At 44.5% G+C, this 144179-nt stretch overlaps 3 protein-coding genes across 6 annotated transcripts; all 3 read right to left on the bottom strand.

Annotated features, from left to right (window-relative positions):
- Nucleotides 1–1219: 1219 nt before the first annotated feature.
- IQCC (IQ motif containing C) lies at nt 1220–11557 on the bottom strand. The gene is made up of 5 exons (XM_040337064.1): nt 11451–11557; nt 11226–11369; nt 7692–8226; nt 4737–4834; nt 1220–1477 (listed from the first exon to the last, which is right to left on the bottom strand). Exons 1-5 carry the CDS (start codon nt 11487–11489, stop codon nt 1439–1441), a joined length of 855 nt encoding a protein of 284 aa, XP_040192998.1. The 5' UTR covers nt 11490–11557; the 3' UTR covers nt 1220–1438.
- A 15149-nt stretch (nt 11558–26706) lies between these two features.
- Nucleotides 26707–85754, bottom strand: CCDC28B (coiled-coil domain containing 28B). 2 transcript variants are annotated; one of them, XM_040337062.1, is made up of 7 exons: nt 85562–85754; nt 84515–84635; nt 55350–55520; nt 53816–53979; nt 46785–46930; nt 43347–43369; nt 26707–27033 (listed from the first exon to the last, which is right to left on the bottom strand). In XM_040337062.1, the coding sequence occupies exons 3-7, from the start codon at nt 55508–55510 to the stop codon at nt 26958–26960; spliced, it is 570 nt and encodes a 189-aa protein (XP_040192996.1). In that variant the 5' UTR covers nt 55511–55520; nt 84515–84635; nt 85562–85754; the 3' UTR covers nt 26707–26957. The 2 variants fall into 2 exon arrangements, with proteins under 2 accessions (XP_040192996.1, XP_040192997.1); XM_040337063.1 differs by having other exon boundaries at nt 85581–85754.
- Nucleotides 85755–115140: 29386 nt separating this feature from the next.
- TXLNA (taxilin alpha) lies at nt 115141–143797 on the bottom strand. Of its 3 annotated transcripts, none has more exons than XM_040337060.1 (11): nt 143692–143797; nt 143143–143301; nt 133883–134176; nt 133129–133220; nt 132855–133025; nt 131179–131373; nt 122121–122240; nt 118868–118942; nt 118572–118664; nt 118392–118487; nt 115141–116099 (listed from the first exon to the last, which is right to left on the bottom strand). In XM_040337060.1, the coding sequence occupies exons 2-11, from the start codon at nt 143282–143284 to the stop codon at nt 115818–115820; spliced, it is 1560 nt and encodes a 519-aa protein (XP_040192994.1). In that variant the 5' UTR covers nt 143285–143301; nt 143692–143797; the 3' UTR covers nt 115141–115817. The 3 variants fall into 3 exon arrangements, with proteins under 3 accessions (XP_040192994.1, XP_040192993.1, XP_040192995.1); XM_040337059.1 differs by lacking the exon at nt 143692–143797 and adding an exon at nt 143583–143685; XM_040337061.1 differs by lacking the exon at nt 143692–143797 and adding an exon at nt 143521–143539.
- Between the last annotated feature and the right edge of the window lie 382 nt (nt 143798–144179).

Genomic DNA, 144179 nt, shown 5'->3' with positions numbered 1-144179 from the left:
TCAGCTATCTTATTGTTATCTTATTATGAGCGTATACTCACTTGTTGGCTAGTGGTATAGTGCTCTTGTAGTGTTATGCAATCCTAGCGTATGATGCTATTTTAAGTGCAGATTGGGATATGTGATTGACAGCTCTTGGCTTGATCCACATGTAACAATTTTAACATGTATATGGTGGATTACTTTGCATTTTATATATATATTTTTTATATGTATTTATTTTTATTTTTATGTGTATTTGTATATGGTTATACACTATCAATATATATATATATATTTTTGGCTTATGTGGTAGTAATACTACATGAAAACCATGGGGTATTGTCTGTATGTGCTCATAATAGATGAGTCTGAGCTGCACGGATTTGCCCATATAAGAACCTGAGATAAAACTATTTTTTGTTTGTTACTGTTAAGACAGCGGTTTTAAAAGTTATTTTGTCTCATTTTGTATCACATTAAAATTTGTTAAATAGATACAATTTTATAAACCACAACGGCTGAAATGTGGTGGTGTATCTGCAATGATGTAGTCATTGGTGCCTCCCCATTGGTCCGTTCGCGCCGCTGCGAGTGTGTGACAGGCTATTTATAGCCTAGCAAGCCCCATTCACACATTGACCCATGATTAAGTCACGTGTCTAGTGACGATACGCGTGGGGGAGGAGCTTGAGTGACGGGACGCACGGAGGTGCCGGATGAAGAGCCTGACAAGCTGAGCAGCCTACATGCACACACGCTAAAGCCTATCTATTACCGGGGATTCGTGAGTGATGTTCTGAGTGTTGTGAGACGTTAGTGTTTCATTTAACGGTATCACACTATCGGTCTTTTCTCTGTCTCCCTTTCTTTGCATATCTGAAACTTGTGAATACCTGGTGGAAAGCACTTTTTTGACCTGACAGGCTGATCATCACACCATCAAGCTGGTTATATCTCACACACTGTGTGTGTGCGGTCGGGCAAAGTGTTATTGAGTTGCCTTCAGGATTACAGCAACAAGGGACGATATATATTTAGAATTTGGAACTTTATTCTTTGTATCAATTTGTCTTATTTCTCCAGTATTTTGATGTGTTGACACCTTTATTTAATCAGTTGATTTAGCGCATTATCCTTTTTTCACATATTTTGCTTGGTTTAGTTCACCGTTATAATTGCTGCTTTTTCATTTATTTATTGATTAATTGATATAATTAATTTTTTCACTATAGTAGCGCTGTAGACCTTTCACATATACTAGTGAAAACAAGCATTGCAATGTAGTGGCAATAATAAATTAATCTCTTGCAGATTAAAACATGAGCGTAAATGTCTAATGCATAGCCCAACATAAATTCATTGTAGTCCAACTTGTATGACAGGGAATAAATAAAATAACTCTGATGGGGAAAATGCAGTGCCATGTCTTGCTTTCAAGGTGCGACGTATATCCCGATCAGCTCTCGATTCCCATTCTCTGCCTTACCATTAGATACTGTGAAAAAAAAAAAAATAGGTTAGACAAACATAAGTTCAGTGTTCATTTTGGCAGCAGATTTAGTTTTAGTCTCAAGACTTAACCACTTCCATACCGGGCACTTACGCACCTTCCCGCCCAAGCCAATTTTCAGCTTTCAGTACTGTCGCACTTTGAATGGCAATTGCGCGGTCATGCAATTGCGCGGTCATGCTACACTGTACCCAAACAAAATTGGCGTCTTTTCCCCCCACAAATAGAGCTTTCTTTTGGTGGTATTTGATCACCTCTGCGATTTTTATTTTTTGCGCAACAACTAAAAAAATTATGTTTTTATTTTTTTCTGTTAATTTTTTTGTAAATAAAGTAAGTTTTCTCTTTCAATTACGGGCACTGATGGGCACCGATGAGATGGCACGGATGGACATCGATGAGGTAGTACTGACGGGCACAGATTAGGTGGCACTGATATGCGGCACTGATGGGCACACATAGGCAGCACTGATGGGCACTGATAGGTGGGCACTGGGCATGGATGGGCACTGATGGACACTGTGGGGTGGCACTGATGGACACTGTGGGGTGGCACCGATTTACCTATGTTTCCAGTCAGTGCCCATTTGTGGGCACTGATTGGCATCTTTTTATTTTTTAATGCTTTATTCTTTTTTTTCCCCCCCAGACTTTTTGCCCCCCCCCTTTTTTTTGCCCTTCCCTGGTGGTCCAGTGTGGTGATCTGAGGGGGGGGCTGCGCTGATAAACAATCAGCGCGAACCCCCCCTGTCAGGAGAGCCGTCGAACGGCTCTCCTCTACTCGCGTCAGACGCGAGTGAGGAAGAGCCATCAACGGCTCTTCCTATTTACATCGTGATCAGCCGTGGTTGGGCACGGCTGATCACGTGGTAAAGAGCCTCCGTGAGAGACTCTTTACCAAGATCGGTGTTGCGGGGTGTCAGACTGACACCCTGCAACAACGATCGCCGCGATGCGCGCCCCCGGGGGCGCGCAGCGGCTCAGAATCCTGAGGACGTCATATGACGTCCAGTCAGGATTCTACAACCACTTTCCCGACATTCGATATGTCATTGGCGGGCGGGAAGTGGTTAAATAGCATTTTAGTCTTCTGCAATTGTTTTAGTCGTCTAAAATCTAATGGGTATAATTAAATTGTAATGCATTAGTGAACATTTCTCTACAATTTCCAAACTCATACTGCTGGAGTGAAAAATCTCATACTATTTATGGTATTGAGGTATGAACACGCACTACAGACCAGTGTTAATTTAAAAGTCACATTTCAAATTAGTCCTAGTCTTGACTAAAACGGCATTTTAGTCCCAATTTTAGTCATCTCAATTGTTTTAGTTGTATTTTAGTCGACTAAAGTGTTTAAAGTCGTTTTAGTCGACAAAATTAAGTCGTTTTAGTCGACAAAATTAACACTGCATAACTCAAAGTACTGAAACCTCTGGATCATATCAATTATGCAATTTACATTTTTAGAAAGAAAGGTCAACATAATGTTTCCTTTAAAACCTCAGAGCTAATAAAAGCAATATTTTAAAAGATCACTAAAGGAAATTATTTGTTTAGCTAAATAGCTTCCTTTACCTTACTGCAGTACTGGTTTCATGTCCTTATTGCTCGTTTTTGCTCTGATGTTGCTGTAAAACTGCGCTGATATCCACACTTCCTGGTTGCCTGTTTCCTTATAACCATGGTACTGGGAGCTTTTCACGGTGGTCTAAGCTGTCATTATTGTGTGTCTAAAACTCCTCAGAACCAATCAGATTCATTTTAAAAACACTGCCCTGGATTTGTTTGTTTTTGTTCTGTGGGTCTCTTTACTTCACAGAAACATGAAACCAGTTTAAAACCAAAAGTGAAACTAGAGGCACATTATATGATAGATTAAATTCAATTTGTAATCATTTTTAAAAGGAATCAGTTAACTTGTATGTCTCTATACCCTGTAAACAGTCATTTCAGCAAAAAAATGTTTTTCCTTTAGTGACCCTTTAACATTATTAAGGAAATATCTATGGATTAACAGCCCTGCCACTGCAAGAACGTAGATAAAAAAAAAAAAGTATAAAATGTATATTGATTATACTGGTTATATTTAGCTATTTCTGCTTCCCATGAAATACACATTTTGGATTAGACTCGATCAACCAAAACCTGTAAACAGCAGAAAAGTGGGTCTTCTGTTTTTATAGACAGTGCTGTTCTGTGTGGTAGAGGTGTAAATTTAAAGTCTGGATAGATTTAAATGCAAATCCTTAGGCAGGTTAAATAGCATCTCCTATAAGTATTTTATCTGTGTATTTAACAGTTTTCCTAGCCTTCAGCTTTAAAAGAGAAGTATGAGATTTTATAACTTTTTTTTACAAATCATACCTACCTAGTTAGTTGCATCGGTCACCTGCCATCTCTAAGGCTGAGAACTGATCAAAGACCTGATCGCTCAGTTCTCCCCCCATCGCTCTGAGCAGAGAACTATGAATGTCAGTCTCCAGCTCTTTGCTCTGCCCCTCCAGCACTCACTGGAGCACTGGGCTGTGAAGAGGACGGGAGCGGCTGTCTAAAGCCTCGTACACACGATCGGATTTTCCGCAGACAAAAGCGTAGGACTTTTAACCCGAACGGCGTTGGCCAGGAATTTGTCTTGCATACAAAACGGCACACAATTGTTTGCCAACAAACATGAAACAACGTGTTTTTTCAGCTCTTTAGTACCCCGCTTTGGGCACCTTCTGCTAATGTTGTGTTTGGCGAGCATTGCTTCTAAGCATGCATGTTTGCTCTTTGGACTTTTGTACACACGATCGGAAAATCTGACAACAGACAATCGTTCACGTCAAATTTGTCCGCGGATAATCTGACAAAAATTGTCCGAAGCATACAAACGGTCGGATTTTCCACCAACAGCCTTTCATCACACAAATCCCATCGGAAAATCCGATCGTGTGTACGAGGCTTTAGGCTCTCAGTGGCTTGCTGAGAAGCTGAGCCAGGTGCCAGTTCAGGGTCCTGGGTGGATCTCAACCATATGGTCACAATCTTTCCCCAGCCTGGACCAGCTTTGTGAGATCATATGACAGCAGGCTTTGGCTTACTTTTGGCTGAAAACAGAACACAGGAGTAAAGAACGAACTGCACCCCTGTGAACCACATGAGAAGTACAGTCAAATGAGCTTTGGCTGTACTTCTCCTTTAATCATTTATAACTAGTATAGCGAAGACAAAAGGCAATATGTTGGGAAACAGGACTTACATTTTTTCTACTGGCTATTGCTTGCTGTACCCACAGTATCTCCATGGCCAAGTGGCTTCTAAGCATTTGCAGCTCATTCGGATTCTTCAAAGAGAGATCTAAATTAGAGAAACATCAGTCATTTAAGGAGAAACAATGTAAAACACTGTCCAATGCAGAAACTAAAAAGAAAACTCGAGAATATTCAAATACAGATCAAAAATTAACTTGACACCAGATTACACATTAAATATGGGTGTAAAAAGTAACATGGCAATAAAATATATATTGTATGTGTGATTGACAAGTTAAATAAACAGACATGTTTTATTATACACACACACTTCTGTTGATATATAAACAAGTATAAAACATTTGTATGAAATATTTTATGGTGTACCCAAACTAGGGAGATGAGGGGGGAAGGAAGGAGGATATTATAAAGCCTCTTCTAATGCAAAAATATAGACTGCCATTACAGAAATCTCCTTCTGAAAATAGTAGTTGCATGTATACCATGCTAATCTAATGGCTTTGATACATTATATGACTGACTTCACCTGTTGGTGTTTTGAGCTAGGGAGGGTCTCCTAAAGCATATATTATTATGGGTTAACACACACAATATTATATATATATATATATATATATATATATATATATATATATATATATATATATATATATATATATATATATCTCTCTGTTACTGATTAAAATGTTTGTGTTCGATTAATCAATTTTTTTAATCGACTAATTATAACGCACATACAGATCCAACTACTTTTAGCTGATCTCCCTGCATTGCAACTCTGCATTAGTCAGTGGTAAATGTGGTATACACTATATACAATCACCCGACACAAGTTAGTTTCCACAATCCATGACTTAACAGTTCACACAAATACTTTTTTAATTCAAATTGTAGCACCGAAGTAAGTAACTTTTTCTTATTAAACTTTAAGAAAAACGTAGAAAATTAGTTTAACTTTAATTCTAAAACGTATCTAGCATATTGACTGTCAGTCACTTTATAGTAGGCAAGTAGGCATCACTTTAGTCAGTCACACAGACATACCAGAGTGTTTACATTTTCTGGAAGCAGACATGATCGCATTTTGACAATATACCCTGAAGAACTGAACAGTCTTTTGCACGGAACAGATGTTGCCGATACACAAAGAATTGTCTGCACAAAACTGCTTAGGACAGGAAAACGATGGTTATTTTTGCCCCCTTCCCCTGATGGAGCCCGATGTATCCTCCTGCTCCACGGATGCAAAGTTACCTCAATCCAATGGGTGCAGTTTGCTCGCATCCAGCAGGGTAAGTCTCACTGTCCAGTGACGTCAAGAATTTTGATCGATCAAAAAAATTAAAGATTAATCAAGGAATTAATCTTTAATTTCCCCAGCTCTCTCATACATACATACATATACACACACACACACACACACACACACACATACACACATACACATTATATATATATATATATATATATATATATATATATATATATATATATATATATATATATATATATATATATATATATATATATATATATATACACATATATACATATATACACACACACACACACACACACACTAGCCCCTCTATTCGAGGCTGGTAATAACACTGTTTTACAAAATGAGCAAGCGCTGTAAATACCCAATATCAGCTGTTTTCAGGCTAGTGACATGACTCACAGCCGCTTTCCAGGTCTGATGAATGGCTTCTGAGGGAGGGGCCATGATCTTCCTCTGACGTCAGCCGGGGGGGTTTACGTGACCGCTCGTCTCCTCCAAGTAGGGCGAGTTTTGCACTGTTGATGGGCGACTTTGTGCCCTCCGGCCCTTACATGAAATAATTGTAATATACACGACCCCTTGCAGAGTGGAGCGAGCATCAGCAGCGTGCGGCAACGACTGTCCCTATGCCCTGTTCATTGCGCAGGCTACAGCTCATGCCCAGCTCTTAATGTTTGGTAATTTTCAGAGCTAAAGCGCTGCACCTGCGCAGTCCAGGGCGGGCATAATCTGCCAGGGGGACACATCTCGGCAGAACACCCTGTCTCGGAGCTGTAAAGCAGCCGTGAGTCATGTGACTGGCCTGATGACAGCCGATATTAGATATTTACAGCGCTCCTTTTGCAAAACCAATGATCTAGTAAGCTATGCAAGCCTCTAATAGAGAGGCTGGCAGTGAAAAATGTTATGAGGGGACAGCGTATGATGGAGGAACGCACATAGACCACGGTCATCAGAACAGAGCTACCCTTGTTATCGTGGTCCATTTAGAGGGGGCATACAGGAAGTGCAATATTCAGGTTGTTTTTTTTTTACAGTTTAGAGGGGGGCAGATTACACAGCACAAACGCTGTGCTGTGTAATCTGCTTTAAGGGACCAGAATCTGTTTTTTTTTGGGGGGGTTAACAAACACTTAACACCAAACATAGCCAGGCAACCAGAATTTTCCTAAAGAGGTCAGCATTGGCAACCAACCCATTTCTTTCAGGGCAGGTTTAATTTAAAGACTGGAGAATGAAATGCAAGTCAGGAAAGCACAAAAACACCCTAGGTCATGAAACCATTGGTGTACAGAACATCCCCAGAATAGTTTCCTGCTTTGCGATTGGCTCATCGGTTTTCTCAGAAGTCTCCACTAAGACGTAAAAGTAAAATGATTAGAAGCAATATTTAAGGCATCCCCTGTAATAGGAATGCAATAATCCCTAATGCTTTTCTATTAAAGGGATGCCAAGACCACAGCTTTCCTCATCATAAAACTGAGATTGGCTCAGGTAGGTATAATTGAGGCCGACCCTCCCATTCAGTAATCAGTAAGGAAAGGAGATGGTAAAACCAACAGCTATTTCTTCAAAAACAAAAAAAGATAGAAAGCTGTAACAAATGTTAAAATTCCTCATACACACACGATTTCCCATAGTTGACGGAGTTGCTCCTCACCTGCATCCATGGATTTGTCACTCCACACAGAGCTGCTTCTTGTCCATTCTAAGCTCTCATACCTTTGATTTGTGTTACTTATGTTGGAATGATAGGGGAAGGTTTGTCCTTGTGTTACGGGCAAAGTGTCTGTCTCTCCTGAAACCCTTTTCCCTTGATGGAGACAATCCCTGTCTGGGCTCTCAGGCCGTAAGGCATGCATCTCTAACAGAGGGCTCTCCATCTTCCTGTCAGTAGTCTCTGACACTTGGTACTCTCTTGTGGGGACATCCTGAAGCCGACTTGGTTTTCCTGACAGGTGCTCACTTTCTGAGGCAGCTCCAGGCAGTTGGCACTCTGCTGGCACTTCTTCAGTCTCTGATGGTTGGTAATGGTTGTACTCTTTCTCTAGGGTACACGGTTCATGTTCTGGTTCTTGTCCAGCTTCCTTTCTATCACTGCATAATAGGATGGGGTCTGTGTTTCTGGTATGCCTGCCTCCACCATGACTATTCCCTTTACAAGCTCCGAGTCCAGTTGTACCTCTATGCTGAACCTGGATGGGGAGAGACACTTTGGGGTTGATTTACTTAAAAGGCAATAGTCGGTTCACCTTGCAAGGACATTTTCCCCAGAGCTTAGGGAATGAGGTGACACGCCATCACCCAATCACGTGCATACAAAAATTAAGAATTTTTTGTTTCCTTGCACATCACTTTGCAAGGAATACACAGTTAAGTTGCACCGCATTCACTAAGATCTGAGGAAGATTCCCTTGCAACGTTAAAGAGGTGGTAAAGCCATTTTTTTATAAAATAAAAAAACATAAAAAAATAAAATACTTACCTGCTCTGTGTAATGGTTTTGCACATAGCAGCCCAAAAGTCCTCTTCTGGGTTCCTCTGCCGTCACTCTCGGCTGCGAGTGCCCCCATAGCGGATCACTTGCTATGGGGGCACTTATACAGGTGCACATGGGGCTGGGCTGTGTGCATCCATAGAAATACACAGTGCTGCTTGGTCCCACTCCTGCTCTCTCCTCTCTGGTTTTAACTGACAGCAGCGGGAGACAATGGCTCCTGCTGCCATCAGCAAAGCTAGAGAGAAGAGAAAGGCGAGCAGAGCTGCAGTGCACAAGGCACAGCACTGGACTGATACAGAAGACGGGTAAGTGTTTAAAGTGCAAGTTCACCTTTACAGTAAGGAGATCTTACACTGGACCCCCTCCCCCCGGTCTCGCAGTACCAGTGTCCCACGATCCCCCACTGTCAAGCACCAGGATGAAATCATCCTGGCTTTCTCTCCTCGCATTGATGACAGAATAGGCCACACGGATTCTGAATAGGTCAATGCTGTCCATTTCTGTACACACTGAAAGGTATGGATAGGAGATTATTAAAGGGGTTGTAAAGGTTTGTCTTTTATTTTCTAAATAGGTTCCTTTAAGCTAGTGCATTGTTGGTTCACTTACCTTTTCCTACGATTTCCCTTCTAAATGTTTTTTTTCTTTGTTTGAATTTCCCACTTCCTGTTTCTCCTCAGTAAGCTTTTCCCCCCCATCATCTGAGAGGTGAAAAGTCATTAAGAAAAGCTTACTGAGGAGAAACAGGAAGTGAGAAATTCAGACAAAGAAAAAAAACATTTAGTAGAGGAATAGAAGGAAAAGGTAAGTGAACCAACAATGCACAAGCTTAAAAGGAACCAATTTAGAAAATAAAAAAACTAACCTTTACAACCCCTTTAGGACAGCAGGGATTTCAAATCCCAGGACTGGTGAAGTGATATCCTGATGCCTGGCAGCTGTAGATCACGGGACACTGGTACAGCAAGGGGGCTGCTTCTACTGAAACTTTGTTTTTTCCTTAAAAGTAGTTGTAAAGTACATTAAAGCGGTAGTTCACCCTCACTTACATCATTTTTCCATCGAGACAGGCATTGTAGCGCGAGCTACAGTATGCCTGTCCCGATTTTTTTACCCCCGTACTCACTGTGTACTCGTACATTAAAGATTCCGGCTCCCGCGGGGAATGGGCGTGCCTATGGAGAGGGAGGATGATTGACGGCCGGCCCTGGCACGTCACTCTCCCCGAAGACAGCCGGAGTAGGTCTCGGCTCTTCACGGCGCCTGCGCACAGGCTATGCGCAGGCGCCGTGAAGAGCCAAGCCTATTTCGGCTATTTCCGGAGAAGCGTGACGCGCCAGAGCCGGCCGTCAATCACTTTCCATCTGGATTGGAACGCCCATTCCCCGTGGGCAGACGGAATCGTCTAGGTAGGATTAAACAGTGAGTACGGGGATAAAAAATGTAAGACCAGCATACTGTAGCTCGCGCTACGATGCCGAATTTTATGATAGAATAAAAAAAAAAATTTTTTTTTTATTCTAGGGTGAACCCCCGCTTTAAATATCAGAAACATTTTTGAAAAGAAAATGATGTTTCATTAAAGCGGGGGTTCACCCGGAAAAAAAAAATGTAACATTAGATTGAGGCTAATTGTGGGAAGCAGAATCGGGTGTTTTTTTTTTTTAAATCAATGAAGTACTTACCATTTTAGAGATTGATGTTCTCCGCGGCTTCCGGGTATGGTCTTTGGGACTGGGCGTCCCTAATTGATTGACAGCCTTCCGACGGTCGCATACATCGCGTCACCAGTTGCCGAAAGAAGCCGAACGTCGGTGCGGCTCTATACGGCGCCTGCGCACCGACGTTCGGCAACTCGTGACGCGCTGTATGCGACCGTCGGAAGGCTGTCAATCAATTAGGAACGCCCAGTCCCACAGACCATACCCGGAAGCCTCTGAGAACATCTATCTCTAAAACGGTATGTACTGCATTGATTTCTTTTTAAAAAAAACACCCGATTGAGGCTAATTGTGGGAAGCACAATCTAATGTTAAAAAATAGTTTTTCAGGTGAACCCCCGCTTTAATGCTTCCTTATAAAAAAAAAAAAAAAAAATAGCCCTTTCTGCCTGTGTAATTTACCTGCAGGTTGGCATGTACAAAGCAGGGCAACATTTCTTCAAAGGAAGTGTTTACCACTGAGCATAGGTAATGAAACGCACTCATACCCAGCGGCTTTTTGCCTCTTCAGTGACGCACTGACCTGCTGTCAATCAGTAAAGATTTGGGAAGGGGCATGGCTTTAACCCTCTTCCTTCAGGGATGTGCTACCTCACTCTGTACTGCTGTCAATCAATGGAATGCAATCCAACCTGGCGGCATGTCGCTTCCTCCTCCCCAGCCGACTGAAGTGGCCAGGGAGGGGGGGCTTACTATAACCTGACCATTAAAGATACAGGCACACTGTGCAGGATGACGGAGGATGTAAACTGACAAGCTACCATGGATCAGTTTACATGCTTAGCATGGTCAGTTTATTCCCTGGAAGATGGGAACTGGCAGGATCAACCAGGTAATCCAGGTGCACTGCCTCCACAAAAACGAGTGACAAAAAATATATATCCCTACCTTGAACAGACAGAAGAATGTTTATTTTTTATTACGTTTACAAACACTTGAATGCAGAGAACGCTTTGCCCCTCAGCAGACTCACCATAGCATTGAAGAGTGGGGGGGATAGGAGCCGTGCCCCCCATTGTACAGCGATGTCCTCTCCTTCTATGTCTCTCACCACAGCCTCATAGTCCTGCAGCACTCTCCTGAGTCTCCGGCGGGCCAGCACACCGCGGGCGTGAGCCTACAACACACAGAGAACACTGAATATACCATGCTGACTGACTGACCGCTCGCACCGCTCTCTGTATTCTGCATCCCTCACCTGTAACACTATGGCAGCAGCTTCCTCCTCCTCCATCATTCAACTGTAACCGCTAGAGGGACCGGAAGGGATGTCAGGGGAGTGGGCGGGCCATACACAGCATGCACTCAGCCAGAATGTGTAACGGAAGTGACGTTTCGTCGCCGCCATCTTGCTACACCCCGCACAGTAAGTATACACTGAGAAGGGGGCAAGCGGACATATGGTTACACCCACCGAAGTTTTGCATTTTACACTTCAGTAAACTGATGCTAGTGTCACTGTCACCACCAGGGAGCAGGAGAAGGGGTCTAGTGGCAGCATTATAGGGTGACAGAGAGGTCAGTCTTGTGAGGTAAGGGTTATTGTTAGAGGGTGAGTGGAGTTAGCTGACAGGGATGCTCTGTTAGAGCTCATTCACACCAGATGCAATGGGAATGGGATACCTTTCTGACTGCACTCCAACTGCATAGACAGTCCAAAATCCAGGCTATCCTATTGGCTTAGTTAACACCATTACATCGAGAAAAGGGCAGCAAGATGCACACAACTGCTCTGCAATGCACATACATAAAAGCACAAAGAATGAAGGAGTAAGTAGCTTCGTAGGACAAAAACACAGCTCAGCTGCATGTAAACATGTATAAAAATGCACATCAAATGCATGCAAATCTGCATGAAAAAGAACGTAGAAGCAGTTTGTGGTGTGAATGGACCCTTAGGGGAGACCAGGAAGATGTCGGTGCTACAAGATGACAGGAGGGGGGCTGGGTGGCATTCTGTTGCGGTAACAGTGTTAGGCCCCTTTCACACAGGCTGTCCGATCAGATTTGGCTGCTAGTTTTTCAGCCAGACCTGATTGGACCTTGAAGTCACCTCTAGATCTGCTGATATCCGATCTGATCCTGCAACCAAAATCCAGACGGATAGTGGTCTTATTTTCCATGCGTCTAGCAGATCGGATGAAAAGGGACACGCGGTTCATTTCCCACCCAAACTCCCCATATAAGAGCGGGACTGTCCACTCTGGACACGGAGCAGACAGGACCTGTCACCTGCCTGCTCAGCAGGAATCAGCGGAGTGATCCCCCACTGAGCAAGCAAATTCCATTAGGCAGAGGTGCCCATGTGAAAGGGGAATAATAAGCCAATATTCAGGAACCGGTTGAATAATAGGATAGTGACCCCCCCCCCCCCCCCCCCCCAGGCCAGATTCCATGGAAGTACAAGGTGAGTGGATCTGGGTGATAGGACATGCAGTGGCAGTGCTGCAGGGAGATATGCGGTTACTGGATGAGGTTGCAATGTGGGGGAACCTGGGTGATAGGTGGGTGCAGTGACGAGGATGCTTGGTAAGGAGACACAATGGAGCATCAACATTGCAGGGTGATGGCAGATGAGTATCATAAAGATGGCCAGTGCTACAGGGTGACCAGGGGTGGGATACCGGGAGACAGAAGAAAGTGGTTGTGATACATTGTCAATGTTAGAGATTAATATGAAGGTGTTGGGAGATAAAGAAGCAGAATCAATGCTACAGGGTTACTTGGGGGAGGGGGCTCAACTGGCAAAGTTAAAACATCTTCATACGGAAGCTGTAAATAGTGCATGCTGTTAAATAACACTATGGTGGTGCTTCACTAAACTTTATTCATTGACTGTGCCCTTGCAGAACAGGTACATATGTGGTGCAGGGCTGATTGTCGGAGCAGGGTACAATGGGGGAGGGGGTTTGAGGGAGAAAACGGGAACTGAGGAGCACTATTGGTGGTGTGAGCTGAAAGTTCATATTGGAGGGGTATAATGTGACGGGGGGGGGGGTCATGTTGGGTGCAGGGAATAAGCTGTGCCTGGAAAGGATGTTCTGCAAGCAGGAACTAAGTTGGCTGGGCTGTCAATCAGCTCGAGACCCCTGTCACCTTTTTTTCTCTTGGTGTCAGGAAGACTTGTCAGAAGTGATTTATACTATTGAATATACTAATTATACTAACTGATTCTACTGATAGCAGAGGAATGAGGCAGCAGACAGAAATTACACTTAGTGCTCTGGATTGAGACAAGTACACACTATAGACACTTTCTTCATATTTTATGTCAGAGGTTTATAACCATTTTAAGGTAAAAACCTTCATATGTCTGTGCATGCCTCCTCACCCTTAAACACATAGCCCGGGCTAAGGAGCGAACCAGCATGCCTGCCCTCATAGCAAGTGGCTTGCTATAGGGGCAGACACAGAAGAGAAGGAACCATGATAGCCAACTGGGGACCCCAGAAAAGGAGGTTCGGGGGCCACTCTGTGCAATACCATTACACAAAGCGGGTATCACATGTTTGTTACAGTATTTTAATCGTAAAGCTTGTATTTTTTAATCACTTTACCCAAACAAGCTGAAGTGAGAAGCTGACTGGTTACTATGTATAGCTGCTCCAGATTTTGTCTGCTTCAGTTTTAGTAAATTCCCCCCCCAGGGTGTCATCCACCTATAGTACAACTGGTCCCCCACTGTCAGGCGCTCTTTCAAATGACCTTACTGTCCTCACATCCACAGGTAAGTAGCAGGGCCTATCTCTTAATCTTTCAGTGGTGGCAAAAAACAGGGTCCAGCAGTGTATCTTGTGATGGTCAGACATCACTTGTCAATGGGAGAAGGAGGAGCAACTCTTCAAAGCAGTTGGGCCACAGCAAGCAGTGGATTAGCTTTCATAAGTGAGCAACTGGCAGGTGAAAGCTGAGAGTGCAGGCGGAGGTTCTGGAGATGACTGTATTGTAGAGTAGCCAGGGATGGATGGATCTGAGCAGGGACTGAGGTAAGAGGGGTGAATAGAAACTGGAAACAGAAGAACAGAGTTAGGCTGGGTTGACACTAAGGATGAGCTCTGGCATGTTCGCATAGTACACGTGCAGAGCCCACCAGGAAGTGAGCACTGCGCTGCGCTAATCACAGCCAGGGAGACATTGTCCCGATGCTCAGAGATCGGGAAATGTCTCCCTGGCTGTGATTAGCGCAGCGCCGTGCAGATTTCCTGGCGGGCTCTGCACGTGTATTATGCGAACACGGCAGAGCTCATCCTTAGTTCACACTAGCTGCAACCACGGCTCATAGCAGGGGGTCCAGTGCGAATCGGGTCCACGTTTTTGCCTGAATTTGGACCTGATACAGCGCCAAAGATGCACAGGACCCTTTTCCAGTGTGGACTGCAGCTGCCCCAGAGGTTTGTGATTCGGCTCCATTGAGAGGCGGTCACAGTCTACTGTCATGCAAATTTGATGCAAGGAAACCTGCACCCAATTTGCATAAGTATGAACCCAACTTTACATGTGCTTTCAGCGTGTTTCAGGTTCTGTTTGAAGTCTTCTTTACGAGCCCCTCAATGCACTTCATACAATACAGCATCATAAAAATGATATAACAGCTAATAATGCCAATTTTATTTATTCCTGAGTCAATCATATATAAGTTTACTAGCCTATGCAATACAGAGATTATGTACATACCCAAACTAGATATACATTATTATACCTTTCCATGTTATTACAGACAATCTATACAGGCTATATTGAGGACTTATTCGTTCATTCGCAATCTACCACTAGAGGGCAATATTCCACTAAGAATGCCAGGACAACTGAATACAGTAAAACCTTGGTATGAGATTAACTTGGTTTGAGAGCGTTTTGCAAGACAATCACATTTTTTCAATAAATTTACAAGCAATGTCTTGATATAAGCGTCAAGTCACAACTGCATACAAAAGAGAAGAGGCACCTCTAAGTGTAGCAATATGGTTACATTTATTGAAGGTACAACATTTAGCAACATATTGCTACACTTAGGCCCCTTTCACACTGAAACCTAAACCCTCTCTCCCACAATTCTGTTCAAGAGAAAATAAATCTCTATGCATTGTAAGTGTCTGGCGCCCATGAATCTACCTTGCACTACACCCAGCATGCCTTGTAACCCACTCTACATAGAAGGATGTCAGCTGTCGCTAACTCTGGAGGTCACCATTAGGCCTCTGGGGACCCGGGACCTTGCTACACTTATAAAGTTGTAGCTGCTTACAAAATATTCGCTGGAGTTTGGCTTCAATTTGTTAGTATATTTAAATCTGCTAGTACATCTAACACTCCCCTCCCACCAGATTGACAATACTGCTGTCCAAAGGTATCTCTGGTGCTTCTTCATACAGAGTGGGGGCACTCGAATACAGGAGGTGTGTTACTGGCCAGATCACCAGGTGGAAACAGACAGAAAAAAGGAAATTAATGCAGCCACCACATCTAATGATTGGTAAGTTGTGGGTGAGGCTCTTTATCTTCTCAGATGGTAAAGCTGCCCATTCCTCTTGGCAAAAAGCCTCCAGTTCCTGTAAATTCTTGGGCTGTCTTGCATGATCTGCACGTTTTGAGATCTCCCCAGAGTGACTCAATGATATTGAGGTCAGGAGACTGAGATGGCCACTCCAGAACTTTCACTTTATTCTGCAGTAGCCAATGACAGGTCGACTTGGCCTTGTATTGTCATGTGTGAATGGTCAAGTATGTCCCATGAGCAGCTTCCTGGCTGATGAATGCAAATGTTCCTCGAGTATTCATTGATAACATACTGCATTCATGTTGCCAACAATTTTGACCAAATTCCCAGTGCCTTTTGTAGCTCACACATCCCCAAAACATCAGTGATCCACCTCCGTGTTTCACAGTAGGAATAGTGTACCTTTCATCATAGGCCTTGTTGACTTCTCTCCAAATGTAGCATTTATGGTTGTGGCCAAAAAGCTAAATTTTGGTCTCATCACTCCAAATGACTTTGTGGCAGAAGGTTTGAGGCTTGTATCTGTGCTGGTTGGTGTATTGTAAGCAGGATACTTTGTGGCAATTGTGTAGTAATGGCTTGCTTCTCAAGACTCGACCATGCAGCCCATCTTTCTTCATATGCCTCCTTACTGTGCATCTTGAAACAGTCACACCACATGTTTTCAGAGAGTCCTGTATTTCACCTGAAATTATTTGTGGGTTTTTCTTTGCATCTCGAACAATTTTCCTGGCAGTTGTGGCTGGAATTTTAGTTGGTCTACCTGACCGTGGTTTGGTTTCAACAGAACCCCTCATTTTCCACTTCTTAAATAGAGTTTGAACACTGCTGATTGGCATTCTCAATTCCTTCGATATCTTTTTATGTTCCTTTCCCATTTTATACAGTTCAACTACCTTTTCCCACAGATCCTTTGACAATTCTTTTGCTTTCCCCGTAATGCTCACAATGGCAAACACTCATTGGTTAGTGCAACCACATGACTGTGCTGACCAATGACAAGTGTTTCTGGGACACCCTACCAAAAGAAGCCTGATGCCTCGTACACACAACCGTTTTTCTCGGCAGGAAAAAAAACTAATTTTTTCCCGACGGGATTCCTCTCAAGCCTGCCTTGCATACACACGTTCAGGCCAAATAACACCCGTCCAAAGCATGGTGACGTACACCACGTATGACGGGACTATAAAGGGGAAGTTCCATTCAAAGGACACCACCCTTTGGGCTGCTTTTGCTGATCCTCGTGTTAGTAAAAGTTTGGTGAGAGACGATTCGCGCTTTTCAGCCTCATGCTTTTTAGTCTGTTACAGCATGACGAATGTACCATCTCCATTACGTACGCTAGTTTTACCAGAACGAGCACTCCCGTCTCATACTTGATTCTGAGCATGCGCATTTTTTTCCCCTTGGAAAAGCATACACACGCATGTTCTTTTTTTCCCCCGCACTTTTCCTGTCAGGAAAACTGCGATGGAGCATACACACGGCTGGGATTCCAGGCCAAAAGCTCTCATGGCAGTTTTCCTGCCAGGAAAACCGGTCATGTGAACGAGGCATCAGAAGTATTTTTTTCTTATTTTAATCCTAATGTGTCATTTTGCTCAATGGCATATTTTTACATGGGGTGGTGAGGATACAAAGAATAAAATGTTTTTTGTATATTGGCTTTTATGAAAGCAAGCTGAGGAGTGTGACAGATACTCAAACCTAGTAGCCATAATGCAGTATTTATTTTTAAATTCCTCAACCAGGAAAAAAAATGAATTTTGGCCACTAGATGGCAATCGTATGAAATAGTTACCGTATTTATCGCAGTATAACGCGCTCCCGCGTATACCGCGCACCCCTAAAGTTGCCCCGAATCCTGTGGGAAAAAACGTTTTTTTTGTACTTACAGTTTTGGTGTCTTGCGCGGCGTCCATCGGCGGCCTCGTCGGGTCCGGCGTTCGTCTGCGGCTTCGGGTGTCCTCTTCGTCGGGTCCGGCGTCCTTCTGCGGCTTCGGGTGTCCTCTTCGTCGGGTCCGGCGTCCGTCTGCGGCTTCGGGTGGCCTCTTCGTCGGGTCCGGCGTCCTTCTGCGGCGTCCTCCCCGCTCGTTTCCCGCGCCGAGTTTGAATACTGCGCCGACATATACAGAGCGCAGTACACTCGTGTATTGTCGGCAATGCTCGGCAACTCTCGCGCTGACGTCCTGTACGTCCAGGACGTGAGTGCGGAAGGAGCCGAGACTGCCCGACTATACCCGAGTGTACTGCGCTCGGTATATGTCGGCGCAGTATTCAAAACTCGGCGCGGGAAAGCGGGTATCGGCGTATACCGCGCACCCACGATTTTGCCCCCATTTTGCACCCACTCCCCCATGTTGAGGGCATGCGGCCTGGTACGGCTCAGGAGGGTGGGCGCTCACTCGTCCCCACCCCCTTTTCTCACCGGCCGGGCTGGTGCTCGGATAAGGGTCTGGTATGGATTTGGGGACGTTTTTTCGGTGTGTGGTTTCCTCTTAAAATCCATACCAGACCGAAGGTCCCGTATGCTCATGAAGGGGGAACCCATGCCGTTTTTTTTTTTTTTTTTAATTGGCGTGGTGTTCCCCTTCATGCAGAAGTCGTGTACAAGTCGCATGCCAAAGTCGGATCTGTTAATACGGAATCCGACTTCAGAAAAAAAGTAATGCAGGAACTACTTTGAAGTCGGCACGACTTAAATTAGTGCCAGTATGAATGGTAGTCATTGAAAATCATGAAGAAATTACTTGTCATACGATTTTGCTGTCCAAAATCGTGGTACAAGTCGTATAAGTATGAAAGGGGACTAAGTGTTGTCTGGGAGGTAGATTTAGGTGGCCTAGTCCCAAGGATGAGGCTTGTGGGAATCTTTTAGGCTGTTGTCCCTGAAGGTTATTTGCTATAATCTTACACCCAGATCTGCCTATATATCATCCTCTGAAAGGAGGTTACAGATTATGACAATTACAGAGAAATCCACTTGAGTGGACCTTTGATAATGTATGTACCCATTTAGGGATAGGACAGTAATTGTCAGAAATCCAATCTATTGGGCTAGCAACCTTTTTCTTCTGGTGGCTTGCTCTGTGTAGTACCCCACCAAGGAGGGTTTTAACTTTTGATCTGTGGTACTCACTATATATGTGGCTTTGGTATACATTATATTACCTCAGGCTTCCTGAAGAAGTTGTACGTGAAAACACATTTAAGTTGGCCATCTCTACTTCACTTAACCTCCCTGGTGGTATGATTCTTTCTGGTTTTAGGTGCTGAAAGCGGTACAATTATTTTGCATGAAAATTTGGCGTTTTACATTGTAGGCCTGCAATTCTTAGGAATAACTCACTTAAATCTGTCCAAACAAGAGTCTAGTAGCCATCTTGGGTATAATAAAGTTTGAAAAACAAAATCATAAATTATAATATAATAAAGAACTATAAATAATTATAACAAATAATAATGTAATTATAATAAAAATTATTCAATAATGTAATTAAAAACACTGACATTTGCTCAGTTGCAGAATTGTCGCTGTCATTACTTTTATTTTTTTATGACAAATTTCCCCACAAATCGCTATCGCTCAATTCTGCAAGTGATTCTAATTTATTATCGCTGTTTTCTAGCTGCTCTAAAACCATTTTTGACATAAAGGGACACTTTTGGTTGCTATGGACAATCTACAGTTTTCAGGCAGAAAGAACCGTTTTTATTATATAAAAGAACATGTAGGACACTGGGCAGACCACTAGGGACAAGGGGGGGGGGGGGGTGTATTTTTTACATACAGTACTGTAATCAGTAAGATTACAGTATACTGTATGTATTGTGTTTATTTACTTTTTTAAATTTGGCACCGTTCTCCGCCCCTGTGCGTCGTAACGTCGCAGGGAACGGAGATCGGTGGCACACAGGCACTGTGTGAATCGAGCGAGGACGGTGCTCGCTCACACCGGGGAGGCATCGCAGGATCCAGGGACAAGGTAAGTAACTTGTGCCTGTGGATGCTGCGAGGCAATCCCGAGTCTGGCTCGGGGTTACCGCTAATGGTACTGAAATCTTACCCCGAGCCAGACTCGGGAATACCGCCAGGGGGGTTAAAGTGGTTGTCTACCTATAGATAAGCCTAGAATAAGGCTTACCTATAGGTAGTGGAAAAATCTTCTAAACGTACGCCGTTTAGGAGAGATTTCACTTGTAGTCCGCCGTAAATGTAAACGGCGCATGCGCAGAAAAGAAACAAAACTAAGTGCCGTTTCTTCCCTAGCCTGTGCTGTTAATGGTGGCTCCCGTGCGCATGCGCGGGAGTGACGTTGCGCGGCTCCGGCGAATAACAGAGCCGGAGTCTGTGGCCCAGAAGGAAGAGGGGGTCAGAAGATGGATGCTGCCTACACAGGGGACATCGCTGGATTCATTTGCAGGTAAGTGTCACATAATGGGCTAGTATGCGATGCATACTAGCCCATTATGCTTTTCATTTGCAGGGAGCAAAAGAGGAAGTAAAACCCACCAGGGTTTACTTCCTCTTTAAAGTAGTACTATGGGGAAAACTTTTTTTTATTTTGGATAGATTAATAGAGGGTTATAATCCTTGTATGATTTTTTTTCACCATCTGTGCCCCTTTGCGGCGATTTCCCTTTACTTCCTGTCCCATAGCCAAACAGGAAGTGACCCCAGGTAACTCAGAACTAGTGTCCCCTTTGGAAGATTTCCCCTCTATTCATTTTCTGGGGACAACCCAAAATGTGGGATTTGCTTTTACTTTCACTGATAATGGTAAACAGGATAAATAGGATGAATCTCCCTAATGGGGGCCCAGACAGCAATAAACACTGACAGGTGTTCTAATCCCTCTCCACTCCAAAACGAAAAAAAAAAAATTTGACTTTACTTATACTTTACCAGTCTACAATGAGATACAGCATACTGAACCAAGAATATTCCCCGCATAACCTGTATTCATGAAATCTTACATATGTAAATGTTGCACAGGTTACAAATGAAGTAATGTTCAGGCATTAGGGCAATTAAAAAGCAATCCAAACTTGGAGGTTTACCGCAATTGAAGAAATCTTAATTCATATGAACGCCTTCTTGTTTTAAAATATATATATATATACAGTAAGAGCCCATTCACACAGGGGTGACTCAGCCGCCTGACAAGTCGCGTCCCTCTCTGTTCAATAGAACCGTTCTAATAGGAGCGACGCAAGTCGCTACGACTTAGAAAAAGGTTCTTGTAAGATTTTGGGGGCGACTCGGGGCGACTTCCATTGACTTCTAAACAGAAGTCATTTTGCATGTCGCTTCTGAAGTCGTCTTTAGGTCGCCTTGCCGAGTTGCCCCCAAAGTCGTGCCACCCCTGTGTGAATGGGCTCTAAAGTACCATTATTTTAATCACATAAAATGCTCTTCAGTTTCTAGGCACTGATAAAGCCACATATACAATAACCATTTGATTCTCTATTAAAATAAGGGATGTGGTGCCCTGAGTACACATAAGTCAATTTATAAACATTGATCTAAGAATAAGCTGACCTTTTACTAGTCTCAGCACAGCTTCTTAATGCCAGAAGGGAAAGGCTATAACATACAAAAAAAGTTTTTTTTTAATTAAATTTAAATTACACTGTGGTTTTAGAGACAATTATATACTGCAAAGAAAAAGGTTAAGGTAGATGTGCACTACCTCTTTTGTAATTAGGCAAAAATGTCCCGCACAGCCTACTCCATCTCCCAAATACCACCTTGTGTTCCCAGGCTTGCCTGGTTGCACTGGAAGCCCAGGGCTGTAGGATGAAACAGGTGGTCAGTGAACCTTAGGCCCCTTTCACACTGGGGCGGGAGGTGCAGTGGCGCTATACCCTCGGAAATGTGGCGGTATTCGGCCGCTAGCGTCCGAAAAAGGGTTAATACTGCCGGCAATGCGCCTCTGCAGAGGCGCATTGTTGTCGGTATTACCACGGTTTCCCATTGCTTTCAATGGGGAGGAGCTTTAAACATACTCAAGGTAAGGGGGTGTAATGGCGCTTACTGGAATTAAAATACTATCTAGATAATGATATTAACAATATTGCCAATATAAAGGTGTTCAAAGAAATAATGAAAACATATATAAAACAATTTCTGTTAGGAAAATCCACCAATTTCTGTATGTCTAGATATGTTCCACTCCAAATGAAACCCGCACAGCATCAATCAATTAATGTGGAGGGTGATGTGAGTGAAATAATAATAAAAGAAAAACTGTTCAGATAAACAAACGTGTCACCATGAGCACAGTGCTTAATGGAATGAATACTATAAATAGTCATACACAGATAAATATTTTGTAGCATTAACCATAGGATAAATAGTTATAAAATTGTGAATAAACAATATTATATAGTGCTACATCAATTAAAGTGCAATGTGCAAAAAAATATTTATATAATAAGTGAATTAATAATAAAAATCCAGTGTGCACAGTCTTTTGCAAAAGATAAAAAATCCGATTCAAATTATCCAAAATCATGCATCAGTGAAAAAAATCCAATCCATAAAAGATTCTGCAGTGAAAAAAGTGTCCCATAAGATAAATCCCCCAAGGGATCAAAACACAATGAGGTGACAAAAATTAAAACATGCCAAAGTGACAGGTGCACAGTTGTGCAAATTATAGCAAGTCCAAAGTTCAAAATTATATATAAATAAAACTTCAATCGCTGATTTCCAAAGTGTATTCTGTGCTCCACCAATAGTCCACAAATTGATGATTCAGTGCATCATAATGCACATGCACGCGTGCTTGTAAATAAAATAAGAAATGCCAATGAGCTATCCTATGATTAAGTGACGTGTGGTGTCACGATACGCGTGAGGAACCCGGAGAGCTGTTGGTGACGTCATCCGCTCGCGGCCGCAGAGCGGAGACATTCTTGTACTACACATGCTGATGACTCAGCTTCGTTTGTGAGTGTAATCTTTGGCCCAGATTCAGCATAGCTTGCGCTTTATTTGCGCGGGCACAGGGCAACGATTTTGCCCTGCGCCCACGCAAATATTTTGCGCTGCCCTCGATTCACGGAGCAGTAGCTCCGTGAACTGCGAGGGCGCGCCAGCAAATTTGCCCGGCGTAAGCGCACGCAAGTTAAATGATCCCGCCGGGGGCAGGAATCATTTAAATTAGGCGCGCTCCCACGCCGAGCATACAGCGCATGTTCCGTCGGGAAACTTTCCCGACGTGCATTGCGGCAAATGACGTCGCAAGGACGTCATTTGCTTCAAAGTGAACGTGAATGGCGTCCAGCGCCATTCACGAATCACTTACGCAAACGCCGTGAAATTCAAATTTCATGGCGCGGGAGCGGCGGCTATACTTTAGCATTGGCTGCCCCTACTATTAGAAGGGGCAGCCTTGCGCTAAAGTAGCCGTACGGAAACTCCGTACCTGGCTTGCGCGGGGCCCGCGCAAGCTTGTGAATCAGTGGTAGTATGCAATTTGCATACTACACGCTGATACACAATGGGAGCGGCCCCCGCAAGAATGCAGCCTAAAATCTGCGAGGCATTATGCCGCGCAGATTTTAGGCTGCAGCCGGTGTAACGAGGTTCCTGAATCAGGAGCACTCGTTACACCGGAGCAAGTCAGCAATTGCGCCGTGTAACCTATGGTTACACGGGCGCAATTGCTTTCTGAATCTGGGCCTTTGTCTTTTTATGAATAAATTGTTAAATGGTTTTATGCTATGGAAGCCTCCCTATTCTTTATTTGAGTGTCAGCGTTGGGATCTGTGAGCCTTCAGGTGCAGGATTGGAGCAGCAGGCTGGCTGGGTGAGTTGTATCCCAGCCTAAACAGCACTACATTAGGCTCTTACTAAGCCTCATTAAGGTAAGGGGCTTGTGGAAACGCTTATATACACATTTGCACTGTGAGACCATTGGCATTTCTTCTTTTATTTACAAGCATGCGTGCATGTTCATTATGATGCACTGAATCATCAATTTGTGGACTATTGGTGGAGCACAGAATACACTTTGAACTTTGGACTTGCTATAATTTGCACAACTGTGCACCTGTCACTTTGGCATGTTTTAATTTTTGTCACCTCATTGTGTTTTGATCCCTTGGGGGATTTATCTTATGGGACACTTTTTTCACTGCAGAATCTTTTATGGATTGGATTTTTTTCACTGATGCATGATTTTGGATAATTTGAATCAGATTTTTTATCTTTTGCAAAAGACTGTGCACACTGGATTTTTATTATTAATTCACTTATTATATAAATTATATATTTTTTTGCACATTGCACTTTAATTGATGTAGCACTATATAATATTGTTTGAAAGAGTAGTACTTTTGCGCTATCTGTACTGGACACCGGGGGGCACTGCTGCAATCACCTTAAAATCTGCCTTACACAGAAAAAAATGCAAATATGGAAAGTGATGGTGAAGCGCTGTGTGCTTCACCATCACTTTCCATATATAATATTGTTTATTCACAATTTTATAACTATCTATCCTATGGTTAATGCTACAAAATATTTTTGCTGTAATGGTCATATCCGTGTATGACTATTTATAGTATTCATTCCATTAAGCACTGTGCTCATGGTGACACGTTTGTTTATCTGAACAGTTTTTCTTTTATTATTATTTCACTCACATCACCCTCCACATTAATTGATTGATGCTGTGCGGGTTTCATTTGGAGTGGAACATATCTAGACATACAGCAATTGGTGGATTTTCCTAACAGAAATTGTTTTATATATGTTTTCATTATTTCTTTGAACACCTTTATATTGGCAATATTGTTAATATCATTATCTAGATAGTATTTTAATCCCAGTAAGTGCCATTACACCCCCTTACCTTGAATTACTACCAGTGTGTGAACACTACTAGTCGTGGCTGCTGCTTAGTAGATTTATTTAATCTTATTGATTTAGTTCTCTATGCTCTGGTTAGGTTGATTTGCACATTAGTTCCCCCCATTTTTATACTTTAAACATACTGCTTCTCTCACGGCTCCAAAGATGCTGCTAGCAGGACTTTTGGAGCGGTCCTGCTAGAGCACTGCTCCAGTGTGAAAGCCCTCGGGTTTTCACACTGGAGAAACAGCAGCTGCTGTTTAGGGTCGGTTTGCATGCGCTATTTTTAGCGCAATAGCACCTGCAAACCGCCTCAGTGTGAAAGGGGCCTTACCGATTTACTCTAGGCTGAATAAACCTTAACATGCTCAGCTGAGAGTGCTTTCAGGTTCAGAGGTGTCAAATCCGAGTGATAGCAGTCTGGTAAGCAGCAGTTGGGGAGTGTTGTGTTGATTATGCTGGGTTCCCATGTGTTAAGTTATAGTGCACTAAATAAAATGAGGCAGGTATGTTTTCTGGCCCAAAAGCACGTGTTGGAGGCCCACAGAAAATCCATGCAATGTGCATATGTGTAAATAAGTCCTAACTCCAAAATGATGCTCTCTACATACTGGGGCAGATTCATCAAAGAGATACGACGGCGGATCTCCTGATCCGCCGTCGTACCTCTGAGACCAGCCGGTCGGATCTATGAGGCTGATTCATAGAATCAGATTCCACATAGATCCGACTGGTGTAAGTGACTTACACCAGTCGAATATTAGGCTGCAATCTCCCGCCGGCCGCTAGGTGTCGTCGCTTTTTTTTACGCGTCGGATATGCAAATGAGGAGAACCGCTGATTCAAGTCCGTACGCCCGCCCGTCGCTTTTTTTTACGTCGTTTGCGTTCGGCTTTTTCCGGCGGATAGCTACCCCTGCTATATGAGGGGTAGCTAATGTTAAGTATGGCCGTCGTTCCCGCGCCGAGATTCAAATTTTTACGTCGTTTGCGTAAGTCGATCGGGAATATGGATGGCCGCAATTGACGTAGCCGCCGCAAACAATGACGTCCTAGCGACATCATTTGGTGCATGCGCACTGGGAAATTTCGCCGGCGGCGCATGCGCAGTTAAATCGGCGCGGGAACGCGCCTGATTTAAATTGTACACTCCCCCTAGCCGCGGAATTTGCATTCCGCCGGTGGAGTTTTACGATCCGACGGTGCAATTTTCGAGGTAAGTGCTTGATGAATACTGCACTAGCCTCGCGAAATTGCACCGGCGAATCGTAAAACACGTAGATCTAAAGATCCGCTAATCTACATGAATCTGGCCCACTGTAAATATATGCTCAATTGCAAAAGGGCAAAAAATATGATCGTGAAATTGTAATTTCACTATCATATTTTTTTCCCTTCTGTCTGGGGGTTAGTCAGTGTGCTCGCCCCCTCCCTTGGGACTACATCCCTGCGGGGAGATGCTGTGTTCACAAGGGTCCCAAGGGAGGGGACGAGCACACTGACTAACCCCCAGCCACAACAGCTCGGATGATGGGGGCAAGCTTACTGAGGAGGAACAGGAAGTGAGAAATTCAGACAAAGAAAACAAAGAAAAAAAACATTTAGAAGGGAAATGGAAGGAAAAGGTAAGTGAACCAACAATGCACTAGCTTAAAGGAACCTATTTAGAAAATAAAAACGAACCTTTACAACCCCTTTAAGGTTGCTAACTGTTTATGGGATGTGTTATGGAATTGAGATCTCTGATCCTTGTACCATTACAGGATTAAAGCAACTGGATGAACATGATAGTCAGTAAGTTAGTATTTTCAGAAGGAGAGATGAGCATTGGCAGCCTTCATACTTCGCTCAGTATAGATTGTTTCATAGTTGGTTGAATAAAGACACTAGTCCATCCAGTCCAACCTGTGTGATTGGTGTTTGTGTGTTGATGTCGATAATCATTTCCCAGATGTACTTTAAATAATAATTATAACACTCTGGGCTTTTATACAGTAAATTGTTTTATTATAAACTAATAAATACATGCATTTTTAAATCTGCTTTGCAACATTCCATATTTTGAGTTTCTTGCTTTCCTGAGTTCACATTCTTATTTTTTTTATAAAATTGTAGGGATTTTCAATGCATACCAAACAACTCTTAAGAAGATTACCCATACAGTTACTGTTTGTGCTTAGAGTACACACTGTCACTATCTATCCATTTTGTCCAGTTCAGTTTCATCCATTGCCGCTTTCTTGTATCACTAAGCCTACACTAGATGTTCCAACTTTCAACTTTTCCATATTCGTGAGTTTCATTTCTCCGACGTGCGCCTTGGCGTAGGCTTTATTCTGCCAGCTCCTATTGTAAACTGTCTGTCCCCTCTTCAGCAGGAGAAGGAGGTGTATCCTGGTTTTCTGCCAAATGTAGCTTTTGTCTTAGCCAGTTGTTAAGGAAACTGTTGCATAATTAAAAACATAACACAGGTCCATTTCCACTCAAGCGTTTAAGGGGAAAAAAATGCATTTTACATGTGTTTTCTTGTCTTTTTCAAGTGTTTTGCTTTACCAAGCTATTTGCATGCACATTATAAAAATCAGTTCCTTGTGCCATGACCAGAGCTATAGAATGAAAATGTAGTGGTATCATGTCAGTTTACTTTTTTCATTGCATAACTGAAACACGCCAAAGACATGTAGAAGGACACTGTACCGTTGAAAATAATGTTAGAAAAATTGCCTAGCATTCTCTGTAAAGTTTGGGTTGCTGTGAATAGTATTTGAAACACTATGGCCCGGATTCAGATAGCAGTTACGATGGCGTATCTCCGGATACACCGTTGTTGCGGGGTCGTATCTATGCGACTGTTTCATAGAATCAGTTACGCATAGATTTCCCTAAGATCCGACCGGCGTAATCGTCTTACAACGTCGTATCTTAGGCTGCATATTTACGCTGGCCGCTAGGTGGCGCTTCCGTCGATTTACGCAAGGAATATGCAAATTAGGTAGATACGCCGATTCAGAAACGTACGTCCGCCCGGCGAATTTTTTTACGTCGTTTACGTTAGGCTTTTTCCAGCGTAAAGTTACCCCTGCTATATGAGGCGTATCCTATGTTAAGTATGGACGTCGGGCCAGCGTCAAATTTTCCGTCGTTTGCGTAAGTCGTTCGCGAATAGGGCTGTGCGTAATTTACGTTCACGTCGAAAGCATTGGCTTTTTGCGGGTTAATTTGGAGCATGCGCACTGGAATTCTTTCACGGACGGCGCGTGCGCCGTTCGTAAAAAACGTCAAATACGTGGGGTCACAATTAATTTGAATAAAACACGCCCACATCATCCACATTTGAATTCCGCGGGCTTACGCCGGACCACATACGTTACGCCGCCTTAACTTAGAGCGCAAGTTCTTTCTGAATACGGAACTTGCGCCCTAATTTACGGCGGCGTAACGAATCTGAGATACGTTACGCCCGACGATAGATACACTATTGTATCCGAATCCGGGCATAAAAGTGGAAATACGGCCTAAAGTGATGTTTAACCACTTCCATACAGGGCATTTTTACCCCCTTTCTGCCCAGACCAATTTTGAGTTTTCAGTGCTGTCGCACTTTGAATGACAATTGCGCTGTACCCAAATGAAATCTTTATGTTTTATTTCCCCACAAATAGAACTTTCTTTTGGTGGTATTTGATCACCTCTGCGGTTTTTATTTTTTGCGCTATAAACAAAAAAAGAGCGACAATTTTGAAATTTTTAGGCCGATAATTATTATTCTACATATTTTTGGTTAAAAAAAAAAACGCAATAAGCATGTATTGATTGGTTTGCGCAAAAGTTATAGCATCTACAAAATAGGGGATAGATTTATGGCATTTTTAATTTACTAGTAATGGTGGTGATCTGCGATTTTTATTGTGACCGTGACATTGCGACGGACATAGTGGACACTTTTGACACATTTTTGGGACCATTCACATTTATACAGCGATTAGTGCTATAAAACTGCACTGATTACTGTGTAAATGTGACTGGCAGGGAAGGGGTTAACATTAGGGGGCGATCAAGGGGTTAATATGTTCCCTAGGGAGTGATTTCTAACTGCAGAGGGCATTTTACGATCCCTGCAGCCGAGCATCGGGACAATGTCTCCCTGGCTGTGATTAGCACAGCGCCATGTTCACCTCCTGGCGGGCTCTGCACGTGTTTTATGCGAACACGCCAGAGCTCATCCTTAGTCTCGAGCAATGCGGCGGGCGCGCGCCCCATAGACAGCCGGGAAACCCAGGATGTCATATGACATCCACCCGGAGGGAGGGAAGGTTCCTGCCAACGTCATTTTACCATGACTCGGTGAGGAATCGGTTAATGGTACAAAGACACGTTGAAGGGTCAGTGATGACTAGGATTGCCACCTCATCCCTTTAAACCCAAACACATATGAATTACACAGGTTCTGAGGCTAATTTAATGCAGATAAGACACCAAGTGAGTTTAATTACTACCTTAATCAGCCACAGAACCCATGTAATTCATATGTGTTCGGGTTTAAAGGGATGGGGTGGCAACTCTAGTGATGACTGATACTGACTTTTTGAGACTTCATCAGGAAAACCCTCTGCGCTTGAGTTCTCAGGTCTGCACATTAGCATTGGCCTCTACAAGGGAAAACAATTTTCCCTGTCTGAATTATTTGCTTTATTTTATGAAAAAATCAAAAGGAGGAGTGGGAATTCCAAAGTGGGCAGAACAGGAATTAAGGCAAGGAGAACCCACTGCTTGCAGTCCCCAAGATATATAAGAAGCCAGTTGATGACTCATTGCACCTCATCCATAAAATATAATATTTGGTTTGGCTGGACCTTTAGGCTGCATTCACACTGTAACGCAGCGTATTTTGCCGCGATTTGTTAACTTTTTTATTTTTTATTTTTACAAATCATTTACATTGATGTCTATGCCGAACGCCGAAAGCCGCCTGAAAAAAAGGGTCCGGGACTTGTTTTCAGGCGGCAGGCGTTCGGCGTGAGATGTGAACCATCTCATAGACATCAATGTAAATTCGCCCCTCCAGCGGCACGAGCGTCGCGCTTCAGGCGTATATACGTCTAGGTATGAATGCAGCCTTAAAGGCTAGTTTCAGTCAACCAAAGGCACTAAATCGGCATCAGGCAGCCAAAGGCTGCTTTGTAAACAGAAAATAAGTGCTTGTCTCCTATGGAATGGTGCTTTTTTTCTCTACACCCTGTGTACATTGTTGACAACCTCCCTCACGATTGCTGCCATAGGACCTCAATGTGTCTGCAAACACCAGACAAGTGGGTATAACCTCGGGGTAGGCAATGTTTTCTATGAGACAGACCCCGCCTACTTTTCTGCAGTTTGCACACACAGCTGGCCATTATAATACAAGGTAGGAGAAGAAGCGTAGGAGGCAATCAACACTGTGATGAGGCTGATGCTGGATGAACACAGCAATTATTTTCTGTTTGCAAGGCAGCCACTGCGGTTTGATGTTAATTAAGGTTTTTTAATTGTATGGCTTTACTTTAAAATACTAACAGTGACAGAGTATATGCTGCAAAAGTACTATTGTGGCCACAAGCTAGCAGAAATACAACTATTATTAAAAATAGGGGTATTAAGCAGGAGAGCTTAACTTACGTTTAAAAAGTGTTTAGCATTGTCCTCATTTATTTGCATACATTATATTACCAAAAGTATTGGGACACCTGCCTTTACATGCACTTTAATCACATGCCAGCCTTAGTCCATAAGGTCCAATAGTGAGTTGGCCCACCCTTTGCAGCTATAACAGCTCCAACTCTTCTGGGAAGGCAGTCCACAAGGTTTAGGAGTGTGTCTATGGGAATGTTTGACCATTCTTCCAGAAGTGCATTTGTGAGGTCAGGCACTGATGTGGACAAGAAAGCCTGGCTCGCAGTCTCCGCTCTAATTCATCCCAGAGGTGTTCTATTGGGTTTGAGGTCAGGACTCTGAACAGGCCAGTCAAGTTCATCCACCCCAAACTCACTCATCCATGTCTTTATGGACATTGCTTTGTGCACTTGTCCAAATTTGGTGGAGAGGGGATTATGGCGTGGGGTTGTTTTTCATGGGTTGGGCTTGGCCCCTTAGTCCCAGTGACGGGAACCCTTAAGGCGTCAGCATACCAAGACATTTTGGACAATTTCATGCTTCTAACTTTGTGTGAGCAGTTTGGGGATGGCCCTTTCCTAATCCAACATGACTGTGCACAAAGCAAGGTCCATAAAGCAATGGATGAGTGAGTTAGGGGTGGAGGAACTTGATTGGCCTGCACAGAGTCCTGACCTCAACCCGATAGAACAGCTTTGGGATGAATTAGAGCAAAGACTGCAAGCCTCGTCCACATCAGTGCCTGACATCACAAATGCGCTTCTGGAAGAATGGTCAAACATTCCCATAGACACACTCCTAAACCTTGTGGACGGCCTTCCCAGAAGAGTTGAAGCTGTTATAGCTGAAAAAGATGGGCCAAATCAATATTGAACCCTACAGACTAAGACTGGGATGCCATTAACGTTCATGTGCGTGTAAAGGCAGGCGTTCCAATACTTCTGGTAATACAGTGTACATCAGTATTAGACAAACAGGTAGCTGATCTGCCAATAAATACAATTAGGGGATCTAAATTAAAGTGCATATAGACATGGAGGTCTTCTCCAACTGTATCATGTCTGTATGTATACTGCTGGGGTCTTCAAACTTTCCAAACAAAGGCCAGTTCACAGTCCTTCAAACTTTGAGGGGGCCGGACTGTGCCCAGTGTGAGTAGCATATGCCTTGGGATTAAACAATGCCCCATCATTGGTATCAGTGGGAGGAATAGTGCCCAATTGTTGTTATCAGGGTAAGGAATAATGCTCTACAACTGGCATCTGTGAGAGGAATGGTGCAACATTGCCCTAGTCAGCGGGAGGAATAGTGCCAGTGCGGCATGTCCATTAGGTGTGCCGCCCCCTTTATCACGCCACCCCCTATATGCTTGATGGATAGATTCATGCATAGCATGGACACCTAGCAGGAGGAAAAGCATGGAGGACACAGGAGCCATTGCCTGACCCGCTGCCTGTCCCAAAGCTCTTCGCCATCACCTGCTGCCTGAGCCACCACTAGGATTGGGTAAGTGCCGGTCAGACAGCGAGCAAGCAGGAGGGGGAGGGGTGTGTGCTGTGGTCACAGTGGCTGCATTTGATGGGCACAGTGGGTGCATTTGATGGGCACAGTGGGTGCATTTGACGGGCACATTGGCTGCATTTGAAGGGCACAGTGGCTGCATTTGACGGGCACAGTGGGGTTGCAATTGATGGGGGGGGGTTTCAGAATTTTTCAGTTTGTTTGTACCCCCCAAAAAAATTTGGAGCACCAGCCGCCACTGAATAGTAACCCATTGTTGGTGTCAGCGGTAGAAATAGTGCCCCATTGTTGTCAGTGGCAGGAATAGTGCCTCGAGGACCGGATAAACACAAGCAAAGTGCCACATCTGGGCCACAGTTTGGAGACCACTGGTTTACTCTATGGATTCTGTACTTTTTACCCTTTTAGAACTTAGTTTACATGACAGTGTACTAGACTACCACATAAAAAAAAAAAAAACAGTAAGGGCTCTTTCACACGGGCGGACCATTTTTTAGGATGCTCGCTGACATCCGACCCGCTCAGATCCGCCAAAGTGTGACGGAGGAAAAACCTACTTTTTCATCCGATCCCCCATAGGGGAGAGCGCCTCAGAGCGGAGAAAAGACAGGGCGGTCCCTGCACAGTGTGTGGGGAACGCCCTGTCATCCGCCGGCTCAGCGGGGATCAACAGAGCGATCCCGGCTGAGCAAGCGGAGGTTCATGGGGCGGATCATTACTGATCCGCCCCGTGTAAAAGGGGCCTAACAGTTACGAAGGGTGGAAATGGACATTCAATTGTTATTAAAAAAAACAAAACCATTCTGACCGTTTTTTACTCATTTATAAAACTGAGTATTTTCCGCTCTCGTTTTATAATATTTCAGTAAAAGTTAAGATAATCCAGCAACATTTTGTATATACTACTAGATATTACAAAAGTAATTAGGCAAATCTAAGATTCTGGATTATAATAATAATGGCCTGGCCAATGAAGATGGCTGAAGATCCTGAACCCTCAAGGAGCTGGTGAGATGTTGGCACTGGCAAAGCAGCCTGGGGATGTCACATCATTGGGGTGGAGTTAAATGTAGTTCTCATTATCATTAAAGTGTATGTAAATTCCTACGATGAACTTCTCCTATTTGCTCCATTTTGGTCTGTTAAATATACCACGGGAAGCATTTTATTCTATCTTTTGATAGATGGGGAATTTTTTTTTTTATTGTCCTGTGTTATTTTAAAGAGCTCTCATAGTTCTTATCTCAGACTACAGAAAGATTAGTCTTTATGTTGTAGAAATCTGAGCATGGGAGTGGCTCAGTAGTTTAGTAAAAGAAACTGGGAAGGAATCCTACCACTCAGTCCACAAAGATGCTGCGTGTTGCTAGCCCACAACAGGACTTGGCCGCTGAGCATTTATGGCAGGTCAAAATGTACTAGTTAATTTTAATTATATATCAGACAGGAGGCTCATATCTTATGCATTATCTTTCTTTATTAATGCCCATAGCAGAAATACAACTTTTTCAGTAATTTCAAGTAGAAAAACGTTTAACTGAAAGAAAAAGAAAAAACTACAACACCCAGCAGCCCTCAGGCTGGGTCTGCCAATCATGAGGCAGGACAGCCGGCATATAAGGGGCTGCCTCCTTAGACCCTCCCTCTTTCTTTCTGCTCATGGCAGAGCATACAAGATAAGTACTTCATATATCTTTATTCTGTGATTGTATATATATATATATATTGTCCCTGATACCGAATGTGGTGTCAGGTAACTTTGTTGAATAATGTTTAATATATTGTGGAATATTGGGGGTTTTCCCTTGTATTCCCCCGATTTTACGTTTTTACTTCTGTCTCCCTGATACCGGATGTCCCGATGTCAGGTAGTTTTGTTGGAAATTTCGGTTGTTTTATTTGGAAAGTTGTGGAATATGGGGGGTTCCCCCTGTTATTCCCCAATTTTTGCACTTTTATGTCTATTTTCCCTGACACCGCACGGTGTCAGGTAGTTATGTTTGAGCCTTATTTGAAATCTTTGATTTCTTTTACTTTTTAGTCATCCTGAAATCTTTCACTTGATTTCTTTTACTTTAGTCATCCTGACTTGGGCTTCCCCCTTCCCTGGCGCCGGAGCGCTGCGGCGTCCTCCGTGCGGGGTCCGTGCTGTTCCCTCAGCGAGCGCCATCTCTGGGCATCTGTCCCCCCCCCCTCTCCTTCCTCCCCACGCTCGCCTTCGCGCGCTCGGTCGGTGGGCGGAGTCTCCGCCGCGGCCGCTCCTCCCCCCTCTCGCCGTCTACGGTGCCTCTCTCGATCCGGGTGACACCTCGGCGTTCCCCCCCCCCCCTATCTCCGAGCAGGACGGGAAAGAGCGGGTCTCATCGACCGCTCTGTCCCTCACATCCACGGCTCAGTAGAGACTCCAGAGGCCGTAGTCTCGCGAGACTTCGCCTCTGGAGTTAGAATCTCGTCTGGCTCTCCTCACCAGACTCTCCTCCCACCGCAAGCTGTCAGCGGTGTTGGAGGCAGGAACCAGCGATCGTTCCTTACATGTTTCCATTAATTAAAGGCATTTAAACAAAACCATCTCTAATCTATATTTGAATATAAATTAAATAAATAAATTAAATATATAAATTAAAACACGGTCCCGGACCCGGTGGTCTGGGCCCGACGGGGGATCCTCACCCTCCGGCATGTGATGCCGGATGGTGTGGTGATGCCCTTTCAGGACTTGTGTCGGACCTATAAAGTCCCTTCCTCATTTGGCTTTAGATACACTCAGCTGCGGCATGCATTGACGGCCCAATTTCCGGACTCGGTGACGCTCGAGTCAGATTCGATAGAGCGTCTTCTGATCTCGGGGGTCATGGGGAAGCCCCTCTCATCCCTCTATTTGAGATTTACGGTGGCATACGACACGAACACGACGGGGACACTGACCAAATGGACTGCCGACATCCCGGATCTGGACGAAGAGATCTGGGAGGAATGTGTCTCCTCCTTTCTCCCGTCTATGATTGCCTCTAGAGACAGGTTCATTCAACTTAAATTTCTCCACAGGACATACTACACCCCGCAGAAGTTGGCTAGGATTTACCCCTCAAGGTCCCCGGAGTGCACCAGGTGCCTGGGAGACACGGGCTCCTTCATCCATATGGTCTGGTCCTGCCCTAAGCTGGATCAGTACTGGAGAGAAGTGGCAGGGGTCCTCTCGGATCGTTGTGGGATAGAACTAGTCATGGACCCAAAACTGTTCCTCCTAAGCTACTTGGGTGAGATTGAGGGAGACAGGTATACCAAACTGAGCATCACCTTTGCTCTGTTTTATGCTAGAAGGGAGATCCTACTTCGATGGCGGGGCTCTGATCTTCCCACTGTGTCCTCCTGGCTGGCCACGATCAACAGAGTGCTCCCACTATATAGGCTGACGTACGAGAGCAGAAACTGCCCAGCTAAATTTGACAAGATCTGGTCGAATTGGATTGAGTCCCCTGGCGACTTGGTTGATTCCCCCCCTGCTGTGTCCTGAATGCTGAGGGGCTGTGGGTGGCCGGGGTTCCCCGTCCCCTGCCCCCCCTCCCCGCCCGCCTCGGCGTGCGGTGCCTCCCCCTCCCCTTCCCCCCCTCGTCCCCCCCCCCCTCCGGGGGGGGGGCGGGGGGGTGACGGGGCGGCGGCCGGGGGACGCCGGCTGGCGATTCCCCCCGGGTGACGGGTTTTTGTCTGTGTTGTCTGTCCCATTGTAGATGCTGCTGAACTGATTCCCCACCAATGTAGTCCTTTGTTTATGACATCTATGTATGAACTTATGCATTCTGAGTAAGCCTTGTGATCTTTGTACTGTCATTTTCATGTGTGTGTTATTGTCTGTTACCAAAATAAAAAACTTTGACTGTTAAAAAAAAAATATATAAATTAAATAAATAAATTAAATAAATAAATAAATAAATAAAATAAATAAATTAAATAAATAAATTAAATATAAATTAAATTAAATAAATACATTAAATAAATTAAATAAATAAATTAAATAAATAAATTAAATTAAATAAATTAAGTAAATCTAAATCTAATTAAATAAATAGATATTTACTCATTAATTCTTGTTTCTGGGGAATTTATTCCCTAGAATAGATACCTCATTTATCAGGAAAATAATTAATAAAAATACAGATAAACACATCTAAATAAATAAATATTTATATGAATGTACAAACAAATAAATAAATTTATAGCATGTTCCTGTACATGCCTGCCATATGTTACTGTGCTGTTTTACGGTGCTGTCCGCAGACAGCAGATTCTTCTCCTGTGGCTGACGATTGGACCTTACCCCTGCTAGCGCCCCTGTCGGGGTGGACACAGTCCTGGCAGGCCAAGCCTACCTCAGTGCGGCACAGTTTCAAGAACTGATCGGTAGGTCCATCCAGGCTACCATGGCGTCGGTTCCAACCCGCCTGCGCCCCTATGTCCGGTCCAACCAACAATGGTATACCGCCCCTAAATAGGGCAAGGTGTCCCAATGACACCGCCTCCGACTCCCCGGCAGGGGAAGTAAATAACATGTCCCAGGCAGTACCCTCCCAGGACTGCCGACCCACTGCCCTCCCAGACTCCAACCGACCCCCGAGCCTCGGGGAGATGCACATGCAGAGGCAGCAGTCCACTAGACGGACTAAGCCAGACTCATTCGTGGATTCTTCTAGAACAGTCCACGGAGTCCGAGGCGGCTAACACCTTGAGTCTGAGGATGATGACAATGATTATGAGAGCAGTGGGCACATGGCGCTTCATGACGACGCCAACCCTGTGTCCCAGGGTGAAACATTATTGGACTCTCGTGGAGAGCCATTTTTCGATCAGGGGGCGATTATCCACCCACACTCCGGTGACTGGGCACCCCAATATATCGAATACTGGATCCAGACATCGGTCGGTAGAGCTAACCGAAACATGTTGTGGGCGGAATGCCCGCCTTTCCAGTACCAAATAAGGTTGTGCACACTCCTGAGGTGGACCCATACTCTTGAGGTATCTCACCAAACACGGGAAGTATTCCTAGGGGAATAGAGAGGACCTTTTAAGACCACACAGGACAGGGTCTTAGATCTTTGGACCTATCACCAAACCCTACGCCTTAGTGAGCAGGCTACCGCCTCTGTACAGCCGGTTGACCTAGCCCAACTTAGGGGCTGGGCCCAACGGGCAGTTTTGCCTCCTGGAATGCGCGTACACTTCGTGTTCGACAGAACGCCGCCGCTCAATCCTAAGGAAACTTGACCCCAACGGTCCCACCTAACCGAATCAGAACACGGATCGGCCGCCGTAGACATGTTAGGCGGGTTCACCAGACATGGACCTGGTCCACCATCCCATTCGGGTTTTCAAACCTGTACACCGTCCTAATAGACAACGAGTTGCAAGACCTTGGACCAAACAAGCGTTCATTTTCCTGGTCAGGGAGAGTGGGACGGTTATCGCCCAGTGTTAACTTGTGAAATCTCACCAAATTACGGCACCCTGCGGAACAGGGGCGAGGTGGATCATCTACTTGTACAACCTACTCTTAATGGCTCGTTCTCCTCGCCCAGGATAGTCTGCGATGTCACGGACCAGGGCTCAGCGTGGCCCCATCTCCACTGTTAGATCAGTATCGTGCTGGGAAAGCAACGGGTGTCCTTACGCGGACTGGCTCGCTTAGTCGGCCTGTTATCGGCGTCAATCCAGGCCATTTTCCAGCCCCTCTTCACTATCGAGCCCCCCAGAGACTCGAGGCTCTACACCTTCGCTAGGGGTTTTCGCTATCCAGATAAAGTCACTTTGGACGCAGTAGCCATAGTGGAACTACGGTGGTGTTTACGTCATGCCGTCGAACGGAACGACGAGTCCGTCTTCAATTCTACACCGGATTTCATCATAGGGTCGGATGCCAGCCGCATCGGCTGGGGTACTCGGTGCAGCCCCTCGTCCACAGGAGGGACGCGGTCCGCAGAGGAATCTCTGCACATCATCACTAGAATCCCGGCGGCTTTCTTGCCACCAGGAGTCTACTGCCACACACATCAACCTGCTGTGTGTTCTTGCAGTTAGACAATGTAACCACAGTCCAGTACGTTGATCGCTTTGGGGGCCCCAGATCCAGTCCTAGCGGTTCTGGCAAAAGACTTCGGACCTTTCTGCCTGGAACGCAGCATCGTTCCGGTTGCGGAATATAGCCCAGACTATTCCAATATGGTGGCAGATTGGAATTCTCGTTACCTGGCCGATTCCAGCGATTGCCGACTGCACCGACCAGTGTTCCTGGCCCTCGCTCACCTAAGGGATCCTTCTCTATGGACCCGTTCACCTCTCGCCTCATCCATCAGCTCCCGCACTTTTACAACCGGGAGCCGGATCCGGAGGCGCACACTGTGGATGCCCTCGGCCAACCTGGTCACTGGGGACACACTACGCGTTTCTCCCCGTTCCCGATGACCCTCTGGGTCCTTCTCGTAGCAAACCTGAGAGCATCAGTCGTGCGGCTCACTCCGCGGTGGCCGACACAACCATGGTTTTCCCCTCCTTCTGGAGATGACTGTGGATCTCCCCAGGTTGCTTCCTCACTCCCCTCATCTCCTTGCCGGTCCGAAGGGGGATCTGCACCCGCTCCTCACGAAACACATCCTACCTCTCTTCGCAGGGTTGGTTTCGGGGTGCCGGTCGCGGACAGCGACTTTTCAAGAGCGACTAGGGATCCCTTTTTCCTTGGCCTGGACCCGGGAATAGATCGGCATCTCGATCAGCCGGGGGTCTCTGGGTTTACCGGTGTGATCAACGACAGGTTGATCCCGTTCAGGCGCCTGGGTCTGTAGTGGCCAACTGTTGGGCGGACTTTTGATTCCGGGAGGCCCTTTAGCTCCCTTAATGTCTATCGCTCTGCGATCTCAGCCTACCGCTCCCTTGTAGACTTGCCCGGTGGGTAAACATCCGTCGGTGTGCCGACTTGGTAGGCGTTAGGTTTGAAACGCCCATCTCGCCCAAGTATCAACACTCTTGGATGTGACCAAGGCCCTGACCATGTCCTCGGACTGGGGGGACAATGGCACTCTATCTTTGAGGTTACTGCCTTTCAAACTTACTGTCCTCTCGTATCTGATTCCGCCTAACGTGTGTCAGGCGTCCGGAAGTTGGACGTTTCCAGGCGTCAGTTCTCGCCTCAAAATCAGGTTTTCTGGAGTTCTTAGGACAAAGACGGGACTTCAAACGGTTTTCTACCCGCTCTTCTCCGCGCATCCACGCCTGTGTGTGTCCCGCTGCCTACAGACTTGCGAGTCCTTGTCGGCCGTTGCGATCTTCGCAATTCTCCCTACTCCTCGTTTTCCTACGTTAAACCTCATTTTCCGGTTTCCTCGACTACGCTAGCCAGAGGGGTACGGTCGGCCATGGGAATGACAGGGTTTGACATAACCCTGGTTGGTGCCCACTCCTCCTGAGGGGCGGTGGCTATTAAGGTCGTCACCTCGGTAGGCTCCCTCTAGGACCTACTGCTAGCGGCGGACTGGTCGTCCTGACCACCTTCCACCAATTCTGCTTTAGACCGGAGGAACACATATCTATGTCAGTTTTGTAGTTTATTTCGACTGTTATCTTTAATATATACAGTGAGGAAAATAAGTATTTGAACACCCTGCTATTTTGCAAGTTCTCCCACTTGGAAATCATGGAGGGGTCTGAAATTGTCATCGTAGGTGCATGTCCACTGTGAGAGACATAATCAAAAAAAAAATCCAGAAATCACAATGTATGATTTTTTTAACTATTTATTTGTATGATACAGCTGCAAATAAGTATTTGAACACCTGAGAAAATCAATGTTAATATTTGGTACAGTAGCCTTTGTTTGCAATTACAGAGGTCAAACGTTTCTTGTAGTTTTTCACCAGGTTTGCACAAACTGGAGGAGGGATTTTGGCCCACTCCTCCACACAGATCTTCTCTAGATCAGTCAGGTTTCTGGGCTGTCGCTGAGAAACACGGAGTTTGAGCTCCCTCCAAAGATTCTCTATTGGGTTTAGGTCTGGAGACTGGCTAGGCCACGCCAGAACCTTGATATGCTTCTTACAGAGCCACTCCTTGGTTATCCTGGCTGTGTGCTTCGGGTCATTGTCATGTTGGAAGACCCAGCCTCGACCCATCTTCAAAGCTCTAACTGAGGGAAGGAGGTTGTTGCCCAAAATCTCGCAATACATGGCCCCGGTCATCCTCTCCTTAATACAGTGCAGTCGCCCTGTCCCATGTGCAGAAAAACACCCCCAAAGCATGATGCTACCACCCCCATGCTTCACAGTAGGGATGGTGTTCTTGGGATGGTACTCATCATTCTTCTTCCTCCAAACACGGTTAGTGGAATTATGACCAAAAAGTTCTATTTTGGTCTCATCTGACCACATGACTTTCTCCCATGACTCCTCTGGATCATCCAAATGGTCATTGGCAAACTTAAGACGGGCCTTGACATGTGCTGGTTTAAGCAGGGGAACCTTCCGTGCCATGCATGATTTCAAACTATGACGTCTTAGTGTATTACCAACAGTAACCTTGGAAACGGTGGTCCCAGCTCTTTTCAGGTCATTGACCAGCTCCTCCCGTGTAGTCCTGGGCTGATTTCTCACCTTTCTTAGGATCATTGAGACCCCACGAGGTGAGATTTTGCATGGAGCCCCAGTCCGAGGGAGATTGACAGTCATGTTTAGCTTCTTCCATTTTCTAATGATTGCTCCAACAGTGGACCTTTTTTCACCAAGCTGCTTGTCAATTTCCCCGTAGCCCTTTCCAGCCTTGTGGAGGTGTACAATTTTGTCTCTAGTGTCTTTGGACAGCTCTTTGATCTTGGCCATGTTAGTAGTTGGATTCTTACTGATTGTATGGGGTGGACAGGTGTCTTTATGCAGCTAATGACCTCAAACAGGTGCATCTAATTTAGGATAATAAATGGAGTGGAGGTGGACATTTTAAAGGCAGACTAACAGGTCTTTGAGGGTCAGAATTCTAGCTGATAGACAGGTGTTCAAATACTTATTTGCAGCTGTATCATACAAATAAATAGTTAAAAAATCATAAATTGTGATTTCTGGATTTTTTTTTTTGATTATGTCTCTCACAGTGGACATGCACCTACGATGACAATTTCAGACCCCTCCATGATTTCCAAGTGGGAGAACTTGCAAAATAGCAGGGTGTTCAAATACTTATTTTCCTCACTGTACATTGTTGTCGTTTTGAACTTGCATAAGATATGAGCCTCCTGTCTGATATATAATTTGAGATTTTCCTAGCTTGTGACGGAAAATATTAATTATATGAAGACAGGAGGCGAGTATCTTCCCTCCCAACCCAACCCTATCACGATGTTGTCTCTCTTGTTCTAGGCCATTGCATCACGCATCCTACAGGTCGGAGGCTGATACGCCCGGGACTTCGTTTTTCAATATCACCGTCGAGATTGCGGTTCCCATTTCGATCCATGGGTTTTTGTGCACCACAGACCGGAAGTGGAGGTTCCTACTGCGTTCCGGATCCGGAGCATGGATGCCGTCGACTGAATCCTGTCCGGAAGTTCCAGTTTGCCAGGCTCCCGGTGTTTCGAACTGTTTTTCTATTCCAGGTTTCCTGCCAATTCGCCTCAAGAAAGAGGAAGGGTCTAAGGAGGCAGCCCCTTATATGCCGGCTGTCCTGCCTCATGATTGGCAGACCCAGCCTGAGGGCTGCTGGGTGTTGTAGTTTTTTCTTTTTCTTTCAGTTAAACGTTTTTCTACTTGAAATTACTGAAAAAGTTGTATTTCTGCTATGGGCATTAATAAAGAAAGATAATGCATAAGATACTCGCCTCCTGTCTTCATATAATTAATATTTTCCGTCACAAGCTAGGAAAATCTCAAATTACCGGTAGTAAAAAAGCTTAGAACAGTATTTCGTTTACGCAAAGTTGACACCAGATGGCGCTGTGTTACTTTACAAATCTGTCACATTTGAAGCAACACCACCATGTACAATATTAGGACAAATTCAGACCCATTGAAATATCTGTTACTTCTTAAATTCATTCAGCCATGGCTGAGCTGCCAGATGTGAAAACTCAGTAGTGCCATTACCTATCCAACATTTCTGAAGAGAGTTGATAGAGTGAAAGTGCACAACACAGCTCACTGCCTGAACACTGAAGCATAGCGTCACCCATAAGCAAACTATAAGGGCCCATTCCCACCTATGTGTTTGCATTACCATGTGACGCCTACATAGGTGTGAATGGGCCCCAGACGTGTCTTAGGTTACCTGAGATGCATATATGTGATAATGTAACCTCTTCTGTAAATTATTAGGATTTATGGATTTACTTTCAGATGCATTCTGTTTGCATTTGGTGTCTGTCTGAGATCTTTCACAATCCATTGACAGGTACATTTCACCTGCAGTTGGCCTACTCATTGATCCGCAGTGGAAATCCTTTTAAAATGTATGTAAAACCCAATCTTTTGATTTGGATAAAGTGGGAAATGCACACGGCAGGAAGTGAGACGAGATCTAAATAAAGCAGGGGGATGTCCCATCTTAGTTGTCACCACAATAGGTTTTCCGATTTGAAGATTTCTCCTCAGCTGTTCAGTGACAACTTAAAAAATGTGGACTTTCCATCACTTTCTGTACTGGATACAAAGGTCAACAACGGTCCAATAGTGGGATGAACCTTACCAGTGTGAACAAAACACCTTTGCATTCCCTTTTTACATGTATAAACACGCACTATATTGTCAAAAGTATTGGAACGCCTGCCTTCACTCGCACATGAACTTTAATGGCGTCCCAGCCTTAGCCTGTAGGGTTTAATATTGAGTTGACCCACCCTTTGCAGCTATAACAGCTTCAACTCTTCTGGGAAGGCTGTGCACAAGGTTTAGGAGTGTGTCTAATTCATCCCAAAGTTGTTCTATTGGGTCGAGGTCAGGAATCTGTGCATGCCAGTCAGGTTCCTCCTCCCCAAACTCACTCATCCATGTCTTTATGGACCTTGCTTTGTGCACTTTTGACAATAAAGTGGGTAGATGGGTCACAGAAGTGCAATTTGTTTTGCACTCCTGTGACTTTATTTTCAGCAGAGAGCGGACTCCAGTCCGCTTTCTGCTGACGTCACAGGAATCTGTCCAGACCCCACATCATCCCGACAATGGGAGTCTGGATCCGCCAGGTGCCTGGACTGATGGCCATCTTGGCCTCTCAGCTACCAATGAGACGGCTGCTCCCCACCACTCCACAGTTCATTGCTCCAATGAGCGAGGAGGGAGCAGAGCGGAGAGCTGTGCATTGACAGTCGGCAGCTATCTGCTCAGGGTGCTGTGACAACGGAGCCATTGGTGGCGTTTGATCGCTCGGTTCTTAGTGTAGAGGCAGCAGGGGACAGATTCCGCATAGGACCGATGCCGTGTCCACCTAGGTAAGTATGATGGGGGAAAAAACACCAAACCCATACTTCTCTTTTAACACAAGCTTGTCAACACATGTGTTTCTGGTTCTTTCAAGAACTGGGCACTTAACACGTTAAAAGGATACATTGAATTACTCAATTCTTCCAGCTGAAAGACACAAAATGGAGAAAAAATATTAGCTGAGTAAGTCCTACATATCATTTCAAAGCTGTGGTTAACAAAGCACTGAAAAGTGGCTGTGCAGGATTCACTGGAGAGGAACTTCGCTGTATTAATGCATCCAGATTGAACACTGGCATAAGAGCAATACTGAGTCATAGATGTTGGCGGCATAGCATATGCGAGGGCTACTGCCAGCCTCTGAGTGCGTTTTTGTTGTGCAGTACTTTGATATAAAAGCAAGCTTCAAGAATATTTTGCAGTTGTGATATTTGTGGTCATTACCTGATCACTTGCCTATGTTTTATGCTGGTCATACACGGCTTAAATTATGGCCAATTTCTGTTAAATTAGCTGAAATTTCAGGTGTGGGTGACACTGTCAGCACCACCTGCTTCTTCAAACTGAAAATTGAAGGACCTAGGTGGAAAATTGAACCAAAATTGCCTATAAGCTGCAGTCACCATTTAGGTGTTCTGACAGCCACTGATCCAACAGTATTCCTCCATCCACACTGTTTAGCATGGATGGGGGAATCTACTGAATCTTATTTAGTGTGTAACTAGCCATATTTCCCTCTTCTTCCTTTGCCGGTGTTACTAGGCATCCTGCTGATTCCTGTATTATTCACCAGTCACTGCTGCTCCTGTTGTCCCCTTCTGACTAAGGATGAGCTCCAGCGTGTTCGCATGGTACACATGCAGAGCCCACCAGGAAGTCTGCACGGCGCTGCGCTAATCACAGACAGGGAGACATTGTCCCGATGCTCGGCTGCAGAGAACAGGAAATGTCTCCCTGGCTGTGATTAGCGCAGCGCCGTGCAGACTTCCTGGCGGGCTCTGCACGTGTACCATGCGAACACGCTGGAGCTCATCCTTACTTCTGACAGCCAATGTCTCCAATGTTATTTGTCGCCACCATCATTTAGCTCAACTGATTTCTAGTACCTGGTTGCTCTTCATCTGCCTTGATCTAACTACCCTTATACCCCAGACCTCCGTATGGTTGTCTGCTCTTAATCTACAACTTATTAAACTTCCGTGGATCTGGGCACTAGCTTGCATCCTGGCATGATTGACTCTGCTTCTGCGGCTGTACACGACTCATCAGGCTTTGCCCTTCCCTTTGTCTAAGACCTTATCCTGTCTAATCCTTTTTGTACTGTTTAATCCCCTTTGCCTTTGCACAGGATGACGGGGGCAATTTTTAAATTATTATTATTATTATTTTTTCAGACTGTTGCTTTATTTTTATTTTTTGGCACTTTTATTTCTGCCACAAGGAATGTAAACTTCCTTGCGACAGCAATAGGCATGTGACAGGTCGTCTTTACTACCTGTCAGAGTGCGCTCCTGCACAAAGCACCAATCTAAAAAGCATACATATATTTCTTTCAGGCGGAGTGATCTCCATCTGACAGAAGATTTCTAGTCTCGGCCTCTGCCCTGCTGTCATTCAGAGGCCAGGAAGCAGGAGCGGAACAGCGAGTAGCGCCAGCAGCACAAGTGAGCATCAAATGAATGCAAGTAAATAATGACAAAGGCAGCAGGCACTGGCTGGCAGATTTACTTTTGACATTGTAATCTTGTGTTACAGTGGCAGTCTGGGGCAGTTGTAAGGAGGGGGGGGGGGGTTTGGGTGGGGTGGTGAAGGGGTTAATTAAAAATGGCATTAGCAATGTGCAGCTTGAAAGGGTTAATATGCTGCCACTGGTAACTGGTGCATTAGTGACCAGTGGCAGTTAAAGCGGAGTTCCGGCCACAATTTCACTTTTTAAATATAAATACCCCTGTAATACACAAGCTTAATGTATTCTAGTAAAGTTAGTCTGTAAACTAAGGTCCGTTTTGTTAGGTTGTTACAGCATTTAGACACTTTATAAAATAGAAATTGACTGGGGCCATCTTAAGTGTGGGCATCATGAAGCCAGACTGTATGACTTCCTGGATTTCAGCCTTGCAGATCTCGCACATGCTCAGTGCTGCACAAGCAGTGTAATAGGTTTCAGATCAGGTTTCAGCACCTGTACTGTCCAAGTCACATGATTCTTCGAGACTGGGGAGTGCACAGACTCCTGAAAAGTTACACCCACTACATTCCCAGGAGTCTGTGCGGTGTAGGTTAAGCACCTAGGTGCAGGAAGAGGGAAGATTAACTATTCTGCCTAGCAACAACACTTTGAAGGCATCTAAAAAAAAAAAAAATTCTTAAAGGACTAATGACATTTTTTTAAAACTACTGATGTAATGTTATATTTATGGGTGGAACTCCACTTTAAATAATGAACTTTCATAGGTTCACAATTAACAGCAACAAAACAAATATACTGGCTGTGCATTTCTGTAGAAGATACCACAGCATACATGATCTAAAAACTATGATACTGATGGGGAACTAAATCATGAAAAGAGAAGCTGGAGTGGGAATGTAAATGTATACACAAATCAAACTCTGCACTGGGGTGTAGATTAAGACTGCAATTTTATGTCACACGATGATTTCATTAAATGTTAGACCTCTGAAATCATAAGCTTGTTTTTCTCATGCTTTTGACCAAAAGAATGAAAAGTTCAAAAGGAACTAATGAGGTGACAATAGCTGTATTTGCATCTATAGACATTTGTGGTGCAAATTGTCCCTAAAATACTTTTCTGTAGGTTAATTGCCCAATAACACCTCTAAACTCTGACCTCTTAAAAAGTGTGGCAATAAATTATTTATTTTTTTAATGTATTTGTCATTGCTCCTCTTTGTATATTTGTGTATAACTATGCAGGTTTCCAAACCATTTGATTTTGAAATTGAAATGTTAACTTAAAGTGGTTGTAAAGGCTGAACATTTTTTACCTTAATGCATTCTCTGTATTAAGGTAAAAAAAAACTTTTAGGTGCAGCTCCCCCAGTCCCCCCTAAATACTTACCTGAGCCTGATCCAGGTCCAGCGCTGCTCTCTCTCCCTCCTCCTGGACTCAGTGAGAGCAATGAGCTCCATCTGCTGTCAATCAAATAAAGTGACGTGGGCAGGGGGTGCGGCACTGTCTGTGTCAATAGATGCACTTAGGAGTGAGCCTGAACGAGTACCTCCCCTAGCAAGCAGATTGCTAGGGGAGATACTCAATCGTGGAAGGAGCCAGGAACGCTGATGGGGGACTCCAGAATAGGAGGATCTGGGCTGCTCTGTGCAATGGATTTGCAATCAAATTTACTATGTTTGTTATTTAAAAAAAAAAACAAGACTTTAATATCACTTTAAGTTAGCCAGTAAAAGGAGCACTTGCTATAGAACCACTGCAAAAAGTTCAAGGCAATGTTTATCTTTTACTGGTACATGTAAGCTGTGTTTGCAGTGTGCTGCTTTAGAGAATATAATGCTCAAGAGCTGTAAGAATATATGATCTCTTACATTATTTAGTAGCTGCTCCAAGTTCCTCTCCGCATGGGTCTCTTCTCTTAGTTCTTCTCCACACACATCTAGACTGAAGTGAAGACGAGCTAACTGTTCTTGCATTTCCCTTACGCGTTCCAGTTGATCAAATGTGCATACCCGTCCTGTGGCAAAAATGGAAGAGTATGGAAAATATGTTCACAGAGTAATGGTAACACAGTGTGGCAGGTCTGAGCCAAGAAATTAAAATGCATGATGTAATCTGCTATAAGGCCATGCAGCCTGGGGTCTAGGGCAGCACAAGTTAGTTAGAGAACAGGCTACCCTCATTTTATAAGCTTTTTTTTTTTATGAAAAAGTCTTCAGGGGAAAAATAGGACATTAATATAACATTGCATGCCAAAATGCAGCTATTTATTATGGAAGATGTATAGAACCATGCAATCACAGACATTTGTGGTCATAGATGGCAGCACAATAAAACGCACTGGGTGTACATAACTGAATTCTATTTTTTTTTTTTTTTCATATTTAAATCTTTTATTTTATTTTTCTTTTATGGTAAGGTTCACAGAAGGTTAACATATCTTATACAATGGATACATAATCATATAGTTCTTATCACTACACACTTATGATGGGCTAGCAAATAAACAGGTGGGGATTCAGAAACTTAAGAAGAATAAACCAAAAGCAGTACCTCCCCGGTCCTCTTGCTCTGTTCCCATGCCCGCCTGCCTTTTATCAGTAACTTCTTTTCCCGTTTCCTAATACCACTGTATTGACCACACACTTCTTCCTCCCCTCTGTTCCCTTGTCCATTCCTATACCCCACCTAACCCCCCCCTTAAACCTAGAATCAACATAATCCTCTACAAAACAAAACAACAACAAAAAAAAAAAAATGAGAAAACCCCGCCAACCCCCTCCCCTCCTCTCCCTCCCCTACCTCGCCGGAGACGGACGGATCCTCCCTTACTTCAACCCTTCGGCCTCTCCCATTTCACTTCTACCCAAAAAGGATTCTTCTCTCCCCTATCTATTCCTCCAGTAATCTCTTCCCCTCTTCCGTACTCATAAACTGATTCCAACCTGTCCAAGTTTCTACATACTGTTCCCTTTTGTTCCGGGCTGAGAGGATCAGATCTTCTATAGCTCCAGTCTCTCTCACTCTATTGAGCCATCTCGCAATAGAGGGTGATCTACTGTCTCTCCATTGTAATGTTATTCCATTTCTGGCAGTATTTATCATGTGACATATCACCATCTTTTTGTACTCTCGCACTGGGATTTGTGAGCAATGGAGCAGAAAAAAAGCTGGATCCTCCTGAATCTGGTACTCCGTAAATTTTTGAACAATTCTCTGGACTTCCTTCCAGTAATCTCTTACTTTTGCACAGGACCAAAATATATGCAGCAAGGTTCCCTGCTCCACACCACATCTCCAACAATACTCTGAGTAGCCTTTAGAAAATTTATGTAACCTTACTGGTGTATAATACCATTGGAACAATAGTTTATAATTGGATTCCTGTATTCGCGTAGATATTGAGGAGTTTAGTGCTAAGTGAATTATGTGTTTACGTTGAGTCTGTGAGAAATTTCTCCCCAGATCTCTTTCCCATTTCCCCAGTCCCGGCAACTCAAAATCCTCCTGAGGGGAATTCAATAGTCTATACATCTTTGAACTCACTCTTTGTATTGGTTCCTCCTCGTCGCAGTATTGTTCAAATTTTGTTAGTTGTCGCCGAAAATTAGATGGTTGTCCCAGGGATCTTAAAAAGTTGCTTATTTGAAATGCTTGCCAAAAGGATAACTCATAATTCCCTCCTCTCTTTGTTAGGGCCTCCAATGATGGCCACATACCAGTTTGCAGAAAATGTGATACCTGTACTTTACCCCTTTGTTTTAATTTATTAAAAACTGCTCCTGCTGTACCTGGTATGAAGCCTGGGTTCCCTAATATAGGGAACAGGGGAGAACACTTCGATGAGAATTTTGGATTTTTACATATTTTAGCTGCGATTGACAACGTTGGGCCAATTATGGGATGTTTCTTCATCTTACTTGGCAATAACTTATAACACCAAGGGGCTCTACTTAGTGTTATTGGACAGGTCTGCTGTTCTACCTCAACCCACCTTTTATAGTGTCCGTTTCTACACCAGTCTATCAATCTCGTCAAATGTGCCGCTTGATAATATTTGGCAATATCCGGGACTGCCATCCCCCCAAAACACTTGGGTAACCTCATCACCTCTTTCTTAATTCTTGCCTTTTTCCCTGCCCAGATGAATTTCATCAGGAGGGCACTAATTTGCCGTAGGAAGGCCGATGGTATCAATATCGGCAGTGTTTGAAACAAATACGTAATCTTTGGCAAGATGCTCATCTTGACTATATTATTTCTGCCGAACCATGAATGTAGTTCATGTTGCCATTTCTCAAGTAGCATTCTTATTGAAGTAAGAAGAGGTGGAAAATTTATTTTAAAAACTTCTTTTATGTTTGCTGGAATCAGGGTACCCAAGTATTTTAGCGCAGTCATCCACTTAAAACCAAGGTTTTGTTGTATAATTGACTGTTTCTGGGGTGTCATTGACACACTCATTGCTTCAGATTTTGCTTGGTTTATTTTTAGGTTGGAGAGCTCTCCGAATTTAGCGATTTCTTCGACGAGATTGGGAAGAGATACGTGAGGGTTTGATATAGTAAACAGCAAGTCATCTGCAAATGCGGTTATTTTATGCCTTCTCCCCCCTATCTGTATACCCTGTATATCCGGATTTTGGCGTATTTTATTTAATAAGGGCTCCAAAGATAGCACAAATAGTAGCGGTGACAGGGGACATCCCTGGCGCGTTCCGTTTGTGATTTGGAAAGTTTTAGAGAACATCCCGTTAACTCTCACTGAGGCACGTGGGTCTGTATAAACACTTCCTATCCACCTTAACATATTCTCCCCCAGGCCCACGTGTCTCAGTACTGAGAACAGGAAATTCCAGCTCACTCTATCAAAAGCCTTCTCGGCATCAGTATTTAGGAACACGCAAGGGATGTCCCCGTCAGTGGCCTCCTGCACCAGATTAAGAACCCTTATTGTACCATCTCTTGCCTCCCGTGTAGGAACGAATCCGACTTGATCCATATCAACTAGCTCGGGTAACCATACTTGGATCCGTCTTGCTAGTAACTTCGTAAAGAGTTTTAAATCGGAGTTTAACAATGAAATCGGCCTATAGCTGCCGCACTCCGCCGGATCTTTCCCATCTTTGGGAATGACTATAATTTGAGCTAGTAATGCGTCCGGCGGGAACCCAGCCGTCTGGCCTACTGCATTGAGAAACTCTGCTAACTGCCCTCTCAGTAGTGTTACAAATTCTTTATAGTATCTTATCGTATAGCCATCCGGACCCGGGGCTTTCCCTTCCTTCATAGTTTTTAACGTTGCCTCTATTTCTTCTATCGAGATGGGGGTGTCTAAACTGGCCTGAGCTATTGATGGTAACCTAGCTAAGTCCATTGCTGAAAGATATTCTTCTATTTTGGGTGGGGCTACTGGTAGCTGTGCCAAATTATATAGAGAGGAGTAATATCTCCCAAACTCCTCCACTATCTCTTTTGGCGTACGTTTTAATTGTCCCTTCTTCCCCTTAATTTGCGGGACATACGTTTGTTGACTCTTCTCTTTCAATTTCCCAGCTAGTAGTTTACTACACTTGTCTCCAAATTCGTAATTTATTTATCTTCCTCTTTGTATTATTGCTTTGGCCTTATAGCGTAGGATCTCTGTCAACTGCCTTCTCAGGTGGCTCAATTCTCTGCCTGTTTGAGGGGTATGTGTCTTTTTATGTTGTAGTTCTAATTCCTGGATCTCTGTTAGTAGATTTTTAACCTGCTGTTCTCGCTTCCTTTTTAGAATCGATCCATGTCTGATAAGGACCCCCCTGATCACCGCTTTGTGCGCTTCCCACACCATCCCTAGATTACTCCCGGGGGTAGCATTCATTTGGAAATATTCTGTGATTTCCCGAGCAACATCTTCTCTCACTTCCCTATTCTGCAAGAGGCTTTCATTTAGACGCCACCTTCTCTCCTGTGCAAGCCCTATGCCAGATAGTGAGATACGCAGGCTAACTGGGGCATGGTCCGACCATGTAATGCTACCAATGGACACCTCCTTCACAGAGGAGATCAGATAGTGAGGTATCATGAAGAGATCTATCCTGGAGTACACCTGGTGGGGATTGGAGAAAAAGGTGTAGTCCCTCTCTTCCCCATGTAACATCCTCCATGCATCCACCAGCTGGATTTCGTACAGTCTACGTAGGACCTCCCGTCTGACCCCCTCTGTGATAGACGAAGTTCCCCTTGAGGTATCTATCTTTGGATTCAGGGGGATATTAAAATCCCCCCCCAAAATCAATTTGCCTTCTGAAAACTCCATCAATTCTTTGAGAGTCTTCCTCATAAAGGTATCTTGATGTACATTAGGCACATACACTGTAGCTAAAGTCACTTTTGTTTCTCCTATCTTCCCTTTTAAAAAAAGGTATCTCCCTTTTGGGTCTCGATAGCAGTTTTCTAATGTCCATGGGATCCTATTAGAAATCAAAATAGAGACCCCCTTGGATTTTGCTTCCTGGTTCCCTGCATGGTAGGCCGAAGGGAAGAACCTATTTTGCAATAGTGGGAGCCCCCCGTCCTAAAGTGAGTCTCCTGTATGTATGCATTTCCCTTACGCGTTCCAGTTGATCAAATGTGCATACCCGTCCTGTGGCAAAAATGGAAGAGTATGGAAAAATATGTTCACAGAGTAATGGTAACACAGTGTGGCAGGTCTGAGCCAAGAAATTAAAATGCATGATGTAATCTGCTATAAGGCCATGCAGCCTGGGGTCTAGGGCAGCACAAGTTAGTTAGAGAACAGGCTACCCTCATTTTATAAGCTTTTTTTTTTATGAAAAAGTCTTCAGGGGAAAAATAGGACATTAATATAACATTGCATGCCAAAATGCAGCTATTTATTATGGAAGATGTATAGAACCATGCAATCACAGACATTTGTGGTCATAGATGGCAGCACAATAAAACGCACTGGGTGTACATAACTGAATTCTATTTTTTAAATAAGGAGGGAAAAAAGTATATTTTGATGCAACATATATTTGTTCCCATTTATAACAATAAATACAGGATGTAAATTTTCCCATTTCCTCTATATAATACACTGTACATTTCTCTGTGTTCACTTATTCTTTAAAGTGGAGTTTCACCCAAAAATGGAACTTCCGCTTTTCGGAACCCTCCCCCCCCCTCCGATGTCACCTTTCAGGGGGAGGGGGAGCAGATACCTGTTTAATACAGGTATTTTGCTCCTACTTCCGGTCCAGGCCCCAGAAAATAGCAGGGACCAGTGGGATCGCGTGTAATGTCATGTAATGCACAGTAGGGAACCAGGAAATGAAGTCGCAAGGCTTCACTTCCTGATTCCCTTACCGAATTTGGCGACGGCAGCACTCGAAAGCCGAGGGACAAATCGGCTTCGGGTGCCGACATCGCCGGCACCCAGGACATGTAAATGTCCTTATTTTAAAAGTCAGCAGCTGCAGTATTTGTAGCTGCTGACTTTTAAAAAAAAAAAACTTTCAGCAATTAACATTAACATACATAATAACCTCTGTGGGACATTCACGCATCCGTGTTGTATAGTGTGGATAGAGAAAGGCCGGCCATACACGGAGCAAATTTCTTTCCTGCAACCACCGTTTTGCCTGAAAGAAATTTGCTAGATTTTCCCATCAACACAGACCGTGTTGATATGGGAATCCCCCCTGCCAGACCATTGTCTTCTCCTGGCGTGGTTGGCGGGAGAAGCCGTCCCCACCGGGAGAAGACGACACTAGGGGCTATAGCAGCATCTAGTGATAACTGCAAGACAATCCAGCAGGCTGGTTGTACCCAAGTTGATCGATCGTAAAACTTGGTACATTCAGCCTGCCCATTAATGGTTCGAATCTCGGCTGGTTACTGCTGAACGGGCCGAGATTTGAACCGTGTAAGGCCAGCCTTAGTCTAAAATTGTAGCAAACATAATTAAATGCAAACTGTTGTATTTGTTGCCTATAGAAAGATGACTAACAGAGGCTCAGGACACACTACGCATGCACTGAAGGCATCTGTAAACCCTTAGGCACACTTGCACAGCCATCAGAGGCCTGAAAAATAAGCAAGAGAACTCGTAGAACTCGGAAAGGGAAAAAATACATAATGATGCCCAAAGTGGGCAGAATGAGGAATCTGTAAACAAACTGAAGGTTCTGCTATGTGCAAAAAACAAACCTCCAGGAAAACACCTTACCACTCCTAATGCCGCGTACGCAAGACCGTTTTTCTCGACGAAAAAAATGGCCATTAAAATTTAGAACCTACTCTATTTTTTCTCTACGTTTTTCACGTCGTCGTGTGTAGGCTTTAACGATGGGGAAAAAAATGCACATGCTCAGAAGCAAGTTATGAGAAGGGAAATTTACATAATCAGCCCAAAGGGTGGCGCCATTTAAATGGAACTTCCCCTTTATAGTACCGTCGTACGTGTTGTACATCACCCCGCTTTTCCTCAAGCATTTTTTATCACAATCGCAAAAGGGAATCACGTAGAGAAAAACATTGTTTTTTTCCATGACATGAAAAACGTTTGTGTGTACGCGGCATTAGAATTATTTCTAATTAAAAAACATTGTTGGCTACCCAAGGTGTGGGACTGTGCACGGGAGAGGCTGAACCCAGACTGACCTCAAAATATTTGGTAAGATACACTGGTCTACAGGTAAAATGTCTTGAGGAGAAAAGTTGTACTATGCTGGGGTCACCCTCTCACTCTTTTATAGGTTTAAACTGGTCCTGTAGGTGAGGATAGGGGTGGAGCTCTATTGCCAGTAGTATGCTACCATGTAGGCACCAAGAAAAATGTTTTTAAATATAAACTGTGATAATAATTCAATACAACCTCACACTTATTCTACAGCTATTCCTCCTGCCATTTTTACCAAATGCCTGAAGTTTTCCAGAGTGAAAATCGTTGAGAAGGCTTAGAAGACCACCCTCCATCTCACAGACGTGGGAAACATCAGTCAGGAAAGAGTGTTGAAGGCTAGGTGCAGAAGTCACCACTTCGCAGGGTGCAGGGGGTCGAGGACGCTCTTTAATGCCCCTGAGAAAAGTACAAACAAGAGATTTTCACATTAATATTACATCCTACTAAACACTTGGGTACACATAAATTGCAGAACAAAGTATGTAAACATTTAGCACAATAATTATTATATCTTAAAGTTTAATTCCTGTGTCACAAACAATGGACGTTCAGGTTCCTTCCCACTCTCTGTACCACATGTTTCATTTTTTTTAAAGCAATGCAAAGCTAACTACAGAGAACAGTGCTTTAGTTGTATCCAGGCAGGTTGCCTACTGTACTGTGTGTTTTAGTTAGTTACTTGGCTGCCCAGGTCAGAGGAAAGGGGTTAATATTTTTGCCGCCTTCCCTGATTATGATCGCTGGCTTTTTCTGGGGTTCGTCCTCCCCTCCTGTGTGATATAAAAAGGAAGAGGTTCAGGTCCCAAGGGGGCTGGAGAATGGGAATCTTGTTGGGACTTGTGGTCCACCAATGGACACCTCTATTTGAGTTCTTCCAAACATGGACATTATTCGAAAGGACTTTAACAATGCAGGTATGCTGGGGCAGCCACAGTTAGGTGTAGTTAGGAAAAGACTGTTTGTTTATGTTATACATGTTCTGCAGAATTTTCAGTAAAGGTTGTTTCAACTGTTTTGAGCCTGGTCTGAAGTTATTCCAAAGAGGTGTATGTTGGGTCTTGACGTATTCCTAAAGAACTTGGGTCTGTAAAAGCACTATGGGGTACGTGTAACACCACTATAGAAGGTTAACTCGCAAGGCAAGGAAGAGGAGGTAGTTGATATAGGTAACTGAAAGGAGGAACAGCTACAGCGACCAGTTGTTTGGCATAGTACCTGGTTAGGTGACAGGTTCTTTTGGAGCGAGGGTGTCGGAGCTCTAAATCCCTCCCTAGCTGTTCATCTCCTCAGGTCACCAGGAGCAGACTAGCATTACGAAGATTTAAGGCCAGATCACTAGGCACGGGAAGGAAGGAGTAAACGTAGGAGTCGGACATGCATCAGACCCGCGCTATGTGTCCGGCGGGGTTTGATTCCATTACTGGGAGTGGGGTAATGGAGCTATGCTGGACTGTGGGCAATGGCTCTGCATGTCCCTCCGATTGCAACAGATACATTAGTCACAAGTGTGTAATTATTTGGTATGAAACATCTTATGTAGGAACTCTGTACCAGTAGCGCTTCACACAAGTGGCTCATCTCTGAGTCGGGGACTGCCTTAATGTTTGATTCATCACATGACCGGAGGCTCTGGGCATTGGTGAGCACATCTTCACGCGAGGTGTTACCTCACAATCACAAGCTCAGCTAAACCCCACCCACATGTACAAGCATTCCCAAGAACATCTTTTAGGCTATATATGCAGGATGAAGATGAAGATGGTTACCTCTTGACCTTACTCCTCTGCTTTGGGGAGGGTGGGAGTGGGAGTCCCAGGCTGAATGTGGCACTTTTACAGGGAGGTGCAATGGGTTTTCTCATGGGTGCAGGTGGAAGTGTCTGGGTTACACACACCTTGGGACTTCGTTTTTTCCTTTTGTCCTCCATTTCCAGTACTCTGTATGAAATAAAGCAAAAAGTGGATTGTCCTTATATAAATTGTCCTTATATAAATATATCCCAGAAGTTTATTTATACCAATCCCATAAAATCCCTGCAATCCCTGAGGAAGTCACGTGACCAGTGACACAACACATCGGGCGGAGCCAGTGACATCACTTCCGGGTGTCTCCAAGACACGGAAGTTTTGTAAAGGAGGATCGCTGCCGACAGTCTTATATTTTTTTTATGCTTTGTCCAAGAAACTTTACATGTGAGTGCATATTTTACTTTTAAATAAACTAGCTGGAAGTAAACAATTTTGCGCTTTGAATGGTTTCTGTTTATATATTTAAGCCATGCCCATGAACTAAAGGGGAACAAATATGTTTGGCATTGGTATTATGAACTGCGGGGTGGATAAACTTAGCCAACTTTTCAATCAGTGCATTTTGACCTTTATGGTCAAATCCTAAGGCGAGCAAGCATTGCACCTAGAGGTGTTTGGTGATTGGAAGCATGTTTTGGATTATTCAGGTTTTTGCTCTATATCTGGAATGTGGACTGAATTGGAGCACTAACTATCACATAAATGGACACGTATTGGCCCGGATTCACGTAGTACTTAGGCCGACGTATCTCGAGATACGCCGCGTAAGTGCACATATGCGCCGTCGTATCTATGCGCCTGACTCTGAAAGCAAGATACGCCTGAAAATAGGCTTCATCCGACCGACATAAGCTTCCTACGCCGTCATATCGTGGGCACATATTTACGCTGGCCGCAAGGGGCGCTCCCATTGATTTACGATTCGAATATGCAAATGAGTGAGATACGCAGATTCACAAACGTAGTTGCACCCAGCGCATAATATACGCGGTTTGCGTAAGGCTTACGTCCGGCGTATAGTTATTCCCCATCTATGAGGCGCAACTCAAGCAAAGGTATGGACCAGGGAACAGCCGTTGTATTTTACGATGTTTACGTAGTAGTACGTGAATAGGGCTGGGCGTAGGTTACGTTCACGTCGTAGGCATTGATCCGTCATATCTTAGGGAGTAGCTTCGACGTGATTCTGCGCATGGGCACTGGGTTGCGTCCAAGGGACGGCGCATGCGCCGTACGTTATTCGTATATTTATGATGCTCGGCCCATCATTTACATGGGGTCACGCCTCATTAGCATGGCTCACGCCCACTGCCACTTACTAAGAGTTACGCCGAGGGAACCCAGTGTAGATTAGGGAGCAAGTGCTTTGTGAATACTGTGCTCGCCGCTCTGCGATACGTCGGCGTAGCATATATTCGATACGCTACGCCGGCATAACTATGCGCCAAGGTATGTGAATCCGGGCCATTATGTTTAAGAGCACACTGTTTAATGGATGAATTTGCAAATGAAAATTATTGAGTAATAATTGCTGTATGATATAGAAAAGGGGTTATACCTCAGCAAAGTACTTTCATATTTCTTTATGAAACAGGATATCACTATTAATCCTTCTCATTTATAATCCAATGCACTATGGTTATTTAAAGGAACATCGCACCACTTTCTAAAAATATCTATCTGATAACTATTTGCTGTTAAAGGGTCACGAAAGGAAACATTTTTTTGCCTAAAATTAATGTCTGCAAGGTAGACAGACAGAATAGTGTAATTATTCTGTTAAAAAATGAGTAAATACCCATTAGCTTCCTTCATCTATATCACATCTGGCGTTCTAGTTTCTGTTCTCTCATTCACTTCCTGGTTTGCATTGCTCGTTCATGTAAGAACTACATTTCCCAGTATGCATTGCGGCACGCCCAGTAATTCACACCTCCTTGAAGTCTCTAACACGTAGAGAGCGTCCTGCCGCACAGATGTAGTTCCCAGGAGGGGGCGAGCACGTCACTGACCACCGCAGTAAAGCCTCCCATCACGGTGGTCAGTAAAATCAGACAAGCAGGAAGTGAACAGAACAGAGAAGAAATAGAGCAACTTTGAAAGTGAAAGTGAAAAGAGGAATGTCTGCAGGTAAAGGATGCTTATTGGCGGTATGATTCTTTCTGAAAAAACATGCTGAAAGCGGTACAATTATTTGCAAGGAAATTTGGTGTTTTATACTGTAGGCCTGTGATTTTTAGGAATAACTCCCTTAAATCTGACCAAACAAGAATCTAATAGGCATCCCGGGTATGACATTTTTTTAAAAAAAAAATTTTAAATTATAATATAATAAATAATTATACATAATTATAGCAAGTAATAATATAATTAAAATAAAAATTATTCAATAATGTAATCAACTCAAAATCACTGAAATTTGCTCAGTTGCAGAATTGTTGCTGTCATTAATTTTTTTTTTTTTTATGACGAATTTCCCAGCAAATCGCTATCGCACAATTCTGCAAGTGATTATAATTTATTATCGCTGTTTTATAGCTGATCTAAAACCATTTTTGACATAAAAAGACACTTTTGGTTGCTATGGACAATCTACAGTTTTCAGGCAGAAAGAAAGGTTTTTATTATATAAAATGACATGTAGGACACTGGGCACTAGGGACAAGGGGGGTCCATACATACAGTACTGTAATCTATAAGATTACAGTATACTGTATGTATAGTGTTTGCTTACTTTTTTGAATTTGGCGCCGATCTCCGCTCCTGTGCGTCGTAACGTCGCAGGGAACGGAGATCGGCGGCACAGGAGGACGCTGTGTGAATCGAGCGAGGTCCCGCTCGCTCACACAGCGTGGTGACATCGCTGGATCCAGGACAAGGTAAGCCAGCGCACGCTGCAGGCTCTGCATATCTACCCCGAGCGTGACTCGGGGTTACCGATTTTGGTAGAAAAAATCAACCCCGAGTCATGCTCGGGGATACCGCCAGGAGGGTTAAGTGTATCTAAAGCCAAAGCTTTTTTTTTATTTTTTATGTATAAGAAAATAATGGTAATAACCTCTTTCAAGTTTGTGTCTTATTGGGAGATTTTTCTTTACATTTTGTATGAAGGGACACGACAGGAGGTGAGAGAAAGGAAGGTAATCCCTCTTTTAGACAGCTTTAGAAGAACACCTGTCCCCATTGAAAGCTTTCCCCCTATTTACTCTTACTTTAAAAGAACAACACACAATGAAAATGTAATATGCATGAGGGTTGTTAAAAGGCAACAGTCGCAGGCTGTTGTGTTCAGAGTAGCTTGTATAGATTTCCAAGCACACACTGCAGTTCTAAACATCAGACAATGAACCAGGGCCGGTGCTACCACTATTAAAACAGATACATTTATATCTACAGGGAGTGCAGAATTATTAGGCAAGTTGTATTTTTGAGGATTAATTTTATTATTGAACAACAACCATGTTCTCAATGAACCCAAAAAACTCATTAATATCAAAGCTGAATATTTTTGGAAGTAGTTTTTAGTTTGTTTTTAGTTTTAGCTATTTTAGGGGGATATCTGTGTGTGCAGGTGACTATTACTGTGCATAATTATTAGGCAACTTAACAAAAAAAATATATATACCCATTTCAATTATTTATTTTTACCAGTGAAACCAATATAACATCTCAACATTCACAAATATACATTTCTGACATTCAAAAACAAAACAAAAAAAAATCAGTGACCAATATAGCCACCTTTCTTTGCAAGGACACTCAAAAGCCTGCCATCCATGGATTCTGTCAGTGTTTTGATCTGTTCACCATCAACATTGCGTGCAGCAGCAACCACAGCCTCCCAGACACTGTTCAGAGAGATGTACTGTTTTCCCTCCTTGTAAATCTCACATTTGATGATGGACCACAGGTTCTCAATGGGGTTCAGATCAGGTGAACAAGGAGGCCATGTCATTAGTTTTTCTTCTTTTATACCCTTTCTTGCCAGCCACGCTGTGGAGTACTTGGACGTGTGTGATGGAGCATTGTCCTGCATGAAAATCATGTTTTTCTTGAAGGATGCAGACTTCTTCCTGTACCACTGCTCGAAGAAGGTGTCTTCCAGAAACTGGCAGTAGGACTGGGAGTTGAGCTTGACTCCATCCTCAACCCGAAAAGGCCCCACAAGCTCATCTTTGATGATACCAGCCCAAACCAGTACTCCACCTCCACCTTGCTGTCGTCTGAGTCGGACTGGAGCTCTCTGCCCTTTACCAATCCAGCCACGGGCCCATCCATCTGGCCCATCAAGACTCCCTCTCATTTCAGCAGTCCATAAAACCTTAGAAAAATCAGTCTTGAGATATTTCTTGGCCCAGTCTTGACGTTTCAGCTTGTGTGTCTTGTTCAGTGGTGGTCGTCTTTCAGCCTTTCTTTCCTTGGCCATGTCTCTGAGTATTGCACACCTTGTGCTTTTGGGCACTCCAGTGATGTTGCAGCTCTGAAATATGGCCAATCTGGTGGCAAGTGGCATCTTGGCAGCTGCACGCTTGACTTTTCTCAGTTCATGGGCAGTTATTTTGCGCCTTGGTTTTTCCACACGCTTCTTGCGACCCTGTTGACTATTTTGAATGAAACGCTTGATTGTTCGATGATCACGCTTCAGAAGCTTTGCAATTTTAAGAGTGCTGCATCCCTCTGCAAAATATCTCACTATTTTGGACTTTTCTGAGCCTGTCAAGTCCTTCTTTTGACCCATTTTGCCAAAGGAAAGGAAGTTGACTAATAATTATGCACACCTGATATAGGGTGTTGATGTCATTAGACCACACCCCTTCTCATTACAGAGATGCACATCACCTAATATGCTTAATTGGTAGTAGGCTTTCGAGCCTATACAGCTTGGAGTAAGACAACATGCATAAAGAGGATGATGTGGTCAAAATACTCATTTGCCTAATAATTCTGCACTCCCTGTATATACATCTTGCATATTTAAAGTTATTCTAAATCCAAGAACCAACAAATAATATAGTACAGCTTACAAGTCCTTGGATGCGTTGGTTCTATTTGTTTTTTTAACCTGGTGGTTATGTCAGTAACACATTCTGTCCAAGTGTGACAATGCTCACTCACTGCATTTTATATAGGGAGTATTAACATTCTCACCCTCAGACATGAAGTGTGCTAGGACTACAGGATACCTATAACAAAGGGGGGGGGGCGGGGGGGAGTTCTGTAGTTCACAGAGGTGGGGAGGGATAATAACAATGTCTGAAGTAACACTGTAGAGTGCACAGGAAAGATCTGGATTAATGGCAGAATTAAAGTGGTTGTAAAGCCTTAAAGTGATATTAAAGTCTTTTTTTGTTTGTTTAAATTAATAAATATGTTATACTTACCTTCTCTGTGAAGTGTTTTTTGCACAGAGCAGCCCAGATCCTCCCCTCCTCAGGTCCCTCTTTGTTGCTCCTGAACCCCCTCTTGTTGAGTGCCCTCACAGAAAGCAGCTTGCTATGGGGCACCCGAACCGAGCCGCAGCTCCCTGTGTCCATTCAAACACAGAGCCGGGGGCCCGGCTCTGCCCCCTTTATCTTATAATTGGCTCACTGAGTTTAATTGACAGCAGTGGGAGCCAATGGCTGCTGTTTCAGCCAATGAGAAGGGGAGTCCGGACGGCTGAGTCTCTCGTGCAACATCACTGGATCTAGATGGACCTTGGTTAAGTATTAAGGTAGCTAAGGGGGGCTGCTGCACACAGAAGGCTTTTTATTTTAATGCATAGAATGCATTAAGGTAAAAAAACATTCTGCCTTTACAACCACTTTAGAGGGGATGTAAACCCTCAAGGTTTTTCACCTTAATGCATTCTATGCATTAAGGTGAAAAACCTCCTGTCATGCAGCAGCCCCCTTAAGCCCCCCTTTTACTTACCTGAGCCCTATAATTCCCGCAACGGAAACCAGCACACCACCTCCAGTCAGTGTCTCGTGTCCTGATTGGATAGATTGATAGAAGCACAGCCATTGACTCCCGCTGCTGTCAATCAAATCCAATGACCCAGGTGCGGGGGGCGGGGCCGAGTCCTGCTGTCTGTGTCAATAGACACAGCAGCAGGACTCGGGAGTGCATCCACACAGGTGTCCTGAAGGAGAGCGCTTCTCCGATGGGGTACACGAGAAGAGGAGGAGGCACCAGCGCCTGTGAAGCCCTCAGAGGTTTGTTAGCATCATAAAGGCCAGGGTACACACCAGACAGGTCGGGAAAAAAGCTTAAAGCAGGGTTAGGTTATAAAAAAATATCCCAAGCTTTATACATCTCACGGAACACTGTCACCCAAAAATGGAAAGAGTATGGCACAACTGCAAACCTATCAAGACATGGCCGTCCACCTAAACTGACAGGCCGGGCAAGGAGAGCATGAATCAGAGAAGCAGCCAAGAGGCCCATGGTAACAGCTCAGGTGGGAGAATCTGTCCACAGGACAGAACTATTAGTCGTCCATGCCAGGCCCGTCACGAACTGGCCTGGGGCCCCAAGCAGGACCCTTGCCACGCTTCCTATAAATGCTGAAGCCACCTGAGCACTCTATAGAGAGCCTCAGGCGGCTGCGGCACTGCTGCCTCTCCCGTCACTTCTTCCCCTTCCCTGTAGTGTGGCCGAGCTCTTCTTCTTTCATCCTGTCAGTCTCCGTACAGAAGATTCAGTTTTCTGTTCCCAGCCGGACTGACAGGAAGTGCACACTGAGTGCCCACTTCCTTTCAGTCAGGCCGGGAACAGGAAACTGAATCTCCTGCCACGCGGTACGGTAGGGAGGGGGGGGGTAAAAAGAACATAGGGAGGGAGGGGGAGTAAAAAGAACATGGGGGGAGTAAAAAAAACATAGGGAGGTGGTGGAGGGAGTAAAAAAAAACATGGGGCGGAGAGTAAAAAGAACATAGGGATGGGGGGGGGGAGTAAGAAGGGCAGTATATGAGTAAGAAGGCACGGTATATGCAACAGCAGTATTTGCACTGTAAACCTTTTTTATTTATATAAAGTGTGGGTGAACTTAAACTGTATCGCTATGCTGTGGTTCTTGTAGGCTTTGCGTGGGGGGGGGGTTTGGGGGTCTCCAAGTCCATTTTGCTTGGGGCCCCCAAATTCCTTCAAATGGCCCTGGTCCAGGCCACAAATCTGGCCTTTATGGATGAGTGCCAAGAAGAAAGCCATTGTTGAGAGAAAGCCATAAGAAGTCCCATTTGCAGTTTGTGGGAAGCCATGTGGGGGACACAGCAACATTGTGGAGGAAGGTGCTCTGGTCAGATGAGACCAAAATTTTGCTTTATGACCTAAAAGCAAAATGCTATCTATGGTGGAAAACTAGCACTGCACGTCACCCTGAACACACCATCCCCACCGTAAAAAATGGCAGTGACAGCATCATATTGTAGGGATTATTTTCTTCAGCAGGGACAGGGAAGCTGGTCAGAGTTGATGAGAAGATGAATGGAGCCAAATACAGGGCAATCTTAGATAAAAAAAAGAAAAAACAGTTTGAGTCTGCAAAAGACTTGAGTCTGGGGCGGAGGTTCACCTTCCAGTAGGACAATGACCCTAAACATACAGCTAGAGCTACAATGGAATGGTTGGTTTAGATCAAAGCATAATAATGTGTGTAGCGCCTGTGTACTTTTTAGTGCAAGTGCTATATCAAATTTAGTTGGGGGATGAGAGAGTTACTTGCTCTCATCCATATTGATTTGCTAAATTCGGCTGTTGCCAGTTCTGGACTGTCCTGTGGGTCATTCTGTGCTCAAGAGATGTAGTTCCATCTCTGGATGGCAGGTGGCGCCAGAGGGGTCCGGGCGGAGGCGCCTTTCTCCAGCAGCCAATCGGGGGAGTGTTTCCCTCGCGGGGCATGCTGGGGGAGGGTATTTCTGTGGCAGACGCCATTTTGTGGGGTTCTTCGCGGGTTCCTGGTTCCAGGTGCGGCACCCACCTTTAGGGTGTGCGCACATCACGGAGTTCACGTGGAGTTCCTGACTCTGGGCCCTCATGGCCCGGAGCAACTGATGCAGCCAAGGGGCCCCAGTGACTTACTGGGTCCCCCACCTTTATTGAGAAGATCCCAAGCGAGTGTGCTGTTCGGTGGGGAGTCGGTCTGAGGTGAGCCCAGAGGCAGGTGATCCAATAGGGCTTAGACGAACCATCGGGGATCTGGGTGACCGGACACTAACAGGTTGTATGCTGCAAACTGTCAGTCGGTGGCCCCAAAGCTAAGAAGTCTACCTGAGGGAGATTCAGGCAAATTATAGACTGGGAGGATTCGCTCTACTATTTCATGTTCTCGTGTACTAGGCCTGTGGCAGAGGTCTCACTACTAATCTAAATTCCATTAGAGCCAAGTCGGTGGCAGAGACTTGTTCCTTCCCAGAAGTTCTAAGTGACGCTCTGGCTGCCAGGCCTGTGAGAGGGACCTGTCCAGGGGCACTTTGCCTGCTTCGGCTGAGGTGGCGACGAGGAAAGAGTTGCTGTTGGTAGCAGGACTGCTTCCGTTAATCTATAGGCCTGAATCTGCATGTTCTCTTTTCACCAACCTACTTCTATCTACCTCAGTTGGATTGTTGGTCATGTTGGACCAGTAATAAAGCATTGAAAAACGTCACCCTACTATCTGGACATTCCGCTATTGCTTCACACCACCATCATCATCCCTAGACACATCGTAGAGGTAACATAATTACGCCGATCCCAAATCTAACCAGAGGCTCCTGAGGGGGTAGCGCTACACGTGTTAGAATGATCCAGTCGAAGTCCAGAACTAAATCCAATTCAGAATTTGTGACAAGACTTGAACGTTACTGTTCACAGGCGCTCTCCATCCAATCTGACAGAGATTGAGCTATTTTTAAAAGAAGGGGCAAAAATGTCACTCTCTAGATGTGCCAAGCTGGTAGAGACATCCCCAAAAAGACTTGCAGCTGTAATTGCAGGGAAAGGTGGTTCTACAAAGTATTGACTCAGGGGGGCTGAATACAAATACACACCACACTTTTCACATATTTATTTATAAAAAAAAATGGAAAACCATTTATCATTTTCCTTCCACTTAAAGGGGTTCTAAAGGTTTGTTTTTTCTTTTCTAAATTTCTAAGTTCCTTTAAGCTAGTGCATTGTTTGTTCACTTACCTTTTCCTTCGATTTCCCTTCTAAATGTTTTTTTTCTTTGTTTTCTTTGTCTGAATTTCTCACTTCCTGTTCCTCCTCAGTAAGGTGTTCAGTAAGCTGTTCTAAATTACTTTTCACCTCTCAGATGATGGGGGCAAGCTTACTGAGGAGAAACAGTAAGTGAGAAATTCAAACAAAGAAAAAAAACATTTAGAAGGGAAATTGAAGGAAAAGGTAAGTGAACCAACAATGCCCTAGCTTAAGGAACCTATTTAGAAAATAAAAGACAAACCTTTACATCCCCTTTAACAATTATGTGCCACTTTGTGTTGGTCTATCACATAAAATCCCAATAAAATATATTTATGTTTTTGGTTGTAACATAATGTAACAAAATTGGAAAATTTCAAGGGGTGTGAATACTTTTTCAAGACACTGTACATATACTTAAAATAGGAAGGAACTCTGTTTCACTTGTCTGCAATCCGTCTGTAAACACGTGATGGAACAATCTCTCTAACAAGATCAGTTCAGCTAAATAAGTTAGTGATATCAGATCTAGGGACAGTAAAAAGTAGCCTGGCTGCATTCATCACTGGGTTCATAGACGCCTGGGTCTATTTATTAGTGTGATATCACCATCAGGAGAGATCAAATGCTATTTTAACAATATTACTGCAACACTGATCCACAGCTTATACTACTATAATGCAGAGTAGATGGATTGGGAACCCAAATGATAAGTAAATACACACACATCTTTACTTATTTCCACTATTTATACAGCACTGACATGCAACACTTCTTTTTATAGAGTACAACTATTCACACCAGTTCCTGCACCCCAAAAGAGCTTGCAAACTAATGCCAGTACTAAAGTTTACCCTTTTCCATACTAGAGCCGTTTTTGCAGGTGTAGTGCCCTGATGTTTGGGCAGGGTTGCTCTTAAATTTACCTGCCAGGTATAGTTACCTTGGCCAATTGATAGGAGATCAATTGATTCCACCCAAAATTCTGGAATTACTGCACTTCTCTCTTCTCTCACTAGATGACCGGGTATCTGGTGGCATTAGATAAGATAAGGGCGATGCAAGGACAGATTAGGAATAGATGGGGTATCTCAGCCAATGGGCAAGGATCTTTTTGGGTCCCTTGGCCTGCTGGGAGAGCCTATTTATTTGGGTGAGGTCAGGTGATCGTGTTCTGTGCCACCCGGAACGACTGTCTGGTTGGACGTGTGTTGTGCTGCCTCAGGCTGCTAGGCCAGAGTCTGAGGCCAATTCCAGACACATCTGGCTGCTAGGCTGTATGAGGCCTACCCAGAAGCAAGAGAGCAGCGTATGGGTTGGAATTGTGGCTTGCAGTCCAACCAGAAGTGACATTTCTGCCGGACGGAGAACATGTCGTGATCGGAGGTAGAGGGGAAGCTGTCGCCACAAGTGCAATAAATTGTAGCACCCTCCTAGGTAGGTGCTAGAAGAGAGTATAGTTTTTGATCTTTCTGCCTACCAGGAAGATGGTCAAGTAAAACTTAGAGTGATCTCTGCCTACCAGGGAGCAGGATCTATTGGTTAGGTCTGCTCATTGTGCTCAGGTGCAGCTACGCTTGTTTGACTGTCCCTCACTGGTCCAATAGGGAGGTATATTGGACAGTGGGAGGGGACCTGACAAGTGAATCCACAGGCTTTGTTACAGTTCTGGTTATTGGCAGAGGAAAATTCTGCATTGCATGCTGGTATACTGTATTTAAAGCTCAGGCACATGTGCTCAGAGTTAGTTGAGCAGGGAAACAGAGTCCAGGAGGGAGGGGGCAGCTGCCCTCTCCTCCAGGGAGGTGGCCGTGCTGCCCTGGGTGGTCGACCCAGGGGCCTAGAGAGAGAAAGAAGCTGAACCCAGAGGTCATGCAGAGCTGACTGAAAGGGAGACACCAGGAGGCATCTGATTTTGCCTACTGTGAGTACAGATCTGTGTTTTTGGGGCCAGTCGAGTGAGGGCCATCCCCTTCAGCTAGAAGAGTCAGTGAACGGGTGTCAGTAAAGGGATGCTAAAAGAGTATCCTGAAAATAACGTAGTGCATCAAATCTGCTGCTATTGAGAGTAAGAAGACCAAATGGGCAAGCAAAGGATACACGGCAGAGCCGCGCAGTGGGGCATCGTTACCGGCAGGGTCACTGATTGCCTAGTCCTAGTTGCCTAGCCCTGTTGTACTGGGCCCAATCAGCTCAACAAGGGGGCCCAGGCAGCTTTGTATTTCCTTTCTGAGTGAGTGAGTGAGTGAGTGAGAAACTTGTATAGCGCAACAAATGCGAACTTAATCGCCTCAAGGCGCTGGCATCCAGAGTTGTACAGGTCTTTCAGAAGAGTGGGTCTTTAGTTTTTTCCTAAAAACCCGATGGCTTTCTTCCAAGCGGATGGTCGTGGGTATCTCCAAAAAAATAAATAAAAAATTGGCCTTACTAAATTATACCCCTGCCCCTATATGCTTAAGAGGGTGTATAATAACATTTTCCTGAGTCCCATCAGGTCAACAGAGGGGCCCAGGAGGTCTGGGAATTGCAGGGACTTTTTCTTTATTTTCGGGTTATGTACCTACGCCACGTCACATGCTCAATAGTTCTGGCAAGCTGCTCTCTTCCTTCTCTGGTGCCTGGCAGAGTGATCTGTAATACATTGTACCTGCTCTGCTCACATAGGCCCTGGGACTGATGTGAGGCAGCTGACAGGGAGGGAGCTGTAAAACGAATCGTGGTTGTGGCGGGTAGCGTAGCAGGCAATGGCAGAACACAGTGAGTCACATATTGTAATATCTTACTTAATGAAATCCTCACTGTGCCTTAGGATCTCTAGCATTAGGATATTCATTGGCACAGCGCAGCAGGTGCTCGACTCTGTCACAGTGTGTCACATGGCTGCTGGGTGCGAGTTGAGCACCTGCTCCGCTGTATGAATAAATATCTTAATGCTAAAGATCATACGCCAGAGTGAGATGTTACTTTACCCTTGCATTTGGGGAGGGGTAGTAAAAATGAGCAGCTGAGCTTCTGTCCTTCAGAATTACACACAATCCCTGTGGCTGCAGTGTAGGTCCATACGACAAATGTGCCTGGCAGGGTTAAAGCTAGGCACACACAGATTGAATTTCGATCTGTAGGTTAAGATGACCATATTTTTTAAATGAAATCCGGGGACATATTTATTCTTTACTAGTAATGGCGGCAATCAGCGGCTCTCTGCCCGTCGCCGCGCCGCCCGCCTCTCAAGTCTTACTCTTCCGGCCCCGTCTACTACTGGATGGGGAGCGGAGGAAGATCACTCCGCCAGGGAAGGCAAGGAGATAGGCAGGTGGCTGGCCAGGATTTGAGCCAAGGCAGAAGAACATGCGAGCGGAGCTGAATGGGCATGCGCCTGAAACTGAAGAAATATTCCCTTCACTCCAACCAGCACATGATCATCAGAAAGGGGCACAGATAATGGGAAAAATACACCCCCCTATGCTAGTAGGCACGGCAGAGGGGGGGGGGGGGGTGTAATTAAAAAAAATGTATTTTAATTCTGCACTGACTGTCTTTGAAATTGCCCCTGCCCCCTATTAAATCCAATCTGGGGACAAAACCAGGGACAGACTTGGTCCGGGGACAGTGTCCTCAATCAGGAGACTGTCCCTTGAAACTGGGGATGTCTGGTCACCCTACTGTAGGTGGCCTCTTCGCACCACTACAAACGTATTTAAAAAAAATCAAAGGAGTTGGGTGGGAAATTGTCAGCAGTCACTGTTCAGGAATTCAAATAACCGCAGGTGCTGCAGTTGTCTAAATACAACATATAGCAAGGAAAATTCTTCCATCCATGCTATTTAGATATCTGTGTCCAGTGGCCAGAGACAAAGGTATATGAGCCCATAGAAGTCTATGGGGCTATAATGAGCAGACACAGCCAGGACAGATATGACTTATGATGGATGTAAACAATTTTCAAAGGCCGTGTCCATTGGATCTCGATAAATATGCATCTGTGAAGATGGAAGCTAGGATTGGTTATGCTGAGGAAAGGGACAAAAAGGATGAATGCACCTTGTTTGAGAGTGTACTTAGCCTTTTATCTTGGTTGTCACTATGGCTCATCTGCTGCATCACAAATTTTGAGGACTGGTGTGCGCTGTGAGACTGATCCTGCGGCATCGGGCTATTTACTTTTTTTTGTACAAACTATATTGGATTATCACAAAGTATGCTGAAAAACAGTGCATGTCTCACTAAAGCCCCATTAGGGAGACACTTTACATTTTCTGTTACAACATTAAATGCTATTATCCTGGAACTATACCGGACTCTTGTTTAAAGTGGTTGTGAAGCCACTTGTCATGTCCCCACAATCCACTGTGTTAGGTAACAATATGTGCCCCACTGTATGGCCTTTATTTAAAAAAAGCTGATTTCTGCCTTATTTCAAAGTGTCTCCCAGCACTCACGTGACTGGCCGCCTCTCTCCTCTCCCAGTCTGATAGCTACAGCGGGAGGGGCTGAAAACTCCCGCCGACTTCAGCCGAGAGGAGAGAACGTTAGGGGGAGAGAGGAGGGTGGTCACATGAGCGCTGGGAGGCACTCTGAAATAAGGTATAAATCTGCTTTTTTAAATAAAGGATATACAGTGGGACACATATTGTTACCTAACAGGGTGGATTGTAGGGACATGACACTGTTATGATAGGAGCAGGAGGAGCGGATTAGGGAGCAAATTGGAGCTGACAGGCAGGGAGGAGGGGATCAGGGGAGAGAGGAGAGACACTAGATGATGGAGGTACGTAACTGACCATGGTGTCAGGGCTCAGCAGCCATGATAAAAAGTGGTTAGTTTACAGGGGGAGGGCAGAACCAGGCAAGTTCAGACAGGTGATACAAAGAGCCAAATTACACAGCATAAGCACTGTTCTGTATAACATGTTTTAAAGCAGGGATATGCCATTAGCGGACCTCCAGCTGTTGCAAAACTACAAGTTCCATCATGCTCTGCCTCTGGGTGTCATGCTTGTGGCTGTCAGAATCTTGCTATGCCTCATGGGAGTTGTAGTTCTGCAACAGCTGGAGGTCCGCTAGTTGCATATCCCTGCTTTAAAGGAACATAATCCATTATTTTTTTAGGGTTACAAACACTTTAAGCTAGCTGAAGACACAAAACACAAGGACTCCTTTGTTCTCAGCCACACACACTAAAGAGATGTTGGGTACCATACCTGTCAATATTATTAAGGAACTCTTTTCAGGGACCAGGATCATATATATTGCGTGTGTAGCGCTACCCCCGGAGGAGCCACTGATTAGATTTGGGATCGGCGTGTTTAAGTTACCTCTATACTGTGTCTAGGGGTGATGGTGGTGCTGAGAGCAATGATAGAATGTCCAGGACCGTTGGTTGGCGTTTTCAAATGCTTTTATTTTCCCGTCCTAACTTCCAAGCACTAGGCCTGTGGCAGAGGTCTCATCTGGACATCCAACTCTAATTTAGAGCCAAGTCTGTGGCAGAGACTTTTTTTCTTTTCCCAGAAGCTTTAAGTGGCGCTCTGGCTGCCAGGCCTGTGAGAGAGGTCTGTCCAGGGGCACTTCACCCACTCCGGCTGGAGTGGCGACGCATACAAATACTATTGCAAAAGGGCAGGACTGCCTTTATTATCCATAGCCTGATACTGTGAAGTTGCTCTACCTTCACCAACCCCCCTATGCTAGTAGGCACGGCGAAGCGGGGGGGTGTAATTAATTTTTTTTAAATTTAACTCTGCACTGACTGTCTTTGAAATTGCCCCTGCCCCCTATTAAATCCAATCTGGGGACAAAACCAGGGACAGACTTGGTCCGGGGACAGTGTCCTCAATCGGGGAACTGTCCCCTGAAACTGGGGATGTCTGGTCACCCTATATTAGCAGCTACTTCCTACTTCCTGTGCCCAATCTATGTTGCAACGCATCTCACTCTAGTTCAGTGAAGCACATGTGGTGAACACAGGTGAACAAATAACAGATCTGCCATTTTTTTTTAAACTTCACCTGTCAGAGCTTTAAAGTGATATTACCAACTTTTTTGTTTTTGGCAACTCAACTTCAGGTGCTGATTAAAAGACCAACTTGTTATGTCTCCACCTCCTGTACCCAACCTTTGCCTGTCCTCAAGTTTTACACTGTCACCACATCACTGGCCCCACTTTCTGGTTCTAGAGTGGATCCTTTCCTTAGAAGAGTCCTATGCAGCCAGCCTTGCATGCGTTCTCGTGGCAGGGAATATAGCTGAATCTACTGTGTATGCTATGTGCATCCATACAAAGATCCAGCCCCACAGAAATCCACTCCACTGCTCCCTTCTAGTTGGGTCATAGATGATGTGATTTTCATTCTTGCAACCATGGGTTGATTCCTCCATCAACACAGTCAATGTTGATGGGGGAGTCCCTCCCGTAGAGCTATTGTGGATCAACTTGGGCAGAATTTGCACTGAGGGACCCAGAGCCTGCAGCCGTGAATAGGATCTTAAGCAAATGTTTCTGCCCACATATCTAATCAAATTATGTAGTAGGGAATGTTCACTAGACTATTTAGAATGCTTTCTTTTAAAAAGAAATTAGGAGCATTTAATATTTTTTTTTAAGTATGCCATATATAAATTAGTTTCAAAATAATTTTTGTTGCATGACAGATGTGTACAAATTGCTAGTATATTTCAGAAAGCACTGGCAGCCTAAAAAGTATCCAGGGGTGTCTAATTTATCAGTGTATTCATGGCGGTTACGCTAGGTTCACACCTTAGGCCCCGTACACACGGTCGGACCAAACCGATGAGACTGGCCCTTTGGACCGTTTTCATCGGTTCACCTCTGAAGTGGCCGTACGGCCTGATATGTGTACACACCATCAGTCCAAAATCCGATCGGGTCAGAACGCGGTGACGTCAAACACACGACGTGCTGAATAAAACGAAGTTCAATGCTTCCAAGCATGCGTCGACTTGATTCTGAGCATGCGCGGGTTTTGAACCAATGCTTTTCTGTACTAACCATCGGTTTGGTCCGATGGGGCAGCGGTCCATCGGTTCGGTTTTGAAGCATGTTTAGAAATTTTGGACCGAAGGAAACCAGACCGATAGCCTATACACACTGTCGGTTTGGTCCGATGAAAATGAACTTCGGTTCATTCTCATCGGACCAAACCGACCGTGTGTACGGGGCCTTAGTGTTTAAAATGAAATGGGCTACCATACCTGTGTTTTTGCAAAAAAAGATACACGCACCTTTATAAAAACGTGTCCGCAGGGGTCTTTTGACGATGCGATTTCCCTGCGGTTCTCGCACCCGCAAATGTGCTGCTGGCTGAGATGTGTGGGGCTGCCATTTACAATAAATGGCAGCCCCACATGTCTCCTAAGAGCAGTGTGTTTTCACCGCACCTGCAGCCACACGCATAGGTGGTGCATAGGCGCTAAGAGGCTTGAAGATCCTGTAAAACTGCCTGCTTTTTCGTTACTTAAAGGCATAGTTCATCTTTACAAAAAAAACTGCCTATGCATAATAGGGAAATCTGTAGATAAAAACAAACTGTGTAGCTTTGACCAAAGTTGGATAATACCCTTGCTATAAGTGTAAGCCATTTATATTTTTCATGAAAAGCTGCAAATTTTCTATTACTGGTTGATTCCTCATTGAAGGTATTCATGGGGATCTCTAATCCTCTCATTTAAATACATTTAAATACCTCACAAAGCCTGAGTGGAAAACTCTCAAGCCTCGTACACATGGACAGTTTTCCTGATGGGAAAACTGCGAGGAAAACTGCCCAAAAACCGCCGGACAAAAAAAGAGAACCAGCTCTCTTTTTTCCCGCCGGGAAAACCGGTGGACTTTTGCCTGGTGAGTTTTGTCAGTTTTCCTATGGGAAAAACTGTGAAGGAGCATACACACGGCCGGGATTTCCGACCAAAACTCCATCGCAGTTTTCCTGTTGGGAAAACCGGCCGTGTGTAGGGGGAAAGACTGACGAGCAGGTTCTCAGCTTTCCCCTCTGGATTTCCAAATGGGAACTTTTCCCGTCGGAAATCCTGTGTGTAAGGGGCATCAGAGATTGTATCTACCTGTCCTGCCTTGTTGCCAAGAGTGATCTCAGAACTGCTGCATCAGGGGAGAGAAATAGCATGTGAGGGGGGTTGAATCAGAGAAAGAGCTCACTCTCGTGGTGGTGCAGGTGGACAGTAACAACTGGGCTTATCTTAGTTGAGAAAAAAAGGGGAAGGGGAATGAAGGGAAATGGGAAAACACAAAACTGGGGGTAATAAGAGAAATAAGAGAGGAAAAAGAAAATAAGGGGTAAAAAGAGAAGGAAAAAAGAGGAGAAAAGAAAAGAAAAAGAAGAAAAGGAAGAGGAAGAGGGGGAGAAAAAATGGAGGAGAAACGAAAAATAAAGAAGAAAATAGAAGACAAGATACACAAGGAAAGCACTCACATTGGCCACATCCGTAATGGTAAGAATATAGAAGAGTACCCAATCCAAAGAGTGGGCAAAATCGGACTTTGAGGCACGTGGAAGTATAAAAATATAATTTATTACACAAATATACAAATTGTACACTAACAATGGTATAATGGAATGCAACTAATTACAATAACAATACAACCATCCGGAACGAAAGTAAATGAATAGTGAATGAATCCTATTGAAGTCGCCTACGCGTTTCACTGTGGGGCTTCTTCAGGACGAGACAAACAGGATCATTGCTACTATGTAGCTATAGTTTTCACAATCTGATACACAGCGGTGGATATATCCATCCAGGATAACTCCAAAGATAGACAGAGTATCTACCGATAATAGGAGATAGTATATAAATCACGTTTTAGAGATCGGTCATCAGTGGTCCAGGCCAAATGTGTCTATGATGACATGAACGAATAGGCACCTCAATCCATAAATAAAGGAGGCGTATGAGGGGTAAAAATCAGGATAACCGAACCCCTTAAAGGTCCACCAATGGACTTAGAACTGGGGCAAAGGATAGCTCGTGGATGCAAGCATAAAGTGTCCAAAATTAGAAGGATGACATATCCTGTTTAACAGAGATCGTCTGGTAAAGCACTTTATGTACATGCAGCGTCCGTGTATGCCCCAGGGTCACAGCCTATGCTGAGTACTAGTACTATACTGAGTACTAGTACTCAGCATAGGCTGTGACCCTGGGGCATACACGGACGCTGCATGTACATAAAGTGCTTTACCAGACGATCTCTGTTAAACAGGATATGTCATCCTTCTAATTTTGGACACTTTATGCTTGCATCCACGAGCTATCCTTTGCCCCAGTTCTAAGTCCCTTGGTGGACCTTTAAGGGGTTCGGTTATCCTGATTTTTACCCCTCATAAGCCTCCTTTATTTATGGATTGAAGTGCCTATTCGTTCATGTCATCATAGACACATTTGGCCTGGACCACTGATGACCGATCTCTAAAACGTGATTTATATACTATCTCCTATTATCGGTAGATACTCTGTCTATCTTTGGAGTTATCCTGGATGGATATATCCACCGCTGTGTATCAGATTGTGAAAACTATAGCTACATAGTAGCAATAATCCTGTTTGTCTCGTCCTGAAGAAGCCCCACGGTGAAACGCGTAGGCGACTTCAATAGGATTCATTCACTATTCATTTTCTTTTGTTCCGGATGGTTGTATTGTGATTGTAATTAGTTGCATTCCATTATACCATTGTTAGTGTACAATTTGTATATTTGTGTAATAAATTATATTTTTATACTTCCACGCGCTTCAAAGTCTGATTTTGCCCACTCTTTGGATTGGGTACTCTTCTATGGGCTTATCTTAGCAACATCCTAGCAACAAGGCAGGACTTGGAGATGCAATCTCTAAGAGTTTTCCAGTCAGTCTTCATGAGGTATATATGCAAGAAAAAAGACAACCGGGAGCAAGGTTAGGAACGGATAAAAACTCCACTTTAATGTGCTGCTCACTCACATATAAAATACTTGTTTGTATAGATCCGATGGTGTAAAGAACAGCAAGCAGCAGTCTGGCAGGACTGATGATCGGCTGTAGGGAGACACAGGGAAAGACCCGCTGAAGATGGATGAAGGAGCGGCATTTGTAAGCCCTCACTCTAACCACACAATGACACAACAGGTAGAGGGTTCCACCGATACATGAGGTATATAAATGGGCTACACCATAGGGTATTTTTCAACTTTGATCAACGCTGCACAGATTGCTTTTATCTACAGATGCCCCGTATCTGAATAGGCACTTTTCTGGTAAAGGTGATCTTTTCCTTTAAACAAAATACATTCAACATGAAGCTTGCACATTAAACTTGTTGAGTCTGACATCCATCTTTTGGTAAATCACCCCAAGCAATGAATCAATATAGAGGAAGAGGAAGACTGCCTAACGCGTTTTACACAAAGCCTAAGAAAACCTATAAATAGCTTTTTAAACAAAATTGTTGAACTCAATTCAAGAAGCTCAGACAGAGTTGTTCTTGTGTGAGTCCCGAACAAGCAAAAGCTCCATAAAAAGACTTTTGGAATCACTTCATGCTCACTGCATACCAAGAAGCAAATGCTTGTTCTCACAGGCTGTTTATTCACACAAACTGCATTTAAAGTAATGTCTGTAAGAGCCTTTATAAACGGGTAATGTTTAATGTCATAGATGTCTATGGGAATGCAAAATCTACTTGAAGCAGGTCAACAGTAGGTTAGAAGGAGGTCAACTGCAGATCATATGTACGTCATTGAACTATAAACTATATCAGAAGAGTCTCAAAGCAATGTCAAACCGATGCCCTTGACACAAGACCAAAGCCTGTCTACCCAGGTCCTTAAACTGTTTTATTGTTAACACTATAGTATATGTGGTGCTAATGTTAATAATTAAATGGCTGCTGATCACATAGGAAACTTCCCTCAATTTGCAATAAACAATATACTGTATATCTATAACCAAAAATGTTTTTTTCATTTTGGATGGAGCAGGGAGGGGCTAATAATCATTGTCAGTTTTTTTGTCACTTGGGTCTCTTAAAGAAGTATGGGCAAAGCTATTTTGGCCATACTTCTTCTATGGATTACAGGAGAGCACGTTGTTTCTGCACTCCTGTGACCCGTTTTCAGCTGACACCGGTCTACACTCTGGAAAGGTCCCAACTTTACAGTCAGGATCCAACCAGAAGCCTGGACTGGCATCTGGCTCAGGTTCTCAGCGATCCGCTAGGAGACTGAGCCAGCCGCTCTTGCCCCCTGCACAACTCGGTGCTCCAGTGAGGGCTTGTAACAGGCGCTTCGCTTGCCTGTTTCCTTACTATAGACCGGCGCTTTCAGCGCCGTAATGCGTTCCATGCTGGAACGCATATGGCACTCGCCAGATGATGTCATCGTCCGGCGCTGCCCTGCGTTCAAGCGTGGAACGCGAAAGTGCGCTGTACACGGCGCCCTGTTTGAATTATTGCAATGCACTCCAGCTGATCTCCTGCCTATAAAGGCATTCAATGGAGATACAGCTGGTGTTCTATTATTGTCAGCCGTAGCCTCTCAGGCCTAGCCTGTCAGCTCAACCATGCCGCTGTCTTTGCTCCCTTTGCCGGAACACCGCTCCAGAAAACAGCTACTACTTTGCTGCTAAGACTTCCTACAACAACTGCATTGCTGGGAACTACCTTCATGCCATGAACATCTTGCACCATGGACATTCCATCTCCTGCATAGACATCTACAAACGGATAAGTAGTCATTCCTTCACTTGTAGTTCTATAGGAAGATCTAATGCTAATGTTTTATAGATAACAATTGTAGTATTACAAATACTGTGTGGATATTACTATATCTTCTGGGAGATACTAATGTGCTAAAGCTTATTGAAAAGGAGTACTTTCAAGGCACAGCTATCTCTAAATCATTATAGCAATATTTACCTCATGTATGCTACTCTAATTACTACAGCTATAATTGCCTCTCATATGTGTGCATTGCTACATCTATAACTACAGCTCATGTCTGCAACTATATTTACCTGAGCTATACTGCCTCTCATATGCAATAGTATTATATCTACAATATTTACCTCAAGTATGCTACTATAATTACCTGAGCTATATTGCCTCTCATACACAAGTACTATTACTCAACTAAAGTACCTGTCATATGCAAGTAACAGTTGTCACTACAAATTCTATTACTACGAGCACGACATAAGTACAAATCCTCATAGGCCTTGTCCTAATTGTTTGAACATGTTCGCTCTAACTTTTCTATGCTAGGGGTTGATGCTATTTCATAGCATCTCCCCTGGTGGCCTAATACATCTCTACATGCCAAGGTGATATGATGTAGAGAACCCCCAGACTCCTGTTACGAGGAGAGACGCCTGGGGCACCTTACTGATAATCACCTGCATGTAGTGGTGTATTGGGATATTGTCCTTGAACTAATTTTAAACGCTAAGCTCTGGTCACATACTGTAATGTGTCCATGCTTAGTAGCTCAATGCCTTTCTTTATGTGACACAGAGATGATGTATAGATCCCCCAAACTCCTGTTATGAGGAGTGACGCCTGGGGCCTAATACTGAGTTGTTGCATGGAGAATCGCATTGAAGTCCTTGCTAACCGCAGATGTGGTTCACTCCGTTCACCAGTGCTGTTACAGGGCTGGAGGGGCAGAGCAGAGAGCCAGTGACTGACACTCACTGGTTCTCTGCAGATTGAATACTGAATGGTGACATTTCAAGCTTTCAGATATCAATTGAAAAACAAGAACACTCAAACACTGAAAATCCAAGCTCGGCTATCAAATCCTACATGCCAGTTCTGGCTGTGGAAAGCAGTAGGGCAATACACTTTAATACAACCCCTTACATTTCCAACCTACTGAAGTGATGTGCAGAACTAAAAATCCTTATGACCAATAAGATTCATGCTTTTATAAGCTATCAGATTGCTCCCTTAATTGTATGAAGGGGGCCGTTGCCAGTGTCCTATTGACTGATGCCTTCCACTGTTACATCTGGGGGTTGTTAGTCCACTTATCGGCATTCACACCTGGAAAGAGGGCTTGTCTGACAAAGCTGTCAGAACTTAGGGACCATTCCTCCCTGCCACTATGGTCAGCCTCACATTTCTTTAGCAAATTTCAGTGATGCCGACTGGTTCCCACCACCTCCTCTCTAACAAAATGCCATAGACAGTATGAGCAAAGCCACTACTATCTACAGCTTCCCCAAGTGATGAGCCCTATTCATTTAAAAACACCCTGTCCACTGTGCTGTATATTATTTACTCCCCACTGCCACATACTGCTTACTGTGCTGTTTGTTCTATATATCACATTGCCCCACTCTGTATAAGTTGCTGTATGTTCTATACACCAGACTGCTCTACTCTATACACTGTGCTGTATGTTCTTTACACCAGACTGCTACACTCTGTACACTGTGTTGTATGCTCTATACTCCACATTTCTCCACACTGTGCCATATGTTCTGTACTCCACACTTTTCACATTGTGCTGTGTGTTCTTTACTCGATACTTCTCCAATCTGTACACTGTGCTGTACATTGTACTGTAAATAACTTTCTAAATACTGTGCTGTGTAAACTATTTTCCACACTGTACCACTCTACACACTGTGCTGTATGCGCTATACATCACAATTCACTCTATACGCAGTTTTTCTTATTAAGGATTCCATGGAACCTAGCATTACTAGCATAGTGAAGGTTAAGGGTTCTATGAGCAGTGAGCAAAACAGTTTGGCCTCCCACCTTATGGTGTCTGCTTAGCTCCTGCACAAATTTGGCATGGGAGTAATGGAGCTTCTATTTCTCAGGTAAGTAACCACTGAAATTAATGACCAACCAACATTTTAGCTTTGTGATGGGAGAATATTTCCCACTGACTATCAGTAAAATAGCACACTACAATGGCCATTAATGTAGGGGCATTCTTCCAATGGTTCTCCAGTGTAACAGGGGATTCTTTCCACTGACTATTAGAGTAAGGGTGTCCTCCCATTTACCACCAATATATAAGGGATTCTACAATTTTAACTGTCTGTGTCTTTTCCAGACTTATGATTTGTTTCATTTGCTTCAAGATCACCACTAAAAATAATTTTGTTCCATAGAGCATGAGTGTTAAATGATCTGCACTTGCTACAACATATGCTAAGGGATCTATTTATGAATGATTTTACCCAAGATTCACACAGCTATTACCTAAGATTCACACATTTTCTAGTTGGATTCAAGTAATACTGGGTAAAGATTGGTTGAAATCATTTGTACACAGACCTCTAAGTATGCTACTATCTTTATTTAAAACGGAACTAAACCCTCCTATCCTTTTCAGCCAAAGGATGTTGCCACTTATGCAAAAAACGGAAATGTGGCGCAAGATCCTGCAGAGCAACCAATGAATAAAATGAGGTATATGCAATTCTAATGCTAGAGTCCAATAATAAAAGTGTCCAATGAAAGTCCTGGATCAATGAAATGTGGTACAAGTGGCTGTGGGAAACACTTAGCGGCAGCACCTTAAAGCAGAAGCATTGCTCTGAAACGATCAAAAGAAAAAACAAAGTGCGCCAATCTGAGTGCAGTAAGCCCAAATTTAATAGCTGGAGTAAAATAAAATAAATGTACATATACAAAATGCCTACTCACAAACTTGAAGTAGATGGTAGGCAAAGAGACCAAAATTGGGAGATGTGGGCGATCAGCAAATGGATATGTGCCTGGAGTCCTGCAGTGGTCTTGGCTGGCGGGCATCCAGAATGTAACGATGTTGCCACTTATGCCTTGTACACACGGTTAGACTTTTGCAAAAGTCTGCCATGAGTCCGTCGGACAGAAAGAGAACAGGGGCCAGATCCTCAGCCAGCGGTGCAAATTTAGTTTGTCCTAACTTATGTGATTTAAGTTACGTTGCCCTAAGTTGGTGTCGTAAGTGCCGTATCCACAGCGCATTTGCGTCTAAATGTTCGCCAGCGTAACTTAAATTCAGAGGCGTAAGGCGGGGTTTTTGCAAGTGGGAAGGAAGTGGGCGTGCTTCATTGTAATGAGCCGTGACCCCATGCAAATGAGGCGCCGGCCGTACTGCGCATGCGCGCACGAATCGGGACCTCACTGGGCATGTGCAGAACTGATCTCGGCGCAATCAGTGAGATAGGTAAAAGGCCAAGTGTACTTAGTTTGAGGATCGCCCTGTGTCTAAAAAGCACCACACACACACACTTCCCTTGCTAAAGTATATCCCATTGTTCCCCTTCCATGAGCAATTTGCTTCTGCTCTGTTTGTTTGTGTGTTGGTAAGTTGTGTTTGTGAGAAAAGTGTTTGAGGAGTTGGAGAGTCTAGTTGTTGTTTGTTTTTGAGAAGTGTATTTATTTAATTTGTTTGTTATTGTTTTTGCTGATTGTTTTTTGGTGTTTGTTTTTTGGTGTTTGTTTTTTGGGGTTTGTTTTTTGTTTGTTTGTTGGTGCGTGTTTCTTTTTGAATTACTATTAGCTGTGTCCTTGTGTGTTTAGATTTTGGTTCTTTTTTTGTGGTATAGATTTTTGTCAGGTTTTTGGGTGTGTATTGTCGATTGTTTGTCGGGTGTGTTTGTTGTTGCTGGGTGGTGTATGAGATGCCCCCTAAACGCAGGAAGCCTAATTTCACCCTGGGAGAGAAGCAAATTCTTGCTCGGGGCATTGTGAAATATGGGCGATTTCTGCATGGCCCTGAGAGCCAGAACACCACCCCGGCCAGGAGGAGGCAGCTTATTAAAAAGATCACGGACCAGATCAATGCGGCGGGGGGGGGGGAGACTAGGACCCCCGCTGGCATACAGAAAAAAATAAATGATCTGAGAAGCGTCGTCCGGACTAAGATGGCAAGGATCGACGCCCATACCAGGGGCACTGGAGGAGGGGGACCCTGCCCAGTCAGACTGACGGAGGAGGAATGGGCAGTGGCCCAGTGTTTCCACCCACAGCAGGTGGTGGGCCTGCCTGGCTATACGTCAGATGTTCCTAGGAGGACAGGTAGGTTTTTTGGTTTATTCTCTGTTGATTAGCATGTGTGGGTGGGGGAAGGGAAGATGTGCCAAGTGTGTGGTTCCTCAAACATGTGATTGTTTTGTGTCCTCCACAGATGGCCAGGAGGTTACACGCCAGGAGGTTGGAGGCCAGGAGGTTACACGCCAGGAGGTTGGAGGCCAGGAGGTTGGAGGCCAGGAGGTTGGAGGCCAGGAGGTTGCAGGCCCATCGGGCCAGGCTGCAGCACCACCCCCAAGACAGGCAGATGATGAGTCCCAAGAAGGGCAGGATTCCCCAGGGGAGGGGATTGGCCAAACCTCCACTCATGAGGAGGTTGAGGGGGAGGAGGTTGAGGGGGAGGAGGTTGAGTGGGAGGAGGATGATGAGGGGGAGGAGGAGGAAAATATGCAGATTGGCCGGGAAGTCCTCCTGGCCACTGATATGATGACCTTTGAGTCTTCCCCTGAGACTACCCCTGAGGCTGGCACCAGTCAGGCCACCATCAGGGGTAGCCCCTCCCACTTCTCCCCCAACAGGCCTCCAGTCACCAGGGTCACTCTCTCCCCTCCTCCAGGCCCGCAAGACTCAGCGGCAGCCAGGGGGACAACCCAGGAGACCGTGGCTGTGGGCGAGCGTCTGTCGGCCAGTGTGGTGAAGGACAATGCCCGGCAGACCCGCATTCTTGGAAAAATTCTGGAAAAACTGACGCAGATGGAGCACAGCCAGGGTGAAATGATGGAGGCACTCGGTGATGTGGCCACCAACTCAACGGCGGTCATTACATGTTTGAATGACATACAGACCGCCACAACGCGCGTGGCCCATGAGCTGAGTGCCCTGACCCAGGCTGTGCAGGACAATACAAGGTCTGGCCAGGCCAATGCGGCTGCCCTCACTGCCTGTCTCACTCGCATTGCAGGGGCCATGGAGGGCAGGCCAGCAGGGGCGGCTCCTCCTTCCCCAGCTCAACCCCCCCAGGAGGCTCCTCCTTCCCCAGCTCAACCCCCCCAGGAGGCTCCTCCTTCCCCAGCTCAACCCCCCCAGGAGGCTCCTCCTTCCCCAGCTCAACCCCCCCCAATGGACATCCTCCGCGACGGCGTGGCCGTGGCCGTGCCCCTGCCCGTGCCCCTGCCCCTGCCCAGCCAAGGCGTAGCAATCGCCGCCGCTAATAAATTTGCTGGGATACTTTTGTTTTTTTGTTTATGCATTTTTTTTTGTTTTTAATTTGGTCTTCTGTACTTATGATTTGGTTTATGTGTGTGAATGATGTGTGAATGTGGGGGGGTGGCATTCCTAAGAAATTAAGGTTGTCACCCTCAGTTTTGGTGGAGAAGGGATCCCCAGGACCAGGGAGAAGTGCAATCCCAGGTTCCTGAATGGTGTATGAATGCACAGTGACATAATTGGAGCCGTGGCGTGGCGTTACTGCTCCCAAGTCCCAAAGGGGGGGGGGGGGACTTGGATCTAATCCAATTCGATGTGCATGTGATGTGTCTGTGCAAGGAACCACAGTGGTGTGCATTCATGCATTATCATTGTGACTTTATTGATGTGCATTTACAGGGAAAAGATACATTCTTATTGTGACATTAATCATGTACATTTACTGGGAAAAAATGCCTTCTGCAAGGCGTCTCCTAGCTGTTGTGCCCTCAGCAGACCGGGTAGAGTTGGTTGGGATAGTATTGCCTGGGTCAGGGGTCAGGTCATTACATAAGTCAATATGCAGTCCCCTTCTGAGGGCAAAGTTGTGGAGTATGCAACATGCCCCAATTATTTGGCACACAAAGTCAGGGGAATACAGCAGGGTACCCCCAGACTTATCCAGGCATCTGAAGCGGGACTTCAGAAGCCCAAAGGTCCGTTCAACCACTCCCCGGGTTCGTATGTGCGCCTGGTTGTAGCGTTGCTCTCCTGGGGTTTGGGGGTTCCTGAATGGGGTCATTAGATGAGGTCCCAAGGCATATCCTGAGTCACCTGTAAGGGAAAAGACAGGAGGATATTAGTCATGCATGTGCCCCTTGTGATGTCAGCATCATGGGGGGGACATACCTGACACACATGTCACTCACCAATCAGCCAGCTGTCTCCATACATGTTCTGGTCAAAATCTCTTGAGATCTGGGTCTGCCGGTAAATGTAACTATCATGGCAGGATCCAGGAAATTTAGCACAGACGTGCCAGATGAGGCCATGGGCATCTACGATGACTTGCACATTGATGGAATGCCAGCCTTTACGATTCCGGAACATGTGCTCAGTATCATGGGGTGGTTGTAGTGCCACATGGGTACAATCAATGGCCCCGATGGTGCGTGGAAATCTGGCAATGTGATAAAAGTCGGTCATGGACTTTAAACGCTGATCCTCCTGGGTGGGTTTTTGAAACTGATTTCCCATGCGCCGCAGGATTGCAGGGACCACTTGGTGCACACACCTGCTGATGGAGGATTGTGCCATCCCAGCCACGCCTCCACTTGTGCGTTGGAATGAGCCAGTGGCCAGAAAATGCAAAGTGGCCAGTACTTTGGTGAGTGGCTGCAGTGCATGGGAGCGTTGGGTTGGGCTGGTAAGATCATCCTGAAGTATTGTTGTTAATTCCAGGATGGCCTCACGGGTAAATCTGTAGTTGCGGTAAACTTCACAAGCAGGCATGCCAAACAAATCTTGCCGTGGGCGGTAGACCCTCTCCTGTGCCCTCCTCCTCCTCCTCTGTGCCCTCCTCCTTCTTTGTGTCTCTATATCAACTAATGCAGCTAGTATCATTGCTGGTCCTGGCATTTTGGCAGAGAGATTTCAGTCCTGAACGTGTGTGTGCTGAGCTCTTCCTGAATGGTGTTGCTTCAGCAGACATTCAGACGGCATGTGTAAAATTAGGGCTGCTTTTATAAAGTGTAAATTCCCACCAAAAAACTAACAGGTGCGCACAGGGCGTAATCTACGGCGCACACACTTAATTCTGTGGATCGCCCTATCTCCCTCATTTGCATCTTTGCCTATCAAATAAAGCGGCGTGCCTAGCGTAATTTGCGCACGAGAATGCGCCGGCGTAATATTTTTAGGTAGGACGGAAAAGCCCGAATTTCAGGCGCTTCTCGTTTTGAGGATCGGGCGCAAAGATACACGCCGTGTAAATTTAGAAAAATCGAGTTAAGTCGGCGTATCTCTTTTGTGGATCTGGCCCCAGGTTCTCTATCTAAGGTCCGTCGGACTTCCGACAAAAAAAAAGTCAGTTGGAGGCTACACAAGGCCAGACTTTCCGAGGAAAAAAAGCCCATCTGACTTGGAAAGTCCGGCCGTGTGTACAAGGAATAAGCCTCTGTTTCATTTGCAACTGCATTGTTGCTGTACATGTGATCAGTTATGAAACCAGCCATTTGATGGTCTGACAGCTTGGTTGAGATCACAAGCAAATATGACCGTTAGCATTCTCAGTATGCAGGTTTTTTTGAAACTGTTAAATCTATAGGTTTAGTTATACTTTGAGCGCGATTCCAGTGCCAGTTGCTGCATCGCATTCTCCCTTGCAGGCAGTTCACATTGCCCTCTGTGAACCGCTGCGGGTGTCAATACAAAGTTAATGACACCCCCAGATTGGTTGGCAGATTGCAGTGCGAACTGAGAATACAAACAGGAATCAGATCGCATGGGTGTGAACACCCATGCAATCCCATTTCAATACGGGTGAAAAAAAATCTCTGTGCGAATCCAATGCGAGTTCAGCCATACGACGGTATGGCTGAATTCGCATTGCACAGATATCGCATGTGATCAGAACAGAAATACTGTGCGAATCACATGCAATGTCAGACATTGCATATGTGTGAACCCAGGCTGAAGCCCAACTCTGGGCAAAGCAGGAACCCCCTTTCCACCTCCTCACCTGATCGCTGGCATAAAAAAAAACCTTAAAAACTTGAAATGCTCTTCGTATTTACCTGAAGCCGAGTTCAGGTGGCACTGCAATCCTGAGTCTTCTCTTCTGTTTACAGGAGGTGTGGTGCTTCTTCAGGTGTTCATCTCACTGCCTGTGTTGACTGTCCAGCAGGGGTGAAGGATCTAGAAGAGGAGTGACGTCATTGTGATGGGTCTAACAGGGACCAGAGAATACAGACACATCTACAAAGCTGAATCAGCAGTTCCCAGTCTAGAAATGGCGTTGCCAAGGGATGTGGATGGTGGACTTAGAGGGGTATAACTTGCTTGAGCGTTAATATTATTATATCTACTTGTACTGTGAGTAGTAGCTGTAATAATGTTTGGTAGAGATTTCCTAAAAGCTGAACATTATTTTAAGGGATCCTCCATGGCAAAATGATAAAAAAAAAACCTGTGTAACATATCTGACAATCTACTCTGTACATTCACGCTATTGTATCTACTCCTATTCAATATATATACCAAATCATCGTCTGTTGTACCCCTTTCTACTTCACCAAACAATGGGCTGCATTCATCACCACAAAAGTGTTCCCAATTGGCCACTTTATACTAGTCCGTTGTGAGATAAGCCACCAGAACGTGATGTCTGAGAAGCCCAGGAAAATACTGTCAATGTATTCACGATACATTCCTTATCGTAATGCCTACAATCGAGCACAGGACTGTCTGTTATGAAGTGCACAATAAGCCCAGGCATAAAAGTTGTCCATTTTGTAACGCGAGAAGAGAGGGATAGAAGACCATGAGTAATGAGTACACAGAGAGACATGCAAGAAAATGGGTAACGTGTACAAAGATAGGGATAGAAGACAATGAGTAATGAGTACACAGAAAGGGATAGAAGACAATGAATACTAAGTACACAGAGAGGGATAGAAGGCAATGAATAATAAGTACACAGAGAGGGATAGAAGAATAAGGGAACGCAGATAGGGATGCCCAGGGAGTGGCTAGAAAACAACAACAGGCACAGATGATGGGATGCAAGCATAACGAGAAGACTCGGAACAGGAGGCTGGTGATGCTGCACATACTACACCTACCTCAGGAAGAAGAAAGTACCTAAAATGACTGGTCGGGGATGATGTGGAGGAAGTTTCCTGGGGAAAGCACACAGAGAATCCCCTCCTTTCCACACTGCCCTGTCTGCCCACTTTCTGGAAGACTCACTCCTCCATGATCCCAGTATCTCCACAACTCCCCCCACCCCCCCTTGTCACATCACCCCTCCTCTGCTAATGTCTGTCTCCTCCTTCCTGTCCCAATGTCCTCTGCACATGAATACTACAGCTCATAAAATAATCCCCCCTCCCTCCGCCATTCTCTCCATCATCACCTCACTTCCCCCGCCCTCTTCCCTCCCCATAAACATCCATTGCTGTGCCTCTGACAGCCGTGTACGTTAGCTGATTCTGGTCAATACAACTCCTGACTGAAATAAATTATACATTGTTCAAATCATTATACTGATTACCAGGCAAAGACATGTCTGTTCTTGTAACAAAAAATGGCCCCTCATTAGCCTTATTAATTCATGTTTTTTTTCACAGAGCAAATAAATAAGTAAATAAAAAAAGACAGAGAAAAATAAAGAATTATAACACATTTAGAGCAGCAGAGGACCATAACGGGTCATTCATACCAACACTCATGCTAAAACGTGTTTGGGCAGGTGTGCAATGTGTAGGAGCAGTGTGATGCCTGGGTAAAATACGTTGCACTATTTACCTTTTTTATTTTTTTTTAACTTTATGCAAGTGTCACAGAATAATATTTAATTTCCTGTAAAGCTGTGTGAATTGGATGTGGGTTTCTCCGTATCCAGTTTGCATGACATGAGATTGTGACCAGCTCTCTATGGAGCCGTTTCACACATCTATGTTGCGGCCGCACAGGAACGCCTTTGGCTCTGTTTCAGAGCCGAATTTAGGCAAAAATGTATCCCTGAGCCTAGGTTCAGACTTGTGCGATCTCAGACATCGCACCAAAGGTGCTGATCACATGCAATGTCTGAGCAATGCGAGTTCAGCCATACAGTCGTATGGCTACACACGCATTGGATTCGCACAGAAAAATGAGCAGGGACTTGTCGTCTCCCCCCCCCCCCCCCCCCCCCGCCCCTGGAATTGGATTGCATGGGTGTTCTCACCTGTACGAATCCACAGTTCGCACTGCGATCTGTGAACTGATCAGGGAGTATCATTAACTTTATGATGACACCTGCAGCGATTCGCAGAAGGCAGTGTCTGAGATCACACTAGTCTAAACCTAGTCTTAACCTGTGCTAAAATGGAGAACAGGGACGCACCGGACCCTGGCTGTGAGACGCTTCTGTCAGAGGTGTGAACCCAGCCTTAGTCTGCGCCTGCATTTTTACACAGTGCACGTGACGGTAATCAACCTCACAGCATTATGGTGTGAACATGGCATATGGAAAACAGTTGTGACTTTATGGCTGCATTCACACCTGAGCGTCGGTCGTTTTTTTGGGGCGTTTTTTTCTGGCGTTTTGTCACGCGTATTTGCGCGTTTGCATACAGCGTCGTGCGACGTTTTTGTACTTCGGCGTTTTTTATTTTAGCCAATAGGAAAAATTATCATCTTTTCATCACTTGTTGCTATGTTGGTAGATTTTTTTAATCTTCTGCATGGGCGACAAGTTCTATTTATTAAAGCGACGAAACGCCCGTAGCAAACGCCCGTTGTCGCGCAATACGCGCAATTCGCGTGTTTCCCATTACTTTCTATGGGAAAAAAAAACGCTCAAATACGCCCAAACCGCACGATACGCGCGACAAAAAAAGGTCCGGGACTTGTTTGAGCTACGCGCGACAGGCGTTTGGGCGTTCAGGTGTGAACAGTCACCATAGGGAATAATGTTAATTCTCCCCTCTGGCGTTTGTGAGCAGTGCGCTTCAGGCGTAAAAACGCCTAGGTGTGAATGGGGCCTGAGTTGAACCTGTGTAGGGATCGTTTACACCGTCATCCTCGTGTTCAGTCTGCGGTTCTGTATGCGGGTTTCCATGCATTTGTAATGTGTTTATGGTGCTTTTGTAAAAAAAAATGTTTTGCCATTTTTTTTACTCAGTTGCATTTTCATGTGTTTGTAGTTCATTCGCATGCATTCCAGTGTAAAAACAAAATGCAGAATGCTATACTTTATTTTAAACACACATGAAAGCAATGCAATTGTGTAAATTAGGTTGACTGAATTATAAAACACTGCTGGAATAACAGTATGATAATCACATTATATATTGTGCACAAATAATACCAATGGAGGATAGTGATTAGTGGAATGTACCTGGGTTCAGTTCAGGGCAGGTTTGGCAAACACTACTAAAGTTCAGATGCTGAATCTGAGCCCAATTGAAGTCAATGGGACACAAATGTTAAAAAACAGTAATGGCCATTTTCTGGGCTAATAGAAAAGAGATTACCAAACAAATGGCATGCGGGGCTGCGCACTTCCATGGGAAACAACCCAAAAAATTAATAATTTCAGTAATACTTAAAGTGGTTCTTTCTATGCTTGAAGGTAAAAAACCTTCTATGTGCCGCAGCCCCCCTCCCTCTCAACATATAACTGAGCTCCCTCTCAATCCAGCGATGTGCAGGAGAGCATCGGCTGTCTGGGGACTCTCCTTCCTCATTGGCAGAAACAGCAGCGGGAGCCATTTGCTAAGCCAATGTGGAGAGAGAGAGAGGATGGGGCCGTGCTGCAGCTCCGTGTCTGAATGGAGAGGCAAAGCAGTGGCTCGGATACACACCTGCTTGTGTCCCTTTATTGCAAGCTGCTTTCTCTGGGGCAATCAACAAGAGGAATGAACCAGAAGCACCGGCAGGGGACACGAGAAAAGGAGGATTGGGGCTGTGCAAAATCAACTACACAGAATAGGCAAGTATGACAGGTTTGTTATTTTTTTATTTATATTTTTGCCTTTAATATAACTTTAAAGTGAAACATTATAACTGTGAAGTTCTGTTAAATAACATGTCTGAGGAATGGCCTGACCCTGCTTGTGAAGTAGCACATGTGTGTGATGTATACATCCTACTACAACTTAATGGGGTTGTAAAGGAAAACATTTTTTTTCATAATAAGCATCCTTTACCTGCAGACATTCCTCTTTTCACTTCCTCATTGTTCGTTTTTGCTCAGAAGTTGCTCTATTTCTTCTCTGTTCTGTTCACTTCCTGCTTGTCTGATTTTACTGACCACCGTTAAGGGAGGCTTTACTGCGGTGGTCAGTGACGTGCTCATCCCCTCCTGGGAACTAAATCTGTGTGGCACGATGCTCTCTTCGTGTTAGAGACTTCAAGGAGGTGTGAATTACTGGGAAATGTGCCGCAATTCATACTGGGAAATGTAGTTCTTACATGAACGAGCGCCGCAAACCAGGAAGTGAATGAGAGAACAGAAACGAAAATGCCAGAGGTGATATAGATGAAGGAATTTAATAGGTATTTACTTGTTTTTTAACATAATCATTACACTATTCTGTCTGTCTACCTTGCAGACATTCATTTTAGGCAAACATTTTTTTTCCCTTTACAACTCCTTTAACTGACATTTACATAAAAAAAGTGTGTTTAAATTGTCCACAAAATGGCAGCTCATGGCCACATTCCTTCCTTATCCTAGATGAGGGCCTGAAACGGCTTAATAGGAGACTCCCACGCAAAAATAAAAATACAGTGTAAGGTTCCCCACAAAATCGACACCTGACATTATTCCCTGCCAGGCTGCAAGCTGGGATAGGTCTGGCATGGATTTTAATGGGGAACCCTAGTTAAAATCAAGAAAATGTGTGAGGTTCCCCTCAAAAATCCACATCAGACCATTAACCGAGCATGCAGCCTAGCATGTCAGGAAATACCTTCTCCAAACTGACAAACTGGTTTGAGACTGCACTGTCCACTCTTTCCTGTAAAGATGGAAAGTTTAGGGAAGCAGCACTGAGAGAACAGGAGCCAGCAGTTTTTTTTCTGGTGGCCATACACTGATCGTATTTCAGTATCGCAGAAATTGTAGAAATTTACTTTTTTCGAAAGAGCCAGGTGGAAAATTCTTGGGCAAACAGCATCTACATCCATTCAGATGCGGTCACTATTCAGGCATTCTAACAGCCACAGTTGCCAACCTTTTAAAGTGGTATTGAACTTACATTTGGAAAAACTGCTGAGAGGCATGGTTTCTATAACAAAAAAGATCCTAGCATGTCTGGGAGGGACGTCATCGTGGCTTGGCCATTCAAACAGGCAGAGTTAGAATCTGGAAGGAAGACAGGGGAGAAGATGGAAAGGCCTGGGACCAGTGACAGCATTGTGCTGGAAGGCTTGATTTGAGAGATAAGACTGTGGTACATACTAGTACATTATGGCATAGAAGGGGGCCATTTTTATGGCAGCGTTTAATACTGCTTCAAGCAACTGATGCCAACTTCAACAACAGTAAAATCAGTCAGTTTATGCAGTAAAGCATGCTTGTTTTTCTAACTGTGGAAACTAAGGGGTTAATCCCATGCAATGTGTAAAAAAAAATGTTTGGTCCTGTCCTCTCTGATCGTTTCCTTCTTCCACAGTCCCCAATCCATCCCCTGATAGTACAGAGCCTTGGGGGCACTCTGCACATGCTCAGTTTGAAGTGTATTGCTTGAGAGTTTTTTTTTTTCTTGGGATGGTGCATGTTATTGGCACAGGGCCAATCAGCACTGTCCAGAGAGAGGGTCAGGGGTCCTGCAGCCTCATAGGACAGTCAAAGGAGAATGAAAACAACTCCCACAAGTTTTAACCAGACACTTATAGAAGTCATAAGACTGCTCTATACTGTTGATGAGAAAATGTATTTAGCAGTTTATATTTACTAAAATAATTGCATTTCCATGTTCTGTGTACTGTGGGAGACCAGATATAGGCAATGCAGGGTTCTGGGTTTAATAACACTTTAAGCAATTGTTCTAATAGTACTTTTTGTACATGTTAAATGGAATATACATTTTGTTGGGTGTTTCTAAGCTTGTGATGTGAAATTATTCATTGTTCAAACTTTCAGTGTGCCAACTATGTGTTCGTATATTATAAATAAAAGCACTTACGGGTCCTAAGCAGACAGAATAAACTCCTCTTGTTTGGACGCATACTCCTGCTTAAGATCCATGAGTGCCTCTGCTACTTATTATTGATCTCACATAGACTGTCACTGCAGAGACTTCTGGGGGATTTTGATTGATTGATGTGTTATATACAGTATCTCACAAAAGTGAGTACACCCCTCACATGTTTGTAAATATTTTATTATATCTTTTTTTTCCATGTGACAACACTGAAGAAATTACACTTTTCTACAATGTAGTGAGTGTACAGGGAGTGCAGAATTATTAGGCAAGTTGTATTTTTGAGGATTAATTTTATTATTGAACAACAACCATGTTCTCAATGAACCCAAAAAACTCATTAATATCAAAGCTGAATATTTTTGGAAGTAGTTTTTAGTTTGTTTTTAGTTTTAGCTATTTTAGGGGGACATCTGTGTGTGCAGGTGACTATTACTGTGCATAATTATTAGGCAACTTAACAAAAAACAAATATATACCCATTTAAATTATTTATTTTTACCAGTGAAACCAATATAACATCTCAACATTCACAAATATACATTTCTGACATTCAAAAACAAAACAAAAACAAATCAGTGACCAATATAGCCACCTTTCTTTGCAAGCACACTCAAAAGCCTGCCATCCATGGATTCTGTCAGTGTTTTGATCTGTTCACCATCAACATTGCGTGCAGCAGCAACCACAGCCTCCCAGACACTGTTCAGAGAGGTGTACTGTTTTCCCTCCTTGTAAATCTCACATTTGATGATGGACCACAGGTTCTCAATGGGGTTCAGATCAGGTGAACAAGGAGGCCATGTCATTAGTTTTTCTTCTTTTATACCCTTTCTTGCCAGCCACGCTGTGGAGTACTTGGACGCGTGTGATGGAGCATTGTCCTGCATGAAAATCATGTTTTTCTTGAAGGATGCAGACTTCTTCCTGTACCACTGCTTGAAGAAGGTGTCTTCCAGAAACTGGCAGGAGGACTGGGAGTTGAGCTTGACTCCATCCTCAACCCGAAAAGGCCCCACAAGCTCATCTTTGATGATACCAGCCCAAACCAGTACTCCACCTCCACCTTGCTGGCGTCTGAGTCGGACTGGAGCTCTCTGCCCTTTACCAATCCAGCCACGGGCCCATCCATCTGGCCCATCAAGACTCACTCTCATTTCATCAGTCCATAAAACCTTAGAAAAATCAGTCTTGAGATATTTCTTGGCCCAGTCTTGACGTTTCAGCTTGTGAGTCTTGTTCAGTGGTGGTCGTCTTTCAGCCTTTCTTACCTTGGCCATGTCTCTGAGTATTGCACACCTTGTGCTTTTGGGCACTCCAGTGATGTTGCAGCTCTGAAATATGGCCAAACTGGTGGCAAGTGGCATCTTGGCAGCTGCACGCTTGACTTTTCTCAGTTCATGGGCAGTTATTTTGCACCTTGGTTTTTCCACACGCTTCTTGCGACCCTGTTGACTATTTTGAATGAAACGCTTGATTGTTCGATGATCACGCTTCAGAAGCTTTGCAATTTTAAGAGTGCTGCATCCCTCTGCAAGATATCTCACTATTTTTGACTTTTCTGAGCCTGTCAAGTCCTTCTTTTGACCCATTTTGCCAAAGGAAAGGAAGTTGCCTAATAATTCTGCACACCTGATATAGGGTGTTGATGTCATTAGACCACACCCCTTCTCATTACAGAGATGCACATCACCTAATATGCTTAATTGGTAGTAGGCTTTCGAGCCTATACAGCTTGGAGTAAGACAACGTGCATAAAGAGGATGATGTGGTCAAAATACTCATTTGCCTAATAATTCTGCACTCCCTGTACAGCTTGTATAAGAGCCCATTCACACTGGGGCAAAACGACTTCTAGCACGACTTTAGGAGGCAACTTGGACACAACTTGAGCTTGAATCATCAGGCAACTTACAAGGCAACTTAAAGCGGGAGTTCACCCATTTATGAAATTTTTTTTTTTCTCCCATAAGGTTCCTGCTCGTTCGGTCTAGGAGAATCGGCTATTTGTAGTAAAATATGAGCTGTACTTACCCGTTTTCGAGCTGCATCTTCTTCCGTCGCTTCCGGGTATGGGTCTTCGGGAGCGGGCGTTCCTTCTTGATTGACAGCCTTCCGAGAGGCTTCCGACGGTCGCATCCATCGCGTCACTCGTAGCCGAAAGAAGCCGAACGTCGGTGCGGCTCTATACTGCGCCTGCGCACCGACGTTCGGCTTCTTTCGGAAAATCGTGACGCGATGGATGCGACCGTCGGAAGCCTCTCGGAAGACTGTCAATCAAGAAGGAACGCCCATTCCCGAAGCCCATACCCGGAAGCGACGGAGAGGATGCATCTCGTAAACGGGTAAGTACTGCACATATTTTAAAATAAATAGCCGATTCCCCTAGTAAAAACGAGCAGGAATCTAAGGGGGAAAAGTGCCCTCTAAGGGTGAACCCCCGCTTTAAAGTTGCCTCCAGGACAGTACAAGGCAACTTCAATTCGCCGACAGGAGGCTTTCCAATGGCCAATCAAACAACAATCAGCTCTGTGGGAGGGAGGGGGGAGGGAGGGGTTTGCCTGAGAAATGTATGATATCTTCCTATATTGTTGCTTCAGTTAAAGTGGAGGTTCACCCTAAAAACAAGTATATACCATTCAATTCAGCATACTGCCAACATGTACAGTATGCTGTTTTTTTTTTTTTTTTCCGGTTTACATACCGTAGTATAGGTATTTTCCCCCCAGCTTCCGGGTAGTGAATTCTGCGGGAGTGGGCGTTCCTATTCAGAGACTAAGTGATTGACGTATGACAAAAGCTTCACCCGGCGCATAATGCGCGTCACCAGTTTCCGAAAGAAGCTGCGAGTCGGCTCTATACGGCGCCTGCGCACTGACGTTCGGCTTTTTTCGGAAACTGGTGACGCGCCTTTTGCGTCGGGGGTGAAGCTTTTGTCATACGTCAATCACTTCGTCTCTGAATAGGAATACCCACTCCCGCGGGATTCACTACCCGGAAGCCAGGGGGAAAATACCTATAATACGGTATGTAAACCGAAAAAAAAAAAAAAAAAAACAGCATACTGTACATGTCGGCAGTATGCTGGATTGAATGGTATATACTTGTTTTTAGGGTGAACCTCCACTTTAAGACAGTGATCCGGCTTCTGAGGCGACTTCCATTTAAATCAATGGGTATAAGTTGCCTACAAGTTGCCTAGAAGTCGGATTGAAGTAGTACAGGAACCTTTTCTGAAGTCGGAGTGACTTCAGTAGTGTACATTAAGACGGCTCCCATTCATTCCCATTAATTTTCTCGACCGCGCCACTTGGGGCGACTTGAAGTCAGATCCCAGGTCGCCCCAGTGTGAACCGGCTCTAACAGTATAAATTTGCTGTCCCCTCAAAATAACTCAACACACAGCCATTAATGTCTACACCCCCTGGCAACAAAAGTGAGCACACCGCTTAGTGATAATGTCCGAATTGGGCTCAAAGTGTCAATATTTTGTGTGGTCATCATTATTTTCCAGCACTGCCTTAACCCTCTTGGGCATGGAGTTCACCAGAGATTCACAGGTTGCCACTGGAGTCCTCTTCCACTCCTCCATGAGGACATCACTGAGCTGGTAGATGTTAGGGATTTTGCGCTCCTCCAACATTCATTTGAGGATGCCCCACAGATGCTCAATAGGGTTTAGGTCTGAAGACATGCTTGGCCAGTCTATCGCCTTTACCCTTAGCTTCTTTAGCAAGGCAGTGGTTGTCTTGGAGGTGTGTTTGTGGTCATTATAATGTTGGAATACTGCCCTGCAGCCCAGTCTCTGTAAGGAGGGGATCATGCTCTGCTTCAGTATATCACAGTACATGTTGGCATTCATGGTTTCCGCAATGAACTGTAGCTCCCCAGTTCCAAAATACATGTAATATCTCTGTATTATCTTTTGCTGCAATTTTGGGGAGGCGATGCTGACTATACTACAAGAATCTGTTTCAGTGTTTTTTCTTTTTTTAAGCATTTATATTGGATCATTTCCATCATATTTTTGTTTCAAAAATACACTATCAGATGTCATGCATGAAAGGTACTGTACCTCAAAAGTCCAATTTAAGCATATTTTCTATGTGTTGTGACTTACAAGGGATATTGGAAACCCCATGCTTCCCCATTTGGACAAATAACTTTCCCAGACACCAACATTTCTGCACTAGCAACAAAAAAATAAATAAAAACTTTTTGCTTTGGCAAAACTGTGTAGATTGTAAGCATGATTGGTACCAATAAAGGTCAACAAAACAGCTGGTGGCAGAAGCTAGTGGCAAGTTCTGACAGTACCCAAACTGCCAGAGCTTTGTCTATCAGTCTCTTTGAGATGTTAATTCCTGATTCGCTTAAAGCGGGGGTTCACCCTAAAAAAAAAAATCTAACATTACATTGAGCCGAGTTGTGAGAATGACATTATGCTGACCTTTTTTATTCTCTTGCCGTACATACCGTTTTATCTATATTTTCACCGCGGCTTCCGGGTATGTAATCCTGCGGGACTGGGCGTTCCTATTCAAATGCTAATTGATTGACATGCTTCCCACTGGCACATACAGCGCGTCACGAATTGCCGAAAGAAGCCGGACTGCGAGTCAGCTCTATACGGCGCCTGCGCACCGACGTTCGGCTTCTTTCGGCAACTTGTGTATGCACCGGTGGGAAGCATGTCAATCAATTAGCATTTGAATAGGAATGCCCAGTCCCGCAGGATTACATACCCGGAAGCCGCAGTGAAAATATAGATAAAACGGTATGTACGGCAAGAAGATAAAAAAGGTCAGCATAATGTCATTCTCACAACTCGGCTCAATGTAATGTTAGAATTTTTTTTTAGGGTGAACCCCCGCTTTAAGCTTCTTTCTACAGTTATTTTCAAAAAATATTGTTTCAATGCAGATTTACACATGGAGAATTAAGGTTTATCACTTTGCCAAGCAATTACCCAGTAACATCCATGCCATGCACCAGCTCAGCAATTTGTAGCAATAGTTTGGCATCACATAGAGCAGAATTCCCAATTGTTGTTTTACACCCTACAATTTTTCATGGTGACCATTGTCATCAGAACATAAAGTGAAAGGAAATTTAAAATGCTAAGGTTGTCACCAAAACAGCACTAGAGTTCTATATTACAAAATGGGGTACCTTTTTCCGCTGGCAACTGTAAAGATTCCACTTACTTCGAGCAATTATTTTCCAGACATTCAAATCTAAAAAAGGTTTATCAGGAGTTCTACTTAAATGTGCACTTTCTATCATCTTTTTAACCATTCCTGGATTCTGTCTTTGGTTGTGGGTATCTCCCATTTTCTATTGGTTGACTACGTGATGAAAAGTTGATTCTTATGGAGTACAGCTCTAACTTACATGCCCATTTCCTTTTCTCCAGTTAAAGACACTGTAAATAGGATATTTTTTTGCCTACAGGAAGAATGGAGACTAGCAAACAAAACAAAAAACTGCAGGCAAGGGCAGTATAACCCCTACTACTACCAGAATGCATTGGGTTTGTGGCAAAGCAGTACTGAGAGCATGAACATAAGCACTGAGATTCGGGATTTGCACCCCTCAATGAACTCCAAGAAAATGATTTTACGCTGAGTACAATAATCCAGTTTTCTTTCTCATCCATTGAGGGACACAAAGTTTTTAACCTTTGGGGCTTCCAAAAGCAGCTGAGGAAAGGGTAAATTAACACCAACAGGCCTGAGCTGTGAGAAGGATTAGACCCAGATGCCGTAACAATGGTTTCAGTGATGATTTCAAAAGGTACATGATCCAACCGAACCACTGTAGTGTCTGGACAGTTAAAAACGTGTCCAACAGAGCCTGCGCTGATTGTTCCTTCAACAGGAGGGCATCTAAGCATTGGATAGGGCCATAAGTTGGCAGTGCTGTGGCCCAACAGCAAAGCATAAGAATTGCTGAGGCACTGAAAAGATGGGGTAATTAAAAAGGTGTACATCCTTGATGTCTACAAAAGCCAGTAGCTCTCCCTGGTGAAGGGAAGTGATAATGGATTTCATGGATTCGATGTGGAATTTCTAGACTTGAATGAAGACATCTAGAGCTTTGAGACCCAAAATGAGATGGATACCCACTTTGGGTTTAGGAAACAGGTTGGAGTAAAACCCCTTAAAACCGTGCTGCCACAGGAACTGGGGCAATGACCCCTTGAAACCCTGAGAAGGAGATCTGCAAAGCTGTGTAGTGGCATTGCAAAGTTGGAGATGAAAAACTGAGGAGGGGGCAGGAAGCAAAACTCCAGTTTTGCAGCCCTGGGATACCACCTTCTGAATACAAGTGCCTGAGATGCAAGCTTTCAAAGTTCCACAAAAGGACAAAATAGGCTGATCCTCCAATTTCTAATGCACTGCATCAATAAGAGCCCAAACTGTCTCCTTTAATTTGGGAGTAATAGGAGTGTACTGATCCTCCTCAGTAGATAAGTTCTTCAGGAGTGCACTCATGGCCTCTGTGATCATAGTCAGTAAATAACTGGGTGATTTGGGCCATAAAGTTTTGCCTGGCTGTTTTTTTTATCAAGTAACTTTTTATTGAAAGTAAGAAAAAGAAGGAGTACATATCTTACGTAACACAAAGCCACATGTCGCAGCATGAAGAGGCACATGTAGACAAGGCACAGTTCAACTTTCCTTTGGTGTCCTACTGCTTCAGTGCAAATAATAACAAATATGAACCGTCTACCCGGTTCTATATAATACACAGGCACATAACTTAAGGTAAGGGTGTCGCCGTACAGCGACCAATGCTTTCATGGTGCGAAGCTGCGTACACAAAAGAACAGAGATAGTTAAAGAGAGCGAGAGAGGAAGAGAAAGAGAAAAAACAAAAAGAACAGATAGAAGATAGGAGGGGGGGGTGGGAAGAGGGGGAAACGATCATTGGATTGGCACAGCTACCTGATCAAGGTGAATCCTCCTGAAGGCGCCATGGTTCCCAGACAATGTCGTGGGTCTCCAGTCTATCCTGTATCCTGGCGGTCATTCTCTCCATCAGCTCCACATCCTTAATCCTGGCGTGCAGGGCCTCAGGGGTAGGGGGGGACCTTTTTTTCCAGTTCAGGGCAACAAGGCAACGGGCGGCCGTGAGGACATGGCGTAGCAGTTTTTTGCAAGGCATGGAAATTTTCAGGGGGGGATAGACCCAGAAGAAAAAATTTTGGGGACATGGGGATCTGAGTGTCTAGGAGGCAGCTAAGCAGGTGCTGAACATCAGACCAGTAGGGGGTAATCAGTGGACAGCTCCAGTAGATGTGAAAGAGGGAGCCCCTGTCCCCTTGGCATCGCCAGCAGCGATCGGAGCTAGCGGGAAATATGGCATGGAGCACATCGGGAGTCATATACCAGAAGAGAAGTATTTTATACGTATTCTCCTTGTATAAGGTGCAAAGGGAACTCTTAGCTGCTTGGGACCAGATAGTCCGCCATTGCTCCAGAGAGAGTTCCTCTCCCAGGGCTTTTTCCCATTTTAACATATAGGGGTGTTTGCCTAGGGATTCCAAGGGGTAAGAATTTAGTATTTTATAGATATCCGAAATTAGGCCTTTCTGGGTCGACCCGGCCAGGACCAATCTTTCAAAGGGGGTTGGGGGGAGAATTGCAGGTTGGGTGTTATAGACAAGGCGTAGTGGCGAATTTGCAGGTAACCATAGAATACCGTCTTGGGGAGATCATATTTGGCCTGGAGGGTAGAAAAGGGCAGGAGTTTACGTGAGATAGGATCCACCAGGTTCCCAAAGTGAAATAGGTTCCGTGACGTCCACGGATGAGACATTTGGTAGGTGAGGCTATCTGGCACCTTGGGATTATACATAAAGGAATTCAAAAGTGAGCGCTCCGCCGAGAGTCCGCACGATCGCGACAGTCGACGCCATAGTCGCCGAAGCTGCGCCACCGAGCCCAGCATGCGTTCAGGGGGGGCCTCCGCATCCGCGCCCCACAGCAAACTCTTGGGGTGGGTCGGGGCCAGCCACAACTTCTCGATCTCCGTCTACCTGTTGTAGGACCGTTGGGTGAACCACGAGGCCACTGCGCGCAGCTGCGCGGCCTCATAGTACTTGACCAGATTAGGAAATGCGAGGCCGCCGTCCGAGCGCGCTACCATTAGTATCTTCTGGGGTACCCTATGTCTCCTGTAATTCCATGTAAATTTAAGTAGGTCCGCTTGAAGTTTTCTCAAGTGCTTATAAGGGACCGGGATGGGCAGTGTTTGAAAAAGGTAAAGGAGCTTCGGAAGAATCGTCATCTTGACCGAGGCGATCCGGCCAAGCAAGGAAATATGGTGTCTTTTCCATTGTGATAGCAGGGATCGGATAGACCGGAATAGGGGGGGAAAGTTTTCTTGATACAGGGTAGTGAAGCTTGAGGTGATATGCACCCCCAAATATTGCAGGGAGGTTGTCTTCCATTGGTAGGGGAAGTTGGCTCGTAGGAGGTCGACCTCCACGGTAGGGATGTTAACAGGGAGAGCCTCAGATTTGGAGGTATTAATTTTGTAGCCCGACAAAGCTCCATATCGGGTCAATTCCGCATGGAGGTTTGGGAGGGAAATCCTGGGTTGCGTAAGGGAAAGGATGATGTCGTCCGCGAAGAGGGATATTTTAAATTCCCTGCCCCGGACTGTCACCCCCCGAATGGACGGGTTTCCCCGAATCGTGGCTGCCAAGGGTTTGACACATAGCGCAAATAGGAGGGGCGATAGTGGACACCCTTGTCGGGTGCCATTGGTAATGGGAAAGGAGGGCGAAAGGGCGAAGGGAGTCTTAACCTGGGACGAGGGGTCGAAGTAAAGGTGGCGAATTGCATTCATAAATGGGCCCCGAATCCCTATATGATGCAGCGTGGCAAACATGAAGGGCCACCCAAGCCTATCAAAGGCCTTCTCGGCGTCCAAGCTAAGAAGCAGGGACGCCGCATTTTCCCTGTTCGCCGCATCCACCAGGTCGATCACCTTTCGGGTGTTGTCGCCCGCCTGCCTAAGGGGTACAAAGCCTACTTGATCTTTGTGGATAAGGGAGGGGAGAATCCCGTTCAAACGGATAGAAAGTAATTTCGTAAACATTTTTAGGTCCGAGTTAAAGCGGTAGTTCACCCCCCCCGACACGATTTTACCATCGAGACAGGCATTGTAGCGCGAGCTACAGTATGCCTGTCCCGATTTTTTTAACCCCGGACTCACCTTGTAGTCGTCCATCGTAGATTTCGGCTCCCGCGGGGAATGGGCGTGCCTATGGAGAGGGAGGATGATTGACGGCCGGCCCTGGCACGTCACTCTCCCCGAAGACAGCCGGAGTAGGTCTCGGCTCTTCACGGCGCCTGCGCACAGGCTATGCGCACGCGTCGTGAAGAGCCAAGCCTATTTCGGCTATTTCCGGAGAAGCGTGACGCGCCAGAGCCGGCCGTCAATCATCCTCCGTCTCCATAGGCACGCCCATTCCCCGGTATCTTCGATCTACACGTACAAGGTGAGTACGGGGGTAAAAAATTCGGGACAGGCATACTGTAGCTCGCGCTACAATGCCTGATTTTATGGTAAAAGAAAAAAAAATTTTTTTTTTCGTTGATAGGGTGAACCCCCGCTTTAACCACTTCCATACCAGGTACTTACGCAGCTTCCCGCCCAAGCCAATTTTCAGCTTTCAGCACTGTCGCACTTTGAATGGCAATTGCGCGGTCATGCTACACTGTACCCAAACAAAATTGGCGTCCTTTTTTCCCCACAAATAGAGCTTTCTTTTGGTGGTATATGATCACCTCTGCGATTTTTTTTTTTTGCGCAACAACTAAAAAAAGGCTGAAAATTTGGAAAAAAAATTACGTTTTTATTTTTTTCTGTTAATTTTTTTGTAAATAAGTTTTCTCTTTCAATTACGGGCACTGATATGGCGGCACTAATGGGCACCGATGAGATGGCACTGATGGACATCGATGAGGTAGTACTGACGGGCACAGATGAGGTGGCACTGATTGGCGGCGCTGGTATGCGACACTGATGGGCACACATAGGCGGCACTGATGGGCACACATAGGCGGCACTGATGGGCACACATAGGCGGCACTGATGGGCACACATAGGCGGCACTGATGGGCACACATAGGCGGCACTGATGGGCACTCATGGGCGGCACTGGGCACTCATAGGCGGCACAGATGGGCACTCATGGGCGGCACTGATGGATACTTATGGGTGGCACAGATGGGCACTGCTAGGTGGGCACTGGGCATGGATGGGCACTGTGGGGTGGCACTGATGGACACTGGGGTGGCGCTGATGGACACTGGGGTGGCGCTGATGGACACTGGGGTGGCGCTGATGGACACTGGGGTGGCAGCACTGATTGTTGCCAGTCAGTGCCCATTTGTGGGCACTGACTGGCATCTTTTTTCTTTATGTTTTTTTTTTTATTTATTTTTTACACTTTTTTTTTTTTTTCTGGCTTTTTTTTTTTTTTTGCCAACCCTGGTGCTCCAGGGTGGGCATCCCTGGTGGTCCAGTGTGGCGATCCGAGGGGGGGCTGCGCTGATAAACAATCAGCGCGAACCCCCCCTGTCAGGAGAGCCGCCGATCGGCTATCCTCTACTCGCGTCTGTCAGACGCGAGTGAGGAAGAGCCATCGGCGGCTCTTCCTGTTTACATCGTGATCAGCCGTGGTTGGACACGGCTGATCACGTGGTAAAGAGTCTCTGCCGGAGGCTCTTTACCGAGATCGGAGATGCAGGGTGTCAGACTGACACCCCGCATCACCGATCGCCGCGATGCGCGCCCCCACGGGCGCGCGCGGCATGAAATCCTGCAGGACGTTCTAGAACGTCCTGTCAGGATTTCATAACCACTTCCCGGACGTAAATCGGCCATAGGCCGGGCGGGAAGTGGTTAAGCAGTGCGATGGGTCTGTAGTTAGCGCAGAGTACGGGGTCCCTGTCCGGCTTGGGGATCAGGGTGATAAAGGAGCGTTGCATGTCTGCCGGGACAGGGGTGTCGCGGAGGAAGGAGTTAAAAAGCTTGCACATGTGAGGGAGGAAGAGGGGCAGGAAGGCTTTGTAGTATTCATAGGGCAGGCCATCAGGGCCAGGGGACTTGCGGGAGGGCAGGGATTTAATAGTCTGCTCTATCTCGTCTTCGGAGATCAGCATGTTGAGGGGTGTCAGGTCGGAGGGTTGGAGGCGGGAGACTCCACTCTGTTCTAGATATTGTCTTATACTAAGCGAGACGTCTGGGGGGGGGTGGGTTACCGGGGATGTCAGGGTTGTTATAAAGTTTTGTGTAGAAGTCCGAGAATGTCTGGGCTACATCTCTGGGGTGGGACTGAAGGCAGCCCGAACTGTCCTTAACCTGATGAGGCGTCGTCGCAAGATGTGTGTCACGTAGTTTCTTCGCTAACAATGAGTGGGCTTTATTGCCCTTATCGTAGTAGAGTTGTCATAGTCTAACCAGAGCCTTCTCTACACAGCCAAGAGCCAAGTCCTTCAAAATTGCGCGCAGATTTGTGATTTTCTTAAGGAGGGCAATGGAGGGGGTAAGCTGTAGGCGGCGCTCCAGACCCACCAGCTCCTTTTCAGTCCTCTGTTTAGTGGCCTGTGCGTCTTTTCTCAGGGCGGCGGATAATGCTATGCATTTACCTCGAAGGACTGCCTTATGGGCCTCCCAGAGCGTAGAAGCCGAAATGTCAGGGGTGTTGTTCTCCGCAAAGTAAAGCTGGAGTGTGGTAGTGAGTTCTGTCTTGGACGGCAAGTGCTGGAGGAGGAAGGTATTTAGCTTCCAGTTACAGGGCCCACGGGTGGGGAAGCCCAGATCTAGCGTTAGGAGGACAGGGGCGTGGTCTGACCATGATATTGGAAGAATCCGTGTCTCACGCGTCGCCCGGAGCGTGGTACTATTAGTGAATAAGTAGTCGATACGTGAGTGCGCTCTGTGGGGGGCCGAATAGAAGGTGTACTGCCGATCCCCCGGGTGGAGGGCCCTCCAGGCGTCGAAGAGAGCATAACGTCTAGTGATTTGGCGGAAGAGCTTCGAGTCTCTGAGGGCTCGAGCTGACGGCACCCGTGGGCCCACCACGTGGCGATCGGCAGTTGCAGAATGGGTCAAATTGAAATCCCCCCCCACCACCAGTAGTCCATGATCTGATTTAAAGAGGCGGGTGAGCAATCTAGTTAGGAACCTATGTTGCCGGACATTCGGGGCGTAGAGTGCGCAGAACGTCACCTCCTGTGCCTGCCATTTGCCTCTAAGAATAACGAAATGTCCCAGGGGGGTCGCTGTAGCTGCTAGAACAGGTGAACGGAGATCCATGTTTGAGAAGAATCGCAACTCCGGCTCGTTTGCGAGGGCCCGAGGAAGAGTAGATTTGTGGGAATTGCCTGGTGGCGAACGCAAAGGACCCCCCGCTGTCAAAGTGCGTCTCCTGGACGAAAATGACGTCAGCGCCCGACTGTCTAAATTCCCTCAGTGCCAGAGATCTCTTCCTATCTGAATTTAGACCATGTACGTTCAGGGACAATATCTTAGCCATGGGAATGGGTAGAGGGGAGGGGGGAGCGTCCTACCTGATGTGATGCGGAGCCGATGGAGATCAGAGGCCGAGGGTGGAGGCGCCCCGGGAGGGGCTTAAGGTGGATTCCACAAGTACCATAGCGAACCATCCGACGATCGGGGGGAAGGGAGGGGGGGTGGAAACTGAAAGAGAAAAAAGACATTAGAACACAGGACGAAATAACATACAATCAAAAGTAACATTTGCGCCAGACCTTGGTAGGCCAAAGGGCCTAGGTCAGCACGGTTTCCCAAAGACCCATCCGGCCACATCCCAGGGGAATGCGCCAGATAGGTGCCCGGGAGCCCTTGGGTGGTCATCAAAAAATAACTAGAGATGCAAAGCGTGGATAAATACATTTGCTAAACCAGGGGGGGGGGGGGTGGGTCAAGCAGAGAGACAAAACAACAACAACAAAAAAAAAAAAAACGGAAGAAGGAGTAGTAAAAAAAAAAAAACTCCTAAACTCCCGAGTCTCAGCAAAAACAAGCCCAATGTGTAAACTAGAACTAGTGTTAGGGGCACTTTTAAGGGGGGGACTAATTGCAGGAGGAAAATGTCCAGGGCAGATAAAACAGTCCCAGTGGGACAGTAGAAAAAACAAAAAGTGGACTGTTCAGGTTGAAAAGCTAGAAAATAAAGTTCGCATAGAGGGGGGCTCTCCAGGTTCCGGCCTCAGGTGCCCCCATGGCGGGGTGACTTGCGGGGCGGCCCCCCACTCCGGGGGCGGTTAGGCGGGGGCACCTTCTGCCAGACCACTGGCGGGGCAGGTGGTGTAGCCACAAGGTCCCACTCAGGAAGTTGGGGGATAGGGATTCCCAGCACATCGCAGAAGGCGTCGAGATCCTCCGGATACCTCAAGATGGCCGACTTGCCCTGATGCTTGGCTGTGAGGCTGAAGGGGAAGCCCCATCGGTAGATTATGTGTTCATCTTGCAGGGCGCGCAGCAGGGGTTGTAACAGTCTGCGCTTTTGAAGAGTGATCCACGAGAGATCAGGGTACAGTTGTATGGGAACCTCTCGAAGCATCACTTTCCGTGTCAGGCGGGCTTGGCGCATGATCTCCTCCTTCAGAGGGTAGGAACTGATCCTGCAAATTATGTCTCTTGGTTTAGAGGCGGTGTTTTTTGGGCGCAAGGCTCTATGCGCCCTATCCATTTCAAGGCGGGCGTTCGGCGGCTTCCCCAGAAGATTATTGAATACCGAGTGTAGTGTGTCTTGAAGGTCCTCCGGTCCGTCCGTTTCCGGCACCCCCCGCAGCCTGATGTTATTTCTGCGCCCCCTGTTGTCCAGGTCCTCCACATGGCGCTGCATGTCCCTCAACAGGGTGCGGTGGTCTGCACCCTGGAGTTGAACTCTATGGACTGCTAACTTGGTTTCCTGAAGTTCTTCTTCTGCCATTTCTACGCGATCTGCCAGGTGCTTCATGCCAGATTGAAGCACCTGAATTTCTGAGCGGCATGCCGATTTGACTTCCTCAATCAGGAGCTTAAAGTCCTCTTTGGTAGGCATGGCTTGTAAATAAGAGTGCCACTGGAGGGGGACGGGGTGAGCGTTAGGCGGTGCTGGTGGATGCCCAGAGGATGAGGATCGGGGAGTCGGATGCTGCGAGTTGGGGGTGGCGTACCCGTGAGCTAGGTACGCCAGCTCCATGGGAGAGTGCTCTGGGCCAGCCTCCACCAGGGCCCGGGCAGATGGGCATGGCCCCTGATCTGAGGTGTAGGCCGCAGGGGAGCCTGCTTTCTGGGCGTATGTAGCCACCGCAGGACGCACCTCAGGATAGCCAGAGGACTGTGCCCTCGGAAGTCTCTGTGCCTTATGGGGGGGTGGATCTGATGCACGGGGGCCGGGAGCGTCATGGATCCCCCCAGAGTCCTGCAACACACGGTCCATAGGGTACATAGGGGGCGGCAGGTCAGGAAAGTCCCCTGATGAGATCGAGGGGGTGGGGGAGCCCCCTTCAAAGTCGGGGAGGCAGGGGTCCGACATGGTCCTCAGTAGTAGAGGAAATGCTTCAGAGCATTGTGTGTCAAGCGGGGGGTGGTGGGGGCCTGTCATGGCGGCCTGCACTCCATGCGGTGAGAGTCTGGGGAGGGCAGCGTGGCCTGGGCCGGGGGAACTCACCGCTCCCAGGGTGAATGGGTAGTCCGTGGAGTCCGGTGGGGCCATCGAGAGTCTTCCGGGAGACATGGACCCGGAGCAGGCAGGCCGGGAGAGCCGCGTTGGTGACTCAGGGCGCGCTGTGTGAGGGTCCGGCGCCATCTTGGCTGCTCCGTCAGGCGGCGTGTTCTGGGCCATAAAGAAGGATCGGAGGTCCGCAGCCGAGCCCGGCGATGGTTGAGAGGATCCGCGGAGCTTTGTGGATCGGGTGCCCCTGGATTTGCCCATAAATTTGTAGTTTAGAGTCCCCTAAAGTGCCTTCTCAGTGCGGGCTGTGTGGGAGCTGAGGATTCAGGCTTCCATCCAGGTCGGCTTCCGGTCACGCCCCTGCCTGGCTGTTTTAAGGACTTTAGCAATTAAAGGCAGAAGATGCAGCCACACCCAACAGAGCTTAAAGCAGAGGTTCACCCAAAATCACAACTATATTGTAACACAACCGCTGCAATATGTACATCATCAAAAGGCACAACATTTTTTTCCATATGTAAATACCTTGTATTTGCCTTTCATAAAGTGACTTCCGGGATTCCCCTCCCGCGGGAGTAGGCATTTCCAAGTCTTTCCCCGGTGCCGCAATGCAATGTGGGACTTTCTGGGAGCACAGTGCTGCAGCTCTATCCCCGTACTGAGCCGTGTCATGTTTATTTAGATTTGTGCATACCATCACAACAACGGGGCGTGAACTTTCAATTACGCCACCTGTTGTGATGGCAACCTTTTCGTTTACGGCGTTACGCGCAGGCGCGAGAATAAGCGGTGAATGCCGAGTATTCACCGCTTCCAGGAAATGATTGCTTGTGGGCTTCACAATGCCCACAAGCAAAATGGAAACTCCCGGGAATGGATTTAAAAACTCCTTCTTTACGAGGAAAACGGACAGCGGATACTTACAGGGACTATTCAAGTGAGTCTACCTTAGTATTATTAAACCTCATTGAATGCGGAAAAAGAAAAAAAAAAAAAAAAAGTTTGGCCTGCGGAACCCCCGCTTTAAGAAGAATTTGAGGATGGAACAGATTCCAAGAGCAGATGGCAACATGACTACAGGCTGCACACATCAGCACCGTCAAGTGGTATAATGCAATAAGCCCTGGAGTGATCAGTGGAAAGTGATCAGGAGGCATCCTGTACTGCGGGACTGCCCCCTATCTCTAGAACCAGACACAGGCTCAAGGCAAGAGGAAAGGTACTCACAAAACCCATATAACTGATAGCAGGTGAGGGTCAGAAGGCTGGAGGTGACCAAAATCACTGTAGGTAGGCAGTAGCAACGGATCGAAGATCAAAGTTCTCTGTGGCTCTTTTCAAGCTGAAACACAACAACAGATGTCAATGTTGAGTCCCACAGCGTTAACCCCTTTTGCAGCAAAAAAAACATTGAGAACGAAGAATAAAGGTGCCCATTCATCCAGGCAAATGAGGTAGCTTCCGATGCTTTGCCCGATTGGCCCACCAAGTCCCACTTTAGGGACAGTGCAAGCGAAGTTCATTTGGGGGGGGGGGGGATACAGAAATATTATACTACCACCTAAAAGGGGGATTTGGACAACAACAAAAAAAAACAACAACATTGACCAGCGTGGTATAGTCCCTCTTACTGCCAGCATGCCTCAGAGGCAGGGCTTCTGTTAGAAATCACTGAGCCCCATGTAGCCTACATGACAAGAAAGGAAAAGGCCAGTAAACTACATGTTTACTGGCCCCTTTCCACGGTTCTCCATCCTGAAACATACCCCTGTGTGCCCATAGCAGCTGCCAGCGGGAGAGGGGAGGAGGAAATCTGGCAGTGCTGTGGGGAAAGGCGCACACAGGGGCCCAGACAGCAGATGGAGGGGGCATGTGTGCTTGGGCCAATCCCCCTGCTGTACAGCTGGAGGGGAGGAGAAGCTGGCAGCGCTTCAGGGAGAGGCAGGAATGGTGACTGCAATACAGTGACAGTACAGCCGGCCTTTCTACTCAGCAGGTGCCTGCCCCCCCCCTTTTGAACTGATGGGGCCTGGGCCCAGTACAAGAGGGCTGGCTGTACTGCCTTATCAGCGGCCCTGAACACAGGAATTCAAAAACTATTTGGATGTCCAAAGGCAGTCCAAGGGGTAGGCAACAGCCACAAAACACTAACAGACCCATGGAAAACATCAGACCTGGGGACTGCTTGCAGCTCAAAAGGCCAGCTAAAGACCGGCCATGTAAAGCAGGCATCAGAAAAGGCATGGACATCTATCTGGTAAATTTTATAAAACACGTGAACAGAAGACCAGGTTGCAGCCTTGCGAAACCGTAGCCTGATGTCAAAAACCCAGATCTAACAGAACGTGCCTTAACAGGAAAGGGTGGAACCTGATCAATATGATCATGAGCTTGGATGATGATCTCTTTAAGCCCCCAAGAAATGTTTGAAGTATAAGCAGGCTGAAAACAGTGGGGTTTGTTTATTAAAGGCAAATAGACTTTTTTTCACCGCGCCAGTGGCTGCTCATGTGTGACTCATGCAGACTTCTGCGGCCATTTGATGAGATCACCATACTGGTCAGTCACAGCCAGGCCGCCATCAGTGACATCGTACCGTACGCCTTCTTTCTGGAGCGTGCATTGTGTTGTGTCATTGATCAAGTCGTTGAGGAGCAGGAAGATGAGGAAGTCGCAATGCTGAATGAATTCCCAGGGGGGGCTACTCCACCTGAAACAAGTCAACAACGGGAGTCTGAAGAGGAGTCAGAGGAGGATGGTGCCAGGGCGGATGAGGAGCAAGAAGAGCATGCATTAAACCTTTCTGGGATCTCTGGTGTTGTCCGTGGATGGGGGGAGGAGAACGAGGACAACATTATCCTGGATGATGAGCAGGAGCCAGGCCACTACACCGCTTCCAGTTTAGTGCAAATGGGGGCCTTCATGCTTCAGTGTTTTAAGAGGGACCCCTGTATAAAAAGCATAAAGGGCAAGGACCAGTACTGGGTGGCAACGTACTTAGACCCCCAGTACAAACAAAACATGGCGGAAATGTTACCACCATCACAGAGGGCTATCAGAATTCAGCACTTACAGGCCTTGCTTCGAGAAATGCTGCATTCTGCTTTTGCGTGCGCTGGTAGAGGAATTTCCACTCACAGAGAAACAGTTGTGGGTACCAATCCAACAGCACCTGCAAGAAGAGGGCGGTTTGAAGATGTGTTGGTCACTAATGATATGAGATCATTCTTTCAGCCGACCCATCGACAGCTGTCCTCCGGATCCAGCATCAGGGAACGCCTAGACCGACAGGTGTCCGACTACATCGGGTTAACGGCCGATGTGGACACACTGAGAAGTGATGAACCCCTGGACTACTGGGTGGGCAGGCTTGACCTCTGGCCAGAGCTTGCACAATTTGCAATGGAACTGTTGGCTTGCCCGTCGTCCAGTGTCCTGTCCGAAAGGACGTTTAGCGCAGCGGGGGGGGGGGGTCGTGACCGATAGGCGCACTCGCCTAGCTCACAACAGCGTTGACTACCTCACATTTCTAAAAATAAATGAAGCATGGATCTCGGAGGAATTCAACACGTGACCAGTAGACCATGTTTCATTCAAATTCAGGTGAACGCCTGTGGGCTAATTTTTGGGGCCTGTACTGGCCAGGACTTACTTCTGTATCCGGTGAATGCTTAATGTACCACCAGCCACAGAATACAAAGTTGTTTGCTGTCAGGTGAACGCCTGTGGGCTAATTTTTGGGGCCTGTAATGGCCGGCACTTACTTTTGTATCCGGTGAATAGCTTAATATACCTCCAGTCACAGAGTCTGAATTTGTTTGCCGTCAGGTGAACGCCTGTGGGCTAATTTTTGGGGCCTGTAATAGGCGGCCGAAACACACCCAACCAAGAACTAGGTGGGGTTTACCCGAAGGGAGACCCCATGAGAGCAGGCGAACTAAGCCAGAAAGCCATGTCCACCCACTCCCAAGACAATCAGGGCAGGCCCGAGGACCTACAACCTACTAATCACACTGTGACAAACGTGCTACACCAAACAAAAAAAATACATAAAAGTGACAACACAGGGGTAAATAAAAAGAGTGGGGAGAAGGAAGATGAGGGAGAGTGAAAGTGACCATCGTGCAATGGCCGACACTTACTTCTGTATCCGGTGAATAGCTTAATGTACCACAGAATACAAAGTTATTTGCCGTCAGGTGAACACCTGTTGGCAAATTTTTGGTGCCTGTAATGGCCAACACTTACTTCTGTATCCGGTTTTTCGCTTAATACTTCTGGTAGGTCAGTGTCTATGTTGTGGCACTATTTGTGGCTGCAAATATGACCTGCAGTTTTTTAATGTTCGTCTGCCGTTAAAGTCAATGCTGCCCGCCACGAACATTTGAGAAAGTTCGAAATTAGCGTTCACGAACCGCCCCGTCAGATGTTCGTTCATCACGAATGACTACTGCTTGTTTGACCCCTCTAGAGCTGGAGAGTCAAAAAGATTTGGTTTAGCGCCCCTACTCTCAAAAGGTGGAGGTTTTCACTGGAGGAGCTCATTCACTGATAGCGTTGGATCCCTTGATGACACTATAAGGAGATTTTTTTTTTAACTCACTTATTCACTTGGACTGTCATTTTATATTTGTTTGAATGTTTGTTTTTTTGCAAAAGCGCGGCTTTGTTTTTTCTGAATTTATACTTACTATGGTAATGTCACATGGTTAAGTCGCAGCTTTGCACACACTTCTTTTGTTTTTGGACACAGCATTAGCGTGGTTTCCGAATTGATTTATATACGGAGAAGGTAGAAGCCAGGGACCCTACCAAATTCATTGAAAACTGGCTTCAGGAAAGATGTATTCACCCTCTTGCTCGTAGTAGAAAGGGCTAATCACACACCTACCAGAGCATCCCTGGCAATGCACCCAGACTGATACTGGCCCATCTACTACACTACCGAAACCACTAATCAAGAAGGAAGAGGGTATATTGGTTCTTGAGAAAGGAGATGAATGAAGACATTTAGGGCCTTGAGATCCAAGACGGTGCAGCTAGGGTTGCCACCTCATCCCTTTAAAACAGAACACATATGAATTACACAGGTTCTGTGGCTGATTTAATGCAGGTAAGGCACCAAATTAGTCTAATTACCACCTTAATTAGCCACAGAACCTGTGTAATTCATATGTGTTCTGTTTTAAAGGGATGAGGTGGCAACCCTAGGTGCAGCTGTCCCCTTTTGGTTTGGGAACTGAACAGGTTGAAGTGGAACTGTTCTGGTCCAGGTACTATGGCGATGACCCCTTGCCCAAAAAGGCCTACAAGGTCTGCATGGAGAGCTGCTAATCTGTGCGATAACAGAGGCAGGTTGAAAGACATTAACTAAGGAGGGTGCTGAAGGCAGAACTCTAGCTTGCAGCCCCTAAAAACCTCCTACATGGGCCCCAGCATTCATTATGTTAGCTGACCAAATGTTCCCCACCCTCCACTTTAGAAAGTGGGGGATCCCCCTCATGCTGAGAAAGTCTTATCTAAGAGCTTAAGGGACTTGGAAGTCCAGGGGTTGTGGATGGACCGATTTGCCAAGCTTGGCTTCTGAAGTAGAGACCTGGAATTAACGAACAGAACTCTTCTTGGTGGGATGAGCACTAGGCTCATCTGTTTGGGCAAATGGGTACTCTTGCCCTTGGTGGCATCCTTGATTGGAGTGTCAAGGGCAGCTGCAATGAAAATGCTGCCCCTCAAAGGGCATGCAAAGCAATCACTTTTTACATACTAGTTCTGTATCCCCAGCATGTAAATTAATTAAAAGGATCACTTGAATGGCAACTAGGTCTCCGATATGGGACAGATGTTACTGGCGCAAATGGAAAAGACAAATGTGTTCTATATTGGATGGTTTGCTGCAATCAAAAAAAATGTGCAAGTCACTCTATGGTAGTTCGTCCCAATGTGTAATTGATCTAATATATGGATTGCGCTACCCTGGTGGGTGACCTACATCCACCTAATCATGTGCAATAATTGCCGTTATTAAAACCTATAAATATCACCTTGTGCTATTCCACCACAAGTTATACTGTTAAATGACAATCCACCATAAATCTATATAATAAATTACATATATACCATGCACGTGTTAATATATCCAAATAGTGCTCTTTACATCTAAGAAAACTTACGCTACCCTGCTACGGGTTCACAAAGAATATTGTCTCACAAAACTTAAAAAATATATATATATTATATAATCAAAAAAATAAATATGTGGGGAAGGATTTCTATATGGATCCTCTACCCTTTAATATAAGAGTCCCAATCTGATAGCCAAGTGCTCCTAGACAATAGGTATTCCTCCTGTGGGGTGTTCAAAAGCAACGTGATTTCACCACTTCCGTGATTGTCCCACCACCGTTAAAAATGGCCAGTCACTAGATCCTGTTCAAAAAATGCCTTCGGTTCATTCCCAGGATAACCACTTCTATTATGCGTCACCACAGCTGTCAAAAGTGTCTTGGATATAATGGTATGGTCTCTCTTTCTCTATAAAAGCTCAAAGAAAAAGAGTGCCCCTCATAGTGTAGTAGGTAAAATAATTTATTAATTTAAAATACAAAGCATATATTGCACTCAATTTTGTTGTGCCTGTATGCTTTATTTTTTGTTTCAAACAAATCACCCAAAAAAAAAATGTATGCAGCAATTTCTCAGATGTGCCATTTCATTTTGATTTTCAATAGCAAAATGACAGCAATACACCATTTTTTTCCTCCAGTTTTCATGAGCTTCAGTAACTTCCACATCAACTTGGGTACATTCAACCTGCTCATACATGATTCAAATCTCAGCCGGTTCCTCCTCAACCTATCCGAGATCTGACCCATCTATAGCTGGCATAAACTGATAACCTTTTAAAGCGTCACTTATGAACAATATTATTAGGTACTGTAGTGTGTCACCATTTCACAAGACTCTGCAGTTAAAAGCTACAGCGGGTAAAATAAGTATTGAACATGTCACCATTTTTCTAGGTAAATATATTTCTAAAGGTGCCTAAACTTTAGTCTGTTTCAAAGAAACCTGTGCGGAGAGAAAAATGTGAAGCTACCGAAGATTCCTTTGCGCTCACGAGAGCACCAGACTTTAATACTCTGAGTAACCATCCAATAACTTTTACTCATAAGCAGCTTGAGAGTTATGACTTTACAGGATAAATATTTATACTGTATTAGTGAATGAGAATGTATTGAGGCCAAAAGGATCAGCATGACAGCTAGACACCTTTTAGGAGAATGGCCATGTTTCTCTGAAAAGGATTCTAAGTGTAAATGTGTCCTCAGAAAAACAACAAAATCAGATGAAATCGAAAGCCAGGATTTATTTTCAGTAATGCATACCACATTCTTCATGACGGTACAATCAATCAGCAAACCTTCTTGCCTCAATAACACTGTAGGACAATCTCTTTGGTACCTTAAGCGCTGGGGGTACATAAGTAACAATATATACTTATAAGACCACAGTAAAAAGAAAAAAAAAAACTATGGAGGCCTAAAAGTTTTATTACAGCCCTCATTCTGCACCAAAAAATGAAATGCAGTAAATATTTATTTTAAAGGTTTGCTTCAACATCTGTGGAAATCAACTCTTTACAAAATGGGGTTGATTTACTAAAACTGGAGAGTGCAAAATCTAGTGCAGCTGTGCATAGAAACCAATCAGCTTCCAGTTTTTTTGCCAAAGATTACTTGATCAAGCTGAAGTTAGAAGCCGATTATCCCCCCCATGCACAGCTGCACCACATTTTGCACTCTCCCGTTTTAGTAAATTAACCACAATGTGTTTAAACTGTACCTATGTCTAGTAATTTAAGCAGCATAATACTGAAATGTTATCTATTTCAAACCTGGCATCAAGACTTCCATGGGGTTTGCACAAAGCAAACAGCACCTCCTTCAAAGGCACAATGAAAATTATCCTGTGCAATGTGCAAGTGCATTATAACCAACATTTTCTTTAGCAAGTCACAGGAGGAATGTGTAATGTGCTCTGCCACTGGTTACTTTGCCCTGGTAAAGATACAATCAATTTTCCATGTTTCCACAGAAACCAGTATTGACAGTGCGTGATATAACTAATGCAGTGATGGAAACAATCAATGTGCACAATTACCAGTATACATTGCGTAAAATTCTTGTGAGCATTCAAAGCAATGCTTACAGCAGCACACTGTAATAAGTACTTTCAGCAAATACACTGTTACTTTTTTTTAAGATAATCTAGAGTCAGAAACGTCAGCACGGTCAAATGAGTAATAAAAAAACATAACGGTTCTAACTTTTGCACAAATCCGCAAAATCACTTCAATTTAACAAGTAACATTACAAAGTGAATGGGAAATTATTGCAGTTCAGAAAACTAAAGTAAGCACTTTTAGCCTACAAATGTGCAGCACAGTGCTAGGCAATGCATGTAAAATACAAGGAGAGCTCTTAGGAGTCGCCTTCAAATGAAATTACAGCCATAGAAGAAAAAAACTACATAAAAGTGCATCAGACTTGCCAAGTTGAGGATACACATTTTCTGCATTAGCAAGAAACACAGCTGTACTCAAACGTTTTGCTTCAAGCAGTATTAAACCCAAAAGAAAACATATTGCAGCTTACCAATTCAGAGATGGCTGCATTATTGGGCTTTTCTATTTTCAGCTGGTGATCCAGACAGCAAGCCGGTTTTTGTGTGTATATGGATGAGACAAACTATTTAACACTAGCAGGGGTAATTAAATTGATCAGCTTTTATTTATTCCCAAAAAGGACAAAAACGGTCTGCTGTAACCGATTATGAAGTGTGAACTGAAGTTTGCCTTCAATTGGTTAGGCCCCTTTCACACTTGGGCGGGAGGTGCAGTGGCGGTATAGCGCCGCTATTTTTAGCTGTGCTATACTGTCGGAATTATGACGGTATTCCGCCGCTAGCGGTGTGGTTTTAACCCCCGCTAGCGCCCAAAAAAGGGTTAATATAGTATAGCCGCTGTGTAAAACACACCACTCTAAAGATGCTGCTAGCAGGACTTTTGGAGTGGTCCCGCCAGCACATCACCTCAGTGTGAAAGCACTGGGGGTTTCACACAGACTGCAGGGCAGGAGTTTTTCAGGCTGTATTTAGGCGCTATTTTTTGCGCTAAACCGCCTGAAAAAAACTCCTCAGTGTAAAAGGGGTCTTAGTGTTTTTAAATCTGCTAATACATTCATCACTCCCCTCCCCCCAGACTCACAATGCTGCTGTCCTCTATACCTCCTGTGCACATTTGTCCAGAGTAATGTTTCACCAATACATGAGGTGTGTAACTGGCCAGATCACCAGGTGAAAAACGAGGGGGAACAAAAAAAAAAAAGCCAAAAAACAAAAGAAAATAAAAAAACTGATGCAGCCATAATTTTCAATGATGGGTAAGCTGCAATATGTTACATTGAATTTTTGGTTTAATATCACTTTCAGTTCACAAATGCCCAATCACTTCTATACATAGGTCGACAAGTACACTTTAGTTACCAATTCAGATTTGGATGCCTTTAGGCTGGATTCACACCTATGCATTTTTAGTGCTTTTTGCACTACAGAACGTGTTCCATAGGAAACCATGTTAAATGGACTGTAGTGCAAATCTGCAAAAAGCACTAAAAACTGCAAAGGTGTGAGTCCAGCCTTACAGAAAACCTTGACATTCAAATCCTCTGCTAAAGCATAGTTGCTTGTAAATAGAACAAACTCTAAACAGTACTGTATGAAAGGGGCACTGACTCTCGAGAACTGTAATAGAACTATTTATTAAGCAGCACAGAGTGTAGACACTGTCAACTATTTTGTAGTCATTCTTATGAAAAATAAAGACTCAGAAAATAGGCCCATGAGGAGGTTATATTTACTGCAAATGAATGAAGAGAATAGTGTGGTGGGCGGCACAGCTGAATATAGAACTGTTGGGAAGATAATGTATGATGTGGTCCCAGAGTAATTACCAGTAACAGCAGGTTTCTTTTCTAGCAATCGTATGCACGAGGCAGACATATTCTGCAATAATCTTTTGTTCATTGTAGCAATGGCTAAATCTTCCAACATAAAACCATTTATGTCACCATTGCTCAGTGAACGAAAATCTTTTAAAAAACATCTTTATTAACCAGTTTATTCAAAAAGTATGAAGCCAATTAGTGTCTACCAAAATCCACAACAAACTATAAACCGCATAGATAACCTGCAGATGGGACCTCTTGGACCGTTTGCTAAAAGTGAATATAGTAAACTGCATTTGTGGATAGGTTCTGTTTTTACCATTTGTTGCAGATATTGTACTCAAAAAAGGAAAAAACAAAACAAAAACAAATAAAAGCAAATAGGTAGATGTGGAATGTGGGATATAAAAGTGGAAGCCATCATAAAAAAAAGGAATCGGGATTAGATATGCAGCACTGACTCCTGTCTGCATTACTCAGGCATGGCAGTTGGAAGAGGTGGCAGTGGTGGTGCTGCTTGAAGTGCATTTTGCCCACACACATCACTGCTGTTCAGTTCTACATTCTCACTGATAGCAGGTGTTGTACAGCTCGCACACTCCTCGGTGGCCTCCGCAGAAGGGACCTGTGGCCCACTTAAGCCTTGCACCTTCTTGTTTAGGTCATTACGTTCTGTCTGTAAAGCCCGGCAGAGTTTCTCTAATCTTTGGATTTTGGCCTGCAAAGCCTCTTGCTCTTTATCACGCAAAGTTTTCTGAAAGAAGCATACAAGAAAAAATATACTTATAAGACATGTTGTAACAAACAGTATCTCAGTATAACCAACCCCTTTAAAGATTTATACTTTTGGAAAACAACAAACAAAAAAACCCCACTGATTTATGAACTGTAGACTGGTGCAGAACTGTTTTTTTCCCCCCATGTGTAAAAAGTAGCCTCATTATACAGCAGCCTGTCTACAACAGTGAGTCCAAAGCGGTCTACTTTCCTGCCAAGCGTGTAACGCTCTCTAGAGCTTGACACTTTGTGCAAACAATGATTTTCTTTGTGTCCTGTTTACACTAGAATGCAACTCCCGAATGTGCAGAGCAGTGGCAAAAATTGCATGCGGCACACATTTTTCAACAGACCGGAGCACTGCTGATGTCTCCGTTTCTACGCACGGCAACTGAGCAGTGATACATAGAAATAAATGAACTGGCACTGACATTTTATTCGTTTCTATACCGTTATTTTTAGAGCCTCTTCCCTGATCGGGAGTCCTCATCAAACCGGGGGTTCCAATCGATCAGCCAGCACTTCCTGTCAGCTGATGACAAAGCCGGAAATGATACAATCGGCTTTGCTGGGCGCTACAATATAGTAAACCAAAAGCGATGACATCACATCCCTTCCGGGTTACAGGGATGTAAACAGCGCAATTTTAAAAATAATCAAAAGCATTTGATCTGACGATCTTGGTGTGATAAAATGCTTGCAGAGGAGGGATTTAGGTTTTATAGACCCCAGATCTCTCCATAGATAGTACCTGTCACATGCCTATTGCTGTCACAAGGATGTTTACATTCCCTGTCACAGCAATAAAAGTGATAAACAAAAAAATGAAAAGTGAGAGTGGTAACATGTAAAGGCTTTTAAAAGCGTCACATATGGATAGTAAAATGTACGTTTTCAGTCGCGGTTGCACAGGCATGTGCAATTTTAAAGTGTAACATGTTTGGCATCCATTTACTTGCCAGAATATCATTTTTTATAATTGGGTTATGTATATATTTTTTTTTTATGCAAAAAAACACAAGTGTATATTTTTTTTTAATTGTGTTTAACCACTTCAATACCAGGCACTTATACCCCCTTCCTGCCCAAGCCAGCTTTCAGCGTTCACTTTTTAAATGACAATTGCGTGGTCATGCTACACTGTACCCAAACTAAATTGGTGGTATTTGATCACCTCTGCGGTTTTTATTTTTTTGCTGAACTAATAAAAAAAAGACGGAAAATTTTGAAATAAAAAAAAGTTTTTCTTTGTAACAAAATGTTATAAATAAGTATGTTTCCTCCTTCACTGATGGGCACTGATGAGCTGCACCAATTAGGTGGCACCAACGAGATGGCACTGATAGGTGGCACCGATAGGCATCACTGGCAGGCATTTTTATTTGTCACCGATTGGCAGCTGCCTGGTGGTCTAGGGTGGCATACTGGTGGTCCTGGGTGGGCTGCACTGATAAACAATAAGCTCAGATCCCCCCGCCAGGAGAGCAGCCGATCGGCTCTTTTCTACTCGTGTCTGTCAGTCAGACGCGAGTGAGGAAAGGCCGATCAACGGCTCTTCCTGTTTACTTCACGATCAGCAGAGATTCCGTCAGAGGCTCTTTACCGAGATCGGTGTAGAGGTGTGTCAGACTGACACACCGCACCACCGATCGCCGCGATGCACACCCCCACGGGCATGCGGCGGCTGTCATCCTGCTGGACGTCATACGACGCCCAGTCAGGATACCTGAACCACTGCCCGGTCGTCATTCTGCTACAGGCCAGGACGGGAAGTGATTAAAGAAACCTGCACAAAAACGTGCGTTTTAAAAAAAATTGCAAAACGCACAAATTTATTGTCTAGGGCCTCTGCTTTAAAAAATATTTATATATAAATGTTTGGGAGTACCAAGATATTTTCTAGCAAAAAATACTAATTGTTACATGGGTTTTAGCCATTTGTCTGGAGTTCAGCTTTGAAAGACAAAGCTTGCTAAACAGAAGAAATAGAGCTCCACAAGCCAATATAGAATTATCTAAAATATTATGTTTTCACAAATATTTGAAAGTATACAAGTAAGGCAGGTGGAATAGAAGGGTATTCAAGGAGTATACAAAATGAAAAGAAAAAACTACAAATATACTGGTAATTGCTCCTTGTTATGAATGTACCCCATCCTTTATGTTCTTGTATCTCTAGATAAAATATTATACGTTACATAAATTCCCAATATATTATTCGAGGTCTAGCTTGTCCATTATTCTGTTTGCTTGTTTATGTGCCTCTCACCTCTTCAGCCATCACCAATAGCGCTTTATTGCTACTTTCCCATCTGGAGCGATACATAGTGGTCTCCTTTTCCAACTTTTTGATCTTCTTTGTCATCTGCAGAGAAAATAGTTAATCACTCGCAAACATTTAAAAAAAAACAAAAAAAAACGTAATCCTCAGAAAAACAAAAATGATCACCTTTTCCATTTCTTGTTTGAAGGTTGTGAAAACTTCATTGCTTTTAGAAAGCGTGCTCTGAAATTCTTCAAACTTCTCAGTGTACAGAGCCAGCTGAATATAGATATGTTGAAAGGTTACCAAAGTCATACAATAGCACATTTATGGAAAAGTGTGATTGTGCCAGACAGCCCTCACCTACCATATATCCTAAAAATAACATTCTACGTGTGACTAAATACAAAAGGGTTGACTTTTGGTGCTCACAAAAATACAATTCTCATGGAAGTCATGTACGTGGTAAAAGCATTGATTACCTGCTGTTTGAGGTGGGATTCCTGTTGCTTCATGAGTTCACACATTCTCTGGGATTCCACCGCTTCTTTTAGGAGCTGTAAATGCAGGGGGATTAGAAGATTAGATTGACAGATATCACACAATATATTATCCATTTGATCAGGACATCAATTAAATTACCAAAAAAATCTGCACATAATACCAATGTTCATGGCATGTTACCACTAACTTTAGCTTATTTTAAATATGTGCCATGTAGGCCAAATGGGCATTCAATGAAGTGTAACTCCATTTTTGTTGACCCCCCCCCCCCCCCCCCCCCTAGTGATCTATGTACATTGCAAGGATTATAACAACCTTTGTTTCACATTTCTACCTTTTGTTATTCTGAAGAAATCCCTGTGTGTTTCTCTGTGCCGATGTGGGAAAATTAATCTAAAAAGCGAGTGGTTTCATTATCAATCAGCTGTGGCACCGGCAGGAAACGGATGAGGAAATCTGCTGGGCCTGCATCCCTTTAGATGCAATATCCCATTGGGAGCATCTCACCAAAAATCTTATTTTTTTGCGGAACATGCCTTATATCTGACTTGTATCTTGCTATTTTTCCCCCTCACGAAAGTGGAGTTACACTTTAAATAGGTTATAGAAGTTATACAATTCTTAAATGTAATTTTACAAGAACAAAAATAAATAAAAACTCAAAAAGTTGCATTAAGCAGTCCTGGGCTGTATTTACAGCAGTGAATAACTTTCTCCCTGACATTATTTTTCCTTTGATTTTTTATTTGTGCGTTTTTTCACCAAACTACAAGTTATGAAAGAAAATACCACACATTTCCAGTAACATTACTTCTGGTTTTAACATATTTGTTATAGCAAAAATATAAAAATTGCTCCAGTCCATAAGGGATATACCAAGTAGAAGACCTGAAGTGATTAATAAACCTAGATATGGATTTAGGGAAGAAAATACGGACTCTTTAAGGGCTCTTTCAGACGTACGGATCCGAGGAGGAAGGAGGAAGAAAGAAGGAAAGAAGGAAAGAAAGAAAGAAAGAAAGAAAGAAAGAAAGAAAGAAAGAAAGAAAGAAAGAAAGAATCTTCCTCCATCTGCAGAATCGGAGCATAGCAGACCGATGAGATGTCAGCGGATGTTCATCCTCTATCCCATAGGGATACATGCATGTCCCTTTTTCATTCGTAAACGGATGGATGAAAAAAACTGGCATACGGTCCGCTGCTGTGAAAGGGCCCTAATAGTTCATTTACATTAATAAAAAAACAAAAACAAGAGATGTGCTTCAAATTGTTTACAGAATGGAAAACTAGCAAAGGTACATGAATTTGTAGATTGAAGTGGAAGTGCTGACCCTACAACGTAACTGTCCAAAAAAAGCAGGTATAACCTATATCTGTAGGTGTATTCTATTCCAATGTTCCAAACACCAGTCAATATTGGCACACAAACTTCAGGCTTCTGCTAGAAAGCCGAACATGAAGAGGAACTTCATCTTTCAGCATGACCACGACCCAAAGCATACATCTAAAATCAACAAAGGAATGGCTTCACTAGGAGATTAAAGCATGGGAGTGACCCAACCAGAGCCCAGACCTGAATCCCATTAAAAATCTGCCAAATGTTGCCAGTCAAGATGTGCCATGCTGATAGACTCATACCCAAAAAGACCGAGTTCTGTAATAAAATCAAAAGGTGCTTGAACAAAGTATTAGTTTAAGACCCCTTTCACACGGGAGGCGTTTTTCAGGTGCTTTAGTGCTAAAAATAGCGCCTGTAAAGCACCTGAAAAAAGCCTCAGCTGCTTTCACACTGGGTCGCTGCGCTGGCAGGGCATCAAAAATGTCCTGCCAGCAGCGCTTTAGGAGTGGCTAATACACTGCTCCTAAAGCGCCCCATGCCTATGAAATCAATGGGCAGCGCCGAACTGCCGGCAAAGCGCCACTGCAGCTGCACTTTTAACCCCTTTTTCGGGCGATAGCGGGGGTTAAATGCGGCCAGCTAGGTGTGAAAGCACTCTTAGGGTGTGTACACTTTTGCAACCATATTTTCGTTTTACTCCATCTAAAAAAAAAAAAAAAAAAGTCCAGTGTGCTAAGAGATATCTCTCTTTCTATATACACACACACGCACACACTCTCGACACTGTTCTTTTTATCACCAAATATGACAAAATGTCTTGACCTTAAGACTTCTGATCATGGACACTAGAATGGTAGCCTCTACACACCAAGATGGCCTAAATTGTCACAAGGTATTTATGGGGACCAAATGTACATACAAATTTGAAGATGCAGGTCGAGAGATGTTAAAATGGCATGCTAAAGCAAACATAACAATTTTGTTTTATGACTTTAGTGACACTTTAAAGTGTAGGAATACTGTAGTCTTGGCCTGTAGAATTTACCCTCCTATGTTAAGCCATTCATTTTTTGAAAGGCTGTTTTGTCTCTCCAGTGTATACTACTTTACAAGCCCTGAAGGGAGCAAGGCATAGCCCCAGAAACCTGGTGGATTTATTTGACCTTACTATAGAATAAACGTATTTGCATTTTAAATACTTCTAATTATTTTTAGATAACAAAAACAGTTTTATACTTCCGTGCAGAGAGCAGTCCCAAACCTCCTCTTCTTGGTTCTCACACTGACGCTCCTTTTCTTTGTGTGTCCCCATAGCAAGCTGCTTGCTATGAGGGCACACCTGCAGGCTCGCTCTTGAGCCGTGCTGCCTGCATCCATAGACATAGACAGCATGGCTCAGCCTGCCCCCTACTCCCTCCTCACAGGATCAGACTGACAGCAGGAGGAACCAATGGCTTCAGCTGCCTCAGCGAAGCCTGGGAGACCAGGAGGTATGAAAAGAGCTGCTACAGACAGGCATAGCGCTGGATTGAGTGAGGACTAAGGGGTAAGTATAATGGGGTGGGAGGGGACATACCGCTACCTAAACATTTTTTACCTTAATGCAAGAAATGCATGAAGGTAAAAAAAATGTTTAGAATCACTTATAAAATATTATATTCTGGTGCTTGGATTATAGATTACATTTTTCTAAATACTATGCAAGCAGTGATGACCTTTCCTAAAAGAAAAAAACTCAGCGTGTTTTAAAGGCTAAACATCATCAATCTACAGAATCAGTGTTCAATTGAAAAAGCCAACATTTAATAAAACTCGTATATCCACGTGTCGTAGTCTATGCCTTTAATATCCATGTTACACAGATATACCAAAGAAGACAGCGATTCACTTACAAAGTCCTTTTCCCGTTGGTGTCGCTCCTCAACTTCCTTGAGCATCTCTTGAGCTTGCTGCAGTTTAGCATCCACCAGTTGCTGTTGAAGGTCTTTGTGTTTAAATACTTTATCAATATGCTGCACATTAGAAAAGAGAGAGGTCAATAAGTGGGATCAATAAACAATGTGTAGCAAGGCAGAAAGTATTCACTAATCTGACTGGTTTAAATCAACTGGACTTTTTAAAACTAGTAATGTAGTGCATTCATTATCATGCCGCTATGAAGAGAGAGAGGGGCCACACTCCAATGAAGTAAAAAAATAAAAAATAAAATTAACACAGTTTATGTTGGAAAGCACACACACCACTTTCTTCCACCCCTGGCCTGCCCTTGTTCATCAACATTACATTTGAAGTAGTGAGATTATGTTTTTTTTGTTGTTTTTGCTTCTAATTTAGGTCCATCGTTGGCCTGCCCCCACTAGACGGGCTGAAAAGGTTTGAGTGGGTTCATGAGTTTTTTTTAATTTCTTTATTTCCCCCCTTTTTTTTTTAATTGTTATTGCTTCTATTTTGTTATTTTTTTTTTTTTTTTTAAGTCACAGGTGCTTTATTGTTGTCATACAGAGTAAATGCAGTAATACCAGTTGACAGTGCAGATCACATCATGCCAAGAAAACACTTCAAGTAAGGGAGTAAAGGCAATGTGAACATTGCAGGCAGTGAATGATCAATTCTCCATAATACAGTGTAGAGAGAGCAGGGTTACTAGCAAGAAAATATCACTTATATAATTAGTAACAATGATGAAAGCAAATCACCAATTGAAACTTGGAGGTCCAAGGTGCCCATACTTTATTGTATACATGGGGGGGGGGGGGCACAAATAGATGCGGCCCTATCTAAGAAGAGAGGGAATGACGAGAGCGCTAAGCATCCTCATGCACCCCCAGCAGTGGCAGTTCCGGTAGGACCGGAAGGGTCAGTTGTAGCCTTGAGTTTATTTTTGCTAAATACTGCCAACCAATAGGTCGATATAATTGGGCACTCCCAGAACATATGAAAAAATGTACCCACATGCGTTGTACATCTGGTGCATTAATGGGATCTCTGTCCGGAAAAATTTGATGAAGTTTGAGGCGTATAATAAATTCTATGTAGGAGTTTCACCTGGATGAGCTTGTATTTCCCTATGCCACATTTCCCATAGGCGTTCTATCTTGGGGGAGTCGGTGTCTAGGAATGCTTGATACAGTGTGGAAAGGGTTTTACAAAGGTTCCCCGATGAGAAAAGTTGTTCAATGGGTCAGCCTGCAGGAGTGGCAACCGGGGAAACTGGGCCCTGCAGCGTGGCGTAGATGTAAGTACCTAAATCGCATCCAATGGGGTAGTTTATACTTGGTTAGCAGGTCTGTAGGTGACAGTAACACACCCTGGGGCATAATATGGCTCAAAGTTGTAATACCGTATCTAGCCCATATGTGGGGATCAGAAATGGTACGGAACTGCAGTAAGGTGGGGTTCCCCCATAGTGGATGACCATTGGTCAGGCCGCATAAATCGTTGCCTAGCAGTTACCCACACATGCCACGTTGCGTGCCTAGGCCCTGGAATCATAGCATATGCCCCTGTATGTGAAATTACAGAGGTCAACTAGCAAGCCTAAACAGACCAACTCCAAACAGGTTGCAGCATTAGATTTGGAACCCGTGAACCATCTGTCCACTGTCACCAGTATTGCACTTGGAAATTAAGAAGGACCAATCCACCCAGCTGAGCGGGAAGCCACAGGGTGGAGTGTGCCGACCTAGGGACCACTCCACTCCAGATGAAAGAGCCCACACAGCTATCAATCTGCTAAAAAAAAAAAAAAAAAAAAAAGCTAGGAACTGACACTGGACAGTTCCTTAACAAGTAGTTACATTTATGTAGCATCACCATTTTTAAGAGATTGATACGACCCAGTAGGTTGAGGGGTAGGCTCTCCCATGTGGCACACTTTGCTCGCAGAGTAGCCAATACAGGCAGAAGATTTTTTTTCAAGAGATAGTTAGAGGGATGTTTGGTCACTTGAACCCTAAGATATTGGAACTCCTCAATATCCGCAGAGGAGAGTGGGCGGCCCGTTGAACCGCTCCTTCATCTATGGGAAATTAAACAGATTTAGCCCAATTTATCTTGATGCCCGAGAAACCACCAAAGTTGTCAAAGATTCGCAAAAATTGTGAGGGTTAGGGGCCCGCATCATTTAAATACAATAATGCGTCGTCTGCGTACAGGGACAGCTGCTCCTCCAACTTACCCAGTCACAGGCCAAGATGTCCGGGGCATTCCTGATCAAAATAGCCAGGGGTTCCAGAGCTAAGGCTGATCTGAGGATAGTGCAGGGATATGTATAGGATCAAGGAAGAAGGAAAAAAAACAGTCTGAGAAATCAACCTGGGGAGGTGTACAGATCGCTAAAAAATTCCCTAAAGCGGGTGTTTATGCGATCAGGCGCTTTAAGCACCTGGTCGTGCCCATCTCTAATAAAACCAATGGGAGTGGAAGGAACATTACCCTTAGCCAACCATGCCAGCAGTTTCCCCATTTTCCATCTGGAAATACACTCGCCCCTAGCCCATGACTTGAAGGAGTCCCATAGCACCGGTGGGGAGGTTTTAGAGTCAGCGTTATCAGTCCAAAAATTACCTATGGATGTAGTTAAAAAGGTTCCTGTAGGCGCTTATCATTCGCCTAAGATCTGGATAGTCGCCAAAGACATGATTCAGGAGAGACGGATAGAGCTATAGAAAGTCACAACTGTGCATGATCAGAAATGCCCCTGGGGAGCACAGACAGACCCTGGATACATAGCAAGGCTGGCCTAGATGCAAAAACCAAATCTATTCTAGATCGGGTCCTACATGTGGAGGAGTGACAAGTATACTCTCGTAGCATCAGGTGCATGTGTCTCCAGACATCTGTGAGGTCAAAAAGGTGTCAGCCCTTTATCGAAGGTCAGACTCACAAGCTGAGGCGATCAGCCCATCTAGAGCCGCTGAGGGGACCATACTGAAATCTTTCTGAAGAAAGATGAGATCTATATCAAACTGTACCACGTGTTGCATAATCAAATGTAAGATCTGGGCTGAGGCTGGAGGCGGGACGTATATCCCAACCAGCACCACAGCTTTATTCATAAATATTAGCATACAAGACAACATATCTGCCCTCCCGGTCCGTCCTGACTTCAATAAGCCTGAATGGCAGAGTTTTACGGACAAGGATGCCAACCCCGCGAACATACATGGAGTAGGTAGCATGGTAATGCAGACCCACCCATGTTTTTTTCAGATAAGCAGTTTTAGGTCCCTGGAGATACGTCTCCTGCAGGACACAAATACGTGGGTTATGTTTCTGGAAGAAACAGAACACCAGGGATCGTTTAACAGCCGGAATTGAGGCCTGTAACCTGAGACATCTGAGGTATGAAAAATAAATTGACCATAAGTGCAGGGTTTAGCAACCCGGACCTACCCGCAAGTATCCGAGCACGATTTGATAAATGCTTAAATCCCCAAACCTATTACACCCAATGTTAGGAGGCGTGAACCAGTCAATGTAGTCTTTATAGTTGATTTAGTCTGGCTGTATAGAGCAATAGAAGCCCCACCGCAGTAGAATAAGCCATTAATAAGTGGAGGGCTTCAAATGGAAAATTTTTAAATTAATCCAGCGGAGAGTAAATTAGGGCAAGTACAGGAAGTTCCCAGTCCTTCTACTGGTACATCTAGGGTAATGTGTAGGGAAAGTTCACAAGTAGCAGCAATCCAGATTGCAGATAAATAGCCGTGCAATTTTGTGGATAGACCACTAGAGTCCGCCAGTGGCTAAGAAATAACAAGGGTCATTTTCAGATAGAAACTGTATTCGTAGAAGCAAGGAGAAAACATACAGGTGGCCCCCCGAGTTACAAACATCCGACTTACAAAACGGAAGGAGACAACAGGAAGTGAGAGGAAAGTTAATCCTAGGAAGGAAAATTCACTCCTGTAAGAGTTATTATGGGAAAAAGGTACCTCCACTAATGATTTAATTCCTGTAAGAGTTATTATGGGAAAAAGGTACCTCCACTAATGATTTAATCACCAAGGCTTGTTTTCACAACAACCCCCAAAAAAATAAAAATCCAATTGTCATTGGGAGAGAAAATTAGGTGAAATCTTCTTAACAGGGGCACAGACAGCAAAACAAATGTTACAGGGGTGATAACCCTTCTCTATGCAATCCAAAAAGCTTAAAAATAGATGTTTTGGCTGGAGCTACACTTTAAATATTTACCTGTTTCGACTTACAGATTCAACTTAAGAACAAACCTACAGACCCCATCTTGTTTGAAACCCGGGGACCACCACTGTATAGCAGATTACTTCCCAGTGAAGGTTGCCAGAGCAAGGCTGGTGTGGAATGACAGGAGCATTCTATGAATTCTGGAGTTCAGAGGCTATGCAACTTGTGGCAAGAGTTCACCTGGACAGACCAGGGGCACACAACTTAAATGCATTGCAAACAGGTAGCTTATGTTAGCAAAACAGGTTCATGTCAGCTACTTGCTATAGTTGGAGGCCAGACCCCTGCGGTGTCCCCCAGATAACAGAACAAAACTGGGGGTGTCCACCTACCGAGGGGGGTCCAAGGCAGTAAAATAGTAGAGGTAATGAGGAAGAGGACACAATTCCACTTCTCAGCGGTGTGGAGGCAGTGACTCCAGCCATAAGGATGTATCCCTGGGGGATATGAAAAATATTGTAGTTTCACCATCCTGGACCCTCAGACGTGCTGGGAAGAGAACACTGTAGCAAATACCCTTGACACGCATGGCTGCTTTGACCTGGTTGAATAAGCTCCTTAATTTCTGTGTTTCCACCAAATAGTTTGGAAAGACGAGGAGCTTGTTTTAGAACGCAAGATCTCCCTGCACCCTAGCAGCCCTGAGCACCTCATCCCTGTCCCTAAAGTTCAGGCACTTCAGAATAAACATGCCAGGTGGGATGCGGTGAGCCTGCTCAACAGCGTAGAATGGCGAGAATTGGGATGCAGGCCACAAAGTCTGTCGGTTGCAGGCCCTCCGCCAGGCCCATGATGCGGAGGTTGTTCTTCCGGTTGCAATTCTTAGCATCCTCAGCTTTGTATTCCACTGCCCGAATTTTGGTTTGTAAAGGTGCGGAAGTCAGTGCCATGGCCCTTCACTGTGTCTTCCACATGGCCCAGACGCCGCTTAGCAGAGGAGAGCCGGGATCTCATTTTGTCCATATCCTGCCTAATAAACCCCACATCCAGCATCCACCTTGCTAGTCAGGGAGGTTATGGAGGCCTGACAGTTCGCTATGACTTTTGAATAGAGAGAGCAGACTGCGCAAAGGACAAAACAATAACAAAGCTGCTGAACACTGAGGGTCAATAAGTCCTTGGTCAGAGTATGTAAAAAAAAGCAGTGCAGCGCTACTAACAAAATGATGAAAGTCCAAAAAAAATTATTAATCAAAATGAAGAGAGGATAAGGGTGACTTCTGGAACCTCAATAGGTGATCGGATGAAGACTCCTTATAAAACAGTCAAGTAACCTTAGATAAAAGTACAAGCCGCTCACCTTAGCAGATGGCCCTGTGGGTGAGCAGTAGGTCAAATGCGCTGTCCCTCTAATAAGGGGGTATTATAAGATGATAACGGTGCCTCCTCGGTCGATCCTTTTCTCCAAACCGACTTTCAGTGGCGGATGGTCATCTGGTATACTCTCATGTAGTTGAATGGCATGAAAAAGTATAAAGTAGACACATAGTGCTTTCCGTATAGTAACCAAAATGCAATAAGTTTATTTAAAATAAAAGTACTCACAAAAGAGGCACTATATCCTAGTGCGTAGAATATGAGCATATATCGATAAAATACCAAGTAGGTGGCTGTCCTGACATCAAAATTGGAAGCCCCCCGCACGCGTATCGTCCCAAGGTACAGGACTTCTTCAGCGGATAAGGGGCTATGGTGTCAGGATTCAATATATACCACCAGGACCTAATTTGGCCAATTGGACAAAACCCCGCCCCCCTCAAGGTAAGGAAACACCCATGGACATGCATTTAAAAGACAACAACAGACAAAATAAAGAACAACAGATAAGCAGAAAAACTTATGCTACCGGGATATGCATCTGTTTGCCTGCATATCCCGGTAGCATAAGTTTTTCTGCTTATCTGTTGTTCTTTATTTTGTCTGTTGTTGTCTTTTAAATGCATGTCCATGGGTGTTTCCTTACCTTGAGGGGCGGGGTTTTGTCCAATTGGCCAAATTAGGTCCTGGTGGTATATATTGAATCCTGACACCATAGCCCCTTATCCGCTGAAGAAGTCCTGTACCTTGGGACGATACGCGTGCGGGGGGCTTCCAATTTTGATGTCAGGACAGCCACCTACTTGGTATTTTATCGATATATGCTCATATTCTACGCACTAGGATATAGTGCCTCTTTTGTGAGTACTTTTATTTTAAATAAACTTATTGCATTTTGGTTACTATACGGAGAGCACTATGTGTCTACTTTATACTTTTTCATGCCATTCAACTACATGAGAGTATACCAGATGACCATCCGCCACTGAAAGTCGGTTTGGAGAAAAGGATCGACCGAGGAGGCACCGTTATCTTATAATACCCCCTTATTAGAGGGACAGCGCATTTGACCTGCTGCTCACCCACAGGTCCATCTGCTAAGGTGAGCGGCTTGTACTTTTATCTAAGGATACTTGACTGTTTTATAAGGAGTCTTCATCCGATCACCTATTGAGGTTCCAGAAGTCACCCTTATCCTCTCTTCATTTTGATTAATAATTTTTTTTGGACTTTCATCATTTTGTTAGTAGCGCTGCACTGCTTTTTTTTTTTACAGTTCGCTATGACTGCCAGGAAGTCTGCAAGACCCAGCGGAGCAGGTGAGAGCCTGTGATGCCATATTAGTGACGGAGCACGTGCGGGTCCCCAGGCGGTCACTGCAGACCGGAGAGCGTTCCCCTGGCAGGAGAAGATTAAGTCTCTTACCTTTCGGTGCCCGGGATGAGCGACTGGGCATGTGGGTGTTCGCGACCGCAATACAGTGCCTGTTTGTGCCAAGGAGTGAAGCCGAGGATCCCAGCGGAGCTCTCACACAGACGTCCACTCAGTTCGCAATTTTGGCCACTCCCCCCCCATTTTATATCATAATTATTATACACGATTTTTATAGCGCCAACAGTTTACGCAGCCCTTTACAATGTAGAGGGGGGACAGCACAATTACAGTACAGTTCAATACAGAAGGTACAGGAGGGCCCATCTCGCAGAGCTTACATTCTAAAGGAAGGGGATGGTGGTACATTTTATGTCACATTTAGTGACTAGGACACAATTTCTCCTTGAAAAAGTATTCATACCCCTTGAAATTTTCCACATTTTGTCATTTTACAACCACAAATGTAAACGTATTTTATTGGAATTTTATGTGACAGACCAACACAAAGTGGCACATAAATGGTTTTCAAAATTTCTTACAATATATCTGAAAAGTGTGGAGTGCATTTGTATTCAGCCCCCTTTACTCCGATACCACCAACTAAAATCTAGTGGAACCAATTGCCTTCAGAAGTCACCTAATTAGTAAATAGGGTCCACCTGTGTGTAATTTTTTTTTTTTTGGAAAATTATTTTTATTAAAGTTTTTGCAACACTTATACAATACAAGGCCGCAACATGCGACCGACAATTACCCGTCAAAACACAAAAGCCGGTTTGAGAGGGGGAGAAAAAAAAAAAAAGAAGGGGGGGGGGGGGGACAGTAACAGTATATATCAAATTTACATACCCCAAGTCAAAAGCAGTAAAATCTAATTAAGTCAGATCAAAGTAAGACACAACTCATGGCCCCCCCCCCCAGGACAAGGAGAACCATCTGCCCAAGTGTGGTCTCAATGTTGATAGGATAAAACACGCTAATTTCTTTCTGAGAAAGAGCAGGAGTGAGACACATCTCTCTTTCAGAATACACAATTGCTCTATGATAAGAAGGACCGTAGCCCGCCCCCACCTGACCATAAAATACCTACACTCAAGGCCTCTACTGAACCTCGCTCAATCCGACACCGTATCCACCAATGCCATCCAACTTCCCCATACCTTATCAAATTTTTTCAAGGCCCCCCTACTCAGATAGGTAGCCTTGTAAAATGGAATGGCCTTATTGACCAGCCTTTTCCAGGCCTCCACCGTTGGGGCCGAGGAGCTCTTCCAGGAAAGGATAATCCGCTTTTTAGCATAGAAAAAAAGAAGAATGAGGAGCGTTCTAATCGCCCTGGTGGTAGCCAGGGGTTCCACCAAATGCAGTAAACACACCTCCACATTGATGGGAACCGAAATGAAAGTGACCGACCGTATACAGTCCACCACCCCCTGCCAGTATGGCTGAACCCGGGGACATTCCCAAAAGATGTGCATAAAATTTGCGGAGGGCATGGAACACCGCCAGCATACAGATCCCTGGTTCCCAAACATTTTAGCTAGTCTAGCAGGCGTCAGGTAAATCCTGTGTAAAAATTTGTAATGGATGAGTCTATCCCTGGTAGAGACCAAGGCCTGGAAAGCTGCTCCCCAAACATCATCCCAGTCATCTCTGTCTAGACCTGAGGTCACTGTCTCCCAGGCCCGTCTACATGGCGCCACCTGTGTGTAATTTAATCTCAGTATACATACAGCGGTTCTGTGAAGCCCTAAGAGATTTGTTAGAGATCCTTAGTGAACAAACAGAATCTTGAAGTCCAAGGAACACACCGGACAGGCCAGGGATAAAGTTGTGGAGAAGTTTAAATCAGGGTTAGGTTTAATAAAAAGAATTAAAACAAGGTTAGGATATATTATATATATATATATATATATATATATATATATATATATATATATATATATATATATATATATATATATATATATATAAACCTGCATTTGCGTACGTTGCTTGTAAAAAATGCTCATTGACTTGAGCCCTTATGCAGCATTTTCTTTTTCCACTTACCTCCTCCCTAAGCTCATATTGTTCAATCAGTTTCTTAAGCCTGTCAGCCAGCTCCACGTTTTCTTGACGTAACTTAGTGTTGCGCTCATTATGTTGCTCCATCTGCGATTGGATGTCATTGAGGGTCACCTGAAAGTGAGAGGTTACCTCCTTCCGTTTTTCTTCCTCCTCCCGGGCTCTTTGTACCCCTTCCTCCTGAGCAGATTAAACATAGACAGCTCATGGCTATGGGCACTGCAAAACTAAAGCTAAAAGTAATATTGGCTCCTAACCTGAAATATTAATACAATTATCCACTTGCAGACCAAGCCTTTTCTGACACTTTTTTTTTTTACATGTAAACAATCTGTATTCATTTCTTGGAAAAAAAAAAAAACACACACATTTATTTTAATGCGGAGGCCCTAGACAATAAATTGGTGTGTGTTGCAATTTTTTATGTCACGCAGTATTGGCGCAAACACGATTGTTTTTGGGAAAAAAAACACTTTTTTGGAGTTTCAATACACAAAAACACAATATTATACCAAATTGTTTGGTAAAATGTAAAAGATGTTACACCAACTATTTAGATATCAAACATGTCACGCTTTAAAATTGAACCACAGATCTCTCACTTGCCCTTTGTTGTGATCAGATACTTTATTTAAAAATGGTGTTGTTTACATCTGGACGTGATGAATGTTCATCGCTTCAAGTTTCCTATACCATAGAGGAGATCAGAGCCATTCCGATTTTGGATGGTTTCTATGTCAACCAGCAGAAGTGGTCACTCTGGTCTTCCGGTTGAACAGAAGAGCCTGAAAAAGCCACGAAAGGCAGCTGGAGGCTGCATGCATCACCCCGGTATCGTTCTTTAGAGCGGATGGTCGGCTTTTTTGTAATAACGGATGTGGCTCAGCAGCCGCTTAGATGTCATTACAAGCACAGGGAGGGGGATTTCCCCCCCTCCACCGCCTTGCTCACCCAGGCTCTCCCGTCCCACCGGGAAGCCCGAGCAACCAGCCGGAACATTTGCCGGCTGGCCAAAGACCCGAACAAGCTGATGCTTTGTTCGGGACTCAGATCTAGTAATCTGGAAGCAATGTCATGACATCACTTTCCAGATTACTGGCATCTTAAAGGCGCCAGATTTAAAAAAATAAAGTATTCAAAAATTCAGATCTTAACGTTTGGAATACTTCGAAGTGAAGAGGAGGGGTTTGGGGTCTTATAGACCCCTGATCTCTCCATAAAGAGTACCTATCATATGCCTATTACTGTCACAAGGGATTCCTTGTGACAGAAATAACAGTGATAAAAAAATAAAATAAAAAAAAACACATGTAAAATGACAGTGTGAAAAATATATTTTTTTAAAATGTACAGAATACCTGCAAAAAATATTGGCGGCCAAAATATTGGCATCATATCGGCACCAAAAAACAATATTGGTTGTTCCCTAGTCACTGGTCGTCAAGTGGATAAAAACTCCTAGACCTTAAATCCCAAAAGGTTACCTTATATACTCCCTATCACATAAAAAAAAAAAAAAAAAAAAAATTACTATAATGCCTATAAATACCACCAATATATTGAGGAAACCTTGGCTTGTGTAATCCATGCTAATAAAAAAATAAATAAAAAAATAATAATTATAATCTGCATCTAGAACGAATGGTCCATAATACACTTGCCTTCAGTGTGCGGTTGTGTCTTTGCAGTTCTCTGCACAAACTCTCCAATTTACTACGAGCTAAGATGGCCTTGCTATGTTCATTGCGTAGCTGGTCCTTCTCTTGAATAAGCTGACTCTGTTTTTTCTGAAGAATCCTCATTTGCTTCTGGGAAGTCCTGTGCTCCTCCAACTTTCAAGAAAACACAAAATGTAATAAGTGAGAATACAATCAGATGGCGATGCCCAATTTTGATACAGTGTTAACCCCATACAGTCTTGATTAAATGTCTTACCAATTCTGCATATTTCTTGCACAAAGCAGTCAGTTTTTCTTCTGGGGTACTCAATGTGTTCAAAGTCTGCATAAGTAGTGTGATCTCCTTACCTGGGCACAAAGACATGGCTTACATTAGACTACGCATTAGGAAAAAAGCAGAAAAGATCTGGAGTATCCAAAATACAGTATACCCCACCAATGTGCATTTTTTTTAATGCATTTGGGTTTGTTTACATAATATCAAACAAGAAATGTCTAAGATGCCCAAAGCTACCCGTTTCATTTTTCATTTCTACTAGATTTTTTGTTGCTATTACTCTATATTATTTCATATAAAAGAAACCTGTGCTGAAAGAAAGAAGGAGGCTGTCACTGGTGACGCCTTTCTAAAAATGGTAATTGCCAGGATGTCTTTATCAATCACAGATCCAGAACCAGCAAGTTCCTGATCTGTTTTTTTGGGAGCTGGGTCAGGGAGCATGGCTCGTAGCTCTACATGTGCCAATAAGTGGAGAAGTGCTTTGATCCTAAAATTGATCGGAGTCACAGATCTGTCCAAACAAAGAATTTTCCCGTGCCCCCTAGATCAGTTGTTAGCCACAAGGTGACTGAGCAAAGCATGGATGAAAACCTGAAATACTGAGTTGGTAGGCTGTGCTCTTTGTAGGAACCTTTAGGTTTTGTTTTTAAATTTGACTGGAGTGAACAATTAAACATGTTCCAATTATGTTGCACCACCAAAAAGATGCCACAATAAATGTATTACTCACCAAGTCCCTTTGACTTCTTCTTGTCTTGTACACGCTTTTGATCTTTCTCTGGTTCATTAATAGTTTTACGGTCTTCTACAACTCGCATTGCCTCCTTCACTCCATTGACTTCTGGCACCACTGTTTCAGTTTCTCCATTCCTAGACTCTGGAGGACCTTTGTCAGTCTCTTCAGGATCTGCAACCCCTTCTTGACCATCATCCACACAATATGTATTTAAAATGTCTTCAAGCTGCCGACTTAGTTCCTCCGACACATCACACACACCTGGAGGATGACTGATGGCTCCCTCTCCTGCACAAGAACAAAACAAAATACAGGAGATTCTTTCCTTGAGGGCTACAAACATGACAAAAATTTCTGTCACAAAATAATTAAACTTCTTAATTACTTTTCATTGGTTGAGCAACATAAGGCTAAATCTGTAATATTCGGCTGTTTGGTGCCCAAATAAAATATCAAGATCACATTTAATACTAAAGAAAGTTGTATGAAGACTGCATTTACAGGCAGCAGAAATCTTTATACGAACAGATTCCCCACCCCAATGGTTCAATACAATTTTGTGAAACCTCAATCCAGAGGAATAGTTTGTACTCTTTACATGGGTCAAATGTTGTTGTAAAACCTTCACTCTGAAATAATTGGCAGACGTATGAGTGTCTTAAAGAGATACTCCATTGTTGGACCCTTCTGGGAGATCAATGTGCATTGCAGGGATTTTAACAAGCTTTGTTAGATTTTTACTTTTAGTTGCTCTGAAGGAAAAGCGGCTTATTCTTTGGATACCGGTTCTGAATGGCTAATTAAAATTGTTGTAAAGCCTAAACATTTTTTACCCTAATGCATTCCTTGAATCAAGGTAAAAAAATGTTTCAATCACCCCCTCCTACTTACCAAAGCCCGATCTCGATCCAGCACTGTGCCTGTCTGTAGTGGCTCTCTCAGGCTTTGCTGACAGCAGCGAGAGATGTTGGCTCCTACTGCTGTTAGTCAAATCCTGTAAACAGGAAGCGGGCAGTGGGGCTGAGCCTCGTTGTCTGTCTATAGATGCAGTCAGTGCAACTCTGTAAGAGCCCACAGGTGCGTCACATCGAGTAGAGGAGGAGCCAGGAGTGCCAGTGGGGGACCCAAGGAGAGGAGGTTCGGGCTGTTCTGTGCAATACAATTGCACAGAGCAGGTAAGTATAACATGTTTGTTATTTCAATAGGAAAAAAAAAAAAAAAAAAGACTTTACAAAATGCTTTCATTTTATTCAGCCGATGCATTTGGAGCACTCGGATGAGGAAAGCTAGACATAGGTGGATTGATATTTGGCCAGTTGAGCAGAAACCGGTCGAATTCTGATTAGTCTATAGGCAGGCTGATTGTACTTAAGTTGATCTATCGATTGACTTCAATACAACCAGCCTGCCATCTTTTTTTTTTTTTTCTTTTTTTTAAATGTACGATTACTACCATCAGCTACAGCTGGCAGCAGTGATAATTGCATTCTGGTGGCAGGGAAACCTCCCGCTGTCAGAAAACAATACTGCAATGAGAGGGATTCCCCCATCAACACTGACTGTGGAAAGAAATGCTGCAGACTGAAAAGGAAAAATCATTTTTAACACTTTTTTTTTTTTTACTTATATACTTCCCACAAAAGCAGAGCTACCCTTAAATAGTTCCGTTCACAATTAAGCATTATAAAATCATGGATTAGACCTAGATATTCCCAAAGTACTGCTAGTGCAGAAAATTAAGCACTCTCAGAAAGACTTTCATGAAGCCTCATAGGAAACACGTATATACACAGTTGTATTCAAAATTATTCAACCCCCACTGAAATTGATTGTTTTGCCCAGTTTGACATTGATTTTGATCATCCTGTCATCCTGCTTACAATTAAATCAAAGAGGCACGTGTAGGTCAGACAAATATAACATAACATTTATAATGAAATAACCACAAATGTCTTTTCTGTGCGCACATCATTATCAGTTTTATTCAACCCCCAGTTGACATTCAATCTTAGTACTTAGTACAACATCCTTTTACAGTTATAACAGCTTTTAAACATAAAGCATAGCTTGACACAAGTGTCTTGCAGCGATCTACGGGTATCTTCGCCCATTCGTCATGGGCAAAAGCCTCCAGTTCAGTCACATTCTTAGGCTTGCGCACTGCAACTGCTTTCTTTAAGTCCCACCAGAGGTTCTCAATCGGATTTAAGTCTGGTGACTGCGATGGCCACTCCAAAATATTCCAGCCTTTAATCTGCAACCATGCTCTAGTGGACTTGGAGGTATGCTTGGGATCATTGTCCTGTTGAAAGATCCAACGTCTCCCAAGCCTCAGGTTTGTGACGGACTGCATCACATTGTTATCCACTATCTCCTGGTACTGAAGAGAATTCATGGTACCTTGCACACGCTGAAGCTTCCCTGTACCTGCAGAAGCAAAACAGCCCCAAAGCATGATTGACCCCCCGCCATGCTTCACAGTAGGCAAGGTGTTCTTTTCATCATAGGCTTTGTTCTTCCTCCTCCAAACATAGCGTTGATCCATGGGCCCAAACACTTCTAATTTTTTTTCATCAGTCCACAGAACACAATCCCAAAACTTCTGTGGTTTGTCCACATGACTTTTGGCATACTGCAGTCGACTCTTCTTATTCTTTGGAGACAGCAAGGGGGTGCGCCTGGGAGTTCTGGCATGGAGGCCTTCATTACGCAGTGTGCGCCGTATTGTCTGAGCAGAAACTTCAGTACCCACATCTGACAAATCTTTTCTCAGTTCCTCAGCAGTCACACAGGGACTTTTCTTCACTCTACGCTTCAGGTAGCGCACAACAGTCGAAGTCAGCATCTTCTTTCCGTCACGACCAGGTAGCGTTTCAACAGTGCTCTTTGCATGGAATTTGCGAATGATGCTTCCTATGGTGTCTCTTGGTATGTTTAACATCTTTGCAATCTTCTTATAGCCATTGCCCTTCCTGTGAAGAGTAATCACCTCTTCTCTTGTCTTCCTGGACCATTCTCTTGACTTCGACATGTTTGTAACCATACCAGTAAATGTCTAGAAGGAGCTGAGTATCACAGTCTTTTTAAAGCTGCCTAATTGGTGCTTATTAGGCTTTATTGTTGCTCCCTGACATCCACAGGTGTTTTCAATACCTGATTGAAAACACTTCAATGAACCTCTGTTCTTCAGAGTGGTAGTCTTTAAGGGGTTGAATAATTGTGTAAATGAAGAATTCACAAAATAAACATTTACTACTGTATTACAAAACCAATTGATGTCATTTTAGTTGCATATGGTTCTTTAAGAAGACCTTGTAGGATTTAATTCTGAATACAATTACAAATGTACACTAAATTCCCTAAAACCCTTTACAGCATTGGGGGGTTGAATAATTTTGAACACAACTGTATAAAAGAAAAAAAAAAGTTGAATGTTTAAAGGACAGCTTTAATGAGAAAAATAAAAATTCTGCCATTGATGCCTTGTTCTGAAAAATGCTGGTTGGCCTTGACTTTAACTCACCAATGCAAAGCAAGCATACAGATTAGAAAGTCAGAACATCCATCCTGCTTTTTGTTACTGCAATATGCCTTTTAACGCATATCTACATTCAATTTTTTTGAGTAGGGAAGCGTTACACTACTGAATAGTTTTGATACCAATCTTATATAACAACTTGTATTGCCAAAGTCCCACTCTCACTCTTACATCAGGTGAGTAACAGACTGGAGGGTTATTTACAAAAAGGCAAATCCACTTTGCACTACAAGTGCACTTGAAAGTGCAGTCGCTCCAAATCTGAGGGGTAGATCTGAAACGAGGGGAAGCTCTGCTGATTTTTTCATCCAATCATGTGCAAGCTAAAATGCAGGTTTTTTTTTCCTTGTATGTCCCTCTCGGATCTACAGCGGCTGCACTCCCAAGTGCACTTGTAGTGCAAAGTGGATTTCGAGTGTCCGAGTAACTAGCAGGACAGAAAAATGCTCTTAACTGCTATGTATTTTCAAACTGCTGTAAGATGTCAAAATGAACAGTCTGAATTAATGCTCTAGAGCAGGGATATGCAATTAGCGGACCTCCAGCTGTTGCAAAACTACAAGTCCCATCATGCTTCTGCCTCTGAGTGTTATGCTTGTGGCTGTCAGTCTTGCTATGCCTCATGGGATTTGTAGTTCTGCAACATCTGGAGGTCCGCTAATTGCATATCCCCGCTCTAGAGGTCTCTGCAGATTTTCCTGACAACCGCTAAGCAACAGAGAAAGGAAGCACTTCAGTTCTTTGCCAACTTCTGGACAAGGGCACAGGTGGAAGTTCAAAGGGCATGACTCCAAGCATACTACTGCAGTACATGGAGTAATGAAGGAGAGCCAAAGGAACGATAAAAGGCTAGAGTTCGGTGAGAATTGAATGAAGAACCCAAAAGCCAACATGAAAGATAAGCAAAAGGAGATTTGTCTGTGGTGGAGATTCTGCAATATGGTGGCATTGTTACAAAGAGAAAGGGAGACACAAGAAAAGTGACTTAATTGCATATTACTTGGTATATTGAGCATACTGTTTATTCATATGAAACGCTGTGCAGAACATTGAACATACAACCGATTAGTAATCATATGGAAAGAAACTGGGTTATTTTAAACAAACTCAGACTACTAATGGGTGGTAACGTACGAGAGAGAAGGCGAGTGCAGATTATAGTAGTTTTTAAGATTGGCATCTTTATCTATACCCACTGATGAGAGCAGAAAACACAATCTTTTCAAAAAAAAGTGTTGCCCTATTGTGCATTTACTGTCAGGTATCTGCAACCTACTGCGGGAGATTTCCCTTTGCTTCTCGTCTTGGGAACAGATAAAATCTCTCCACAGTAAGGGAAGTCCTCTCAGACAGCCGTCATCACAATGTCTCCACTATTCCAGGGACAACTCAAAATTTGGGATTTGCCATCACTTTCTTTCCAAGTGACAATAATAGAGGGGTGTGAATCTTGCCACTGGGAACATATAAAGCAATAGAAACCTGAAAGAGGTTTTAAATTCTCAGCTTTAACCACTTGATTACCGAGCCTGTTTTTCAGATTCGGTGTTTACGAGACTAAAACAGTTTTTTTTGCTAGAAAATTACTTAAAACCCCCAAACATTATATATATATTTTTTTCTAACACCCTAGAGAATAAAATGGCAGTCAATGCAATACTTTTTGTCACACCGTATTTGCGCAGCGGTCTTACAAGCGCACTTTTTTTGGAAAAAAAACACTTTTTTGAATAAAAAAATAAGACAACAATAAATTTTGCCCAATTTTTTTATATATTGTGAAAGATAATGTTACGCCGAGTAAAATGATACCCAACATGTCACGCTTAAAAATTGCGCCCGCTCGTGGCATGGCGTCAAACTTTTACCCTTAAAAATCTCGATAGGCGACGTTTAAAAATTTCTACAGGTTGCATTTTTTGAGTGACAGAGTAGGTCTAGGGCTAGAATTATTGCTCTCGCTATAACGATTGCAGCGATATCTCACTTGTGTGGTTTGAACACAGTTTTCATATGCGGGCACTACTCGCGCATACGTTCGCTTCTGTGCGCGAGCTCGTCGGGACGGGGCATTTTAAAAATTTTTTTTATTTATTTTTATTTAGTTTATCATTTTTTACACTGAAATAAAAAAAATTATCACTTTTATTCCTATTACAAGGAATGTAAACATCCCTTGTAATAGAAAAAAGCATGACAGGTCCTCTTAAATATGAGATCTGGGGTCAAAAAGACCTCAGATCTTAAATTTAGACTTAAATGCAAAAAAAAAAAAAAAAAAAATTGAAACTGTCATTTTTTCAAATGTCAAAAAAAAAAAAAAAAAGTTTCTTTAAGACGCTGGGCGGGACTGACGTTTTGACGTCACTTCCGCCCAGCAGAGCTATGGGGACTGGTGAAGGACATTTTTCCCTCACTCGCAACCCCAGTCAGCTGCCGAATGGACCCGATCGCCTCTGCCGCTACCGACTGCTCCGGTAAGCGGCGGAGAGCACGGGAGAGCGGCGAGATCACCGATAACGGCGATTTCGCAGCGAATCCGCCGCGGAGACCGCCGTTATCGTTTACAGGACCGTTGGCACTAAAGATGGATACCTCGTTTGTGGCAGCAGCTGCTGCCGTTACTGAGATATCCATCTTTAAAAACAGGACGTCTTTTGACTATGGGCCAGTAACCAAGTGGTTAAATACACACTTTAAAGTCTATCTCTGAGGATTGTAAAAATGCCTGCCTTTATCAGGCCCTCAAAAAACTATTCCTCCCACTGACACCAACAATTAGGGCACTATTCCTCCCTCTAATACTAATGATGGGGCACTATTCCTCCTTCTACAGACACTATAACTTTTTTACTCCCACTGACGCTGGAGTAAAGTTTTACCTCCGCTGGCCACTCCGGCCTCCCCTAAAATTCAAAGGACAGTACACAGCCCTTTGTTTAGAAAATTTGGAGACCCATGGTCTAAGCAATGCACTGGGAACAGCAGTTTTGCCTACATTTTCCTCTACTCCCCTACACTCCTGTGCTTTATATCTCCTTGGCGTTTTACCAGCCAATGCAGGGCTACAAGCTCTGCACTGTACTCGACATCAGAGGATCTGTGACCACCAGAACATAGGGAAGAAGCTGTGGGGACCGGTCTAACAGTGTGGAGACACCATTTGGGAGTGGCGGATCAGGTCAGTAATACTACTTTCTCCAGTCCTGACCAAATTAGACAGAATCTGGTGCAGCTGTACATAAAATATATATATATATATATATATATATATATATATATATATATATATATATATATATATATATATATATATATATATTTAAAAGCCAGCAGCTACAAATACAGCAGCTGCTGCCTTTTAAAAAAATTAACACTTAGCTCTCCCCGCCCGCCGCCATCCTCGGTAAGGGAATCAGGAAGTGAAGCTCTTCGGGGATGACGCGGAGGGGCTGGACTCCCGCGGGAGTCTATACCTGGAAGTGGTGCAAATACCTGTTTTATACAGGTATCTGCACCCGCCCCCCCTTGAAAGGTGTCAAATGTGACACCGGAGGGGGGAGGGTTCCAAAAAGCGGAGGTTCACTTTTGGGTGAACCTCCACTTTAAGATTGAAAAAAAATAAAAAAAAACACACCAGTCCATCCAGTTGAACCTGTGGTGTGTGAGTTTATGTTAATATTAAATCCCATATCCCTGTATGTTGCTATTGTTTAGATGCCAATCTAAAAGTTTTTTTTTAAACTAGCGAAACTCCCTGCCGATACTACTACTTGTGGAAGGGAGTTCAAAATGCTCACCACTGACAGTAAAGAACCCTCTACGCAGTAAAAGGTTAAACCACTTCTCCTCCAGTTTCATTGAATGGCCGCACGTCATTTTCAAACGCCCTCCCACTGAAAAGTTTCTTCCCTATGCTATGATCACCAGTAAGGTATTTGTAGATCACCATCATATCCCCTCTCAAGCGTCTCTTCTCCAGAGAGAATACATTAAGTGTGTGTAGTCTTTCCCCATAACTAAAGGTCCTCCAGTCCATTAGCTTTGTTCTCCTCTGCACTCTCCAGTTCCAGCACATCCCTCCTGAGTACTGGTGACCAGAACTGAACAGAATACTCAAGATGCGGCATTGTTTTATCTCCGGAGTAGATCTCCTTTTTAATGCTTGCTTATGTTCTGCTAGCAGCAGCTTGCCATTGCCTGTCATCTACTAGGACCTCCAGATCTTTTTCCATCCTGGATTCCCCCCCCTAGCGAGTAACTTGCATTAGTATTTTTAGCACCAAAATTCAATACAATACATTTTTCAACATTAAACCTCATTTGCCATATAGTTCCCAGACTCATTTTATTGAGGTCCTCCTGTATGGTTTCCACATTCTGTTGTGAAGTTCTCACCCTGCTTAGCTTTGTATCGTCACCAAATGCTAAGATTGAGCCATTTATACCATTCTCCATATCGTTTATAAATAAGCAGAATTGGTCCCAAGACAGATCCTTGGGGGACCCCACTTCTACTTTAAGGTTACATTTGCACAGGCATTTTGCCCCCATGAGAATAGCAGTGGCAGGAATCTACCTATTCCTGTTGCTGTATCTGACAGGTGTGAGCGGTTAGCTGCAGCCGCCGAACCTATACACTTCAAAGACAGGTCGTCGGCAGCTGTAGCCGTTTGTAGAGCCATGGATTACCTGCGGTGATGGCCGCTAGATGTGCCGTGGCAAAACATCGGAGTGAACGGAGCATCATTGAAAAAGTCATAGTTAGAAGCCGATTTGGTTGCCATGCACAGCTGCTCCAGATTCTGTCTGCTGCAATTTTAGTAAATTCCCCACACTGTGCTGACTTGAAAAGTGAATTCCAATTTACATGCATTTAAAAATACTGGACAAGCAACACAATATGAGGCCAATGCTGTCAGCATGTATGCAGCCTCTCTCCGTTAGTGGCGTGTGGTGTTCAATATATGGGGGGCAGCGTCAAATGAACGCCACCCTAACCCCCCCCCCCCCCCGCCCCAAGTGGGAGACGGATGGGAAGACTGCGAACCCACACACGGGAGACTGACGAACAGAGGCCTCCTTACCTTAGGAGTAGGGATGAGCTCCGGCGTGTTCGCACACTCCACGTGCAGAGCCCGCCAGGGAGTCTGCACGGCGCTGCGCTAATCACAGGCAGGGAGACTTTGTCCCGATGCTCGGCTGCAGAGATCGGGAAATGTCTCCCTGCCTGTGGTTAACACAACGCAGACTTCCTGGCGAGCTCTGCACACGGAGTGTACAAACACGCCGAAGCTCATCCCTACTTAGGAGGCAGATCACAGGGATCATACTCCTCTCTCAGGGGCCATTGCTTCTCCTCCCGGCCGAACAGGAAGTGGGTCCTGAGACTCCCTGGCCAATCGGCTCTCAGGACCAGCTTCCTAAATGGCTGGGTGGAATGGCAGGATGACAATAGCAAATATTAATTCGCTATCGTCGCACAAGAGGGTGGGCTCTGCGCCCCAAGCCCACCCTTTTTTGAAGCCAATTAAGAGATCTAATCACGTGCTCCAAAAAAAAAAAAAAACAGATGAAATCTATGAGTCCGGCACCCTGAATGTAGATTAGGGGTCGGGTGCATGGATGAAGGGGGCAGTGCCCCTGTGCCTCGTATGGATGGGCCACCACCGCTCTCCACAGACAATACCCAAGACAATGTTGCAGAAGTCCTTACCTTCGGTGACAGGGGTAGTGGAATCGCATGGACCGGATGCGTTTTGTGGCTGGCTCGGTATGGAGGCAGCGGTGAGTGATGGAGTGGAGGAGCTCTGTGGCAGCTCAGGGTTTGTGCTCTTCTGTACTTCCTGGTCCTTCATTTTATTCTCTTAGAACACTAGAAGTAATAAGATAGAGGAGTTACACAAAATGCAAGAATAGGTTCCATTCACACATCTCTACACAAGGACAGACATCTTCATTTACAGTCCTGGACACTGGCCCTGGAGTGTGAGCTTTGTGACTGAGCCTGAGGTGTCCCCAGCAGTCACTTGTGACATGTGTCAGTGGATGTACAGTATAGTGACTATTATGTGCACACAGCTGAACCCCTAACCTGTGTGTGTTTGCCCATCTATAGGTAAGTTGTACGCCATCACAGCCCACCCCCAACCTCACCTTATTCCGCCGCCCGTTGGGGTTAACTCAGTTCCGGAAGCCAGCAGCAAAAATCCCAGGCCGCGAGCCGGACACCCCTTGTCCAATCACATAGCGCCTTAACACTTACCCAGCCAATCACTGGCAGGAGGTGGAACTAACGGAAGAGCACGCCCGATTTGTCCGTGTTGCGTTCCCCAGTCCAGGCCGCAACGTTAGCCACAGAGAGGCAGGGCGGGATTCTCGGCGCCACCGCGGAGACTACAATGTCCGGCATGCCTTGCGCGCCGCTGGTCGCAGAACTTGTGCGTAGCACGTTGTAAAGTACGGGGAGTTTGGGAGAGCTGAAGTCTGACGGTTGCGACTAGTTCCCATCCTGCAGATTCAGCTAGTCAATTCTGAGGATGGGAAGTAGCTTTCTCAATGTGAACAGGCTAGTTCCCATCCCACAGAATAACCGTTTTGCCCCCTAGTGGTCATATATAAGGATGGTAACTAGACAGTTCACTATGAGGGAGCTAGTTCCCATCCTGCTAAATGACCTTTCTTCATTATTACTGTACAGTAGGGATGAGTCGAACACCCCCCGTTCGGTTCGCACCAGAACCTTCGAACGGA

The sequence above is a fragment of the Rana temporaria genome, chromosome 2, assembly GCF_905171775.1.
Source record: "Rana temporaria chromosome 2, aRanTem1.1, whole genome shotgun sequence".
Classification (NCBI taxonomy): Eukaryota; Metazoa; Chordata; class Amphibia; order Anura; family Ranidae; genus Rana; species Rana temporaria.
This window is presented reverse-complemented; position numbering and strand designations above follow the sequence as displayed.

Excerpts from the sequence above, each read along its gene's own strand:
- CCDC28B (XM_040337062.1), bottom strand. The coding sequence starts at position 55,510 with ATGGAGGACAAAAGGAAAAAACGAAGTCCCAAGGTGTGTGTAACCCAG. Across the intron at positions 46,931-53,815 it reads TGGAAAACTTCAGGCATTTG|GACGGGTATGCACATTTGAT; the intron begins GTAAAAATGGCA and ends TTTTTGCCACAG. Across the intron at positions 43,370-46,784 it reads TGGAGCAGCTACTAAATAAT|CTGGAAGAATTGAGTAATTC; the intron begins GTAAGAGATCAT and ends TGTGTCTTTCAG.
- TXLNA (XM_040337060.1), bottom strand. The coding sequence starts at position 143,284 with ATGAAGGACCAGGAAGTACAGAAGAGCACAAACCCTGAGCTGCCACAG. Across the intron at positions 118,943-122,120 it reads ACCAACGGGAAAAGGACTTT|CTCCTAAAAGAAGCGGTGGA; the intron begins GTAAGTGAATCG and ends CTGCATTTACAG. Across the intron at positions 118,665-118,867 it reads AATCCCACCTCAAACAGCAG|CTGGCTCTGTACACTGAGAA; the intron begins GTAATCAATGCT and ends ATCTATATTCAG.
- IQCC (XM_040337064.1), bottom strand. The coding sequence starts at position 11,489 with ATGATGGAGGAGGAGGAAGCTGCTGCCATAGTGTTACAG. Across the intron at positions 11,370-11,450 it reads CTGCTGCCATAGTGTTACAG|GCTCACGCCCGCGGTGTGCT; the intron begins GTGAGGGATGCA and ends TGTGTGTTGTAG. Across the intron at positions 4,835-7,691 it reads TGACAAATCCATGGATGCAG|ATCTCTCTTTGAAGAATCCG; the intron begins GTGAGGAGCAAC and ends TCTCTAATTTAG.